Raw genomic sequence first — 144,179 nt, forward strand, 5'->3', positions numbered from 1 at the left:
GAGTCCCACTTATTATTAGTTTTTTGTTCAATTATCTTTGAAAATTTCAGTTTCATTACATATATTTTAACAGTATGTTAATTATCAGATGAAACTTCTTCATGAGCAAACCTTTTATCAATATTAAAAATTGCCCCCATTATCCTATTTGATGTTGTTTTTACCTTTGAAAATTGCTTTGTCTAATACTAGCATTGCTACTTTATAGTTATTTTTGTTGTCTTCAGTATATCTTTGTTAACCCTTTGATTTTTTTCCTGTTTGGGGTCATTTAATTTTTGTGTGTCTTTTAAGTAGCATATTGTTAGATTTTTGTGGTTTAACATAATCTGAGAGTCATTTCCTTTTAACAAAGTAGTTTAACATTTACATTATTAATACCTCCATCATCATTAGTCTCCTTTAGCTTCTACAATGTTATTCTTTCCTTGTGATTTCTTTTCTACTCGATTTTTATTCTATTGGCTACTTTGGTATATTCCCAGTTTAATGATTTAAAAGGTATTAATACTTCTTTTAACTTTATTAATAGTTAGCTCAAAGTTTTAAAAAATGTTAATTTGAACTGCTATTAAAATAACTGTGGGCCAGGTGCAGTAGCTCTCACCTGTAATCCCAGCACTCTGGGAGGCCCAGGCAGGCAGATCACCTGAGATCGAGACTTTGAGACTGGCCTGACCAATATGGAGAAACCCTGTCTCTACTAAAAATACAAAAAATTAGCTGGGCGTGGTGGCATATGCCTGTAATCCCAGTTACTCAGGAGGCTGAGGCAGGAGAATCACTTGAACCCAGGAGGCGGAGGTTGCGGGTGAGCTGAGATCATGCCATTGCACTCCAGCCTGGGCAACTAGAGCAAAACTCCACCTCAAAATAAATAAATAAATATGAAAGTCAGAAGAAATAAATAAGTGTAGGAGTAAATATTTTAGAAATGGTATGGATTTATCCCCTTCTTTCCTAGTTCTTGCTCATTCAACCTAAATTTATGCACCATGTAATTTTCTTTTTGCTTTTAAAAAATTATTCCACATTAGGAAGTCTTTTTCAATGGATGAATAAAATAACTGGTAAATATTACAAATGCACTTAAAGCAATTACTTGGTCACATATCTATGTTACCTTTGCTTTGTGGCTATGGTTGTGATTGTTTTGCTTTGGTTTTGCATTCATTTATTGAGTTGTGGTTATTTGTCAGGCATGAGCTACTTGTGTTGGACATATTTTATCTTGTTCAAGCATCACAAAAGCCTTTGTGGAGTAGTAGTCGCTATTCCCATTTTAGTATTGGAAAAACTGAAGCTCATAGAGCTTTAATACATCACCCAAGGTCCTAAAACTACAAGTGTATGGAGCCAGAGTTTGAGCACAAGTCTGTGCCTTTCTAACTTCCACATCCTTCTACACTGTACTTGGTAGCCTCCACTAACACTTGCTGAACCTACACAACGTTCTGTCTATGTGCACTGAAATTGGGGAATCCCATGGAGTTCTTTCTGTTTGATATTCTTTTCATGATGTTTGCCTGAAAACATGATATTCCCTCACAACTGTAAGCCCCAGATCCCTTCTGTGCCATTGTCTTCAATTGTATGCTCCCCTTACTGCTTCTGTTCTCCCTGTTCATACTCTCTGGGATTCCTTCAACAGTCTCTCATCATTTATCTCATTTTTCATCTATAAGAATTCCTCACATTTGCTCTTTCTCTAATTCACCACTTTGATTTGATACAATGTCCAATTTTCTGTTTTCTGGTCCCACTCAGTTTTTAATTAGACTAGTTGGATTCCCATTTCCATACAATCCTCCATAGTCTTTGTGAGTTTCTTTCTGAATGTCATCATGGTTGCAGCATCTGCTTTGATCTTGTTGAGAACACACATTTTCTACTGATTCCAGTAAATGTATTTCTACTGGAGGCCATTCTTCTGGTTTTCAAGGGTGTCCTGCTTTTCATTTTGTTTAAATCTGTAGTATTTATTTACAGGCCTTGCTTTTTTTTTTTTTTTCTCCCCTTGTTTTCTCTTTCTTAGAAAGATAAAATGGAGTGTATGTACTATTAGTTAATAGCCAAGTAGGAGTTAGGCTGGCTTCTGTCAAAGATTTGTGTCACTGTCCAAGTCTTTAAGCTCTGGAACAAATTGAGGATAAAAATAATATATAAAACAAATTTTAATCTCTGTTGCAGCTCAAGCAGCCTCAGGAAAGTGTTGGTGACAGAGCTAGGCTGAAGGGAGCTCTGATCCTCTGCTAAGTGGTGGCTGCCCACAACAGACACAAACCTCAGCGTGTCCAGCCCTCTGTAGGGTCTGGAATCAACACCAGAGAGTAAACCTGGAGCTGTGCCATCGCCACTGGAGTCAGGTGGCCTGGCAGTGAGCAGATGTGACAAGTGGGCATGCCACCTTGCCTTTGGCATTCTCCCAGCTGAGATTTAGTGTTAGGGGCTTGCTGCCTCCATCTCCTCTGTTTCCTCCCAGGCATGCCTTTTGTTCCCAGACAGGGAGCACATGCTAGTCCTCTCAACAGCTTCAGTATGGTGGAGTGTCAGCTTTTGTTAGCAGAAGTTACTTGAAATTCTCACCATGTAGTTGACACCCTTGTTTCCATAGCTGATGAAAATTTTTCATCACTTGTGTTTTCCATTGATTCTTTCTCTTTTATTTTTATTTTTATTGTAATTTATTTATTTATTTATTTATTTATTTATTTATTTTGAGACGAAGTCTCACACTGTCGCCAGGCTGGAGTGCAGTGGCGCCATCTTGGCTCAGTGCAACCTCTGACTCCCTGGTTCAAGCAATTCTCCTGCCTCAGCCTCCCAAGCAGCTGGGATTACAGGCATGCGCAATCACGCCCAGTTAATTTTTGTATTTTTAGTAGAGACGGGGTTTCACCATGTTGGCAGGATGGTCTCGATCTCCTGACCTTGTGATCTGCTCACCTCGGCCTCCCAAAGTGCTGGGATTACAGTCGTGAGCCACCGTGCCTGGCCTTCCATTGATTATTTCAATAGGCCAGGGAGGATAGATCATTCTGTCTTGAACATCAATGGGATTCCTCTCCATTAATTCTTAATTTCTCCTTCTTTTTCATTTCATTGGCATCAAAAATAGAATAGTTATCAGCATCTTCATTCCTTCCCTTCGCCCTTCATTTATTGGCATCTACTTGACAAATCTCCTGTCTTAGTAGAGAGATTGACATTCTTTTCTCACATGGAAAACACCCTGGGAATTTTCCTCAAATAATTTATGACATTGTATTTAAAATAAAATAAGTTACCATTTGATTTATGTTTCACTGTTTGGATGCCCCTAAAATTCCTTTTAGTTCAAATTTATATCTTGTATTTTAGCATCTTTAAGTAATTGCATCTATATTTGATGAAATGTGGATGAAGCTTATATTTATTAGATTGCAAATTATTATGCAGTGTGCAATTTTGATTAGCAAAGTGCATCATAGTGTTGTTACGAATTAATAAGGGGGAAAATGTTTGGTATTACCCAAGAGAAATGAGATGAAAATTTTAGTCCACAAAAATAATGAAAACAAATGGCTTGATTGTCCTATATGCTAAATCACAAAAAGAATTATTGCTAACATCTTTCTACCACCTGGCTCTTGAGAATACTTGAATGGTACTTTAGTATTTTTCCTCGGAGTATGCAATTTATAGCTGACTAAACCATTTGTACCATTTTCCCATTAGCTGCATTGAACACATATTTACTCCAATATATTTTATGTATATTTGGCTATGAATGCAAACATATACATAAAAGAATATACAAATAATGTCCCTAAGCATGACTTAATATAATGTGGGCTTGGTGAGTTAGAAATGGGGTTAGGGATATTGCTAGGAGTTCAGCAGGACAGTAACTGAGTTATAAGATAATTATTCCTCTTCAATGGCTCTCACCATGACAACTCAGTTCTGAAATTCAACTATTATTCAGCTCAAATTATTGTCAAAGTTTAAAGCTTGAATTTTATTGACCTCCTTCTGATGTCTATGACATCTAATCATCTGGGTATAAGAAGCCAGATTGTTAACAGCAAGAGCAGCTTAAAAGATTCTTACTGAACACACCTGGACAGGTCCTTTGTGAAACCCAAACTATGATTCAGTCTCTGGGTTCTGTTATACATCCATAACCACTTGGGGCAGAAATTGAACATGGCATTCCCATCTTCCTTACTATGAAGCTGCAAATCTTTCACAGCCGAAATATTCCAGTTTGTTTTATCGTCAATATAGGCGGCCTTGTGACTTAAATAGCAAATTTCTGCTCAACTTTTAGATGGAGAAGTGGAGGAGGAAGAGGAACAGAAGTAAAAAAGGGGGAAGGAAGGTAAAAATATAGAAAGAAAATCATTAGTAACTTCCGACAAGATTGTTCAGAAGTTGCCTTAAGATTATGTGGGCAAGTATACCATCCAACTAACCCAATGCCTGACTTTGAGCCATCTCTACACATGAAAGGAAAATACAGTTTTTTAGTGTCAAGTTGAAAGGAAGTATTGCACCTCACCACTGAAACTGGTGAGTAGCATTCAGCTAGTGTATTAATTTGCTAGTGTTACCGCAACAAAAATACTACAGACTGGGTGACTTAAACAACAGAGATTTACAGTTCTGGAGGCTGGAAGTCCAAGATTGCGGTGTCAACAGGGTGAATTTCTTCTGAGGCCTCTCTCCTTGGCTTGCAGATGCTGCCTTGTCACTGTGTTCTAGCATATAGTTGTCCCTCATGCTGTGTGTTTCTGTGTCCTAATCTCCTCTTCTTATAAGGATACCACTCGTATTTGATTAGAGTCTATCCATATGACTTCATTTTACCTTAATTTACATTTACTTCTTTAAAAATCCTGTTTCCAGATATAGTCACATTCTGAGATACGGGGGTTGTGACTTCAACATCTGAATTTGGGCATGAAGATACAATTCAGCCCATAACAGCTACTAAGGGAGCTAAAAATAATTTTATTCAACAGGGCATTTTTTTGTGTCTACTATTACAAATAAATGCTATTGACCACACAGAAATACAGACTGCATCTTTGCTTCAGTAAATTTATAGACTCTTGGGTGAAATCAGACCTACACAGGGGAAAGGTGAATAATTGGAGTATCCAAATGGGTGCTGAGGGCTATGAAGTTACTCAGATCCTTCCTGGGTAAATAATGCCCTGCCTCTGCCCACAGGGAGCTCACTATCTAGAAAGGGGGAATCAGTTCCTAGACAATCAATTAAAACTTAGCCTGCCAATTACTCTAGATGGTGAGCAAAATATGGTACAAACTCACTGGAGGGAGCTATTTCTTCTGAGTTGTTGATGGAAGAAGGAGGAGGACTTTTCTCAGGAAAGCCTGGCTGAGAAGGAGATGGGACAAATGGCCTATTTACCAAGAAAAAGTCAAATCAAGCACCTCTTTTGGGGCAGCATGGAGATAATGATCAGAGTGTGGGCATGTTCAGAGTGCCATCATGAATAGCGCTTCAGTGTTTAGGAACTGGGAATACAGTTCTTGAGATCAGAGGAGAGGTACTTGGCATAAAATATTTTGATTGTGGAATGACAGGCATAGAGCAGGACATGGGTGAAGTGGAAGCTATGGACAAGAACGAGGAGAGTATAACAAAGAATAGTACAGAGAGCAGAACTTCGATGAACATCTGTATGTCTAAGGGTCAAGAGGAGCCAGTGAAAGGGACTCATCAGAAGTAGAGATGCAGGAAGTGAGGCAGGAGGACAGAGCACAGCCCACACCACAGGAAGCCATTTAAAGGCCAGGAGAGGAATCACACAGGAAGTGGGTGGATTGTAGACTGCAAGCAACCATAGTTGTTTGTTGTTCAGGGGCCTGATGTTTCCAAAAGGGCAAACAGGTTCCAGACCAAGGAAAGAAAACAGCTTTGGTAACTAGGAAGCTGCTAGTGGCATGCAGGACTGGTTTCAGATGAATAGCCAGCAAGAAGCCAGATTGGAGAGGGGTGAGAAGGGAATGGCCCCAGAGACTTGGAGGGAGCAGGGCCAAGGCTTGTAAATAGCAGCACTGAAAGGAAGAGGGTGAGTGTCCAGCAGAGTAGGGAGCAATGAAGCAAGAAGAGAGGGGTCAGAAGCAGGAGTTGGTGATCTCCAACATAGCTGGGCTCTGTGCAAGAAATGTTAAATATGTCATTCCAGTCAGTCCTGTTAACAATTTGTTACCCTATTTGACCATGACGAAACTGAAGCTCAGTCGTGTCCAAGTTTAGATCATTGATAAATAGACAAATTGAGGCCGGGCGCGGTGGCTCACGCCTGTAATCCCAGCACTTTGGGAGGCTGAGGCGGGCGGATCACAAGGTCAGGAGATCGAGACCACGGTGAAACCCCGTCTCTACTAAAAATACAAAAAATTAGCCGGGCGCGGTTGTGGGCGCCTGTAGTCCCAGCTACTCAGGAGGCTGAGGCAGGAGAATGGCGTGAACCCGGGAGGCGGAGCTTGCAGTGAGCCGAGATCGCGCCACTGCACTCCAGCCTGGGCGACAGAGCGAGACTCCGTCTCAAAAAAAAAAAAAAAAAAAAATAGACAAATTGAGACTCTAAGCAAGTAGTTGTCAATGTTTTGTTTCTTTTTCTGGTGGCATTTCAATTAACTAGAAGAAAAATTAATTCAAATATTAGAAGCCAAAACCTTCTGAAACGGGATATGCCACTTCACAGGACAGGTGTGGAAGGAGCATAGGAGAGGGGGATGACCTCACATATGGGAACAAGTACTCTATCAGCTTTAGTGTGCATTTACTGTGAATGTGAAAGTGCCCAGCAATCTGAGGTGACAGCCACCTAACTTATGTGACATGCAATGTCCAGGGCAGGCTCATGGTCCTGGAGGGTGCCTTTTGGGTTCCTGGCATGTCCTGCTGGAGACCCTGATGCTATAGATCTTCCCAAGTAATTCCCTGATGCTGGGTTAGGAGTTGATAGAACAAAAGCATGGAGCAGCGAAGGGACTAGACTTTGCAGTCAGACTGGCTGCGTTTGGGTCTTGGTTCTGCCACTTACCAACTATGTGATGTGTGACACTGGGCGAGTGACTTAACCCCTCTGTGCCTCCATTTTCTTATCTAGTAGAGATAGTTCCATGTAAGAAGGATATTATAATAATTAAATCCATGAGTGTTTGTCAAAGGCTAGTGCATTTATTAAATAAATAAATCTGAAACTAATAAAGGTCCAACTGACTTCTGTACTTACTTATTGGCAGAATAAGAATATTAAATAAGAATACATTTTAATCATTTACAAATTTATATATATATGTGTGTGTGAATATATATATACACACCTACAGAATTTCATAAATATTTATATATATACATACACACATACACCATTAACTACCTACAGAATTTTGTTCAGTGCTAAGCAGGGGATATTTATTCCCATTTTTACATGAGGACATTGAGGCCAAAGTAGTCAGACAATGTGCCTTTGAAGCCTCATATGTCCTCGGAGGAGCAGGGCTGAAAAGCCTCCTGATTCCTCTTCCAGGGTTTGGCAGCTTAGAGGACAGCTTCAAAACTTCTCTGCCGCTTCCTGCTCAACTGGTGGCTTCTGAGGCTGATATCTAACCCACCAGATGGTAGGTTCTCTAACAAAGCATAAATGCTTTGAAACAGTGTGATAGGCAGAATAAATGCTCCCAAAGATGTCCACATTCTGGTCCCCAGAACCTGTGACTTTTTTACCTTACAAGGCAAAAGGGGTTTCATAGATGTGAAAAGTTAAGGATGTTGACATGGGGATTATAGACGGGGAGTATTATGACATCAACTGGTCCGCCGCAATTCAATTCGGGCACTAACAACCAGGAGTTAGGACAGTATTATGACATCGACTGGTACACTACAATTCAGTTCTGCCACTAACAACCTGGAGATTGGGCAGTATTATGACATCAACTGGTACACTACAATTCAATTCTGGCACTAACAATGCGGGGAGTATTATGACATCAACTGGTAGACTACAGTTCAATTCTGCCACTAACAACCTGGAGTTGGGCAGACCCCACAACTTAAAGGGCATGGTCCACAAGAAGACTGCTCTCAGTTCAGACTAACCGGCTGCAAATCCAGGGACATCCATGACCCCCCTCAAATTTGATAATTTACTAGAATAACTCAAAGAACTCAGCAAAGCACTATATTTCCAATTACAGTTTTATTAAACTATAAAATTTTATGGGTTTCATTAAACCCAATTCAGACTTCTGACCTCCAGAACGATAAGAAAGTAAATGTATGCTCTTTGAAGCCACTTAAGTTTGTGGTCATCTGTTACAGCAGCCTGAGAGACTAATACCAACAAGAATCACGCAGGGATGAGGAGAACCAGCAGAATCACACAGTGGTCAGGAGAAACAGCAGAATCATGCAGGGGTCAGGAGAACAGGTGCTGGCACCACACTGCCCAGCTTTCAATTCTGATTTCTCCACTCACCAGTTGTGTGGCCTCAGGCAAATTTAATGTTCTTCCTCTTCCTCTATATCCCCAAAGTATTACCTAAGATTTTGCACACTGTTTTTACCCATAAAATGCTTAAAACAGTAACTAAAACTTAATAGTCACTATTATTTGGTGTAGGATGTTTGAAATGTATGAAACTACTCAGGTGAAAACGGTAATGACATTAGCCAAATCTTCTTGGGAATTGTGGGCTTGAGTAATGTCTCCCCTGCCCTTTGGTCACCTAAACGTCTGTTCTGCTGCTGGAATCTTGATTCTTAGTCATTATTTAAAATCTCTCAATCTGTCTCTCTTTATTACTTTCTCTCTCTCTCTGTCTGAAGGCAGTTTAAACAAATTGCTGAATGTACCAAATCCCTCCCTGCTCTTAAGTCCTGAGCTCCTGCCATACTGGCTTCATTTCTCAGGGGTGACCCATCCGTGTCCTTTCTCTGTCCCTGCAGTGTGCTCTGCACTGCACTAATCCAGGCTGCAGCCCTGTGATGTCATGGATGGCTGAATGCCCTGGCCCATAGCCCTCAGCCTCGGGGGGTCCTAAGCCTTTCAGCAGTTGCCAGCATGGCCAGAATTCTCCATGAGTGGGTTTTGTTGCCATCAGCCACCTCTTGGTGGTGCACATCCACTGGAGTAATGAGGATCTACTACGGTGACTTCAGGTGAAACTGAGCTTCAGCAAGCCCTAGAAATCTACAGAGGAAGGTGCCTTAAAGGTCACCTTGTCCAGTCACCTCATTTTGTAAGTAAAGAATAAGAAAACTCTGGAAGAGAACAGACTTAAGATACCAAAAAGTGTATGGACTAATTCAAACATGGACATTGGTCTCATCTTTATTTTGTCAACTACCTCTGCTTCAAGCTTGACAAGATAGCATCACTAAGCCTGCCAAAGGGTTGTTTTGATGAACAAGCGTTAGACTCATGGACTGTGGAGGCAGCAGGGCTGGGACAGATTCTTGATAGCTGCGCCTAATGTGTTATTCCGGCCCTCAGACCACGAAATGACTCAGAGAGATAGGCAGCAGCCTGATCAAAGGCCACAGTCGGGACATGGTAAAGTGAGGAACACACTTTTGGCTGTAGAGTCTCAACTAGGGAAGAATAAATGCTAACTACTGAGAAATAAAATCTTTGGCTCCTACATTTGATTTTGATGATGGGACACATTTGAGGGCAGCTGCCGCATGAGTTACTGGGCATGGCTTAGTGATATGAAATGGTAAGGCAGCACACTGCTCTCAGCCTGGTGCCCTGGAAGGAGCAAGTCTGCCTCTCTTCAGACACCTGGTGAACAGGTAGGTGTATTTTCAGCAGGATCAATCTGTTAAGACTGCAGGGACAATGACTAACCAACTTCCCAGAGTGTCTCTGTCAGTCACACTGATGAGGACTCTGAGGTATATTGAGACCAGCTGTGTCACACTGTCCTTATGGACCCTCCCCTCAATTTCCCATTGACTGCAGGATATATTAAAACAAGGTGTGGTCACACCCTTCTTATGGACCCTCCCCACTCGACTTCTCCTTGACTGCAGGATAAAGTCAAAACAACTTGTTAGGGCAAAACAACTTGTTAGGGCTTCTTCTGAATTGATTTTCAACTTTCTCTCCCAGCATTCCTCTGTACACCTTCCCATCAACAATCACAAATGTCTAGCTGGCCACAAAACCAGAACTTCTGACTGTCAAGAGCATTCTCTCATGCTAACATGCTATCCTGGAATGCCCTCCAAAGACCAGATTGCCCCTTTCTTCATTGACTTTATATAGACTCATTTATCCTCTGTGAACCAGCTCAAATGTCACCTCCTCCTAGAAGCCTTTCCTGACCCCTTGAGGCAGTCAGTGTTCCCTCTGCCATGTTTTCACAACATAAACTCTCTGTTTATTCCCCTTTTGACCATTTAGCTGATTGCATTGGGATAGTGTTTATATAACCTTTTGAGCTTCCAAAGGGCAGAGAACACACTTTCTTTTTTTCCTTTGTAACCCCAGTTCCAAGCACAGGGTGGCCCCTGATCCATGTTTACCAAATGGGTAAATGAGCAGTGGGAACTAATGTGTATTGACTAGTGGTCACATGCTGTGCTAAGTGTTGTGCACATAGTGTCTCTGTTACCATGTGAACATTTTATCTGGGTCATTCTGCATGCACAAGGTGAGCCTGGACTGCAAAGCCACGCTGCATTTCTCCTGCTCCTTTCCCAGGAGCACTGAGAAGGAGAGATATGAACATGGTAGAACATCATTACCCAATTCTGAGAACTCATGAAATCTTCTGTGGATCTAAGCATGTCTTCGTCTATTTGGGCAGCTATAACAAAACACCATACAGTGGTTCACTTAAAAAAAAAAAAAAGAAAGAAATTTATTGGCCACAGTTTTGGAGACTGGTAAGTCCAAGGTAAAGGTGCCAGCAGATTTGGCGTCTATTTGATGTCTGGTAAGGTCCTCCTTTCTGTTTCATAGATGGCACCCACTGTCTGTGTCCTCACAGGGTGGAAGTGGCAAAGGAGCTCTCTACGACACCCACTTTTTTTTTTTTTTTGAGGCGGAGTCTCGCTCTGTCGCCCAGGCTGGAGTGCCTGGTGTGATCTCAGCTCACCGCAAGATCTGCCTCCCGGGGTCACACCATTCTCCTGCCTCAGCCTCCTGATTAGCTGGGACTACAGGCACCCGCCACCACTCCCTGCTGATTTTTTATTTTATTTTATTTTATTTTTGTATTTTTAGTAGAGACAGGGTTTCACCATGTTAGCCAGGATGGTCTTGATCTCCTGACCTCGTGATCCACCCGCCTCGGCCTCCCCAAAGTGCTGGGATTACAGGCGTGAGCCTTCGTGCCCGGCCTCTAGGGCCCCTTTTATAAGGGCACTAATTCCATTCATGAGGGTGCCACCCTCTTAACCTAATCACCTCCCCAAAGCCCCACCTCCTAATATCATCACATTGAGGGTTAGATTTCAACATAGGAATTTTGAAGGCAACAACAACCTTCAGACCCCAGCACCGTAAATGGACCAGATGGCCATGACCTCTTCCAGACCCCTTATTTCCCTGAGGCAGGTCTTTATCAGTCAAAATCCATCCTTATGCCACCAGAGCCACCTAAGGGCAGCTCCCTCCTTCCTCTCCTCCCTCTACAGATGCCCTTGCTCCCAGCTCTGGCGCCCCCTTCTGGCTGCAGCCTGACTCCCAGCTTGGTGGGCACTTGCATGGGCTTTTCACTTCCCCCATAGCTCTCCAAGCTTCACCTGTTCTTTTCATCTCCAGTTCCAGCTGCTCCCTTCCTGCTTAAGGCTATGCATTCATTTATTTTCAAATTTGTTTCCTGATTCACTCGCCTACCTAGAAGTCAAAGTTTACTATTTTATTTATTGTTAGAATAACCCAAACTGAGGCACAGGTAAACATTCTATAAAATCGAAAAGATCCAAGTAGGATGCCCAGCACACACATCACCAGAAAGACATTGCTAGACATTTTCATTCTTTTGAGGGCTGAAGTAAAAGCAAAACCTACCCAGGGGCTATGCTCAGGCCAGAAAGTTCTATTCTCATCCAACTAGCAGCTCCAGGTACCTGACAGGCTCTCCAGTTACACTGTGTGCTCACGCATGTCTGGAAATTCAACTGGCCTCAAAATTGCTGCTCTGAAATCTCCAGCATCATTTTAAATCGGAGATTAAGAGATTTCATGTTGTTGAAACACTTTTATACAAAGAATCTTGAATGACATATTTAAATAAGTAGAAAACTGCCTCGATTTCCATTCCCACAGCCAGGAACTTGGGGAAGGATGAGGAGACAGGCAGCCAAGGTCTGCTCAGAGCTGATTGACAACTGTGACTGTATCTGAGGACAGCCAGGTACTGCAGGCAGACAGCGGGGCTGCCCAAGCTCATTGATTTTGTAATCAGTCACTCCTACCCGAGCTCCTTCTTCTTCCTCCTATGATCATAGACGCCCAAGGCAAAGGGGAGGTCTGCATTACATTTCAGTAAGCGTTACCTGAATCCATATAAGCATACGATTCTGGCTAAAACTCAATAATTCACTGAACTGGCATCCTTTTAGCATCTCTGCAGTCAATGCCTCGCAAAGAATAGTTCTACAATTGAACTAGAAAATTAGAGCTTTTAGCTGGACTCCCCAGAGGTGCATATGTAAAACAGAATTTTAAAAAATGATTGTCATTTCAGTTCAGGGCATGGAATTAATCATGGCCAGAGAGAGAATGCTGAGTCCAGTGGGAAGGGCCACCAAGGGTCACTAGTCACCATCACTACGCAGCAATGAGGTCAGCAATGGACGAAGCATGTCTCTTTCATTACCCGGAGTATCTATGTGGTATATCTGTTGTTGTACATAACCTTTATAGAACCCACCAACAAGGAAATTATTTCCCAATGCAGGTTTCTTGTTTTTTGTGGGTATTTTTCTTTTTTCTCTCTCTCTGCTGAAAAATTCAAAAGCCAAGCCTCAGGCAGTGGAAACACAATTATCAGGCCAGGAGCTTGACAAACACACTTGTCCCTCTTTCCAGGCAGACAGTGGGGCAAGAGAGGAGTCCCAGAGCCCTGGAGGAGGCACAGTAAGCAAGACAGAGGCTGTGAGAGTTTCTAGGAGCTTCTCTTTGACTAGCGCAATTAGATCACTAAAAGATCATCAGTTCAGACTCCGTTCATGCAGAGAAAACCTCACGGCCTCAGCAGCAGCAATGGGGATGCATCCTGAGAGCTAGTTGGAGTGTGTGTCCATGGGTGTGTCAGCTTAAGGGCTTGGAGCCGCTAGTGCAAACACAGAGCTACTCAAAATGTGGCATTTAGCACAGGCATCAGCTAGAAGAAATCCTCGGGCTCCAGCTTAGACCCATTGAATCAGAACTTTTATTTTAGCAAGATCACTAGGCAATTCCTATGCACAGTGAAGCATGGTTTAGAGCTCTGTGTCCTGGTCTTTGAGAGACATTTTACAGCTCCCTAGTATTTGCCTAGATTAGCCCTTATCAAGGAAGAAGAGAGAGATTCCCTGCACCACTCCACCCATCAATTAATGTGTATGCATTACGAAGGCAGGCCTCCATTCTCCTGGGCTTTGTGTTTGGCATAAATGTCCTGAACACAGGATCCATATGAACACAGAACTGTAGTCTACAGGCCAGTGTCTTAGGGAGAAGGTGATCACTATCACCCAGCCCAACAAGAATGGCTTCCTATGAAAGAGGCTTGACCTGTAACTGAGAGTTTAAGAAGAGGGTGGGGAGCAGTTTATATAGGGAAGCCCCTAAATGGGAAGATCTGGAGTATCATTTGCAGGAGAGGCTGTGTGTGTGCAGGGAGGGGCCTGCAGTGGATGGTGGGTGAAAGGCCCTGCAGGGAAGCACTGGGAAGGAGAGGCATACATACTTCTCACCTCCAGTCTTTGTATTTTCCCTCCTCTCAGACCCTTGTTCTGACCCCACCCCAGCCCCACCCCTGTCTTTGCCCCTTCCCCTGCCCTAGGCAACATCCCAGACTCTACCCCTGCCCTGAGCCACATCCCTATCCCAGGCCCTACCCCTGCTCCCCAACTTCTCAGGAACCAAAGCTCCCACCACCACAGTCCAATCTTATCCTCTGTTTAGTGATCTACTACCCCACTTAGGCTCTAACAATCCTTACACCTCTCAGAGCCCAACACAGTCCCATCCCTCTCCTGAGGGACAGCAGTCCTGAGTTAGGGAAAAGTTATGGGTAGGCCTGTTTGAAACCAACAATGTCTCCCAGAGGCATCCCAAGTCTCCTTTCTTTTTGCCACCACTCTGCCACACACGTCCCTTTCTTAAGTTCATAAATGCTACTGAGGTTGAATTGAAGGAAAGGCTAGGCATAGCAAAGAGGTGGAGGAGTTCAAGTCGACTCTGCCTGCCCAAACTTTGGAGAAATAGGGTCCCTGAAAAAAGGAGAGTGTTCCAGCCCAGGAGAAGACTGTCTGCAAAGGAAAATGGTCTCTGGACTCATCAGCTGTTTGAAATACTATATCCTCATGGCTGGACAGTTATCATTACAGACTTGTATATAACCAAATGAAATGAATATGCTCATTACTTTCTCAATGATGCTCATTAATGTCTTGATGCTCTGGACAGCCTGGGGTTGCAGAAAACAAAGAACACTTGGGGTCAGGCAGACCTCGGTTTAAGTCCCAGCTTCACCCTCTTGTTTTGGGAACTCAGGCAGATTACGGAACCTCTCATTGCCCTAAATTTCTCTTTTGTAAAATGGAGAGTAATACTGGAAATCTTATAAGGTTACTTTGATGAACAAAATAATCATAAAAATTACCTGCCACATCAGAAAGTTGGGTGGATTTTTAATTTAATTTGTTATAGCAAAAGGATAATACCTTCAAACATATTTACTATACATCAGAAGTTGTTTTCTAGCTTAAACAGTTTTAAAATATCTAAAGGCTAAAATTTGAACTTGAGGCTTTATTGGTTGGATAGTAGAAATAATGGCTAACAACAGTTTCAGGTTTTGGAGAAGGATTAACTAAGATAATATTTTATCAATATAAAATTGACAAAAAGTAGGGAAGTCAGGATAATCTGAATGAGGGGGGAGAAGAGATGTGACCAGACTGTTGTGACATTGTGTTTGTGAAATACTTCTAGCACAATAAGAAGCAAAGGAAATCCAATATTAACATCATGAAACAGCAATAACTTCGTTAATCTTCCTTTCTTTGCACGTCTATTATCAAAGTTAGTCATCTGGCTTACAGTCAATAACACATTAAAGTATTTGCTGATTTCAACTCCTTGGTACTAAGTATAGTTCTTGTATAATGCAAACATAATTTTTGAAATGCAAACATATGTTCATTTACCAGTAATCCTGAATTCATTAAACTAGAATCTACCTGCTTATACTGGCATCTTTGGGAATCAAATCTTAAACTTTTAAAACTTAGATAAATAATTTCCCAGCTACAGTATTTAGACTTGCACCACAGTCAATTCGTAGGCTAAATATTTACAATGAACTGTATGTTTTGCAATAAATGATTAAGAACTACTAAAAATCAAGCATTGTGTTTGTGCGTTCACAAAAAGGAAGAAAATGCGACAGTTGAAAAGTATACTTTGAAAAATTTGTATTTCTCAAAAACAATCCACAGTTCAAACCTCATTCTTTACTGAGTTAAGCTTCATGTCAAGAAATGTCATATCAAGAAAGTCTAATTTTGGAAAGTTTTCACCTGAGGGGAAAACAGAGTCAGTCTGGAAGGAAGTGCAGATACATTTTCTGCTATAGTGTTCACTCTTGCCACCATGACAGCAACATGTTGGAATTTCAGAAGAGGAAACATACAGAAAGAGGACATGCAAACAAATCCATCTAAGGGTTTCTTCAAATCAACTCTATGTCACCAGCAGCTCTTCTCTGGAGGGGCACAAGGAGGCAGACAGGTGCTTTCAGTCTGAATATTGAAAAGGAAGTCCTTCCAATGGAGCTTGCTGACTTATACTCCCGTGTTCACATCTGGCTATCTCAAGGGGGTGAGTATCTCCTAAGGGAGGAACCCATTCTCTTCTTAATAAATCCTGTGCTTTATGCATAAAAATCAACACCTTCCAAAGAGGCTCCGTTCTACACTGTGTGATGCCTTGGGCTGAAATGACTCTCTAGCGGATAGGAAAAAAGGATATTGAAGAATATCTCTGGGAGATTTTTGGCAACCCATTTAGAACATGCCAACCACGAATATTCATTAAATACCTAGTGTCTAAAATGGAGCTTTGAGCTGTAAGGAGACAAAGAATCAGAATGCCCACTGTCCACAGGGCTTTTGCAAACTAGTCGCTGATAGATTCTTTCTCTTAAAATTGTATAATCAAAGAGAATTTTTAGGTATTTTGTCAAGTGAGCTGAGTAATTGCAACTTTGTTCAAATATAATAGGCTATTCCATTAGCCACCTTTGCAAGGAAAAAAAACTTAATAATAATTGTCTCCACTTATTAAGCATCTGCCATCACAGTTCCTGGAAAAGAGTATCATGATGTCATTTAAATTAAATTATGGTATTTTCATCAGAGGTTTGTGGGGTATTTTTAGGGGGGTGAAGTGTATGTTGGTTGGTTTTCAGACAAGATCAGCAAGAAAACCTGAAATAAGCCCCTTACCACCACCAAGTACAAGGCAAATAATCCAAGCTGGGTTTTAAGATGCTTTGGCCAGCCCTGAGCAAAGTAGAAGATGTATCCTCAAATATATTCCACCAAGAAGGCTTGGACACCCACTCTGAGTTCCACATCATGTACTTGTTCTGAAGGTTTCTGACCTTCCACCCATCTCTTGTGGTTTTGTTCTAAAATCCACATGCTACTACTGGGCCAGGTCAGGCTTCAAAGATTATCTTGGGAATGGGCTTTTTCTAGGGACAGAGAGCAGCTGTTAATAAAGACTCCAGTGGTTGCAATGCACAGAAAACTCTGAGTTTACTCAGTACCACCATTGCCCGGGACACCCTCATCTGCAAGTCTGAAGGATAGGGTATCATTGAGCAAGAATTACTACTTTTTTCTTTTTTTTTTTTTTTTTTTTTTTTTGAGACGGAATCTCGCTTTGTCGCCCAGGCTGGAGTGCAGTGGCCGGATCTCAGCTCACTGCAAGCTCCGCCTCCCGGATTTACGCCATTCTCCTGCCTCAGCCTCTCGAGTAGCTGGGACTACAGGCGCCCGCCACCTCACCCGGCTAATTTTTTGTATTTTTTTTAGTAGAGACGGGGTTTCACTGTGTTAGCCAGGATGGTCTCAATCTCCTGACCTCGTGATCTGCCTGTCTCGGCCTCCCAAAGTGCTGGGATTACAGGCTTGAGCCACCGCACCCGGCCTACTTTTTTCTATTTATGTCTCCAGTACATAGACCCCCTACAGGACACTGCACTGGGCACTGAAAGGACACTCCTAATGTTCACCCAGATGAATGCTATGTCCTGGAGTCCTTGTCCATCCAATTCTCTGGTTTTCAGTATTAACCCCTGCCAGTCTACCACTATAATGCATTTGACTCCAGAGTCTTGAGAAGCAAGTTTTGCCTCTGTACTGAATGGCTCTCACAATATCTCCAATAGAGTTTAGTAGACCTGCAATACATCTAAGATGTCACATTTTATATCATTTATAAGGATTTGTGTTTTAATTTTTAATTTTAAAAGTAACTAGTTCAACTTATCCTTTACTGATGAGAAATAGAGGAAGTGAGTTGCCATGATTGTCATATCACTGGAATCCCTGAATCTTAGTCCAGGGCCTTTTCTATCATCCAGCTTCTAAGAAACCAAATGATTTGTCAAAATCTACCATAAACAATAAGATGACAGGGTATCCTGAGGAAAATAGCAGCCGGAAGCTCCTCAGTTTATAGTATAAAGGCATTAATTTGGGAATTAGAGACTTGCAGAGAAACTCACACAACAGTCCACTACTGTGTCTGTGGAGTATTAGTCTCTCCTCTCCTGCCTTCCAAATGTCATGTAAATGTCACTCCTTGGCTGACTCTTCCCCCTAAACCTTAGGAGCAAGGGAAGGCTGTGCAATGTGGCTCACGGCTTCTCCTCTGGAAGAAGTGGTGATGTTGAGTTAACAACAGAAAACTCAGCATCTGTGAATTCATCAGTGTTAAAAACTGTGATGTGGGCAAGGCTCTGAGTAGATGAGCAAGGGGACTTGCTGAGTTGTGTATTAGTCTGTTCTCATGCTGCTATAAAGAACTGCTCAAGACTGGGTAGTTTATAAAGGAAAGAGATTTAATTGACTCACAGTTCTGCATGGCTGGGAAGGCCTCAGAAAACTTACAATCATGGACAAAGGGGAAGCAAACATGTCCTTCATCACATGGCAGCAGGAGAGAAAAGTGCTGGGCATAGGAGGAAAAGCCCCTTATACAACTATTGGATCTCATGAGAACTCGCTCACTATCACAAAAACAGCATGGTGGATAACCACTCCCATGTTCAATTTTCTCCACCAGGTCCCACCCTTGACACATGGGGATTATTACAATTAAAGATGAGATTTGGGTGGAGACACAGAGCCAAACCATATCAAGTTGTTAACCAATTAACCAGAAAAATGCCCAATCAGAACAAGTCTTTTCCAAATCATACATCTCTCTCTCTGTCTCTCTTTCTGTTTCAATAGTGGCTTGGGCCTGAAGTACTTGGAAAATTTCCTCCCTCTAGTAGAGATCTTATTCAAGGAAAAGAAAAGTGCCTTTTTAGACATTAGAGACTCCAATAGGTGTGTGTGCTTTGACAGTCGCCCTCCAGTGGGGTGAGTGAGAGGGAGCACTTTGGAAGATTTGAGAGACCTCCTCCCTGCAGAACTGGGAGCAAACCAGAGGGAGTAGCCTAGGGCTTGAATACAAACTGATCCCAAATTTATGCCGACTGAGTGGCTGATATCTTCTAGATAGTTCAGAGATGCATTGGGTTGTACACTGTTCGTGATGAAAGTCAAAGTCAAATCAATGAACAGATTGTTTACATTACAACTTAACCAAATGGGAGGTTTTATTAGTGGATTGTAATGATAAATCCTTTGTTCATCCCGTATTAATTGACAACCTACTATAGTAGGTGTAGTGGGTATAGTACATGTAGTAGGTCCAGGTCCTGGGCTGAGAGTAGAAAATGCATAGATGAAAAAGATAAAATGCCTGCCTTCAAGGAGCTAGTAATCTAACTTAAGACCAACTTAATAAGTTAGCTACTGCTATAAAATACACTAAGTGCTATGATGAAAGAACAAAGGACATGTGGGAACAGGGAGGAGTGAGTGTCAGGCTCTTCCTTTATGAGGAGCAAGTTTTGCAGAGGAAGAGATGATTGAATGAATAAGGATTCAACAGGCAGAAGAGTGTGCATTCTGTGAGGTGGTGGTGTGGTTCTAGACAAGGAGAATAGTATGCAGGAGCAGACAGATACCATGTGATGACTAAATTGTATGTGTCAATTTGGCTAGGCTTGGTGCCCAGCTGTTTGGTCAAACACTGGTCTAGATGTTGCTGTAAAGGTATTTTGCAGATGTAATTAACATCTATAAAGAGTTGGCTTTAAATAAAGAAGATTACTTTCTTTACTATGGGTGAGCCTTATCCAGTCAGTTCAAGGCGGTTAAGGGCAAAAATTGACCTTTCCTGGAGAAAAACGAATTTAGCTTCAAGACTGTAACATAGAAATCCTGATTGAATTCCCAGCCCAGTGGCCTTCTCTGCAGATTTCAGGCTTGCCAGCCCCTGCAACCATGTGAGTCAATTCCTTAAAATAAATCTACTAATATATAGTCGAGCCTAGAACAACGTTGGGGTGAGGGGGATCAACCCCTTGTGCAGTCAATAATTCATGTATAACTTTTGACTCTACCAAAACTTAGTAACTAATAACCTATTTTTGACCAGAAGCCTTAATGATAACACAATTGACACATTTTTTATGTCGTATGTATTATATACTGCTTCTTACAATAAATTACATTACAGGAAAGAAAATGCTACTAAGAAAATCGTAAAAGAAAGTATATTCGCTACTCATTAAGTGGAAGCAGATCATCATAAGAGTCTTCATCCTCATCACCTTCACACTGAGTAGGCTAGGAGGAAGAGGAGGAGTCGGTCTTGCTGTCTCAAGGGTGGCAGAGGTAGGAGAAAATCTGAGTAGAACTAGGCCTGTGCATTTCAACCCTGTGTTGTTTAAGGGTCTATTGTATATCCATTTGGTTCTATTTGTCTGGAGAACCTTGACTAATACACAGCAGGTGCAAGATGTGCCTAGGTAAGAAGAGATTCATTACAGCAGAAGTGCAGAGAATGGTGGGAGATGGAGCCATGACGGAGACAGCATGATCATGAAGAACTTTTTGGCCGTGCTCCTAAATTGGGATCTTATCCTGTAAGTATACAGGGGGCACTGAAAAATTGTAGGCAAGGCTTATTGCCACACCATGTCCACCAGAAAAACTCTCTGAGAATTCACCAAAGAGAATAGGGATGGGATGGGACAGAATTGCTGGCAAGAAAAGATGGCCTCATAGACACTATCTCATTGTTGTGTAAGCCTTAAGATGGAGTCTTCACTCTCATTCTTTCTCCTTTGTGTCTAGTGCACAAGGTCTTTTTAGCCTCTTCACCTTGTTTTACAGTGTGTGCTAGGTGAGATACATGAGCAAGCCAGGCTGTGCTGGTGACCAGAATTTTAGGTCACCATCCCACAAGGGACACTAGCGCTAGACCCATGAACATAGATACTTTAACTGTAGTCTGCCTCCCCAGGCCCATCAGCATTGCAATTGTCACCTTCCTGAGTGACACCCTTGGAAATTCATCACCATGTCACATTTGGCAGCTGAACCAACACGCATCTTTTATTTATGTATGAGCTAAGCACTGGGGAGTAGCAAGCCTCTGTCTCCAGTTCTATAGGGCTGCTGATCTTGAGAGAGCAGCATATTTATTCAAAACCATCCTGAGCTGCGTGAGACCTTTACACATTTGTAAGTAAATAGACTGGGATTATTCATGCTTCCTGTGCAGGCCCCATTCATTGCCCTCCCTAAAGGCTGTAGGCAGCTTTGCAGGAAAGAAGATTCCAGCCAGTCAGAAGGGCAGCATTCATCACCAGGTGATCTGTTTACTGCCTTTCACCCAAAGGGCCCCCAGCTGCACTGTAGAAGAATCACTAAGCTGCCAGAAAAAATGTGACCACCTTCCCACTTGTGCTCTGGAGACAACCCCCTAGCAAGAAGCACAAGGGGTTGGGCAGAGAGAGAATTCAATAGTTGCCCCTGAGAACAGCCTCACAAAGGGCTACCCAGGCTTAATTTTACTATCAACCCAGCAGGCTCAGCACTGCATGCTCCTAATCCAGGGACTGTGCAAAACCCAAAGTGTTTTCTCTTGGTTCCCAACAGCTTAACAAGGCCTCCATGATACTTTTCTTTACTCTGGGGCTCTGCAAAGGGATGAGACCAAGTATATTGGATTTGGGTCCATGAAATACTAAGAATCCAGCTTAAAATCAGATTCTGCTGTGAGGGAACCCTTGAAAACTCCTTTGGCCTGTATTTTTCATCACTTTTTCCCTTTGAGAAGGGGTTTTATAGTTCTGGAAGTATCAACCCAGCAAAACCTGAATCATGTTTTCAGACAAGTCTAAGCTTCTAGGAGTGACTTAAATGGGGAATTCAAAGAAGTCGGTCTGACTAACAGAACATATGAGAAACATCACAGAGTGACAAGCATGTCCCCAAAGACTCAGACGCCTTTGGTTTTCACCAATAGAAGATTAGGGTCCATCTCCTTAAGCTTCTCCAATCACTGGGAAGAGAGGTGGGGGCGGGGGGCGGGGGTTAGGACACAGGGTGAGCTTCAGGTTGAAGGAGTATTTGCGGAGCTGTAGTCTGTCATTAAAACCTTGAACCTTTGCTCTTGTCCAGCAAATGGGAAAATCCTGACTCAGATCCTTTGATGGAGGACATGGAGGAGACAGAGCACCCAGAACATCTGTGTGATACTAAGTGCATTGTTACACAGCAGTGAGGTTCAATATTTTTCAGCATTTCGAAGAGAAGAGAAATGTGGGACAGCACGGAGATCCTGATCTCCAAATCCCAAGATTTACAGCCTGTATTTCAGTCTCAGATTTCCTTGTGGGAGAATTGTTGGCTGTTGTGTGGTGGTGTTTTGTTTTAATGATCTTTTCTACACGTTTCTTAGTGTAAACTAGAAGAAGCCCATGAGCGATGCTGGGGGTAGCTGACAAGCATTCTGCTGGCCTAGGGCACTTGGTCTTGGAGACGTCATTCTGTCCTCTGTTCTAACCTTTGCTGCTCCACTGTTGATTTTTTTCTCGGGCATAGAGAATACGAAAGCGTAATTGATATATACACCTGCCCCACTTGGGACAATGAGGGACCCCTGTTCTTTCACAGCCACTTGTCCTACACACCATACGCTATTTCTATGGCACTTTGCTATAAGGGCCTGTGGTCAGAGGTTGTCATATAAACCTATGTCACAGATGACATAATTTGCATATTCTCAGAACCATCCAAAAATGACACAAAAATCTGCCAAAGACATAATATATTTTGAAGATGGGTGACTAATAATGCAAACGTTAGGGCGCTTCTTGTAGGCATCATTAACTCAAGGATGCATTATAAAGTACATATAACATAGACATTAGAGGGTTTTTAAAAACTGTAACAGGAAAAATTGTAACTAATTATTACAGTTTCATATTGTGAAATCGTCAAAAAGTTGATACGACTTAAAGTTGTTCATGACCCCTGCAAAGCTGAGGCCCAATGAGTTAATTCAATAAGAAAATAGTTTTAGAAGGAATAAGCTGTCCTTGCATCTTAGAATTGTTCCTATATCTAAGAACAAGTAGGAGATGGTGAGATTTGTGGACAAAAGACTTTGAGTCGAGTTACCTTCTTCCTCACCACATCTGGACACAGCTGACCTCAGCCTTTGGCTATGGTTTATTCATCTGACATTGAGAAAACTGCACCAGGTAATTCTTTGAAAAGCAGAGTATTAGAAAAGGAAAATTTCAAGAGCGCTGACTCAAAAGAACAGTGGGATAGAGGATATGGTTGCCTGAAAGCCATTTCTTGGCAGTTGTTGCTAAAAACTAGAAGGCTCTGACTTGATTTTAATTGGTAGTTCTGGTCACACTGGGAGCAGCTTTGCCCCAGAGCAATCAGAGGGAGAAGCTTTAAAGTGGCTGGAGGTGGCCAAGATGCACAGAGGCTCTCAGCTGGGTCTTGTTGACTACTTGGTAGTTGCTGTTGCTCTAAGCTGCTCTGGGAAGACAGCAAAAATGCAAACCACGGGGAGAATTTAGTAGCTGTTTTAATATTTGCTGAGTGTCCGTGAAGTACTCTTACTCAGTATAAAGAAGATACTGAGGTGAATGACACCACCCCCACTCTGGAGGAGACACATGTGTGAGTAATTATACAGACAGTAAAGCATGACAGCATTGCCTTGATGGAACAAGGGGTAGTGGGACAAAATAAATATGGAAAGACAGTTTAAAGATAAATGATGTGTATGGGTTGATGAGTTAGACTTTGATTTTTATAAAGCAGGTAACAACTGGATATTTCAAATACAGAATTAGAACTTTGTGTTTCTGTGCAACTGCTCTGACAGCATCTGTGAAGGTTTGATGTAAGAAATGGGGTTTTGAGAGAGGCAGGCCTGGGCAGAAGCTATGGCTTACACAGTAGACCAGGAAAAGATAATGAGCAGCACAGTGAGAGTGAGAAAGGAGAGAAGATGTGGGCATCAGAATCTTTTTTATTTTAATTTTATGAATGCATATTGGTTGTACATATTTATGGGGTACAAGCAATGTTTTGTTATAAGTATGCAATGTGTAATGTTTGAATCAGGGTAATTGGGATATCCATCACCTCAAACATTTATCATTTGTTTGTGTTGGCACCATTTCAAATGTACTCCTCTAGTTATTTTGAAATATACAATAAATTATTATTAACTATAGTTGCCTTATTGCACCACCAAACACTAGATATTATTCCTACTAACTATGTTCTTATATCCATTAATCAACCCTTCTTTATCCCCTACTTCCTGCTACCCTTAAAAAGAATGGTAATTGTTAAAAAAAAAATACTTGGTAAGAGACTTTAGGTAATCCATGAAAAAAAAAAAAATTTGATGTTTTAGCCCCCAGGGAGTAGTAACAAGGAAGAGAGAGAGAGAGAGAGATGGAGAGAGAAAGAGAGATACGGAGGGAAGAACAAGCAGATTCAATAAAGATGGTGCCTTGGGAGAGTCAAGAAAATGTATTCAGTGACAGTCCCATTAAGTCGATGAAACTCAGAAAGATCATCCACCCAGCACTTTGGGAGGCCGAGACGGGCGGATCACGAGGTCAGGAGTTCAAGACCATCCTGGCTAGCACGGTGAAACCCCGTCTCTACTAAAAAAAAATACAAAAAACTAGCCGGGCGAGGTGGTGGGCGCCTGTGGTCCCGGCTGCTCGGGAGGCTGAGGCAGGAGAATGGCGTAAAAACCCGGGAGGCGGAGCTTGCAGTGAGCTGAGATCCGGCCACTGCACTCCACCCTGGGCGACATAGCGAGACTCCGTCTCAAAAAAAAAAAAAAAAAAAAAAAGAAAGATCATCCACTTTGAGGATCAGGATTTGGGAGACCTCAGCCTATATACATTATTTGAATCTGGGAGATGAAACAGTGCTGAGCACACAGCTGTGTCAATGGCCAGTCCAACTGGCCAATGCTGGGAAAGTAGATGCAAGGGCCCAAGTCCCTATTCTTCCCTTTCATTGTATTATGAAGACAGAAATAATATAGACCTCTTGGAGTCAGCAGAACAATGCTCCCTGCAAAGATGTCCATGTTCTAACCCCCAGAACCTGTGGATATATTAGATTATATGGCAAAGTGGAATTAAGGTTGCAGATGGAATTGAGGTTGCTAATCAATGACCTTAAAATAAAATTATCTTGGATTATTCAGGTGGACATAATGTAATCACAGAGGTCCTTGTAAGTGGAAGAGAGAAATGGAAGAGAAGGTCTGAACCAGAGAGATGGAAGCATCCCAGCTGGACCTTGAGGGAGGAAGGTCTCCTTGAAGACAGAGGAGGGGGTCACAAGCCAAGGAATGCAGGTGGCCTCTAGAAGCTGGAAAAGACAAGGAAATAGATTTTTCCCTAGAGCCTCTAGAATAAACTCAACTCTGCCAACATCTTGATTTTAGCCCAGTGAGATTCGTTTAGTACTTCTGACCTCCAGGACTGCCAGTCTCTTTCTCTCACCTTTTCTTCTTAGGCCTTAACTCCTTTCCACGTTTCTCTTTCTTCACCCTAAGTGTTTCTCTCTGCCTGGCCAGGTAGCAGCTGCTAAGATGCCATTATCTGGGGGCTCTTCTGAGTGCAGTAGGCCCTTACCTGGAAGGCACTATCTCCCACCTCCAGGAGCCAGCAGTGGCAGACCCTTTGCTGAAAGGTACAGTCTGGCCTCATACCCGGACATGATGCTGTCAGGATCAACACTGGGAAAAGAGTGAACAAAGAATCCACCAGAAGACTGTGATGCAATTACAAAGGCCTCCCACCGGGTGCTCAGGAGCTGGGATGGTCCCGCCAAACTCTCCCATATTGGGACAGGGGTATCAGGCCTTTTAACCTCTGTATCAACCAGCCATTGGATGTGGGATACCCCCTGGAAAGGGGATGTGATGTTAAAACAGGCAGCTCTCCTCAGCTGAGGATAATTCTGGGCCTGGGTGTAAGACTCAGCTATAAGCTGCTAGTCATCAAAATCCCCAGTCCTACAGAAGGTATATGAATGGTACACTACAGCATCCTCTATAGAGGCCAACATTTCCCCTACCATCAGGGTTCCCTCATTCCCCTCCTTCCTCCACCTTCATCTTCAAGGTCCAACCTAGACATTACCACACCACCACAGCCCCTCCCAAGACACAGGGATCTCTCTCCTCCTACAGAGCCTCAAAGTGCATTGCACTCATCTTATTTGGAATTTTATGTGAGTTACTTCCTCTGCAATTTACTGACCAGGGTTCTTTCCCCAGTTCAGAATGCCCCAAGGACCACTCTTGCTACTTCAACCCTATTCCTCTCCCAGTCTCCTTCTACTCAACCCTCCCACACCCATCACCACTCCCACATGCACATATGCACACATGCAAGCAACACGTCGGCCAAACCATATGGCAGAAGGCTAGCCACACCAATCTAGGTTTGTTAGATATTTGATTGATATAAGAAAGAGAAATGGTGTTAGATGTAACTTTAGAAGTAGGAGAATGTGCTGGGGTAGCAGGAACACATTTCTTGGATGGCTGATAAAATGCTTCTGCTTCCATTACGACAAATCCAGAAAAGCTGCTGCTGCCTCTAACCCAGCACAGAAATCTCTGCCAGGTTTTGCTGCAGAATGAGCACAGCACTGCTGGAGGAGCAACAAACACTTAACATGCATCCAGCGCCAGAACTGGGGCAGTTGCAATATGGGACACTCGGGCTCTGCCCTCCTCTGCTCCCCAGCCAAGTTCTTCCAGCTAAACCACCTCTCAATTTCATGTGACTTCCAGGTTCTGGGTTCCCTGCTTAATAGTCAAACAGAGGCCGGGCGCGGTGGCTCAAGCCTGTAATCCCAGCACTTTGGGAGGCCAAGACGGGCGGATCACGAGGTCAGGAGATCGAGACCATCCTGGCTAACACGGTGAAACCCCGTCTCTACTAAAAATACAAAAAACTAGCCGGGCGAGGTGGCGGGCGCCTGTGGTCCCAGCTACTCGGGAGGCTGAGGCAGGAGAATGGCGGGAACCCAGGAGGCGGAGCTTGCAGTGAGCTGAGGTCCGGCCACTGCACTCCAGCCCGGCGACAGAGCGAGACTCCGTCTCAAAAAAAAAAAAAAAAAAAAAAATAGTCAAACAAATAATGGTCTTAATTGCTTGTGAAAGACCTATAAGATTTTAAGAGGAAAAGCTAATGAAACGAGAAAAGAGTAAAGCTTGCCCTATCAGAATAAAGAACCCCACTGGGTTATAGCAGGTGACCCCTGATTTTTGCTTTATCTCTCTTACCTTTTCATTTCGTTGGTTATAGCTGCAGGGGTGACAGAGCTGAGAATACCACTTAGTGAGCTCTTATTGGTCTGAAACTATCTTATTGCTTTGTGGAAATAAATTGCAGGAAGCATTTTTAGGTATTGATATCTGTTTGTCAGAGAAAGTACAGTCATTCATGGAGGGTTTCGACACGTCAATTTTGCAGAGAGAATCAACCACCTGGAATCTGTGGTTTCATATTTTCAATAGTCTGGCTTCACCCAGGATTCACAAAATGGGCACAGGAATCTGTGACCATGTTTCCCCACTCCTCAGCCTCTAGCCCCAGTCCTGCCCCCAATTTGCAGAAAATATTTTCATGCACTGTAAATCACTGTAATCACTCATTCTTCAATTTATTTCATTTGTAAATGGGAACTTAGCTGATTTTATTATTCTGCATTATTAAGCATCGTCTGTTTCCAGATGGTCTGCAGAGTCTGTCCGAGCTGAGGATGTGTGTCCCTGGGCTTTTACTAATTGATCGCCAGGGGCACATGGTCTGCAGGCTTCACTTTCAATAACTGGTCTGTGTTTTTCCAAATGGATTTACATTTTTATGGTCAAATGATGACTTCTCTGGAGACACATACCATGAACGTCTGGCTTGCTATTATTACATGTACAAGTCATAAAGCTATGTAATAAGACTCATAAAAACATGCAAATGTTTTTTCCAGTTCTTTTCCAGGGAGGAAAGAAACATGATCAGCCCTAAAATCTGAAGCTTTGCAAAGCTGATTGTTCTGCTGGGAAATGACAGGAAGGAGAAGAAAACTTCCTCAGAGATGTCCATTTTCAAATAAATAAATGCATAAATTAATACATAATCAAGCAAGCCTGACGATTCCAGAATTTTGTGTGGACAGGGGAGTCACCTCCGGTGGTTGGGAAAAGAGACCTACAATGTCCTGTTCCAAGAAAGAATGTGCTCTTCCTGCTCCCCACCCTCGACCCCTCTGGAAGCCCCGTCACTCATGCTGTCCACCTTGGGAATTCATGCATGAGGCCAACCTCTCTATTTGCCACTTAAAACTATTTCTTTCACTCTTCCAGGCCATACTGGTCCCTCCCAACTGGAACCCTCTGACTCATCACACTCAGCTCTCAATTTTATTTTCTCTCTAGGGGATTCATGACTTCAGCTCCAAAAAAGATTTCAGCCTCTTAAAGAACATATATACCTCTCCCACATTTACTGTCCAACCCACATGTCCTGGATACTCTTCAACTCATCCAACATTTGCTATAATCAGTAGATACTCAATAAAAGCTGCACAACTTAGGTGTTCAAAGCCACTCACACGTGGATTCCCTGTATCCATGCGTGCTCACCTCAGTCCATTTTTCATCCTGCAGCCACAGTGAATTTTGTCATGCAACTCTGATCACAGCACTCCCCAGCTTAAATTCTTCCCGAATTATTAACCTGCCCAATAAACCCGGCCATGTCCTGCCAAGTCTAGCTCCTGCCGTCCTCCTCAGCTCCCCTTACATCTTTCTGTCTCAGCTCTCTCTGCTCCAAACACACGAAGCTGCTTTCATTTCCCGCATGCCGGGCTTCCTCCTGCGTGAGATATTTCAGTCAGGCTGTTCCTTCTGTCAAAACCCTGTTTCCCCTTCTTTGACAAGTTAGCATGCACCCCATGACCTACTCATCTTTCAATTTGCACTTATTCAATGTTCCTTCTTCATGGAGTTCTTCCCTGATCTTCTAAATGACTTTCAACCCTCTGTTCCACAGTCGCATGGTACTTGATACTTCTCTTCTGTATTCTTTCCAACAGATATAATTAATATAATTATTTAAATAATTGCTATCAACCTCTGTAAACTTGGAACACAAACCTGGTTCTTCCCCCATAATAACAGGGACTATACTTCACGTATCACTGCAGCCTACAGCCTAGCGGATCCTGAAATACAATAGGTGCTCCACCAACATGTTTTAATCAGTCAAGGAATAAATACAATAGATGACACATTTCCAGTTGTCCCTTCACCCCTGGTCTTTTTCTGGCCCAGGCATCTTGAGTTTGTTGTAAAATGTGGATCATAGGTACTTAAAAAATGTCACGCCTGTATCACCAGGTACCACAGTTGTCCCAGGGAGGTTCAGATCACTCTCAGTGCCTGCTCCCTGTAACCTCCCTCAGCCACATAATTGAGCGACATCAATGAAGTGAAAAAGCCTCAAGACAGGGAAGAAGTGCATGGGATGGTGAAACATTTGGCACTGCCTGCAGACCCGTCCTTCCTGAATTGCCCTCTCCTCTTGGCTCTACGGATGCCATGGCCCCCTGGACTCCCTCCTCTCCTTCTGACCTCTCTTTCTCAGCTTCCTTCAAGGGCTCATTGAGCTAAGCCTGTCCTAGAAATGTTTATGGTGTGTTCTTTGACGTATTTTTGGAGCTCTCTCTTCTCACTTTGATCCTCAGACCTGTATATCCAGCTACCTCCTGCACGCTGGCTCTCCCACAGACACCTCAGTTCCTACACAAATGAACTTTTCCTCTTCGTTCTCTATTCCCAAGCAGTATAAGTTAAAATGAAAACTCTCCTCTTCCCCGTACCTTCCCCTCTCAGAGAATGACATCACCTTGGGTTCTTTGTGATTCAAGCCAACCAGCCTTGAGTCATCTTTGACCATGTCTCCATCCCTACAACCATTATTCACCAAATTCTACTGCTAATACCTTCCAAATAACTATCAAATCTGCCCATTCTCTGCCATCTCCACTGCCTCTGCTCAGTTTAGCACAATAATCTTTCACCTGGACAACCGTAGCAGCTTCCTCTCTAGCCACCCTGCCCCCTTGTAATTGCTCTAACTACAAACCAATTTCCACATCACAGCCAGAGTAATATTTCTAAAATAAAAATCTGATCAGGCCACTTCCCTGTCTAACCCATCATTGACTCTCCATTGCTCACTCTATTAAATCCAACAGCTCAGCACGGTGTTTTCCTGCCACTTCCTCCCGTCAGACTCTCAGGTGCAATCGTCCTGAACCACTTGCCTCCTCACCGTGATGTCTGCTCTCTCTGAGTTTTTGCACATATTCCTACTTCTGCCTGTCCATTCCTACTTGATCTTTAGGTCTTAACATAGATATTGTCTTTTTTGTGAAGATGTCCTGGTTATGCCCGGATTAAAGTAGTTATCCCTTCTCTGCTCTGCCAGAGTGATCAGCCACCTGAGTTGACCCCGTGCTTACTCTGGCAGTACTCACCCCTTTAATCTCGGAGTCTAATCTTCTATTTCCACCCTCCATCTTAGCTATTTATTATTAAAAGCACATTGCTCTGGGCTTTCACCCAAGGCACGGTCCCTTTGCCCCAAAATCTACAGCCTTAAGCTCATCAAGATAAAGAGGTCAAATAAAACTGACCACAGATAAATGAAGAAACTCAAATGGCACCTGCGCTTTAAGGCTTATTTTGATTTAGAAGATACAAGTACAGACTTTATTTCACATGGACAGAGAGGCAGATGATAAATTGTGGGTGAGACTTTGAAATGGAAACAGATGTTAAGCTCAGTGCCCAAGGCTTGTTATGTGATCCTCGATGCTATTAGATTGTGGGCAGAGACCGTGTCTATCAGTGAAACCCTAGTGAAATAGTTGTTGAAAGAATGGCCTGTAATTGTAAAAGCTACATATAATTGGTAAAAATCCAAATTGTAAAGTTCATTGTGAAGATTCTGAGTTTGCAATCTTTTTCTTCAATATCCCTCTAGTCATTTGGTATCAATTCTGAAACAATTTCTGGATGAAGGATGAACAGACATAATATTGCTCACTGAGTCATGTCTTACAAGCCTACTGTGTGTCTGCATGAAGCTCTGTGGGGAATAGAGAGTTGAATAAGGGAAAGCTATCGTATTGCAGACAAGCGCTGAACTGGGAGCTAGAGCTCCTTCCTATAGGAATTTCACAAGCCTCTTATTTTTTCTGAAACTTGGTTTCCTTTCCTGTAAATTTGGGAACGTCATACTCACCTTGACAAGCTGCTGTGAGAAGTGAAGGAGATAACGTTTTTGAAATCTCAGATTGTTTTAGTCCATTCAGGCTGCTATAACAGAATGCCATGGACTAGGTGGCTAATAAACAACAAAAATTTATTGGTCAACGTTCTGGAGGCTGGGAAGTTCAAGATCAGACACTTGTGGTGAGGGTCCATTTCCTAGTTCATAGTTAGCCTTCTTCTCAATATGTCCTCACATGGCCGAAGGGAGGAGGCAACTCTCTGGGGTCTGTTTTATAAGGGCACTAATCTCATTAATGAGGGCTCTGCCTTCATGACCTAATCTCCTCCCAAAGGCCTTATCTCCTAATACCATCTCATGAGGGATTAGGTTTCAACATACAAATTTTGGAGAGACACAAATATTCAGACCATAGCACAGGAGCTCGTAAATATCATTTATTTCACAAAATGAGGTCCCTTTCCTTATCAAGCTCAGCAGTAAGCAGGAGAGATACACACACACATACACAGAACAAAACATAACGCAGGGTGGGACTGCAGTCTTCGGGAAGGAGGACCAGGTGCTTTAACAGAGCAGGCTGTCCTGAGACTAGAGCGGTGAGCGGTGCTGCAGTGGACACTCGCCACCTCCCACGTTCTCCTTTCCTCCTGACCATCTCGGACTCTGCTCACAACCCTTCTCTGGGTTGATGGTGCTGTCGCTGAATTGTTGGGCCTAAAGTATAGCATGTTCCATGTGAAACCAATGAAAGCCTTTCTACTGCCTCTAGTTTTATTATACTGGTGAGTCTCCCTTGGAAAGGCAATTTTGTCTTTAGCAATAAGGCCAAACTAATATGTCAAATCAGTAAATATAATTCAGTCCCCTGACTCTTCAGGTGATTTCTTTTGAAAAGTTTATTTCCTTAGGAATCAATTTTTCCTCCTATTGCCTTCCCTACAACCCCATCCTCTTAGCGTCTCCTCTCATGCAGGTGCCTGGCCTTCTGCAGAATACGAAGCTCCCCACTGTGCTCCAGACAGCACTTGCCTCTGGTTCCACAGGAGTCAGGCACTAGGTAGAAAAAAGAGCTTGTGCATGAGACCCAGCTCCACCCCATCTGGCCTGTCCCCTGCATACCTTTGCCTTCTCTGATCCTTGAAATGAAAACACATTCCCTGTACCACATACACCATCCCTTCCTAGCCTTCTCCTTCCCTGGTTCATACTCCACCTTTGCTTAATGGGGTTCTACTCATCTTCAAAGAGAACTTGTCACCCCTTATAAACTGTTGCCAATTCTTTTTGAGAGAATTTATTCATTTTGGCCTGCCTTCACCACCCTATGGGCAGAAACTAGGTAATATTCACAGTAATGTGTAATATTCTGTTTGCTTATACCACCATCTACATGATGCAGTAACTCAGCTCCCTGTCAAGCATTCCCACCAAGACTGTCTGGAAGCTTCCCATGCCATGTCTCACTGTGGCTTACCTATGCCCTTGGATAGGTCTCCATCTCTACATCTGTCTTGGCAGTGTTTTCTACCAAGCTCCATTGCTTTCTCTCTGAAAACTGTGGTCTCCCCAGGGTCAATTATTGCTCCTTTGGCCCCCACAGCTTCCATCCTGCTCTGAGGACACTGTAATCTCCACCAGGGCCTGTCTATACCTCCCGCAACCCCATATACCACCATGTGCTTATTTTATAAATGTTTCCAAAGTGTACTCCAAGAATAAGGTTCTGCAGAATGCCAACATGTGTTACACTGATTAACAAGAACATGCTAGATTCCATCATTAAATAAGGAATACTACATTGTTGCTTCTCAAAGTATGGTCCTTAAACCGGCAGTATCAGCATCACTTGGTAGCTTCTTAAAAATGTAGAAACTCAAGTCTCACCCCAGACCTGAATGTTAACAAAATCCCCAAGTGAATCGTATACACACTGAAGTCTGAGAAGCACTGCTCTAAATTAAAAAAATTAAGCAGCTTTCTTTATGCAACTTCCTCAGAACTTTTAATATGCTAGTATGTAGTATAAACTCCAAGAAGCACATAAAGTATGCAAGACGAGTGTTCTGCAATGCACATTTTCAGAACACTTGTATTGGAACTTCACCATGCCCAATTGTACTGTGGTGTAGAATGGCTTGGGAGATAAGGTCTTCTTGTCTTTCAGCCTGTTGATTATATTCCGAGAGTCATATGCTGGCAAATGTTTAATAAGCAGCTCCCTGTGGGACAAAATAGTCCTGATTTATAGGGCTTGCCAAATTCTATGGTGTAAATATTCCCACCATGGCTGATTTCAAGCTACCGTAGTGATGTCACTGGAGAGCGATGCACACAGTCAGCTCTGGTGAGCAGGTAGGAGCCAGCTCTAGCACTATACTAGTGAGAGTACCTCAGCCATGTGCCTGCCCCCAGCAATTCATACATGTTTAAGTGGGTATCTAGTCTGGTTTGTACTTCCCCCTTACATCTCTTCCATTCACCCTTTAGTGGCAGACACCGGACTGTACTCAGAATTATCCTTCCATGGCTAAGGTTTTCTTAGTAGGACCAACTTCACCATATTCTTCCTTCATCATCCTTCCCTCAGAATGAGCTCTCCCACCAGATTCCTTATTCTTCCAAAGGAGTGATTTCTGATGCACAAACCCACCAACTTACCAGACCTGGTCTAAAAATTCAATGCAGGTTGAGAAACATACAGAGTTGGTGTTCCCATAGCACCGTGTCAAGGTTTCCATGACAGCACACATTTGGCATATTGTGTTGTAATTGGCTGAGCTTCCCTTTCCCTGGTATACTGTGAGTTCCTTCAGGCAGAGTCTTTGTCTAAATCACCTATATATCTACAGTGCCCAACATGATAAGTGTTTGAGGAGTGGTAATAAACACAAGACATCATGCTCATGGGATAGCCCGAAGGTGCACCCACTCTCCTGGTGAATCTCACTGCCCTGCCCAGTGTTTCCGCTCCAGAAGAAAACGAATTAAAGAAAATAGAGGTAATGCTTCCTCATGCCTGGCTTCTTGAAGAACAGCCCAAGACTTTCCCCCAAGTTGTACCGAGGTCAAGCCCAACCTTGGAAGAGCTTTCGTGAAAATAGAAAAGTTAATTTCCCCTTTTTTTTTAACTACCAGTTTGGATAAGATTTCTGATTCTTGCCTTCTGAGTTCTTTCTTTTCTAAAATATTTAGTCTGTCTTTCCTTTTTAAGGGCCTTCACCGCAAAGTTTGCCTATAAAGTGTTATTCCAGAACAGAGACCCAAGCAGATGGAGGAAAATTAAATAGGGAAGAGCTTTGAAGAGAGGGCCTGGGTAGTTCCTATGAGGGAAATAGTCTGGTTTCAAGAAGCACTCATTAAACTCACTAAAGTCAGGGTTTTTCAGGGATCTGAGATCATCCATGGTGTCTGTGGAGTGCTGGCCTGGCTAAGATTGGAGCCCATTTCTTGTAGTGAGGGTGCCGGACCTCAGCAGGAGGCAGCTGCCTCCTCTCTCGGAGGACTCCGGCTTACAGATGGAGCACTGAGCTGGGCCTGAATTTTTCTGCCCACAGTAAAAAATCTGCTTGTCAAGAATTTCCACAGAGCCAGGAAATAATTGGATGGGGTGCAGCTGGGAATCCCTGGCCATAATTTTGTGTCATTAAAGGTGAAAGGAGATGGTTTACTCCTATTGGGTTTACCTTCCATCCTCTGAGCCTTGCCTTTTCAACTTTGTGAGCCATGAGTCCACTCCTAACTCCTGTTGTAGCTGGCACTTAACGCAAGAGTGCTGAGCATCTACTACAGGCTAGACCCTCTGAGTTAGGCTGAGATAAGTAAGAACCAGTCTCATTCCATAGGGAGCTAGAGTAAGAAGATGCATGGCCACGTTCACATAGTAAATAAGTGGCAGGGTTGAAATAAACATACAGATTTCCATATTCCTAGCCTAGAGTTCTTCCTTTGCAGATTGCTCTTGGGAGCTGCCCTTTGTGGAACTGGTAATGTTTCTCAGTTTGAATCTTTGCTTGTGCTAATCTATGTCATTTTGGATCTTCCATAGCCTTTCTTGTAGTCCAAATATTTGTGAATTGATTTACTGAAGATATTTTCTGCTTCCAGCCTTTTGATAAAACTGAAACTGGAATTACATTACCTTCTTTCTTACCACAAGAAGAGAAACTGCTGGGCGCATAGGCATACTCCTGTAGTCCCAAATACTTGAGAGGCTAAGGAGGAGAATTGCTTGAGCCCAGGAGTTTGAGGCCAGCCTGGGCAACACAGTGAGACCCTGTCTCTAAAAATATACATTAGAAAAAAAAAGAAAGAAACCTTTAATTTACTAATTATATTCACTCAACAAGTACATATTAAGTGCCTACTATTGCCCAGTACTGTTACAGGCCCTTGAAAAACAGTACTGGGGAATCAGAGTGAATCTATGCCTTCCTGGTGTTTGTACTCTAGCAAGGACAAATAGAAATGAACAATAAACAATTCAAAAGTAAGTTGCCTGTAACATCAGAAAATGATAAGTGCTCTGGTTTTCTATGGTCACTTGCTGATCCCATCCAATCATCCGGCAATCTGCTTTCGGAGGAGCCTTTATAAAACACAAATCTCACCATGCTAGTTCTCTGATTAAAACCCTTCAATTGTTCCCATTGCGTTGAGGATAAAGCCCATGGCTCTGACCTCTGGTTACCCCTCCAGCTGGGTCTCTTATCACAGACCCCCCTTATCACCAAACCTCCAAGTGTGCAGGGCCCATGGACACACCATGCTATTTCATGACTTTCAAAGAATCTGGAAGAAGAATCTGTCACGCCTTCTTCTGGGTCTTCACTGAACTCTGTTCTTCATGGATCCTTTGTAATATTTAAGGAACTGTACCACCATGACTCACCTCTGCTTCTCTATTAGCCCCTAACAGCCATGGATCATGTTTGTTTACCTTTATATACCTAGGACCTGTAGGTTGAATACATACTTGTTCATTGAGAAGACTAGCCAATTTGTGAAACCAGGGACATGACACAGAGGGTAGCTAATTCCAGGCCAAGGAGGACAAGCAGCCATCTCATTTCTTACGTTCTGTATATTATATAGGTTTAGTGATTGGCAAAATAGCACCTGCAGGCCAAATGTGACCTAACACCTATTATTGTAAGTTCCGTTTTATTTGAATACGGTAACTCCCTTTTATTTATATATTATGTATGGTAACTTTCACCCTATCATGGCAGAGTTCAGTAATCACAACAGAGACCATGTGGCCCCTGAAGCGCAAAATATTTACTGTCTGCATCTTTACATAAAAAGTTTGCTGACCTCTAATCTAGTCAGAGTTGGTTTGATCAAATTCTTAAAATGTACACAATTTACATAACTTTTCCTCTGGTTACTCCAGAAAAAGATGTAGGATAGGCCCATAGTCAAGGATTGTTGGGCAAGTGAATATAGAACAGGCCAAAGGAGATCCATTAAAAGATACAGTGCATCATGCTGAGATTTTCAAAGGCTTTTTTTTCTTTCTGACAGGATTTATATGATTCTGCTTAATATTAGAGCTTGACATGTTAAATGAATACTCCATTAAGGAGATTATAGCAATGAGCATATTAAAATGTCCTGCAATGACATTCATCACTGCTTCAACATATATTTATTGAGCACCTAATATATAAATAATCCTTATTATCATGATAATAATTCTTGTATCAAGCTCAATATTTTAAACGTACTCCTGCAAGTCAGGATTGACAGAGAGTGGGCTCTGAGATAGCAGCCTACAGGAAGTGTCTTGGGCAGTGCTCTCAGGATTAATATCTAGAGGGAAAGAAAGGCAAATAGCTCTGGGCAGAGGAACAGCTTGCACTGTTGAGCTTCAGTGCAATGACAACAGTCTCAGCTGACCCCACAGGGAAACCTGGAGCTGGAATGCTCTTCCAGAATTGTCTGCAGTTGGGGTGAGGGTGGCCTTTATGCCTCTGCAATGACTGGCCTTTGAGGAAGACTGCTTTTAAGAAGGGGGCTCTTCACAACCAAGGGCAATTCCTGGATAGGGCAGACAGCTGTGGGCTGTAAGCTGTAAGCCATAAGCTTGCCTTAAGGGTAAGATCTGAGCAGCACAATCTTAGGTCTACTATAATCTACTCTTGTGCCACCCAGAGTCCTTTTATAAAAGTTCCAACATCAGATCCTCCAGGATTCATGGGGGTCTTCTTTTCCTGGGTAAACTTATAATAGAAACAATAGTCAGTCAAATTACAGCTTCTGCTGCTACAGCTGATCTCAAGGCCTCAACTGATACTAATCATCTCCATCCCTACTACCCATTCTCAATTGCTTTACCCTCCATCAGCACCTCTGCTACCTAAGTGGCATGATCCAGGCCCTCCTCTCTGAAGAGTCTGAGCCTCTGGACATCATGCCTTTCTCAGGCCGTGGCTGCCATCCTTGTTCATTTACCATTAAAGTTAGGCAAAAGGGTGGAAAAAGTATTTTCCCTATCCTCATTATAAAACAGTAGCCTTACCTTCTCCTGATTAGCAAGGTCACTTGCCCCTGAACTTGATGGCAACTCCTTTCCTTGCCTGGTGCCTTTGTACAAAGAGCCCACAATGCCTGGTAGCAGCTGAAACTCAATGTTCATTGGAACTCTTGTCAAGTCCACTGGTACAAGCACATCTCCTTTGGAAATCAAGACCTAATTTCTAAATCCACAGAGCCCAGAGTTGTGGGAGCAGAAAGCCCTAATTCCAATTCCAACAAGTAGTTTTCTGGGGATGATGATGAAATTGGCCATTTCTTCTTTTACCTCTTGTTTCCCAGACTCATGTATTCTATCTATTTGGGACACAGCATTCATTTGCCTCTCTGACCTTACCTCATTACCATAGTTTTACCTCTTTTTCTTCTGATTGTTAAGCACTACCACCCTACTTTTATTATTTGGGGGATCTTATCAGACTATTACTATTAGTGAAACTAGTTCTTTATTAGGGACAGCCACCAATAGGTTCTGGGAGATGTTGGTGTCTTTTTTTTTTTTTTCTAGTATATCTCGTATTGCTTTGAGAAACAGAGCATCTTCTGTGTCCTCTCACTAAATATAACCAAATGGTGGACTTTCCACATTAAATAGTACATAGCATTCTTACATGCTCATTTTTCTGAGACTTTTGATCCACCCTCTGCCATAGCAATTCTGGTATTTCTGCCTTACATGATTTGAGCCATCAGTTTCTTCATGCTTTTCAGAGCCATCCTAACAACATGTTAGAACCCTCTCCTGGAGGTCTTGCCAGGTTGTTAAATTCTGTATCACAGATGAGTGCATTCATATTGACAAATCCTCCCTCATCCAACTTAATGTTGCATTCCCCTCGCTTCAGCACTTTCAGAATCCACTTACATATGTATGTGGCTCTTCTGGTTCTTGGAGATCTATACTCCTCCATTTCAATTAAAAAAAAAATAGTCCCTTTGCATGTCTAGCACCTTCTTAGCCAATTTGTTCAAACTTTGGATGAAGACATGAGATGAAGTCTGCCTCCAGGGATGCAGGTAGTAACCTCAGGAGAGGGAGCCTTTTGCAGCCAAGGGTGATGCCTGAAAGAGCTCACAGCGGGGGGCCATCAGCCAGCAGAAGTCCTGACATGTAGGGAAATAAGTTCTTCAATAACAAAGGGAGCTAGCTTTGAATGGCACAGTCCAGCATCTACTACAAGTGTTTTCTCAACACCCTCCTATATGCCTGGATGACAATAAGACCTGTCTCCCAGTAGGTTAGTTCCTGGAGCAGGAGGTCTAACAGGTATGAAACTTCTCTAAGGGAAACTCATGCAGTCAGACTATTACAACAGAAAGGGAATTCAGAATTCCATTCTGTCATGATGAGGAAACAGGCCTGGTGGTCAAGTGACTTACCCAAAGCTCAGATGGTTTATAGCTGAGACTAAAAGCTACATTGATCTTGAACCCTGCTCCAGGCATCTTCTCCAGGTAGCTTTTAGCCTCAGTTTGCCCTTTTATATAACACCTGTTCAATTCAGAGGACGTACATAAATATTAAGATGAAGGCTTCTAGGACCCCAAATTCCCATCCAGTAAACTACTTACACCAGGGTGAGGTGGGGGATGAAGTCCCCCATTAGGCGCATCTCACTAGTGGCACAAGCGCTGGAGATGAGTCTGACAGTCAAAGTAGCTGCGGTCTAATGCCTGCCCCTGGTATGCAAGGCTCTGGCTCATTGTCCTGCAGGGTGAAATGTTCCTATAGAAACAGGAAGGAACTTCGTGGTGGCCTTATCCAATCTCCTCACTTTACAGGGGCAAACAATTTGTCCCAAGTCACATTGTGAATTGTGATAGAGCTGAGAACAAAATAAAAGCTGCAGAAGGTAAAATACTTGTTCTGAAGGAGTTAATCCTAACTGCTAATGGGGAACAAACTTGTAACTTCTGTAACTGAGAAAGTAGAAACCCAAGAGCAGACAGGACACACTACAGCTTCACATAGAACTCACATGCTACCCCTCACCAGCCAAAAGACCCTAGATGGGGCAGATGGGCGGTTGCTGTTGATGTTTCACCAGAGAAAGGAAGAAAGAGGAGAACAGATTCAGTTCAGTGTTTCCCACTGACTCTACCCCAACTGGTGTTTAAGTGTCTGTGTTTGCATGTGCTTACGTGTGCATGTGTGTGTTAGAGAGAGACAGTGACCACTAGAGGCCCCAGAGCTGCCTCTTTCCTGGGGCATTAGACCTCATGCTCTAGGCTAGCTCCAGCCAACCATCTGCAACAGTCCAGACTTCCTCCTTTCTTCATGACTCCTCAGGATGGAAGAGCCCTTTTAGGATTCTCCTGGGTACGTAGTCAGGTCTTGATTATTGTATATTAGGGACAGAAGTATGACATGTTTGTGGGAAAGCTCAATACACAACTGGAGCTTGCTCAGGGGAGGGTTCCCAGGACTGGGGAATATTTGAAGCCCTGATCTAGATAATCAACTTTGAAAAGGGAGGCCCTGGAGTTGGGGTAGGTCAAGGTGTTTCAGTTTGTCTGAGGGGTAGCCACAGAGACCTGTAGATGTCTCCAAAGAGCATGCAAAGGAATTATAGCAAGGCAGCACTCAGCTCCTCCTAACCTGTGGCCTCCTAGTACCCGTACAGCCACTTAGCAGTGCTGAATGGCATAGTCTGCTCTTGGAAGAAAGTAGTTTCTCAACCCTTGAAATGCTCATAAACTATATGTCAGTAACATTGCCAGTGGGGTTTCTAAATCGGTAAGGAGTCTTCAAGAGATGGATGCTTAGGTGCCAGCCAACAAGAGATTCCCGAACACTGGCTTGCCTCGATGGAGAAGCAAAGGGCAGAGAAGCAGCCCCATAAATAATACAAGCTCCTTTAGACTCCAACTATTAAAAGCATAAGAGTCTCCCCTATTTCTCACCCAGGCAGCATTGTGCTGACACTCAGTCCCATATATCTCTGCTTACAAACCCTAGGGGTTAGGATTCCACTCCCATCTCAAGGCTGAAACAGTGCTCATGACTACAACTTCTCTGCTTAGAACCCAGAACGTAACCTCATGAAGTCATCAATAATTTCTTAGACTTTCGATGTGTTTATTTATCAATTTAACAGGCATTTAACATGACTATTATGTCCTCTCTCCTCTCTAACATGTACTGCAACTTAAGCTAATAAGACAGAGAAAAATTCAGAAATCACATTTCAAGAGAATATGATGTCCTGGCTTCTGCTGACTGTGTTCATGTTAAGTGCTAGATGTTTATGAAAAGGAAGACATGCTCCCCTGGGGTCATTTCAGAGTCTAATACCTCCCTGTTAAGAACTCTCAGAAAGAGAAACTGGATTCAACCAGGAACACAAGATACCCTTACTCCCAGCTTCCCACTTTCAGGGAAATTAGATTAGGAAAAAGAATTAGCCAATCACTTTTAAACATTAAAGTAATTCAAACAAATAACTTATTAATTAAATTACTAATAAAAGGTCAATTGCTGGCAGTTTGAAAACTAGATTTGTAAGAAGGGATAAGAAAATAGAGGAGACCGCAATCAGAGTTTGGCAAATAACCAAATCCCTGGTACTTACAGAGGTGTCACTCCCTGCAATGGACTGAATGTTTGTGCCCCTTCAAAGTTCACGTGAAATCTTTACCCCTAAGGCGACAGTATGAGGAGGTGACTCCTTTGGGCCATGGTGATTAGGCCATGAGGGTAGAACCCTCATGAATTGGATTAATGAACTTCAAAAAAGGAATTTGCCCTCTTTCTGCCACATGAGAATACAACCAGAAGAAAGCCCTCCATAGAACCCAACCATGCTGGCACTCTGACCTTAGACTTCCAGCCTCCAGATCTGGAAGAAATAAATTTCTGTTGTTTATAAGCCACCATGTCTATGGTACTTTTCTGTAGCACTCCACACTGACAAAGACATCCCCACAGCCAGTGCCACAGGTAACGAGTTGGAGCGAATGCAGTCAGGACCCTGAATCAACTGCTGCTTAGGGCCTGGGCCCAGAAGACAGACAGTGTCTGCCGTGGGCAGCCTGGCGCCCGGTCTGGCAGTTTTATAGAAATATGGCTCCTTCTTAGAGTCATAAAACACTGGGATGCACAGGACCCTAAGACTCTGAGAGCAATTTCCTCATTTGACAAATAAGGAAACGGCTTAGAGTGGTTTGACAGGTTGCTGATGTTCCTAAGGAAGTAATTGTCAGAACGTGACTGGATCCCATTTTATCTGACCCCAGGGTCAGTGTGTTTAATCCATCGTATCCCACCATCTCTCTAAATGCCTCTTTGGGAAGAGCTGGCACTCAGACAGCATTGTAAGGGGAAGCCAGCACTATCGGCATCCATCACCAGCCTGTCTCCCCTCCTGTGACCCCCTGGCACCTCCAGGAGCAGCAGGACCAGCTCTGTCTTCTGACTCCCCTGTAGCTCTGCCCCGGCTGCCTCTTCCCCAGAGGACTTGCTTTCCTTCCTCTTTAGTGTTCATCTAAATGGTTTTCTTGAAGGAAACTGACCCAAGCAAGATGATTCTCTTAATTCTAAGGTGGGTGCTTTTCTGAGCTTAAGTCTCCCCAGAATTTAACGCAAATGCATCTCTCTGGGTAAAATGCAGAGCTGTTTTTGAGCAGGAATGCTTCCCCTGTGGCCCTTGTATTCCCACACTATTCTCAAGTCACAGACTTTAGGGTGTGACCCTTTTAAGAGATATCCCTTCCTCGGTGCAGAGCCTCTCCGAGAAGATAAGAGCCACAAAACAGGCAGCTCCACAGACTAAGGCAGTGGCCTTCAGAAGCCAGCTTCTGCAAGACAGGAGCCCCAGTGGAGGAGTAATCAACTCTCCCTCCCATGAGGCAGCTGTGCAGAGGTCATGTCTAGAAAAGAAAAAATGTCATTACTGCCCATGGGAGAGTGTAATGACCCAAATTATGGCCTGTCAGATGAGGCAGCGCCTGCCCCAGGGAGGCCGCTGCAGCAGGCACAGCTTACAGAGGAGGTAGGAAAGAAATGTGCCCCTGGGCAGCCTGGGGGACATGGCACTTTGGTTTCAGCTGCAGACTTCTGTTTGCACATTCTGAGGCTGTGAAGTCCCCTCCCGGGAGACAAGGCTTCCTTGGCTAAGGGGAGAGAGGGGAGCAGGGTAATACATACAAGCTACCCTTTAAACAAGGCCTCTGGATGTAACTAGTAACCATCCTCTTCACCAGCATCTTTAAATAATTCTTCTTTTGTTGTTTATTACAGATTTTAATCTTCCAGAATTTTTATAGAGGAGAGGATGGCATAAAAAATCACTGTTACTTGAAGTGATGTGGGAAGTGGAATATAATGGAAATTGAATTCACACTAGAGAGAAACAGGGCTGAGTCCCAGGCCCAGTTCCATCACTGGCAACCTTGGGCAAGTGAGTTTCCTCTGGGAGCCTCATTTTCTTCATAATGTTACTTTATACAATGGCTCTGGGGATTGGGCATCTATTCATTCAAAAGATATTTACTGAGCACTCATTCCAGGCTGGGGCATACTCTAATAAGTAAATAGTAGTGATTTTAGAGTAATAGTAATAGGTGCTGTTATTGCAGTTGTTGTAGAAGAGTCGTAGGGATATGCATAGATTAAGTGTCAGACACAGTTCCAAGAACATTACATCATTAACCCTATGAGATTAACGATACTTTGCAAAGATATGGGGATCCAGGGACCCTCTTATACTCTCAGAGGGAGGATAAATAGGTAGAACCACTATGCAAGGGCATTTGACATCATCTAGCAAATTTGGCAATGCATACACCCTATGATCCTACAATTTTGTTTCTATTTACACGCCCCAGAGAACCTCTTGCACAAACGAAGTAAGAAGCATATAAAAAGATGCTTATCATAGCATTGCTTCGACAGAAAACATTGAAGAAAAACTAATGGCCCATAAACCAAATGTATTGTGTTTATAGAAGAAAATACTTCTTCAATCTATCTGTCTATCTGTCTATGTAGATCTTAAAACCTAACCACAAGTGTTGCAAAAGGAAAGGTACATTATGACAGCATTTATGTACATCTGTAAAACACGGATAAACATTACCATATATGATTTTATAAGTACATCTATATGAAGAAAAAAACAGTTATGAACATAGAATGATACTCAGGAAGATAATGACAAAAGTGACCTATTTTTAATGGAAAAAAATAGACATACAGGATTAAACCAACTTAATGGACCTAATCCATTGCCAGGCTCAGGTTTGGCACTCAGTAATAATGATTATTTCTCCATACAAAGATGATAAAGGAATCACTCTGTTGGGATTTGACCGAGGCATAAGGAAGAGCTAGATATTCACCAAGTAGCTGAGATGATTATCTTTGACATTGACTTCTTAGGCTTTTTCCACCTGTGCTTTGAGGGGGAAAAAAAAAATCTTTTGATTTTAGTTCAGTTTCAACTCTAAGAAAACGATGATCTAAGAGAGTGTGATATGTCACCCCAAATAACTTTTCATTTTCTTAAGGCCTCTGTAGACCTTTAATAAAGTGTCATTGCCAGGAAGGGGAATATCACACACTGGGACCTGTTGTGGGGTGGGAGCAGTGGGGAGGGATAGCATTAGGAGATATACCTAATGTAAATGACGAGTTAATGGGTGCAGCACACCAACATGGCACATGTATACATATGTAACAAACCTGCACGTTGTGCACATGTACCCTAGAACATAAAGTATAATTAAAAAAAAAAAACAAACAAACAAACAAAAAAAGAAAAAATAATAATAAAGTGTCATTGCTTAGATTTTGGTCATATTGGCAAAAAACAAAAATTCTTATTGTCGTGCCCAGAGCCTGAGAGAATGTTCTCCAGGGGCAAACCTCTCCTTTTGTTATAAGGTGCAAGATCATCCACAAATATGAAGCCCATTGCCAGTTTATTTTACAGGCTAGTCATGAAGGAACATTTAAATGTATGAATTCTAGTGCCATGAATTCTACAAAGACTGGAAGGAGAATACTGTTCTCATCATTTGTCAAGTGGAGTATGTTCTCAAAGATCATCTAGTTTTTTACTCAAAGTTTAGTCTGCAGATCAACAGCATTGGCGTTGCCTTGGGGCTTGTTAGAAATGCAGAAAATTAAATCCTGCTACAAAACAACTGAATTAGAATCTGAATTTTAACAAGATTTCCATGTAACGTATGCACACTAAAGTCTGCAAAGCAGTGATTTTGCCCAGTGGTTTCCAAACCTAGCAAGGAATGACATGAACTCTTTAGCATACAAATCCTTGTGCCTCACTTTCATAAATTAATATTCTTCCATAGGTCTATAATGAGGTCTAGGAATATCTTTTTTAAACTTTGACATGATTTCAAATATACAAAATAGTTCCAAGACTATTAAAAGCATTATTCCCCACTCCTCCATCCTCATGTTATCTACTCAAGATAATTTGAGACTAAATTGACAACATAAAGCCCCATTACTCCTGTAATACTTCAGTGTACATTTTCTACAGATGAAGACCTTCTCTACAACAAAAGTACAACTATAATAATAAGGGAGCTAACATTGATTTGTTACTAATTATTTAATCATGTGACACCATTTGAGCTTTGCCAGTTTAAGCTGGGTCCTGTGTCCTTTTGATATGTTTCATCATTCACTGAGCACCTCCTTATTTTCTGGTACAAAAATATGTTTTAGCTCATCTAGTACTTTCCTGTCTCAGCCCTAGAATCAGCTATTTCTCCGAGAAGCCATGGTTCCTTTTAGCGAAGAATGATGTTTAGATATCAAGATATCAGTATAGGTGTGTTCATTGTTATTGAGGTATCACTGCTACCACTTCTTCTCAGCAGTAAGAAATGTATGTGTGTTTGTGTCTGTATCATATATACAGGGATGTATATTAATTTCTATACCTACTTATATGTATCAATATATCTACAGATTGACAACTATGAATTCACATGTCAAACTCCAATTACAATTCAACACTCCTGAGTCAATTCTAGTTTGTTTATTTGTTTGTTTCCTTTTTACATTTCTAATTTTCTTTACCAATAGTGAGAAGCACGACTCCCATAATCCCACATGTACTTACTTATTTGGAAAATCCCCTCAGTATGTAATCAATACCCTGTTGCTGGTCACTGCCCCCCCCCCCCCCGGCTTTTTTTTTTTTTTTTTTTTTTTGTAATATTTGGGCTTTTTGTTGAATACTCTGTCACCTGTGCTTAGATAAGAGTTTGGGTCCCTATTTTTTTCTCACTGCCTCTTGACATGGTACATTATAACACCTTGTTTACCCTGACATCCCTTTCATGTGCCATCTCTTTCTCAAGACTATCAACTTTTCTAAGCCTGAGCCCTAACCTTATTTTTCTTCATATTCCCAGCTCCCACCACACACTCCTGCTTGTTATGCTGCCATCTCCAGCCCCCACTGCGGAAGCTCCTTCCACCTCTCTTAGGCTTCAACACCTCACACTGGGCTGCCACAGTTGCTGCTCCCCTGCAAAGACACCCTTCTCATCATCCTTCTGCACTGCCTCTGCTCTGCCCTTTGGGAACACACTTCTCACCCAGCCAGGCTCTAATACCCACTGCCAGGCTGCAAAGATGCTTTCCTCGCCCTGTTCGGGCTCTAACACACATGCCAGACTGCCATCACTGCCCCCAGCATTGCTCTTCACCCTGCTTGGGCTCTGACACCCCACACTACTGTGCCACATTTTCCTGCTCAGGTTTCCTTCTTACCCTAGTCGGACTCCAACATCGGGCTGCCTCCACCTCCACCCTCATCTCCTCTTGCGTCAACACCTCCTCACTCCACCTGGCCCCTGCTATTCCATGTCGGATCATGGCACCGCCTCAGCCAGCATAAAGGCACATATCACTTTGGCCTTGACAGTTTGGGCCCACCTTGAATTCCTATTTTTTAAACAACCTCGTTTAGATGATTCTTAAGAACAAGCCCAGCAGTGAACTTGCACTGGCATGTTGAGGTCCAGTTGGTAGTTCAACCTCTTACCAATTGCCATGATTCTTTACACTATGCTTAAGATTTCCTGTGGCTGCCTTTTGCCCAAAAAGGAAGCTCACACAGTTCCATTCATGGGAAGGTCCTTTGCACCTGAAGTTTTATTCCTTCTCATTTTCATCCTATTCCTTAGTCTGCTCACTTCAGATAGAGTCTAAATAATCACATTTTTCTCTAAATCTTCTCTTTTTTGTCTGTCTTTTTTTTTTTTTTTTTTTTTTTTGAGATGGAGTTTCACTCTTGTCGCCCAGGCTGGAGTTTAATGGCATGATCTCGGCTCGCTGCAACATCCGCCTCCTGGGTTCAAGTGGTTCTTCTGTCTTGGCCTCCCAAATAGCTGGGATTACAGGCATGGGCCACCACACCCGGCTAATTTTGTATTTTTAGTAGAGACAGGGTTTCTCCATGTTGGTCAGGCTGGTCTTGAACTCCAACCTCAGGTGATCCACCTGCCTTGGCTTCCCAAAGTGCTGGGATGACAGGTGTGAGCCACCATACACGGCCTCTCAATCTTCTCTATTACAGTCCTAAAATCTCTAGGCTCATAAACATTTTCTTATATGTCACAGTTTTTATATTCCTTGATATTTTAAAGCTTTTTATTGGGAATATTCTAGGTTGTGAATGTTCTTCTCAAAATGTGATTACTGTTATAGTGACCTCACCTCCTTTAACTTGAAATATATACTTCTACTGATTCATCCTAGGACTCATTGAATTTTCCATTTCATATATTAAACAAAGAGCTCACATTCAGTTGGCTGTCCTCTAAAACTCTTAGGCCTTTCTCTCGCAAATCTCTATTTTATGAAAGAGAAAATGGATCCTCATATAATTCAAAGTGATTTAGTCCCATTGCATAAATAAGATGACAGGGGAAGTATATAAAGTCGCTGGCTTATTTTTATCTTATTCTAAAATTTTGTATTTACTTACCAAAATATCATGTTCGTATTTCTTATGTATTTATTGAGGACATTCTTAAAACAATCTAGCTTCTCAAAGTTCCCTTAATTATGGAGGTTATTGTCACTTTTCGAAGGAGCTACATTAAAAAGGAGAATCTCCAAACTAACTTACTTTGGACCTATGAGTTAGCAATAAACCATTTTGCTTAAATGAATTCTTAGGCATAATCCCAACACATAAAACATATAAAAGGGATCTGCCCTTTTTGTAACTTGTTGTAATACCATCTTAGCTTTTTCCTTGTTTCCTGGAGTATTTCCCAGGTCCTCTACAGAATATAGAAGATTCACTGGATGGATGATCAAGGAGCTGCAAAATATATTGAACAGTCATTTTGCCACAAATAGCTGGCCGGAAAGTGCAGCTTCCATTACTAGCCTAATAGGTCTCCTGTCTGAGTGCTGGAAAATGTATTATTAAACTCTAAACCTAGCTTCTGTCAGAATGAATTGGCCGGTCCTCAATAGTAAGGTGATGATTGGAATCACTTAAAGATGTCATAGAGACAGGCCATCCATCCAACCATCCATCCATCTATTCATCCATCCATCAAAATTATTATAAGGAGTCAGGATCCTTAAACTGTTTGTAGAACAAATATCTACATTTTTCTAAGGAATGTGATTAGCCAAGTCCGTTGGTTTATTCATCTCAAGTCTTATGGATATGATGGTGGACACCATCATATCCCAGATGCATTCCTGTCATACTGCCAGATCAGGCTTTTGTTGGGAGGGGCTGGGTGGTAGTCTTTCCCATTTGGATAACAGCCAATGTATTCCCTAGTTTCCTGGAACTGCAATCACATTTGCTCTTTTCTAATAAGGCAGGTTCTCTAGTTCAAGGTAAGGCCTCCTCTGATTTTCATCACCTATTTTTTCAGTATTAGAGATACAGTTTCCTTCACCACGATTTTAAAACCTTTGGCTGATATACATGTCAGGTTTCTATAACAAGAGGTTGACAAAGGAGAGGATACTAGCATTTATTAAATAACTGCTGTGCATTAGTGTGTTATATTCTTGCATTGCTATAAAGAAATAATTGAGACAGGGTAATTTATCAAGAAAAGAGGTTTAATTGGCTCACAGTTTTGCAGGCTTTACAAAAATCATGGTGCTGGCATCTGCTCAGCTTCTAGGGAGGCCTCAGGAAGCTTACAATCATGGTGGGAGGCTAAGGGGGAGCAGGCACATTGCATGGCGAAAGCAGAAGCAAGAGAAAGAGAATAAAGGGAGGTGCCACACACTTTTTAAATGACCAAATCTTGTGAGAACTCACCATCATGAAGACAGTAACAAGCCATGAGAGATCCGCCCTCATGATCCAAACACCTCCCACCAGGCCCCACCTCCAGCACTGGGGATTACAATCAAAATGAGATTTGGGCGAGGACAAATATCTAAACTATATCAACTAGACAGTTTGCTGGGTGTTTCCCTACTTTGATTTATGCTTTTCTCATGGTTGGTGTTTCTCACCTCTCAGACCTAGCTTCAAAGTCACCCATGACTAAATGACCTAATTAGGTCTCTTTCATTCTATTTTCTAAATTTTAATCTAGTGTATTCCAATATAATTTTATAATTAACAGCTTGTCTCCTATTTCCACTGGGATATAAGTTTCCTGAAGGCAGCAGTTATGACTGTTGGACAAGTTACTTATCTTGTGAATTTATTCATCTATAAAAGATGATGCAGATGATGCACCATTAGGAAGTCCCTCATAGAGTTATATGAGGCAGAAAATCCAGCTAAAAACATCTTTATAGTATGTCTAGCCTCTCCATAATATGGGTAGACTCTAAGTCTAGACTTGGAAAATAATAGACGAAGATGTAATTTGTAGCTGCCTATTTAATCCACATTTTCAAATTCAGGCTAGTGATTAATAAAATTGACATTAATCTAATCATTATTTCTGATTTTTTCATCTATTTTCTTAATTGATCCTAAATTCAGACAAATCAAAAGATATACTAAAATATCAAGCCTGATCTCTGGCCTCTGATGTAGTCACAGTAGTAACATAGATAGCAAATGTCTGTCTTTTCACTGGGATCTCTGAGAAACAGGACATGTTCCCTAAACAAGGTGCTAAAACTTCAAGACCCACTTTTGGTGAGATTGGAATTAAACATGGGAGTTAAAAGGAACAGAATAGAAACAAGGATGGCATCAAAAGTCTGGCTTTTAACTGAGTAATTGAAGTTTAGTTCAAATTAAGTTGTTTTTGTTTGGGGTGTGGTAGGGGCCAGTTGATGACTTCTGTAAGGAGACCCTCCTGATTCCCAGAGAGAGCACAACAGCAATAGCTCTTGCCCTACTGGCTGGGGTGTAAAACAAAGTTGGGAGTGTGGGTTCCAGCAGCAGGGACATCTAAGGAGCTCTGCTTGGTTGTCACTAATGCTGTGGTCTTTTTATCTAGGATGAAGAAAAAGCAAGATGATCAAGCATTCCTGGTACAGGACAGTGCTAGCCAGCTTCTGGCCTCCAGAGAGCTTGACTTAGCCCCAGCTCTCCAGCAATTCTTCATAATCCTCCTACCCGCCACAGGCACTGAGAAAGGAGATGGTGTGGGCAAGTTTCATAAAGAACTAACATTTGAGAAGGGCACAAGGCAGCAAGGAAACTTGTCTGGTCCAGGAAGACAGGAGGCATAAAGGATGTTCAGTGGCCATTGAGTAGGCATTTATGTCTGCAACAGACATTTTGAATAAGGAAGAACTGGGTGATCAGTCTGACAATATATTTAGAAGCTCTCTATTTTTGTGTGTTCAGAATAGCACATTATGATATATTACGTTCCAAATAGTCAAGTTGCATAATCTTCCTAGTTCTTGCCACTCTGTTTTGTCTAGTTTTGAACAAATTATGTCTATTACTGAAAGTCTTGCATAAAGAAAAAGTTGTGTTTTCAAGGAGTGTATTCAAATAAATATTTTTAAAATGCAGAAAACACCTTGGAGTTACCCCTCAAAAAGGTAGTGCAGGTTCACTCTTAGCTAATATTTGTGAAGAACTTATGCATGATACATGTTGTAGAATTGACAGTAGTAATAGAGCAGGGTTTTATTTGATTTAACTTGCTCATTGCAAAGAATCATGTATAGTCTTGTTGAGGTGCTATATAGCATTTTAAGTAACATGGTGCTGCAGAGGAGACAGGATAGATTTTTTTCACGTCTCCCAAAGGCAGCCTCAGCCTGCACCAGAAGAGTTCTGGGCATGAGAGGAAGACTGAACAAAGCCATGTGCAAGATGAGCCCATTTTAAGTGAAATGGCTGTGTGGAGAGTCCCATCAGCTCCTCTGCAAATGGACAAGTCATAAACCTGCCTAATGACTTGGAAACTCAAAATTGCCCCCTTCATTTTAGAGAATTTTTAATGTTGTCCTCTCCAATGGGCACCATTAACAAAGACACCCTTCACTCCTCCCCATGGGTTCCCTGTTAGGCAAGTATGTTTTCAGTAAGACCAGAGGGGAAAAGCACTCTCAGTGGGGGAAAGATTTGTCTAGAGAGAGGAGCACTTGCTAATTTCTCCAACCCACCCAATCCATTGAGCCAGAAAGACTGCAGGGTGTGCAAACCACAGAGAAAGTAGGATTTATCTCAGCTGTGATTGCATCTTCCAACCATTTTAATCTCTCTTTCTTTTGACACTGTATAATAATACTTTCTTCAAGGAATTTTCTTTAATCTTATAATTTGAAAACAAATTCGATTTCAGCTGTCCTTCTGGTAAGCGACCTTTAATGGTTTTGCTATAGGTAAAACTGTCATTATGTTCTGCCTCCCTACGCAGCTTTCTGGATATCAAATTGCTCAGATGCTGTGGCTTTTGTCAGTGATAATATTGCCCTTTCAAAATTTCTCTGTAAGCAGGCTGAAAGGATTCATTCAGAGCAGTGGTTTCATTAATTTATTTAAATGTATTTCTCAAACAAAGCAGGTTAGTTGTTTCGAAATGTCAAGGTCCGGGAGCAGATTTGCAAATATTCTACAAAATACAATTGTCCAGGCTTTCTAGGGGAAAGAGAGTAGAGACTTGTCAAAGAAGCAAACTGACATATGGCCACATGCTGTTCCCAAAGGCCCCAGGAGTCTTGTCCAAGGAGATCAGCAGCATTCACACTCGGCTCTGTGGCAGGATCGGGCTCCTGCTTACAAAAAGGGCTGTGTTGTAGCAAAATGGTTTTGCTGTGGATGAAAGTCAGCACTAATCATTCTAATACAAATTGCCTCTCCCTTAAGGGAGTTGTTTGCAGGCAGATTGTTTTAACTTTGCAAAGCGACTTGGCCCATTGGATGGGAACCCAGGTGGAGTGAATTCTACTTGCTCAACTGGATGAATTGGGGTCTAGGGAGCTTCAAGTTAGAGGAAACAGAGGCACTGGACCAGGCAGAGGAAGATGAAATAGCATGTGTTGAAAACCTGCATGAAATGCAAACAGGCAATTCTAAAGTATTGGCTGGAATATGTCATTTAAGAAAGGAGTAAAACATATCTTCTTCAAACATAGCTCTTATCACTCTGGATTTTCAATCACCCAGATGTTTTAGCTTTTCTCATTCCCCTACTAAAAAAGCAATGACTCCCTATTGTCTACTGAATAATATATAATCTTCTTAGCATGACATTCAAGACCCTCCACAATCTGGCATCAGCTTGTCTTTGAAATTATAATTCCCATTATAACCCCCCCCCCCCCCCACACACACACACACATCGTACATACTCAAGTGAAATTAGATACCCCTCTGTTTCCTAATGATGCCAGGCTTTTTTACCCACCTTCATGCTTTTGTGACAGCTGGAGACCCTATCCCCTCTTCACCCTCCTGTCAACCCCCATTGATTCTTCAAAGCCTGTCACAAATGCCTGGAAACTCACCCCATACTGCAAGGAAGTTCTTTACCTTCTGATTTTTCATGACACTTGGTAAGTCTAAGGCTCATACCATATCACAATGGACTGATTACATGATGATCTAGATATACATTGCACATTCCCCCTAGAGAATGAATGAACTCCCCATAGGCAAAACCAGTCCTTACCCACTCACCATCTCTTTTTACTGCAGAGCTTCTCAGCCCTGCAGTATATCTTAGTCATCTGGGAGCTTCATGGAAATACCAACACTAGGCTGCAAATGGTCTGAGGCGGGGGTCTAGGCATTTTTGTTTATTTTGATTTGGGGGTGCTTCATTTTTTCTTTACCATCTGAACAATTTTTAAGTTTACAGTTCAGTAATCTTAAGCATATTCACATGGTTGTGCCTCCAGAACATTTTCATCTCGCAAAACTGAAACTCTATACCCATTAAACAATGACACCATTCCCCCTAGTCCCAGCCCCAGCCACCACCATTCTACTGTCTGTCTTCATGAATTTGACTACTTTAGATACCTCATATAAGTGGAATCATACAGTATTTGTCTATTTATGGCTGTCTTATTTCACTGAACATAATATTCTCAAGGTTCATCCATGTTGTATACCATGTGACAGAATTTCTTTCCTTTAGTAAGCTAAATAATATTCCATTATAGTTATATGCTATATTGTCTTTGTTCATTCATCTGTCAGTGGACATTTGGGATGGTTCTACCCCTTGTCTACTTTGAATAATGCTGCTATAAACATGGATGTGCAAATGTCTTTTCAAGATCCCGCTTTCTATTACTTTGGCTATATTCCCAGAATGAGATTACTAGATCATACGGTAATTCTATGTTTAATTTTTGGAGCAATCATCATACTGTTTTCCACAGAAGCTGCACCATTTTGTACTTCTACCAACAGCGTATAAAGGTTCTAATTTCTCCATATCCTTGCCAACACTTCTTATTTTCTGTTTTGGTGCTAGTAGCCATCCTAATGGGTGTGAGAAGTGTCTCACTGTGGTTTTCATTTGTATTTCTCTAATGATTGGTGATGTTGAGCATCTTTTCATGCTTATTGGCCATTTGTACATTATCTTTGGACAAATGTCTATTCAAGGTCTTTGCCCATATTTTAGTTGTGTAACTTGTTTTTTTATTGTTGAATTGTAAGATTTATTTATGTATTCTGCATATTAACCCTTTATCAGATTTGAAAATATGTTCTCCCAATCTGTGGTTGCCTTTTCACTCTACTGGTCATGTTCTTTGATGCACAGAAGTTTTTAAGTTTGATGTAGTCCCATTTGTCTATTTTTACTTTTGTTACCTGTGTTTTTGATGTCATATCCAAAAATTCATTGTCATACTCATTGTCATGAAGATTTTCCCCTATGTTTTCTTCTAGAAGATTTATAGTTTTTGGTCTCATGTTTAAGTTTTTAATCCAGTTTGAGTTAATTTTTGTACATGTGATAAGAATGTCATTCTTTGGCATGTGGATATCTAGTTTTCCCAACACCATTTGTTGAAAATCTCTTTTCCCTTTGCATGATCTTGGCAGTTTTGGCAAAGATTATTTGATCATATAAACCAGGATTTATTTATGGACTCTCTATTCTATTCTACTGGTCTATGTCTATCTTTATTCTATACCATACTGATTTTTTTGATTACCGTAGCTTGTAATAAATTTTAAAATTAAAGAGTGTGACACCTCTAGCTTTGTTCTTTTTAAATATTTTGTTGTCTATTCAGGGTCCTTTGAATCCGTATTTATTTTAAGATGAATTTTTCTATTTCTGAAAAAAATGCCATTTGGATTTTAATGGGGATTATGTTTAATCTACAGATTGCTTTGAGTGGGTAAGGTATTTATTAGAAGCTCCCCAGGAGATTCCAATGCATAATCTCCACTGAAAGCCACTGATATGATTTGGCTGTGTCCCCACCAAAATCTCAACTTAAATTGCATCTCCCAGAATGCCCATGTGTTGTGGGAGGGCCCCAGGTGGCAGTAATTGAATCATGGAGGCCAGGCTTTCCCATGTTATTCTCATGCTAGTGAATAAGTCTCACAAGATCTAATGGGTTTATCAGAGGTTTCTGCTTTTGCTTCTTCCTCATTTTTCTCTTGCCACCACCATATAGGAAGTGCTTTTCACCTCCCACCATGATTCTGAGGCCTCCCCAGTCACGTGGAACTGTAAGTCCAGTTAAACCTCAGTTCGTTCCCAGTTTCGTGTATGTCTTTATCAGCAGCATGAAAATGAACTAATATAGTAAATTGGTGCCAGTAGAGTGGGACATTGTTGAAAAGATACCTGAAAATGTGGAACTGACTTTGGAACCAGGTAATAGGCAGAGTTTGGAACAGTTTGGAGGGCTCACAAGAAGACAAGAAAACATGGGAAAGTTTGGAGCCTCCTAGAGACTTGGAGGGCTTAGAAGACAGGAAAATATGGGAAAGTTTGGAACTCCCTAGAGACTTGTTGAATGGCTTTGACAAAAATGCTGATAGTGATATGAACAATAAGGTCCAGGCTGAGGTGGTCTCAGACGGAAATGAGGAACTTGTTGGGAACTGGAGCAAAGGTGACTCTTGGTTATCTTACAGCAAATAGATTGGTGACATTTTGCCACTGCCTTAAAGATTTGTGGAACTTTGAATTTGAGAGAGATGATTTAGGGTATCTGAAGGAAGAAATTTCGAAGCAACAAAGCATTCAAATGGTGACATGAGTGCTGTTAAAAACATTCAATTTTAAAAGGGAAACAGAGCCTAAAAGAAAATTTTTAGCCTGATGATGCAGTAGAAAAGAAAAACCCATTTTTTTGAGGTGAAATTCAAGCCAGCTGCAGAAATTTTCATATGTAGCAAGGATCCTAATGTTATTCCCCAAGACCATGGGGAGAATGTCTCCAGGCCACATCAGAGACCTTCACAGCAGCCCCTCTCATCACAGGCCTAGAGGTCTGTGGTTTTGTGGGCTGCGCCCAGGGTCCCCATGCTGTATGCAGCTTAGGGACTTGGTGGCCTGTGTCCCAGCTGCTCCAATTGTGTCTGAAAGGGGCCAACGTGGAGCTCAGGCTGTGGCTTTAGAGGGTGGAAACCCCAAGCCTTGGCAGCTTCCACATGGTGTTGAGCCTGCCGGTACACATAATTGAAGAATTGAGGTTTGGAAACCTCCACCTAGATTTCAGAAGAGGTATGGAAACGCCTGGATGCACAGGCAAAAGTTTGCTGCAGAGGCAGGGCCCTCATGGAGAACCTCTGCTAGGGCAGTGCAGGAGGGAAACGTGGGGTCAGAGCCCCCATACAGAGTCCCTACTGGGGCATTGCCCAGTGAAGTTGTGAGAAGAGGGTCACCGTTCTCCAGACCCAGATTGGTAGATCCACCGACAGCTTGCACCATTTGCCTGGAAAAGCCACAGACACTCAACACCAGCCCATGAAAGCAGTGGGAGGGAGGCTGTACCCTGCAAAGCCACATTGGCAGAGCTGCCCAAAACCGTGGGAACCCACCTCTTGCATCAGTGTGACCTGAATGTGAGACCTGGAGTCAAAGGAGATAAATTTTGGAGCTTGACTTCCCTGCTGGATTTTGGACTTGCTTGGGCCCTGTAACCCTGTTATAATGGCCAGTTTCTCCCATTTGGAACAGCTGTATTTACCCATTACTGTACCCCCATTGTATCTAGGAAGTAACTAGCTTGCTTTTGATTTTACGGGCTCATAAGCTGAAGGGACTTGCCTTGTCTCAGATAAGACTTTGGACTGTGGACTTTAGGTTAATGCTGAAATGAGTTAAGACTTGGGGGACTGTTGGGAAGGCATGATTGGTTTTGAAAGGTAAAGACATAAGATTTGGAGGGACCAGCGATGGAATGATATGGTTTGGCTGTGTCCCCACAAAATTCCAACTTGAATTGTATCTCCCAGAATTCCCACATGTTGTAGGAGGGACCCAGGGAGAAGTAATTGAATCATGGGGGCCAGTCCTTCCCGTGCTATTCTCATGATAATGAATAAGTATCACGAGACCTGACTGGTTTATCAGGGGTTTCCGCTTTTGCTTCTTCTTCATTTTTCTCTTACTGCCACCATATAAGAAGTGCCTTTTGCCTCCCACCATGATTCTGAGGCCTCCCCAGCATGTGGAACTGTAAGTCCAATTAAATCTCTTTTTGTTCCCAGTTTAGGGTATGTCTTTATCAGCAGCATGAAAATGAACTAATACAGCCACCACTGTCTCTCTACAGTGGCTGACACAATGCCTTGAGAATAGTCATTAAATGAGAACTTGTTTTAACTTATTAATCAGTTACTATCATGCCTTTTATAACTACTTTGGTTCATAAAGCAATGTGACATTGTAAAATTTGATTTAAAAGGTAAACAACAAACAAACATAAAAGGCCAGCAAATGAGCCCATGATCAAAAACAGCCAGGCAATGTAAAATAATGAACCCTGAAAGCAGACCACATCTGTAACTAAGCCTCCTTCCCAAAAGAACATCCCTCACTGCAAGAAGAAAGTATGTGGCTCCAGTGAAATGAGCAAAGGGGAAGAGAGACTTGAGGTTGGAACCCAGCCTGATCATGGCCAGCTGATTCTGAATTCTCCCAGAGCTTCTTGTGAACCAGATACCAGTGGAAACGGAAGTGGAAGTGTCTTGTTAACCAGATATAAGTGGGATATTCCACCCAATATCCCATGGGTGGAATTTTCCAGAAGAACTCTAGCCTCCTATTCTACTCCCCAGGAAAGAATATGCAGCCATCCACAGTTCTGGTTTAAAAATCAATATTTTCTCTTTCTCTCATAACAGACTGCCCTTCCTTCTAGCTTGCTATGCTTCCCTGCAGCTTGCAGTGATGCACATGCTCTCTGCAGGCCTCCTTCCTTCTGGGAAGCCAGCATCCATAGAACCAAAGGCAGGGAAGTGGGTGGTAGAGACAGTGTTGCCTATGACTTCCCAGAGGAAGAAAAGAGTGTGCAAATGTGACTGTGAAAGGTACTCAAAACCTCTTATAAATTGTGAAACATTCTTTTACTTTAAACATTTACTTCTTTTACTTTTACTTTTAACTTATAAAATAAGCATTTTTCACAAAGATAAAAACTAAAAGCCTACTGCTAATATACTTAAATATCCTGCCTTTCTACCTGTATTAACTGGGCAGGGTCCTGGAGGCTCCGGGGATTCACGTCCCTCTGGCAATACAGCTCCCTCCAAGCTGCCTTGATGGAGCAGAGCTTACAGTTCACAGCTGCAAGCGAGTGAGTGAGCTCTCCAGGCAGAACCAGAACAATGATGCTCAGCAATTTGTTTGTCTTAAAAGAAATCCCCTTGAAAAATAGATCAGGCTCTCTTCTAAAAAGGGTATTAAGCCTTGACTCGGAGATAAGAAAGAGACAAAGAAGGTGCCTTTCTTTGGAAGTGCCCCAGCTGGGTCTTTAGCCATTGGGAGTTTTTCTTCTCAAGATAGTGTTGAGGGAATTTTGGGAGCCTAGAAGAGATCATGCTCCCTGGACAGGAGCCGATCAGTCACCCCAACCCAGAGAGTTGCCGCTTCTTTATTTTAGAATGACATATCTGACAGTCTAGTGTGTTCTGGTTGCTGTTGTCGTCACCCTGGTCCTCATGACCTGGGCAGAAACAGGATGGAGTATACATGGGTGTATGTGGCATAATTGCCCATAGAAGGAAAGTAGAAAGAGGGTGGGAAGGAGAGGAAGAGGAAAGGAGAGTGAAGGGGGAAAGGGAAAGACAGAAGAAGAGGCAAGGATGAGAAAGAGAGGTATCACTTGGGCACTGCCTCTGGCACATCCAGGCTCATCTTTGGATGGTTTGAGTTTGCTGTGGGGCTAGAGAACTCCACTGCAAGCAGGGCTGGAAACAGACAGTGTTTTCTTCTGTATGAAATATTGATGATTTTCACAAATTTCACTTTGGGCTAAATAATCAAGATCAGTGGATGAAATCCTGAAAAATATCTCTATCCCCTCATGCCCATGAGGGTATCTGCTCTCCTTACCTACCTCTCTATCTGCTCATCTTCTCAAATGCAGTTCAGAATACAACTTCTTATTACAGCCCTCACTAACCACCCAGCATTAGGCAGTGATACCACCCGCCTCCTTCTCCGAACTTCTAGAGTATTATCAACTGTGAAATTCAGTTAGCAATGAATGAGTCATGCACTACACGGAGCTATCTATTTCATTGTTCTTGCAAAGTGCTTTTAAATAAAGGATGGACACATGTTCAGGTTTAGCCCAGACAGTACTTGTTTACACAGGTTAGTCCAGATTAATAATTATCACCTCCTTTGACTCTCATAAGTGTCTCAGGGAAGATAAATAACATGGTCAGCCTATTTACATGTTAAATTCTGTATCATTCCAGACTCCCTAATGAGAGTCTAAAAGCTCTTTGGGGTCTCTGTCATTCTCCACACTAGTCTGGTTCCTTATATTCGGTGCCCAGTAATGTCTTTATTGTGAGCATGAATCACCCTTTTTGTTTTAGAAGATGGAAAATGAACAAGTCCTAAAAACTTGTGAACATGTTGAACAAAAAGAGGGGAGTTTTCATTTTAACTTAGGCCCTTGTTGTTTTCATTGTTAAAGATTTAAAACACATCACATTCCAGAACTGAAGACCAGGGCAATTCCCAGACTTACGTCTGACGTTTAAAGATAATGGTGAAGGAGAAAGTGCCAGTTCAAAGGCAGACAGAATGTTCTGCCTGTCCTCATGCCTGCAGACTGCTCACCCTCTAGCAAGCTCAGGCAGCCTAGGCTTCCCGGTCACCTTGGGTTACTCGAAAATTTATTCATTCAGTTTCATTATTGGAGTAATATAAGTGTACTGGCAAATAAAATGAGAATTTAAATGACAAACGTTCTGAAAACAACCATCTAGAAAATGAAATCTCTTCTCTCTTATTGAAACATTATGTTCTCCAGGTGAAAGTGAAAATCACCTCTTTTGTTCTCTGTCTTCATTTTCTTCTAGTGGGAGAAATAGGGAGATGGTCCTATTATCCCCCATCTGTTCATTTACCATGGATCCATATTTATTAAGGACCTATCATGTACAAAACATGGCGCTCTGGATCTGACAGGTGGTAAACAGACACAGTCCCTTCCTTCAAGTAGCTCATAGTCTAATATGCAAAAGAGATACGAAATGCTAGTGCAAACAATTATGTAATTAATGTCTGGGTATTAAGGATTATTTCAGCAAGAGCTTAACAAAAATTCTTAACCTACACCGACAAGTCAGAAAGGACCGCACTGAACAACAGACATTTAGGCCGAGACCCAAAAGGCAAATAGGAATTTGGGTAGGAGAAGAAAAGAGGAAGAAGTTTCCAGGCATAAGTAGCAGCTGGCACAAAAGCTCTGAGGTGGGAGTGACTTGGTGACTTTGAAAAGGAAAAAGGTGCCAGGCTTGCTGAACACGGTGGGTGAGGTACAGAAAAGGGGAAGAATCCACTAGGCTTGGCCCCTTCCTCCAAGGTTTGGTTTCCTTCCTTTCCATTTGATCAGTTACCCCAAACCAGTTACCAAAGTCAACAACTAAACAAGTAGCTGAGTGAACATCAAAATCACAGCCAGGTCTTAGGGACTTTCACTTTGGCTTACATCATTTTGGGAAACGATGATAAGAATGCTTGGTAGAACCCTGTGCCCTGGCAGTAACATTTTCGAAAGACAGGAATACCTAATCACCATCCCTTCTGAACAAATTGCTCCACTTCTTTTTTTTTTTTTTTTTTTTTTTTTGGAGACAGAGTCTCACTCTGCGGCCCAGGCTGGAGTACAGTGGCGCGGTCTCGGCTCCTTGCAAGCTCTGTCTCCCAGGTTCACGCCATTCTCCTGCCTCAGCCTCCGAGTAGCTGGGACTACAGGCGCCCGCGACCTCGCCCAGCTAATTTTTTGTATTTTTAGTAGAGACGGGGTTTCACCGTGTTAGCCAGGGTGGTCTCAATCTCCTGACCTTGTGATCCACCCTTCTTGGCCTTCCAAAGTGCTGGGATTACAGGCGTGAGCCACCGCGCACGGCCAAATTGCTCCACTTCTAAGCGCTCCTCATTTCTCCAGGTCATGTTCTACTATTCTCCAGGAATAACCAACACATCAGTTATTAATTGTGAATGCCAGCCTGTATGTGGCTGTGGCTTACTATGCTAAAGGCTACCAAAATAAAAATGGAAAAGGCATAGTTTCTGTCCTTGAGAAGCTTCGAATGAGCAAGGCAAATATAGAGAACAGAGTTCTGGCATGGTAGGTAGAAAATAGACTTTGCAGGCAGAGGCTTGGGCTGAAATGCTGCCTCTATCACTTGTGAATGTCGTGACCTTACACAATTTTATTAACCTCCCTGAGCCTCATTTATTAATTCGAAAAATGAAGATAATATCCACCTGCCTCCTAGAATTGTTGGGAAGATTGAATGAAGTAATATTTTCAGATACTGTGTGTGAATGTGTGAACAGAGAGTAATATTTTCTGATAATGTGGGAGGCCGAGGCAGGCAGATCACCTGAAGTCAGGAGTTGGAGACCAGCCTCGCCAACATGATGGAACCTCCTCTCTACTAAAAATACAAAAAATTAGCTGGGAATGGTGGCGGGTGCCTGTAGTCCCAGCTATTCGGGAGGCTGAGGTGGAAGAATCACTTGAACCCGGGAGGCAGAGCTTGCAGTGAGCCAAAATCATGCCACTACACTCCAGCTGGGGCAACAAGAGTGAAACTCCATCTCAAAAAATAAAAATAATAAATAAAAATAAAATTAAAAATACTTTCAGATACTCTGTGTGTGTGTGTGTGTGTGTGTGTGTGTGTGTGAATGTGAGTACTCACTTCCAAGCAAGAAGAGAGATGGAGAAAAAATATCAACAGAAATTGTTCCCTACTCTTCAATATATAGACTGATGGGAACACAGACATGTAGACAGACATCGTAATCACTACGTAAAATGTAGGTTCAACAATGCACAAAGAGATGATGAGTAAAGTAAAGGAGAGGTGGTGATGTAGAGGAAGGGACAGATTCAGGAGCCATCTCAGGTACATTCAATTATATAGATTTGAAAAAATTGAGATCAAATATTAACAAGGTTTTGTTTCGTACAGACAATTTGAAATCATGTGACTCCCTGCATGCAAAATGCATTGACATAGTTCTTTTCTAAACTATTAGGTCGAACTGCATTGAAGCTTTGTTCATACTCTAACCAGATGCCAGTGACATGTTAGCTGGCAAATAAACATGGCTACCTTTTAGAGGTTTAGTCTTAACTTGTGCAAGTTTTCAGCTATGTATAGTCTTTATGAACCATGTCCTTTCAGGAAGTACAAGTTATCTTGCATTTAGGGTGTAGGTGGGGAGAACTAATAAGACTTAGTAAATGATGAGGGGCAAAGAAATGCTATAAGACAGAAGGAAGAGTAAAGATTGACTTCTAGTTCCCCAGCTTCTTTGACTGGTTACCTGGCAAAACCATTTAATAAGGTATCTTTAACCTGAAAAAACAAGTTCCTCACTGAAAAGTGTGCAAAGATGTGTTGGACAATTGTGTGACAGGAATATTATAAACGAGATTCATAAGTCTCATTAGCTATTGGACAAAAGGAAAACTAAGGCTCCCACCAAGCAAGAGATTTCAAGACGAGGTCTTCCCTGTACTTCTACTCAATTTCCATATTCCTCATTGTGAATGCCTTTCCTTCTGAACTGCCTGTATTGGTTAGCTTTTAGGACTCTCAGTGCTGCCTCCTTGTGGATTGTGAGCTCCCAGGGCTGCTGTTGTTAGTAATACTAACAGCAGCAGGAACAATAATGCTAATATTCGTATGGTACTTACTAGGTACCAAACACTCATATATTAACCCATTTAATCATCTCCTAGACCTTAGTAGGAAAATAATCTTATCCACATCTTACAGATAAAGAAACTGAAAGGCAAAGGGATCAGGTAACTTGCCCAATATCACACATAAGAGCCAGGATTGGAACTCAGGGAGTTTCCAGCTGTCTCTGGAGTCCATGTTCCTACCGGCTTTCTTATCCCACCACCCCAGAGGAGAGATGGATCTCGGCTTTCTAGCTCTGCAGGTATAGCATATGGAAAGAGTAGGGGTTCTTTGGAACCCAGGACCCTGGAACATCTTTTTCCGGGATCATCTTCTTCCCTGTGACAAATGACCCTTATAGCATCTCAGGACTGTGGCTCCAGCAATACTTGGAAGGGGCAGGCAAGCCCCTTAGAACCTCTGCTCTACTGAACTTTTCCTTTTGTGCTCCTGATCTGTTAATCTCCTGGGACCCAGGGTTAGAAACTGCCAAGTTCTGCAGCTACAACCCCATTCCAGATTTTCTCTTATTCGTATGACTAGGCTAGTTCTGACTACCTCTGGACTAAGAACATGTTACCTTTCTTTATTTCATTTTATTTCATTTTGTTTTATTTTATTTTTCATTCAGAGGGAACTAACTCAAAGAACAATAAAATACAAAGTAATTTTTAAACTCATGTATGCAACTCTCTAATGTCATTATAATGATGATGACCAACTATTTAGAAAGACCAGGTGGGTGTAGTGTCTATTATCCGTTAATACCAGCTAGACATCTGTGCTAGGCACTCTCCCTGGTGTAATACGTGTGGAAGAAGGTATTACTTAGAAAATCCAACTCTCCATAGCTTAAGTAAAAGTACAGATGAATTATTAAAACGCAGCTGGATAATCTTAAAAAGCATGGAAACTGGAATATGACTAGATCTCAGGAATAAATGGAACAAGATATAACTTGGGATTCATTTCCCAGCTCATATTCCCACTCCTCTCTGCACATCCACTACACATCTCTTCCTCACTTCCATCCTTTCTTTCTTTCTTCTTTCCTCCCTCTCTCTCCCCTTTCTCCCTCCTTCCCTCCCTTTCCCCCTTTTTCATCTCCCTCCCTTCCTCCTCCCTCCCTCCCTCCCTCCCTCCCTCCCTCCTTCCTTCCTTCCTTCCTTCCTTCCTTCCTTCCTTCCTTCCTTCCTTCCTTCCTCTTTCTCTCTCTCTCTCCAGACCAAACTCTTGTGCTTCTCAGGTCCACATGGCAGGAAGAACGGCTACTCTAACGTCTCCTGAACTATGGTTTTTGCTGATACAGGACAAAGAAAGAATCTGACCCAACTCCCTGGCTCCCAAGTCTGAACCTTGAGCCAATAAGCTATGGCTAAGGAACAGAATCAGTCTATCGGCATAGTGACTTTCATATGGCCACATTAAGGATGAGGAGAGACAATTATTAGAGAAGAGGGCTGAAGAGACAGCCCTTTGAGTGTCTTTTACAAGCAGCCACCACACCAATTAACGTACCTCGAAGTTGTCCTCTGTGAGGTGAAGTGTGCCAGGAAGCTTTGTCTAGTGTACATGAAAACCACAGGCATATGCTTTGATTCACATGTGCACAGCATGCCTACATTTGGTATTCTGTAATAATAAATAATTATTGCATATTTAAGGCCTGACAAGAGCACTTAGAAATCACAATATTTCTCTAAGGTAGGTACAATTGTCTGTACTTGAGAGAGAGGAAACGGAGACTGAGCTTTAGAGAAATGAAGTGACTTGCTCAAGTTTATTCAGATGGTACATTTTAATATCAGGACTTGAATGAGGCTCTATCTGACCTTAGACTCAGCACTCTTTGCCACCAAGACATTCTCTTTTTAATTGAGAAAACATAGATTAAGCACTAAGCCAAATGCCAAAATTATATTATATAATATGTATAATAGAACTACCAGCTGTGTAGATACAAAATTTTGACTTTGATTCTTCTCACCTGATCAAAATGAAAAGCTGACACTGCCCACCTTATTAACCTCAAATGACCTCAGAAGGCATTCAGAAAAGAAATCCAGCTACTCAGCAGTCTTAAGAAGAATCCAACACCATGAACTTTTTTTTGCCTTGGCTTTCCAGGGAGGTCTTCTAAGTCCCTGGGAACCAGAGGTAATTCTATGACATGAACTGTCACTTACAGAGAAAGGTCAAATAGCAGTCTAACCCCTATTTGATACCATTCATGGCTCAGGAGGCATTTGCTGTGTTTGGAATTCTAAGTACATGGCATGACTGAACTCAGGTTTTGCTATTTCTGTTTTGTAGGTGAGAAAAATGAACACGTGAATATTTAATTTGGCCTGTCTAAGACTGGAATCACAGACACCTTTCAGATAAATAATAGTGCAAGAGGTACCAGAAAATCCAGTGTGCGGTATTGACAGTCAACAGTGGGTGCTGAGAGATTTCAGAGGTAAGACCCATCCCACTGGCCTGGCTCCTCTTTGCACCACAGAACCCTGTCCTCTCCTCTATGGAGGTGGTTATCAGACTGCCCTAAGCATGCCTGTTTCTGTCTCCCGCACCAGCCTGCGTCTTTGTCATCACAGTATTTCCAGAATCTGGCAGTGTCTAGCATATAGACACTAGACATGAAAGGCAAGGGGGGAAAGAGAGGAAAGGAGAGGGAGGGAGGAATGGAGGAAGAGAGGGAGGAAAGAAAACAGGGAGGGAGAGAGGGAGGAAAGGAGGGGGAGGAAGGGAAGAAGGAAATAGAGGGAAGGAAGAAAGAAGATAGGGAGGGGGAGGTAAGGAGGGAGAAGAAGGGAAGAAGGAAATGAGTCAGGGAAGAAGAGAGGGAGGGAAGGAGAGAAGAAAGGAGATAGGAAGGGAGGGGAAGAAGGGGAGGAGGTAATGGAGGGAAGGAGGGAATAGTGGGAGCGAGGAAAAGGCGGAGGAAGAAAAGAGGTATTGGGACATCCATACAGGCTTCTTGCAGAAGAAAGTACTCAGTCCATCTGCTTTTTTTGTTTGTTTTTTGAGACAGAGTCTCACTCTGTCGCTCAGGCTGGAGTGCAGTGGCACGATCGTGGCTCACTGCAAGCTCCGCCTCCCAGATTCATGCCATTCTCCTGCCTCAGCCTCCCAAGTAGCTGGGACTACAGGCACCCGCCGCCACGCCTGGCAAATTTTTTGTATTTTTAGTAGAGACGGGGTTTCACCGTGTCAGCCAGGACGGTCTCGATCTCCTGACCTCGTGATCCACCCACCTCGGCCTCCCAAAGTGCTGGGATTACAGGCGTGAGCCACCACACCCTGCCCAGTCCCTCTGTTTTAACACCAAGGCAAGTTTTTGAGCAAAGCATCTATAAACCTTGGTGAAGATCTAGTTGACACATGCAGACCACTAGCTCTGGCAATGAGACAATACCTCCCAAGTGGCCACTGGACTCCTCGATCCTGGCAGAGAAGAGTAGAGCCTGTCCCTAAAGGCACACAGGCAGTGGCTGGCGCTTCCCCTCTGTGAAGGGAAGAGACATGAAAGCGGAATCACTCTCTGGCCAACGTTGTTTGTGTGGAAACAACTGGCAGAGGAGAATCTTCTCAGCCTTCAAGGAGATCCTCCTAGTTATGCCAATTAAATTTCCTTTCTCATATACCTTCAGCTACTGTCTTCAGAGAAACCTGAGTCCACCAAGCAGGCACTCTGACCCTGTCCAGAGAAAGAGTGTTAATTGTATATCTTCTAGCTGTGGGGCTTCAGTCATGTAAATCGAAAAAGTAAACCTAATTTGAGGGATATGTAAATGACAAACTGAAAGAATTAATATTTAGCTCTGTGAAAAAACACAGCTTTCCTCCTCATTATGAAGGCTGATTTTTCTGCAACCAGAGGAAAAACGAATTGTTGGAATCTCCTCAAAATGTGCAGCTGAGGATGCCTTTATATTAATGAGGAAAGTGATGTTGATTAATAGGCAGCCCAAAATCCAGAAAGACGGTTTCCTCCCTTCTGTCTTCCTGCCAGCCTGGGAACAAGCAGCCTAGTGAGGTCCCCAGGCAGAACGAGAGCACAGTCCCCTGGGTCTGCTACTGGCTGGGGCACTTGGAATCTGATCATTCATTCTCCTTTCAATTATACTGACAAACATGGCTAGGCTTGAACAAATTGGCCCCCATGAATTAGGCTGCATTATTATAGAACTCTTGATCTTCTGAGCCTCCCTGACCATAATTAATCAGGACCCCACTATTGTAGCCCACAGCTAGTCCAGGAAAATATTTTCTGAAAGTTTAGCTAAATAACAGTATTGATTTTTATCCTTAATACTTTCTTCTACTCATAAAATCTCTTACACGGACTTAGTGAATTTCACGTTTCCATGGCTCTGTAGCCAGCATTGTGTAATACGTCCTTCAACACAATCAAGCAAGGGACTAAAATTCCCATTTTACAGAACAGGAATGTAAATCACAGGGAGGCAGAAGTACCTTAATGAATAAGAACTTGAGTCTTCTGCCTCCTAGACTAGCAGTACTTCTCTCTAACAAAGGCTTTGAAGATCGCCTTTGTTTAGGGGAAGAGCTTCTATCTGATTTTGCCACCCTCTGGGACACACAAGCCAGGGGCAACTAGGAATGAAAGCAAAGTATTCATTTGCCTTTTTTCTCCCAAATAAGAAGGAAAGCAGCCTCCTCTTTCTGGTTCATGGTCTGCATACTGGCCATTCTTTGTTCTTCCCTATACAAAGAGTGAGTTTACTGTCAAAGATCAGAGGCCAGACTTCATATGCTACCTAGCTCTGGGCACTGCAACCTGTCCTCAATTTCAGGTAGCCTTCAAAAGATTGGTGACCTCTGAAGCTCATGAGACACATGTCCCTGCAGTGGATGAATGCCCTAAGCAAGCAAGAAAAGCCTTGGTATGGTGTGGAAACATACTTTGGCCAAGAGTCCAGCCTGCAGAGATGCAGCTGTAGTGAGACCTGAAGCTTATGTACAATTTTGACAGCCCTTTTTAGAAATGAATGCAAAATTACAAAAACAAAATTTTGTATAAAACTGAATATTTACTTGAAAAGACAAAGTATATCATAGCAAACAAATTTTAGAAAACTGACAAATACCACAAACACCATAAAATGAAGATAAAGACATGATATTTGTATTAATTAACTGCCTAACATATTTTTTTTGGTGTGTTTCCTACATTTTCAGCTGTCCATGCCAACAATTTTATGACATCATTTTCAAGGCAGAGAAGGAACCATAACTTAGCCTTTTTCTCTTCAGGTTTCTCATCCACTGCCCGTCAGCATCCAGTACTGGGATGTGTAAGACACATTCACATGGCAGCATGGCCTCTGGCCTCACATCCTCCTGCCAACACCAGGCAGGTCATCTCAGCAGGTGGCAAGAGCATCCTGGAAGCCATTCATGCAACAGGACAGTCAGCTACAACTTATCTCTGCAAGGAAGTGACTTATGTGTGAATCACAAAACCCCAACTCACTGTAATTCCAATGCAACTCTCCCCTTAGCTGGATCCCAGAAATGTCTACAACTACTCCACCAAAAACGAACTAATAGGATTTGTCTGGAGAAGTTGGGGAGAAAAAAAGAGTGGCCTTAGCTGACTGTATATAAAATATCTTAATGTCACAAATTTTGAAAAAATGATCATTTGATCATATTGCTAAGACTCCTCCCCAGATGTTGAAAGGGACTCGTGCAATTGCAGAACCCTAAACTGAAGCTTCATTATCTTCATGGTAAAATTACCTCTGGGTCTCTTCTTAGCCTTCCAGCCCCAGAAGCAGTGGAGAACAAGGAGGAACTCTGGAAGAAAATATCTCTAACAGATCTGGCATTACCTAAAGCACCTAGACTCCAATCCCAGGGTCAGCTGAAAATCTGACTCATGCATGTCTGGGCTGAACAGAACTTTGTTACAGTAGGCTGCCATCCTCACAGCAGATCTGGTATACATCCACAGGCTGAAGTTCTCACTCTCTCCCAGGACCTAATAGGCCCATTCACTTCTCTCACAACCACACTTTTTCTAGGAAGGAGGCAATCTGGCTGTGTGGGTTCAGTATGTAAACAATTTAGCCCAAAACTTGAATCTCTGTTTTGTACCCTGTGATCTCTTTTGCTTATATAATGGAAATGCATAGCAGGGCATGGTGGCTCATGGCTGTAATCCCAGCACTTTGGGAGACCGAGGTGGGCAGATCACTTGAGGTCAGGAGTTTGAGACCAGCCTGGCCAACATGGCAAAACCCCATCTCTACAAAAAATACAAAAATTAGCTAGGCATGGTGTCGTGTGCTTGTAGTCCCAGCTACTCGGGAGGCCAAAGCAAGAGAATCTCTTGCAACAAGGAGGCGGAGGTTGCGGTGAGCTGAGATCGTGCCACTGCACTCAAATGTGGGCATCAGAGGGAGACTCCATCTCAGGAAATAAAAAAAAAAAGGAAAGAAAGAAATGCAGGTGCATGATCCTCAGCCCTAGGGTTAGGCCCTGACTCCTACATAAATGCAACATGTCATCCTCAATATGAATAAATACATGCAGGTAGAAAAATATAGGTAGAGGCATACCATTAAAACAAAAAGTACTTTAGGAGTCTCCACCCACCCCATGAATTTCATAATCTTGTTAAAGACAAAGGATTTGAATAGCTGTACATCAACTGATATGCTTCTCACTTATTTATGTCTTTAGTTAATTCAGTGGTTCTCATCCGGTACACAGGAATACTACATAAGATTGTACATTTAAAACTTTGCATGTTTTAATTTATGGGTAGTAGAAAGGTTTTCATGTGAAGTTTTAACGATATATAACTTTCACCTTACTTGTTGACTTTTGAACTTAACCACCACACAAAATGTGACCACAGTATTTTTGTTCATTAAATCAAGAAAGTAAATAATTTCCAGTGAATAAATGTAAGATAGACACTTTGTTCCTATAACCTGGGGATGAGGAGAAGCAGAGTGGAAGCAATAGTGTGCAGCATTCTGATAAACCTCCCTAGACACAAAAAGGAAATTGCATCTCTAATCTCAGTATCTGATTAAATATGAAAGAGAGACGGGGTGGTGAGGAAACGTCACATAATCTTGGATAACTCTTGAAAGGAGGGCTTCAAAGCTCCACATCATAGGGTTTTTAATTGAGATTCCATATTTCTGTTATGAATATGAACTTGTACATTACTCAAGGAAATTACATTTGGTTATAAACATTGAAAAGACTTAAGTTTTTTTTTATTTTTTAATATCTGTGTTATTCAGATGGTAATGAAAATCAGAAATTTCAAGCTGGCAAATAACAGCTAAGAAGAGTACAGTGGGGAGCCTGGAAGTCAATGTGTTTACCCAGTTATCTGGTCAAATCTCACTAAAGGCAACTCCAAGAGCCCACCCCCTGCTTCTTGTTTTTTCCTTCTGTTTCTAGCAGGTATTAAACTTAGATTTACTTTCATTTTTGTTATAAATTCTTCTTTTGTTATGGATAGTTTAAATGTGACTTTAACTCACATATGCAGTTATTCTACTTGTTTTTTGATTATTGGTTTCCAATTTGATTTTATTAATTCATCCCATCAACAAATGTTTATTCAGTACCTACTATGTACCTGATGCTCTTCTAGGCATTGGAGATACAGCCAAGAGGAAAATTCTCAATGACATTCTATTACATTAAATCACATGAAACTGCCACACTTATAGGTCAATAATCGTCAAGAATCAACATTCTGACATGGTCCAACCTAATGTTGGGGAAACAAAAAATATAAATAGAATTGGTAAGGATTTCTGTAGTGTTTTAGAACCTCTTGTTAGGTGATAGGCTTTTACACAATGGGCTCTTATTAGACCCACCACATAAGACGAACTCTTTGTATTGACTTCTTATCCCAGCCTTAAAATCTGAAGCTCAGCCCAGGAAGCAGTAGGTGGCCTCAGTGAAAAACCTACACTCTGCAATTTTCCCACCCTCTCACTTCCGCTTTCATACTTTTTGGGCCATGACAAATGTAACTTTCTTATTGGCTCAATGGTGGACTTTTAAAGCATTTATCATTCTTCTTTCAAGAGTTTTGTGGGTTTTTTTAATAGGAGGTTTCAGAGAAGACTAGTTTAATAATATCTGAAATGAAGTAAGCTGCTGGTGAATATTGAGAACATTTTTATTACTGTCAATATAAGATATGCTGAGAGAAGACCACATGCCTGATAAACTAGACGTTTGTTTAGTTTTGATGGTTCTGGCTTTTGGTGGGGTGTTCCTTCTAACAGAATTTTGGAATTAAGTTCTCCTGAGAAATTTCAGGACCTTCTGTAGCCCAATGATGAAAGAACTTCTATGAGAGTTACAATATACCCATATATTTCTAAAGGAAGCTATGTCTGGTACAAAGGACAAAAGAGAAAACTGGCTTCCCAGAGATAACAGGTATTTAGAGGCTCTTGCAGCACTGAGAGAGTGCAAAAAAAGCCCTGAAGCTGGAGGGAGGAGGCTCTTCCACTTATCAGCTTCATAAGCTTTGATACATTCTTACCCTACCCAAGCCACAGTTTCTCGTGTATAAAATAAAGACAATTTCCTCCATTCCACAGATTGTCAAATGAGAGAACATACGTTCAAGTGCTTTGAACACTAAATATAGTTTCTGCTAAATATATAGAAAGGCAATTTTCGAAATGGGAAAATAAAATTTCAAGCAAAAACAAGAGTGCAGTGGAGCAGGCAAAGGAAGACAACGGAAAAGGGACAGTGGTCGCAGAGCACACTGTGTTGCTGCTGCCACTGTGCCAGCCCCTTGGGTCTCAGTGAGGCCAATGATCCTCCAGAATATGAGGCAAGCCAATTTGGGAGCAGACTGGACCCAGCTTCATTCAACATTGCTACCAGTTATTTGATTACAATACAAACCAAGTAGGTACAATTTACATTGACATGTCACGCCCTACATGGGAAAGACAGCTGTTCCAGGAGAAAGCTAGCCTTCCCTTCTGGTCCAGAAAATCCAGCACAGCATCATGGTGCAAGATCATCAGCCTGTTAGAGTAGGCAGATAGCTAGAAATAAGCAGGAAGGGAGAGCCCCTGAGAAAAGGGAGGTCTGGAAAATCTCACACCCCAGGGACCATCCAAAACATGCATGCTAGATATGAGCAGAGAGGAGGAGAAATACCTATGCAGAAAGGAACACTCCTTAAGATGCCCAGTAATCACTCACTCTGCAGTTAGCTAGTCAAAATGTAGCTAGCTACATGCTGATAGGCGGAAAGAAGGCAACAGAGAAATTCCTAAGAGATATGCAGGCACAATACATATAGATTTGAAGGCTATACAACCTTCCTGGGGTGGCAGTAATGAGCAATGCAGCCATTCGGTAGAATTCCTATCCAACACTGGGCCCATGCATGTGCACCAATGAATAGTAATGATAAAGGAGATAGAAAGAAATTATTTAGGCAGATAGTGAGGGCAAGGGTCCTCAGCAGAACTTCCCTTCTAACAAAAAAGCAGCCCTAGACATTACTTCTTTTCTAACAAAGAGCAGTCTGAAAGATCAAGCTGCAAACATAGATAAGGAAGCTGGAAGCTTGCACAAGGGGAGGCCTGCAGCTACACCAACAGAAAAGGGCTACCTGGGGGCCAGGCAAGTCCACCATCAGGGTCCGCCTTTCCTTTTTGTTAGCATGTGTACAGTAAGAAAGAACTGGGCAACATGGAGATGCTCAGAGAACCCACCTGCACAATAAAAGATTGGGATGGGGGGTGCCAGAGATTCATGCCCTATGCAGATGGCACACCTGATCCTAACTTGTTTTTTGCACCCTGTGTCGATCAGACACCGCCTCCCCACTAGCTCATGTATAAAAATCCCCACATTTCACTGTGGATGAGCAACTCATTTTCCCAGGACCCCTGTCTGCAGCAGAGAGCTATTCTCTTTCTTTTGCCTATTAAATTTCTGCTCTTAACCTCATTCTTTGTGTGTCTGCATCCTTCATCTCCTGGAACCTCAGGTGTTACCCTAGACGATGAGGTTGCTTCAGTAAGGAAAGGGCCACAAGCCTGGGGTGGGAACTAGATGGGAAAACAGGGGGGGACTTAAGTCAGAAGCAGGAAAACTAAATAAAGTAAAAGCACAGAGACTTATGACAGAGGTGGGAACTTCAAGAAAAAATCTGGTATCATAAAAACTGAGTGCAGAACTCTCAGAGGCTACTGGCTCATTCTCTTTCAGCAGCCCACTCTGCCTCATCTTTTGGAATGTCCTGTCTCTCTGAATAAACTCTCTGCTCTCTATTTTCCTTCAATAAATTATCTTTCTTTTGGAGGTGGGAGTGCTAAATTTTCTCTTGGCAGAATTCTTTCTTCCAAGTAAGACTAAGAAACAAGGATTCCTGCACTTCCCAGTAACAGGCCCATACCAGATAGCTGCATCCTCAGCATGGTGGTAGGTCAGCTTAAGGCAGATGAAGACTCCATCATAGGGTTCCACCAGATGTTCCTGTTAAAGAACATCAAGGAGGTGTGGGATTGCACCAATGACATGTTCAGGCTTGCCCTGCACAGCATGGGCTGACCTCCTCTCAGCCAGGCACTCATGAGGTTTCCTCCTCCTGCCTCTTGTCAGTACTATTCACACTCCTCCAGTTGCTCCAAATATCATACACAAATGAGCAGGGCTGCAGTGGGAGTGGGTGCAGTGCACTGCTGCCATCGACATGTTCATAATGTTTGGATGCTAGACTACTTGCATAGGATGGGAGAAATTTGTGTTGTACTAGTGCATGCCTTAGAAAGACTTAAGTAATGCAAAGATTTGTCCTTTTTTAAAAATAAAAACAATCTACTGACAAGTTGTTCTAATTACACAAGGAAGTGAAGGAGAAAGCAGCTGCCTCATCACCCAGACATTGATTTTTTTCCGATATTTCAATGTTTCATGATACAATAAAACCATAAGTTTTTTTAATAAGAATTAAAAAATAAAAGAAAAACACCCTCTGATCTTTTTAAAGATAGAGTCCCCAGATGGCTAGACAGAGAATTTCTAGGCAATCAGAGAAGGAAGGATCAGTGAAGTTGAGCATGAATTCACAAAGAACAGCACAGAACCTGTATTTATACACTGCTGGTATTTTAGGGCTTGCGTTCTTGCATGGCAAAGTGGGAACAGGCCAAATGAAGAGAATACACTGGTTTGCAAAAAAACAGCTTGAGTTCACATCCTTGTTCTACCACCTCCACAGAGTGCGAGTCTGGGCAAGTGAATCCACTTGGCGGAACCTCTGTTCCTCATCTGCTAACAGGTAATAAAAATGCACATAGACTCAACACACACAATCCATAAAGTGTCTGAATATAAAAGGGCTCTATAGATGTAACTTCATTCTCCATCGTACATAGTATCACACGTGGTCTTCATACCGACTCTATGAGTTGGATTTTTGTTGAAGAAACTGACCTGCCCAAGGAAACATTTAGGCATAAGTGGCAAAACCATGGTACAAACCTAGCTCATTCTTATGTTGACGACACGTATTTCTACCACACCACTGTGGCCCTCACTGTAATAGATCAAGACTGTGTAACTGGTATAAGGGTGGTGGTTTTAAATAGAGTGACCAGATGTCACCATCCTGGAGAAAATGGAGATAGATAGGCTGCATCCAAGTGTTATCCAGGTATTTAGATGATTCACCACCTGGCCCTGGGGTAGATTAATGACCTGAAGTCATCTTGCAAGTGATATATTTTTCTCATCCTTTGGGTACAAAAGTTTCTTACCAATGCATCATAGATTATTGCAATTTCCACTCATGAGGTTCAAACACTATGATATCGGCAATGTAATGAACCAGCATGATGTGCCTGAGAACTAGATTATAACAAATGGCTAGAGAGTTGATGTTGCCTGAGGTAGTACAGTAAAGGTATATTGTTGGTGTTACTGGATGAAAGTCAAACAACTACTAAAGGTCTATACTAAGATGCATAAAGAAAAGGTCAGGTCAATAGCTGCACACCAGGTGCCAGGGAATGTGCTGATTCGCTTTAGCAACAAAATCACATCTGGAACAGCAGGTGCAATTGGAGTCACTATCAGATTGTTTTTGTGATACTTCACTGTCATTCTCCAAGATCCGTCTGTCTTCTACACCAGCCAAATAGACAAGTTGAATAAAGATGTGGTAGAAATCACATCTTACTTCCTTCAGGTCTTTGGTAGTGGCACCGATCTCGGAAATTTCTCCAGGAATGCATTGTGCTTTAAATCAACAAGCAGTATATGGGGTCCTGTTTCTTCCTTAGCCATTTTATTCCTTATCCTGAGATAAGGGTTTTGAAGGTGGGTGTGATTTCTCCTATTGTCATTACTCGTATTCCACAAGAGAAAGTTTTGATTTACCCACAACTTCGGCCCTTTTCATTCCCAAGGGAGGACTACTTCCAGCAATAGGTACAACAGTGTTTACTTAAATTATAAGCTGACAGATAACTGGCACTTTGGGTTCCTCCGGCAATAATTCAACAGTGAAGAAGGAGGCCACTGTACTAATTAGGATAACTGATGCTTTTAAGAGGATATAGAGTTTCTACTACTACATATTACAGGCAAGGAAGCATTTACATGCAATTCAAGAGAATCCCTGGAGCATCTCCTAGTACTCCAGGACCTACAATTAAAGTCAATGGAAACTTTCAACAATCCAATATAGGCAGTACTATTAATATCCCAAACCCCTTTAGGAATGAAGTTTTGAATCAGCCTATCTGATAGGGAACCACAAGCAGCTGAGGTAGTTTGTAGAGGCAAAGGAAATATGGAATGAGTAGGGGAAGAAGGTAATAATAAATAGCAGCTAAAACCATGTAGTCAGTTGCAGAAACAAGGATGATAATAGTTATTAATACTTTTTTCTTATTTTAAGATGAATATGATTTGGTACATAACAACCAAATGTTTTCCTTTTTCCTCTACTATTCATTCCCCTACTAAGTAACATAAGCTATGGCTAACTTTATATCTCAGAATCTAAGTTATAAAATATCAAAAAGGAATGTGACTCAACAAGAGGAAGAATAGACATCACCCAAAGATGAATAAAAGGAATCTGTATCCACTTTTTGGGAAAAAGATTATGTGTTTTTAGTTGTATAAGAGATGGTTGCAATATATTAGGCTGAAGCACAGTTTTTCCATTATCTTCATTTGGAGGGTAAGGATGTTTAAAAGAGGTATATATCAATTTAGCTAAACTGAAACTATGTTTCCCAGATTCCCTTCCCTGCATAGTTTCTGTTACTATAGCAAAAGGAGACAGACTGCACAAGATTTGGAAGGCAGAATGAAACAGCAGACATATTCATGTGCTCAGAAGGTCAGTGCAGGGCATCTGTTGCAGGTCATGCACATCGTTGCTGACCTGCCAGCTCACCTGGCTGGTATGGGGCAGGGGCCAGGCCCATAGCATCTCCAGCTCTCACTGCATCTCTCCCTTCAGGACCAAGGGCATATTTCTCTATGTGATAAAGGAGCCAGCTTTTCCTACAGATCACCTGCATCATCAAAACTGGAGCCATGGAAGTAATGAGAGATTGATGTGTATTCTAGTCCATTCTGTGGGTTCCGGGACATCCTCACTAGTCCTAGCTTGCCCTTGTATTCCTCCAGTTCAGATCCATCTTTTCTTCCTGACTGATTGCCCTACTGCTTTAGGCTCTAACAAAATACACTGAACTAACAGTGTTTCATATGCTTTGTAACCAGCTCCCACAATTGCATACATCCAAATCCCTACAATAAATCCCCTATTATATAGAACTCTTAGTGTTTCTTCTCTGATCTACCCTAACTACAGAGTACACAATTTAAGTTGCAAAGTTGGAGCTCATGCCCACCTTATCTCTAATACTGATTCCAGGTGCCTTCCATTAAACAAATGCTGCCTCCACCATAATCACTTGGGGCCACCTCACTGGAGGGTATTGGTGGTTTAAAATGAGGTGTTGGCCATCATTCTCCCTCTTTAGGAAATGGAGACATAGAAGCTGTATAGAGAGCTACAAAATGGTAAGATGATTAAATGTCTGGTTCAAGAGAACAGATTAACAATCTGAAGTCAGCCTTCAGGAGAGGTCTCTGGGAGCAGGTCCTATCCTAGGGACTTCCTTCAACTTTGGCCCATTCAGCACTTTCAATTGCCAATTGCTTAATAAAGACAGAATGTGTGTTGATCGAATTTTCAGATGACACAAGGGTGGGCCGGCTGGTAAAAATGCTGAGTGATAGAATCAAGAATTCAAAAGATTTGACAGTATGAATAATGAGTCACAGCTAACAAGATGAAATTTAATAAGAACAGATAGCAATTTTTACCCTACTCAGCCCTAGCCTGGAGAGTGGTGGTGCTAACAGCCCTCACTACACTGGAAGATGGTGCTGGGATATCACTTGAGCTCGGTGTAGGCAGAAGCACAAGATGCTAATGAGAGGTTTGCTTTAAGCAAACCCTCCTGAGTTCAGAAACCATCTCCACAATGCAGACTTAGAGAGACTAGGCTTAATAGCAGTCTTTGTGAAAAAGACATTGAGCTCAATATCAATCAATGCTGTGACGATGAAAGTATTCATTAGTACTTGGGCCTCATTATTCAAAGTATGCTGTTTCAATACAGGTTGAAGATAATTTTACAACTTGGCCCTACTCAAAATCACATAGCTGAGGTTTGGGATACAATGCTGAGGCCACATTTTAGTGACAAAGTAGGATTTGACTAATGTGGTGAGGATATATAATTCATATGAAGAACATATTAAAGAGAGTGATCATAAAAGTTGGTTTTAAATAATTTAAAGTTTTCATATAGAAAAAAATAGAATTTTACTCATATTTCTAGACGACACATGAACAGAAACAATAGAAAGGAGCACTTTTGCTCACTATAAAGAGGCATATAATACAGCGGTTATATCTGGGTTCTGGAGCCAAACCATTTAGGTGAGAGTTTACAGTCCACTCCCCAGCTCTGTTGCAAGTCACTCAGTTTCTCTGGCCTCAGCTTTCTCATTCATAAAATGAGAAAGAAGAGAGTAGCCCCTCATGTACTTGTTGTGGGGATTGAGTGAAAACAAATAGTATTTACCTCAAGTGGCTGTTGTGAGGATTAAATGAGGCAACATATACTTGTTGAGGTTTGAGAAGAGGTCACATGGACCAAGGTCAATAAATATTCACTAGATTTATTATTATAACAATGTGCATTGTGATGTTTGTAGCTATCCCCAAATAGAACACCCTGCAATGTGAGCAAACTACATGGCTGTCTACATGTGTTTAAACTAAGACAGGCTGTTCATTGATCAGGGATATCGTAGAGTGGTGTTTCTCACACTTTTATGTATGTGTGAATCACCTTTGCGTCTTATTAAAATGTGAGATCTGAATCAGCAGGTCTAGGGTGGGGCCTGGTATTCTGCATTCCTAGAATGCTCCCAGATAACGCTGAGGCTGTCCAGGTACCACACTCTGAGTAATCAGGTTGCAGAGGAATTTTTGCACTGGGTGTGAAGAACAGCCTCAAGGTCCCTTCCATTCTAGAACATTCAGATTTTGTGATGTTATACATCTGTGAATGGTAATTGTGCTGAAGTCACATTGTAACTGAGTTACCTAGAGCAAATGACTTAACCTCTTACCTTGCTTTGATAGATTCTGCAAAGCATTTTTGAAGAAATTAGTAATTTTAACAGCAAAATCCAAAGTCCTCAGATGGAAGCAGAACTACTTCAACAGAGGGTTTCGTTTCCTAATCGGCTAAACATCTGTTCCAGTTCTGAGCACAGATTTGTCTTTATCAAATGCTGATTGGTCTCTGGCTCCTGCCGGCTGCTGTGTCCTGGTGTGTGGGGGAACAAAGCAGGGCAGCTGTGGGAAGTCAGGAAGCCTCAGGAGGAAGGCCACGAAGGGCTGAGAGGCAGAAAAGAGAGAGGCATATGTTTCTGGCAAGCACAGGCAATAGAAAAATTTACAGGCTTAATAGCTGGATAGAAGCAGATCTGGGGCTAAGAAGAATCTTAAAGATCACCTGATCCATTGTCCTTCGTTTTCAGATAGTGAAACAAAGGTTTTGTGGGAGGTGATGATCTTCCGAGGTAACACGTGCAGATGATGTCAGAACTGGAAACCAGGCCAGCTGGGTCCTGGTCCAGTACCCAGCCCCAGCCATGCCTGCCTCACACCTCCTCCTGAGGACCCCCAACCCGGGAACGCTGCTCAGCCTTTCCACAGCAGGTTTTCTTCATGCTTCAGTTGCCCCCAGGATAAGGAGGGTTGAGGAAGATTCTGAGGTGACAAAGAGCAATAAACTGTTGTTCACTCAGGTTAATTTCTCAGGACAAAGCTGCTCAGAAAGATCTAAAAAGTATTTCCACATCATTCACCTTGCTCTCTGTCTCTGCTTTACAAATGCGTCAAACAGCAAATAGGACCCAAACAAACACCTATGGTCTTGACACCCTCTCATGAGCCAAGGGCCACAGTTAAGCCCTGGTTCTCAATACTTCCCCCTGTAGGCTCCTGGGTTCTCCCTATACCCTTGCCCTTTTCTATTTGTGCATGGTCCTTTCTCAGTAAGAATCAGAATTAAAAGGTGTTCTGACATTAAAAGGCATCCCCCCTTTTTTCCTGTGAGGATTGGGTCACAAAAGAGCAATGGGGTAACTTAGAAGCTTTGGAGGAGAGAGGGGAAGCTATCCAGAATTATTTCAGATCCGGAAATCCCCATTTCCCCCAAATTCTATGTCTCCCTGCTGGTTGAGAGCTTGGATACTTTTAGAAAAGCATCAAAAGTCACGAATTCATATTAACATGAAATGAATAGCATCAAGACCTGTCCTGAGAGGCTGGCCTCTAGGTGACCTTCACTTAACTGCTAAGCCTTTTCTACATGGGAAGGTTGTTTGTTTGAGTTTTTTTTACAATGTGCTGAGAACTTATGAATGAAGTTTTCCACTCCCGGCTTCCTATATTCCATACAGCAGTTCAGGAATGAAATCTTATCTCTGCATATGACCTAATGTTCTCCGGGACCATGCAGCTCTACTTCTCACTTGACAAATTTGCTGAAGAAAGGATCAACAGTAGTAGCCATCCATCATTTAAACAAAAGAAGATGCATTACTTTTTGCCATAAAGTAGTAGCAACAGATATATTATACATATCAGCCAAAGAAGAGTCCCTGACTAGTGGTATTATTGAGAGACTTCTAGGATCATGCATTTATTAGCCACTATGACACAGCACTGATGGTCCAGCCTCCAGAGTACAGCCAAAATTAAGAATTCAGAGGCTGCTACTCAAAGATGAGGTGGCATACGATTCTCTGTATTGAGTTGCTTGGGTAATTTTTCAGTTTCCATAGAACGGAAGGGCTGCCACCCATTTATAAATGTACCCAGGGCTGTGATACACAGACTGAAGGCTTTGAAGTCAACTACAGGCAGCAGGAGTAGTTTGAGCAAGCTATTGGCATTGTCACATTGATTATCACCTACAAGGCATTGGAAAAGCAGAAGAAGCTGAGAGGAACAACACATTGCTCTTCTCTATCTTTTGCTGAGACATCTCTCCAACATCAGTTTATATGGAAAACTGGTTTCACGTTTAGGCCAACGCACTAGAATACATGGCAGAGTAAACATTTTACCATACAAGTTAACACGGCAAATGAGTTAAGCATTAGAAACAGATCACATAGACCCTTCAAACACAACCTAGTAAATCCTGCTGCCAGCCTGCGGTCCTGTGCTTGTCATCCCTTCTTCAGCTTCAGCATCATGATGGTAGGCAATAATAGAGCCAATGTCAGAACACAGCACCCCACAGAGAGGAGAGCTCCCCAGAGGTTGAGTAAAAGAAGGATGTACGTCAATGTCTTGGGTATGATCAGCTGGGGTTGGTGTCATGGGTGGTAAAGGAATTTACCAAGACAGTTGTAGGTAAAGAAAGGCAGATTTATTAGAGAAAGTATGAAAATATGTTACAAGATTGCAATGGGCAGCACAGCAGAGAAGAGTCTCCAAAGAGGCAGGTGCTGGAGGAAAGTTTTATAGGGTCACGTTTGCTGGGGGTATGACCAGAACATACCGAACGAGGCCATGCAGCTGGGGCTACTTGTGGACTTAGGTCTTGTGCCTGTGGGTTGTTTGTGATTAGCTGTTTCTTATAACAACTGTTCATTGTTCTCCCCCACCTGGGGCCCACCCCCACCTGGGCCCCTTCCTCATTGTTGCTTACTTATCAGGACTCCATAGTCAAGACTACAGCTGTCCTTAGTAGTTCGAAATTCTCTTCAGGATATTTTTTATGGAGGCCTTGGTACTTTTCCACTGCCTCAGAACAGGCCAAGTCCTAGGGGATAACCACAGAGAGGGAAGATTGTGCAGAAAGATCAATGAGAAATGACCACTCTGGTTTTGCTTGTGGCTGCAAAGTTAGAACTAAGAGCCCTCTTATCCATATTTGCATGCAATTTTCCGAGTTTGCTTTAATGGATATGACATTTCATTAATTCTGATTCATTGTGTACTCAAGCCAAAACACATGCAGTTTAGCTCCATTTACTGACAGAAAATAGAAGCTGAAAAATCCTAAGTCAGAGTAATAACTGAAGGTGTGTAATTACTCATTACCCAATCAGCTACAAGGTTCAGGGGGCAAGAATGGTTTGGAGATAAATTGCAACTTTTGTGAGTGAATCTGACAGTCTGGGTTACTAGGTGTGTTTCTTGTGATTAATGACACAAGGAAGAAAGGTTTAGAAAAAGTATTTCCACTGATTCTGCTACTTCTAGGCTGACCCTTAAAACGTTTTCACCAGTTACCAAGGAAAACATAAATTACAGTAGCAAAGTGTGAATTTTATTAAAAAAAAAACAAAAATATTACATCCATAACTTCCTACTCCAATTAAAAAGAAACTCAAAATGATAAGTTTTAGGATGATGCCAGAATGGGTCATTCAGCTACAGATCTCAACTTTCTCAGAAAATGCACTTACTAAAGTAAAGAAGAAACCAACACAATTGGAGCTATTTATCATGGTCAATTAATGTAAAAGTTTAAATATAGCACAGCTGCTGCATGGGTTCTGCCATCGTTCAACATTGCTACAACTTTTATTATATATTAGTATATTAATAAAATAATAAATTATTCTAATTTAATTTTCTAATTTTTCTAACTTTCAGATTTCTGGGGGTAAAGTGGGCACTTGGCAGGTAACTCATGAAATGGGTCCCAGAGAACCCTTCCCAGGTTCCTGTCCTCCATTCACATTGTGATTGAGAATGCTGTGTTAAGATAACCACACACACACACACACACACACACACACACACAAAAAAAAAAACCCAAAACACTAGGAAGCAGAACCTGACAGTATACTGTGCACTGACAAATGGAAGAGCCTGATGGGGCTGAGATGTAGGGAGAAGTCTAATTCACTAGGGATTGTTGAGGAAGGTTTCACACAGAAAGCAAGGCTTGCATGGGTCCTTTTTGATGAGCTGGGGTAGGTTTCAGAGAGACAAGAACTTGAACAGTACAGTGGCAGAAATAACTCTGATTTGGGGGAGGGGAAGTATTTCAGTAAGGTGATGGTAAGATAATTCTTATTCATAAAAATCAGATGAAGCCTCATTGGGGTCAGAGGAGGATGGAGGGAAATTCCGAATGTAAAGACTGTGAATTGAATGCAGAACCACAGGAGTTTGACTGGAGATATTGACACTTTACATGGTTCTTCAGAAACATTGGTCTGAAGCCCTCTCCTTGAAGGATTGGAGTGGAGGGATGATAGAGCTAGGAATATCTGTTCTATGTTCATGGTAGTGGGGCAATGATTAGAACCTCAACAAGATGGGTGGTAAAGGCAAAAGAGAGGTGGGAACAAGAAGCCATGAAAAAGAGACTTGTTGGGATCCAGGGACTGGACAAACAGGTACATGAGGTGAAAAAGGGAGATGTTACAGCTGGTTCGAGACCTTTAACCTGGCCAGGAAGTCAGGAAGAAGAACCAGCTTTAAAGTAAGATAATACTTTTTTTTTTTTTTTTTTTTTTTTTTTTTTTTTTTTTTTTTTTTTTGCAGCGAGATGTGCTATAGAGAATGGCAAGCGTGGGACAGATATGCCAGTAGGCATCTGGATCAGGAAGTTGTGAATGTGGGACTGAAGCAGAAGTGAGCACCCAGAGGTAGGTCTGGGCACAGACAGCGACTAGCTCGGCGTGGTTACATTGAGTCCAGCACCACATACGCTTCCCTCAATACCACTGCTGACGCCCCCAAGTGCATTCTTCACGGGCAGGAACTCCTTTCCCAACCCTTCCTTACTATGCAGCCCTCATTCTGAACAAACACAGGACTCGCAGCCAGAAAAGATGCCAGCATCTATTTATGGAGGACAAGAAGAGCCATGTGTGGAGAGAAATAGTCCTGTTAATATTCTGTTGAGAAGGTCCAGCAGATGGTCTGATGGGGCGGATGTGGCTTTAGGAGTCACTATAGTTGATTTATGATTAATGTAAGCATCGAATTTGAGAGTCATAACACCCTTTGAGAGCATTCAATAGGGTGTTCTAAAACATTTTTTGTCATGGAAATCATTTTTAAAATGAAAATTAATATGGAAATATAAACAGCTAAGCTGCTCCTATTGGGGGCTGGGGATGGGAGTTTGCAGAACCCAGGAGACACCTCCATGCAGTAAGTACTGTTTGTTCTAGTGCAGCTGTCCTATCTTACGAAAGGGGCTACTGAAGCCAGACTGGGGAGCCCAGAAAACACAGCCGTAATGGGACTGTGACACAGGGCTACAGGCCCCCAGACTAGGACTAGCACTCTGCTCCAGAAAAAGAGGGAGGGGCCCCAACCCTACTCTGTATTACATCACCCCAGGATATGTACAATATTGTTGAAAGTCCCCCTAAAAAGTCAATAAAAACACATTGCATATCTTTACCAACCACAAAAAAAAAAAAAAAAAAAAAAAAAAATTTAAAGGGCAGAGTTTATCCTCAGAGATGGGACAGAGGCCAGGAGGAGGGAGTGTCAGGTCAGGGAAGGCACTCTAGGGTTCAACCTCTCCTCCAGTGCCAAATCACAGGATGAAGCCAACATCCACAGAATCCGCCAGGTGCGCCAGGGCAGAAGCGACACCTCTTTGGTTCCCTTGGCTCCACCAGGCTGATTTCAGCATTCAGCTTCCAAGTAATCTTTGTGCATTTTGTAGCAGATCCCTCCCTGCAGTATCCCTGCTTGAAATCTCACCCCCAACAAAGTGTCCTGCAGAGCCTAGCGCTGCACAGCTCTGGCTTCAGGGAGAGGTTGCCTGGGGCCTTCTCCCATTTTGAGAAGAAAGCAAGAGTTTAATTTGCTGTGAACGGTCATGAGCAATAAAACGTTCATTAACTTTAATTGTAAACACTTTAAGTCCCAATCATTGTAATGAAAGGATAAATTGAAAAATCAAGAGTTAAGTATCCTTTTAAAATTTCATATCTTCTATCTTCACCTGGCCTTTTAAACCAGATAAAGTCAAATTAAACAATGCATAGAGTGCCTCCCCAAAACTCCATCTGAAAAAAAAAAAACCTCGCCCACCCAACTTTCAAGGTCCAACTCGGATAGATCCTCTCTCAATTGAAAGGAATCTGCCCACTCATAGTACCCAAAAGCACTTTTCTGGTACTCCTAATCATGGAACTTATTTTTTTCTTGGATTGTGTTTTATTTGTCCCAATTAGACTAAGTTACCTACCAAAGATACCACACATCTTTCTCATCCCCATTATTTCAGCTCCAGCAATAGTTTCTCCTGTGCAGATAGTGCTCCAAAATAATTGCAGATGGATCAAATGAATGGTTTATTTTTTGTTAGAAAATGTATTATGAAATATTCAAAAATGCATGAATTTGTTTAGCCTATATCTGAAACTGGATTACACATCATTCTGAAGAATTCTAGTGGCACATACATCATTTTGCTTTGCAGTCTCACACCAAACACTATCCAGTTATATATTTGCTACCTTGATATTTACATACTGCAGTGCAGTACCTAAGTTAAGATACCCAGTTTTACACATTAATTTAAATTCTTCCTTGTTTCTGCCTATGATAATTCTTTAGTTCTTTATAACTAGGTTTTGGGAAAAGGCATGGTCAATGACTTCTGAGGAAAGAGAATATTTGAGACAAATACTTAAAATCTGTGTTTTAATTCAAAAGCAGGGATACAAGTCATCAAGAATGTTCATCCACTTTTCTATGGAAAAAATTAAGTGGGTATGTGCCCTGATTTGGGGAACCTAACCTGTTAGCCAAATCGAATGGCACAAGTCACATAATTTCTGCTTTATTCTTACTGTGATTAGAATAGCAATTGAAATGGCCACTCCATAGATTGCCAAGTCTTCATTTGTGCAAATCATGACTGACTCTTTCTGCCCTCAACTACTAAGATTAATTATATACAATGCCTTGACTGAATGATCTCTCACAAACGAGCTTACTTTTGTGCTAGTATATCTACTCCTACAGCAGAGTCAGTGAATGTTATCAGAATAAGAACTCTGCTGCTTAGAAAAAAAGAAGGCAAAATGGCTTTGTGATGTATCTACTTGAGTACGCTGAACTGCACTTCCCAGAGTCCCCTTTATTGCACATGCCTGGAGAGAATAGGCTGTACAAGGGAGATTCTCAGGAAATTTTGGACAGAAGGTAGAAGGAAAACAGCAGCCGTTTTATAGCATACACACATTGTTACTGATATGCCCGATGTGCCTCAGTGATGTGAAGCAGCATCAGGCCCAGATAGATCTGTTTAAGTCTATTACAAAGGTCCTCAGTTTGTACAAGATGCCTTCCTACAAAAGGCAGAGGCAACAAGAACAGACACAGATTTCAGTGCATCATTGTGGGGATCTAGCTTATGTTTGTGGAGTTTCACCTGTGCTCATGGTATTCCAGCCTGCTTGTGATCTTCCTTTCCTGATTTTCTGCCTTGGACTTCAAGATCCAGCATGAGAAGTGGAGACAGTCTAACAAGGACTATTTAACCAGCCCCCACAATTAAAAAAGCCAATTCTTTATAGTAAATCCATACACTGATAATCGATGAATGACAGATAAATAGATAGAAAGATAGATGATAAATCTATTGGTCTCCTGGTTCTGCTGGCTCTGCTTTTCTGGATGAACCTCGAATGATACAGAAGCTTTCTTCAGAATTCCATGTCATGATGACTGCATGGAGTTACATTTGCATATACATCATACTGGCTGGCTATCTTTTTATATAACTTATAAATAAAAATGTGTAATTGGATAAATAAAAAAACTATTTAAATTCTATCTTTCTGATGGATATTTAAAATCTATTTTCTTAATGCACTTGGGAGATAGTTCTGGATTCAACCCCTCGCTCTGCAGTTGTTTTAATCTGTGTAAACTTGGAATCAATGTCACTTAATTTCCAACACTCAGTGTTCTTATCAGTAAAATGGGGGATAACAATTTTCCTGCCTTATAGAGCTAATATGAAGATTAAGTGCCACAATACAGGTAAAATTCTGAGTGCACTGCCAAGCAAGGAAGGCACTCCCATGACCTTCCTTTCTCATTTTTTAAATCCTATCTATTGTTCCATTTCTTACCTAAAACCTTTCCCAACAAACCCAGCCTATAATGGCCTCCACCTCCTATTCTGTGTTGCCACCGATGTTAACATCTTTATGTTCTATATTCTGCGTACCTCATCAGCCTGATGTTATGTTTTCAGATCAAGGAGCAAGGGTTATACTTCCATAACAATAAAAAGGATTGCAGTTGGTTAGCACTTTACCTCTCATCGTGTACTGTGACATATATTGCGCCAACTTGGACCCCCACAGTGAGAACAGTTAACACTTGTGGATATGATAAAGTGGTCACAGTCTGTAACCAAGGTATATTTTCCAAAGCATTAATCTTATTTTATTGCCTGTAGTCAGGAGCAATTTGACTGGCTATGAACGAGGGAGTGCTACTAACAGATGGGCTGGTTATTAAATAAATGCTGATATATCAGCCAATACCTAACTTGACCCACAGAAGTTACTCATCCAGATTTTGGAAAGAAGCAAATAATAAAAGGGTGGAGTAAATCAATATCCTTGGGTTCAGGGTATTGCTGAATCGACCAGCAGTATCCTTGTGACCTGCACCTATTGTAGGAAAATTCTGGGGAGCTGCAGAGTGGAATGTTGTCTTCCTCCTATCATCAATATGGGGTCCTCCAGCTGACCCAGTATCTGTTACCTTCTTCCAAAGCAGAGATACCAACTTCTGTGGGGAGTAAGTCTCCTCTAACATGTCAACAAATGATTTTTCTCTAAATATTAATATTTATTGATTTATACATTCTACTTAAAAAGATTCTATGAATTCTGCAATTCTTTTAAGATAATTTGTATTTTATAAATCATGAATTTATCAACAAATGTATGCATTTCAAAGATTAGTACATAAATGTGCAAGATATTTTTTTTTCTGCCTGATGCTGCTTCACATCGCTGAGGCACATCAGCATATCAGTAGCAATGTTTGTATGCTACAAAACCAGAAAAAATTATGTGCCAGAAGAGTATATGGATTTACATGCCTTGCTAAAGGCTCCATGTCCTTCTGGGGTCCCCAGCACCCTCATTGGAAACCAGAACTCCAAGGCAAATTACCCTGACCTGAGGTGACTAAGACTGAATGAGTGGAAATACACTTTTTAAGCCACTTAGCAGTGTTCACATCAAAGGCCACTGAAAATGGATTAACCTTGGATTTGAAAGAATTGTTTGTCAGGGATCAAGGACTGGTTTTAGACTGAAACACGGAGTAGGGATAGATGGGCAATTCTCTCTGCACATAGGTACAAAGAGTAACATAGCCAAAAGATCGTACTAAGTACAAATCCCATTTAACATCCTATGAATGGTAATGAAAAGAAACTCAGTGAGAGCCTCATGTCTCAATTGACTATAAGTCTTTTGCTTTTAAAACCAAATTGATAGAAAATAGAAAACATTTGGAGGCTTCAGGATTAGACAAAGAGTGGAAATATAAATTCAGTGTGAAAAGTATTACATCATGCAACTGGAGAAATTATTTAATTTTTAAAGAGTGATGAACTCTGAAACATCAGCTATGTCTTAAAACAAGAATTATAGAGTTTCCATAGAACATTTCCTAAATCCTTTATCTTTACAGACAGCTCTAGGGAAAACAGTTAATAAAATACTGGGCTTTGTCACTAAAAGGACCTGGAATCAAAACAGGAAATAGACTCCTGCCCAATCTGAACCATCTGAGGCACTCACACCTAGATCCTGTTGATGTTTGCATTACCACATTAAAAAGCTAAAAATTCTAGAATTAATCATATCAGAGAAAGGAGCCTAAAAGTTTCAGTCAGTCCGAGAAATCCACATATGAATACATAAGCTCTTCTAGCCCTTTCCCTCACTGGCATAACACATTCCCATGGCTTCAATATCCTATCAGCATTAATACGTGTTAAATAAAGATCCATTTATTACATAGTGGCTAAAATCTTTGATGAAATGATTTGCATTTGTATATTCCTACGTAGCATACAAGATTAGGTTTTATCCCCCTGAGAAGACTAGACCTCTCACCAAATCTCAAATAAGGTAGGTAGGTCTCAACTCTCTCTCAGAGAAAAAACTGTATTGGAAAGATTATTTTTAATTTTCCTGAGTGTTAACTTTCTTTTTGACAAACACTTTTCATCACAGGCCATTATTTGCATAGGAAGTACATTGTCTGTCATGGCAGACAGAGGACTAGGCCTATTCAGATATGGAAAACAATATGCATTCAAATTCCCATTGAATATAATCAAGAGGGCTTGTTTCATATTGTAGAGTGATGATTCTGAACCAACTCTAAGATCTCTGGAGCACCTTCTCAGGCCTTCTCAAGACATGTGTGGTCTTGAGAGGGCTCATTAGATTACCTTACTTGACCTCTCAACTTTTTCAATGAGTACTCCACCATAACTTAGTATTACATCTTTTTAATGGCCTCTGTTCTCTGACTGGCCCAAGACACTCCCTGGGAATATGTATTGTGAGCTAGTGACAATTTTGGCTGCTCAAGTCTCACTATATGGCAAAAAAAAATTCATTAGCTAACAAAGAAGGTGAAAGCTGATGGACTCCAGGCCCATTCTGTGTATCTAGAACTATGTCAGGTATTAGAAGGTCTAGAGAAGAAGTGGGGTGAAGGGAAGTAAACACACGACAATTACATACAAACTTCCTTTGTCTATGCTGTGGATATAAACAGAGGTCTTCTAACTATAAAGTCCTCTTCTCAAATTTCTGGAGATCCTCAGAGTTGGCTAGGACTCTAAAATTCTTCTCATCTAGTTCTCTAAGTGTTTTCCAGCATCAACTATTAGTCACTTGAACTCCAAGTTCAGCGCCAGATTCTATCAGCATTAAGACTTGCTATGTAAGGCATGCTCAGAGAAAGGTGACTGTCAGGCAGAAGCAGAGCTCAGTGAGGCCTCGTGGTGACAGCTCAAGAGGGTGGCTGCAAACTGCTTGATGAATCTTGCTGAGATCTGTCTTTGCTTTTGGACCAAACTTTCATTTAAAAAATGGCTGGGTAACACATTCAACACAGAGACGAGCACACTAATTGCCCCATCAAATGGTTTCAGGATAATGAAGTCTTGAAGGAAAAAAGAGGCCAATGAAGTATAGCCAGAAACAGCAGAAGAGGCAAGGGATGTAGGCTTCCTTGCTTTGCTTTGGTAATGGTGAAAATCAATAGGAATATGGATTATTCAGTCTTACCCAGCAACAGATGGAACACTCAGATAAAGTAATTAAAGGAGTGATTAACAAAAGGACTCTCTGCAAGAGAGCAGGCAGAATGTAGGGAAGATGCCAGGGACATTGTGGTACCCTGAGGCTGAGAGTGAGCCTTCCCACCTCTAGGCCTGAAGTGTCCATGGGAGAGGACAGGTATAGGAACCTGGAGAAAGAGAATCAGTGTGGAAAAGCTGTCTAACAGGAGCTGTGACCTTCCTGCCCAAGGCCAACAAACTTCAGGTGACCCTACAAGGCAGAAAGGAAATAATGCCCATAGCATCCACTCTCCTTCCTCCTTCTACAGAATTCCTTCCAGGGTCCTCACTGGCTGAACCCAACCCAAAGCCAGAGAAAGAAGGAATGGGAATGAGGGGGTGAAGGGCGGTAGGATGGAGTCAGTTCATACAAGCCGGCCTCCAGGAGCACACAGCATGGATGTGGAGGAGGGCTGCCAAAAAATGCAACTTGAGGGTTAAATGGAAGCTATCCAGCCTGGAGATCAGGGAGGGACCATTTGTAAAAAATCCTCAGATAATCCTAATAGTGATAACTTGAGACTTATGCTAAAGTATTATACATGTATTCACTCATTTAATCCATTTTTTTAAGCTCAGCTGGTGGAGTTGCCACCTCCTCTCTAGCTGACTGATTCCTTCCCTGAGGTTGCTCAGAGCCCTCAAAGCATGGGACCACATATTTATCAGGAAAAAGAACTGCAGCTACAAATCAGAAGTGAGCATCACATAGCAAGGAATGCCTGCAGGAAACTAGACTGCAGCAACCATAGTTCAAAGCATCAAGTCCAATGCAGATGGGCAGCTCCGTAAAGGAGCAGTGGTTTAAAACCTCCACACATCTGCTGCCACTGTGGAGCATGTATTTGGTTTCTTTAACACAAAATAGGCTGTTCTAGACCATTCCTTTCACACTCATTACTTTAAACAGTATGTTCTGGGTCACAAAGCCCCAGACAGCAGTGACATATTGTGAACAATGTCATGTGAGCTTGGGTCCTGTGTGGGACACACCAATAGAGAGTAGACATCAAGGGCACTGCCCTGTTGAGAAGTTGACCCCAGAAATGAAATCTTGATTGTGTGTAGCAAGGGCTGAACGGAAGCCCAAGTCCCCTTCAGAGACACGCACAGGAGAAGACCGCAAGACAAGATTGACAGCTGAGGCTGGCCTCTGAAGCATGATGAGAAGCTCTTCTAGAAAAGGCAGCAGATTCCATTTCTTACACATCTGCAAAGGAAAATCTTGGCACTCCAATATTAAAGCAATGTTGAACAGGAAGTCAAAGAAGAACCATGAACTCAAGATGGCTGGTCTTTTCATTTTCCTGTTTCATAAATACTCTTTGAGTTTCTGCAATACGCCAGGAATGGTTCCTATTGTCAGGACTAGAGATATGGATAATGCAGCTAGCCAGAGTATAAGCTGTGAAAACAACTCTGAGAGATGCAATTTACATTATCCCCCAAATCCCTGGACCGTATTTGGTCCCATGTTTGTGACTTTAACAGCCTGCATACTCACTGAGCAATGGAACAGCATAAACTTCTTTTCAAATGAGAAAAATCATAATTGTTCTCAAAAGCAAATATTCAATACTGAAATTAGACTCGCTTGACAATTTAGATGGATTTCTTTCACTGCCTTATGCTTTCAGTTTCCATGAAAACTTTCTTACTCAACCTCCAGAGATTCCAAGCTTTTGCCATATTGCCCCTAAAATTATTAACATTTTAATCTTGCTTTAATTAACTCTTGCTCCAATGGGATAAAACTGACAGAATTGGAGTTTGCAAACCAGAAGCTGAAAATCTGGCACACTTGATTAGCAGCTCAAAACAACTGTGGAGACAAGGGCAAACCTCTAAGCAAACACAACCACAAGGAGAGGAGCTGTATGAAAGCTCTGTCAGTTCTTCCCCTCCACCCACCCACACCTGCCAGAGCCTGTCCATCATCATTCCATAGCTGTGGAAAGCCAAGTCCCAGAACCCAAGGTCAGGAGACTCTCATTTGACAGGAAAGGGCACCAAGATGTTATCTATCTCTCAGAAGCTGAAGAAGCCAACCCAGTTCTTCAAAAGATGTAAAGTATTAACAGAATTGACACTCCCTCCTCTACTTCTCTTTCAGCACACCATGTACTCTCGTCTCCTACTTACCTGGTTTCTCACTCTTAGTCTCCCTTGCTGGTTCCTTTATCTTTCCCTTGGCTTCTTAACCCCCTGTGTCCCAGGGCTCATTCTTTGCTTTTTCTCTTTCTCTTCACATTCATTCCCTTGGTGAACTCATTGGACTTCTGGTTTTAAATAGAACTTTTATATCAATAACTCCTAAATGTACACATTTCTCTTGGAAGATTCCCTGTCCCCCAGATAGCTGCATATGTGCTTCTCAATTTCCTCCAATTGTCTTCAAATGCTACTTTGTATTGAAGTCTACATTGACTACTTAATTTAAATTTTGATTCCCTTGCTATCCTCCAGAGAGCAGAAGTAAGAATGTCCAATATCACCATCACTATTCAACATCATATAGGAGGTTCTAGCTAAGGAAATAAGGCAAGAAAAATAAATAAAAGGCATTCAGGCTGGAAAAGAAAAAGGGAAATTATTTCTATTTGCAGATGATATGATTTTGTATATAGAAAATTCTAAGTAATCCACAAAAAATCTTTCAGTGCTAAAAAAAAGAGTTCAATTTTATTTTTATACACTAGCAATGCATGACTCAAAAATGAAATTAAAAAATAATTTTAATTACAATAGCACATGAAAAATGTTTAATATTATTAGTCCTTAAGAGAAATGCAAATCATAACCACAATGAGATATGTCCCATATCATCAGGTGACTATAATAAAAAAGATAAACAATAATCAATAATAGGTATTGATGACAATATGGAGAACTTGAACCTTCATACATTGCAGCCAAGAATGAAAAACCATGCAGTTGTTTTGGAAAACAGTTTGAAAGTTCCACAAAAATGTTAAAACAGAGTCATCATTTGACCCAGCAATTTCACTCCTTGGTATATACTCAAGAAAATTAAAACCACATGGCCATATAAAAACTCGCACATGAAATCTTTAGAAACCTTATTCGTCATAGCCTAAAGGTTGTAACAATCCAAATGTCCATCAGTTAATGAAAGGATAAACAAAATGTGACACATCAGTAGAGTAGATTATTATACAGCCATTAAAACTTACAACAGGGATTAACCATGAAAATATTATAAGTCAAGCTTGTCTAACCTGCGGGCTTCAGGCTACATTCACCCCAGGACAGCTTTGAATGCTGTCCAACACACATTCGTAAACTTTCTTAAAACATTATAAGATTTTTTGAAATTTTTTTAGCTCATCAGCTATCATTAGTGTTAGTGTATTTTATGTGTAGCCCAAGACAATTCTTCTTCCAGTGCGGCCCAGGAAAGACAAAAGATTAACACCCCTGAGATATGTGAAAGAAGCCAGATACAACAGGCTACATATTCTATGATTCAATTATTTTGAAATGCCCGGAACAGGCCAATCCATAGAAACACAGAATGTGTACTATTGGTTTCCAAGAACTGAGGGAAGCAGGAAATGAACAGTGACTGCTCACAGGTACAGGGTTTCTTGGCAGATGATGAAATGTTCTAGACAATAGTGATGAATTATATACTTTAAAGGAATGAATTTTATGGCACATGAATATCTCAATAAAAATCATATGATGAAAACATGAAATGCATCAGGAAAAATAGTTGCATTTCTACACCTTAGTACACCTGTTTCCTTAACCCATGTATGGTTTACCTTTTCTGTATCACTAATCACCTTCTAAACAATTACAGAAATTACTTATTAATTTTATTAAAAAACCATCTTTCCCCACTACAGACACTACAAAATAAGTGATATAAGGACAGGGATTTTTGTTTCTTTCACTGGTATACTCAGTTCCTAGAACGGTGCTTGGCTTAGAAGAGGCTCTCAGAAATTGTGTTGACTGAGTGAACAGGCTGAAAGACCTTTGTTAACGTCTTTAGAACAATCTCATGTTCACTCAGAAGAGAAGTATAATTGCAACTGAGCCTATATGGTAAAAATATTCAGGTGTTTGATTTACTTATTTTCCTTTCTCTGTCCTTTTCTTCCTCCAGGCATGACTGTGTGCACATAGTCATTTTGGTAGAGGGTAGTCACTCATAATTGATTAACTTCATATCCTTACCCATGGGGCTGCCTGCAAGATGAATGAACTTGTTTTTCTTTTAAAGAACAATGATCCTTAGGTCATGCAGACCTCCGTGGTGGCATCCAGAAGTCTGATCACAGAAGGACAAAAGCAGCTTTCATCACGGAGGGATCTCACCTCCTGCATACCTTCCTTACTCGTAAAAGCCCCCAGTTATATTCAAAGGCAGGTCGGATTTGAGAGTTTACCTCTCGTCCTCACACTTTGGCCAAATCAAATAAACCTTTCTCTACTCCTAAGCCCCGATGTGTCAGTATTTGGCATACTGCACATTGGGAACTCGAACCTAACTTTTGTGGTTCTACCACGCAATGATCACGTCCTTTCACGAAAGGAAGTTGGGAAAAACACAGCTACAGAAACATGTTAGTGGGGCTCTTACAGAGGTTGTTTGGGGTTTGGGGGGCTCATTTCATTTTGGAGGATTTCTGAAAATCCAGAGCATGCTGTCTACTATCCCCTGAATATATAAGGCTTAACAAATAGGTAAGCTGATATTTAATCAGCGCTGTGGTCTGTCACACGTTAATTACTAGTGACGTAAACATGACCTCCAAGCAGAACTCTAGTGGTTTAAAGCCCCAATCCAGACTGTTTCTCAGCTTTAAAGGCCCTTTCCACTTCTTCTCTGCCTATCCCACTCATCCTTCCATGCCCAGGACGCTTACTCCTCTTCCAAGAAGCCTTCCCAGCTGCTCAAGTCCACAGTGATTTCCCTCTTATCTGACTACCAGGCAGGATTAATGTGACTTACAGCACCTGGTACCAGTGTGCATCCATGTGTATGTGGGTGTGGGTGTGTGTAACCATGACGCTCTCTCATAAAAAAAACAAACAAACAAAAAAACAGCAACTAGCAGTGAGCTGGCACGCAGTAGGTCCCTAACTGAAACGGATGAGTAGAAGGCAGTTGAAGATGGTGATTTGTATGTGTTGTGTTCAGACAATGCAGAAAATCCGTCCTTTGACAGCAAAAGAAGAAAAGAAAAAAAAAGAAAAGAAGATGAATCTTCATGGTTTGCATAAAAGTGTAACTATTACAGGTGGCCCAATTCCCAGTTACTTTGTTCCTGACACCAGAGACCTGTTTTTCAATCAAAATTGCAGCAGCTGTGGAGCTGTAAGGCTGGGCTGGCACCTGGGTCAGAGGTTCCCCATTAGTGCTGGCAGATTTTTCATAATCAAGACACTTCTGAAATGCTGAACCCTACACAGTGCCAAAGGTTAACGATTCAGTGTGCAGGGACTGAAGCGCAAAGCAGGGCATCAGACAGCTCAGAGAGTGACGCCACCGGTGGACCTGTTCTTGCTGCTCTAGTTACATTCTTGAATCTATTGGACATTTGCCTCCTTGCTGAAGAGTCATTCTGCAGAGAACACTCATTAGACAGGCTGCATTAATCCTGTTTTTCTAACCCTGGTTCATGTTTACGCATTTGACAGTCAACGTTTTTGAGCAGTCCCTCTGTACACCATTGAGTCTGGTTATGCACACGCAAAGAGAATTGGAGAGTGAAGGGGTCACCCGCTGAGCTCAGTGTAAACTGGCAATCTAGATAGTTTTGCATAACAATTACAACTTGCTTGTTGTTGCAAAATATGAGTGGTATATGAGAGACTACTTCATTCCACTTCATCCCCACTGGTGTGTGCTGTTTCAGATCATGATTAGTGAGCAAAATAAACTAAAATTAATTTTGATTAAAATTTGGTGACATTCCTTAAGAAAACTGGTGATAACCTGTGGTGTCAGAGCTGGGGATAATTGTTTCAAGAAATCAGTCTCTCTATAATTCATTAGACTTTTATATCTTACTGCTTTTCTTTCCTTTCAAATAACATTACTGAGGATGTTTTATAGGCTGGCTCCTCAGCTGTTCTTGGATATCCTGCTGTCATTTAAAACTCAATATAGACCAAAGAGAACTAGCCAATCCCCTCCTTCCCCTGCCCCATATCATTTCTGGCCTTCTTTGTTTTTCCATTTCTACTAATGATTTCATTCTTTAGCTTAAAAGCTTCAATTTCCTTCATTCAAAATACCAGCTTAGCCTTTTAAGTCTAATCAAACCTGAAAAATGGTTCCTATAGAACAGGAAACATTTCCTATGCTATAGTATACCATAGGGTTCTCCAGAGAAACAGAACCTATATATATCCTATCTGTAGCCTATGTATATATATCCTTTAGACACACACACATGTGCATACATATACATATATCCTATATATAAATTTTCTATATTTTATATAGAAAATATCCTATATGCAAAGAAATTTATTATAAGGAATTGGTTCATGTCATTATGAAGACCAAGTCTAAAATCTACAGGGCCAATGCCATAGTTTAAGTCCAACAGCCAGTAGCTGTGATAGAACTGAAGAGTTGATGTTTCACTCAGAAGGCATTCAAACAGGCTAATCCTGTCATATTTGAGAAAGGGTCAGTCTTTTGTTCTATTCAAGCCTTCAACTGATTGGATGAGGCCCACCACATTGTGGAGGAAAATCTGCTTTACTCAGAGTATTGATTTTAACCTTAATCTAATCTATTAACACCCTCACAGAAACTCAGAATGTTTGACCAAACATCTGGACATCCAGTGGCCCAGTCACATTGACCCATAAAATTAGCCATCACAATATGGCTCAAAGAAGTAGTATTTTATCCCTTCTTCTTGAGTGATCTCAGAATTTCTTCTACCCTATTGGAGAGGCTTCGCTAGCATCCCTGCCTTCAGTCTCTCTCCCTTTCTACTCACAACAGTACTTCCAGACTAGTCCTTTACATAATCGTATTGCACTACAGATAAATCACACTGACCTCTGACTTCCTGTCTCCACCTGGCTTCTGCTCCAGTTTCTCACTCCTAGAGACTTCTTTGATTCCAGCCTATAGTTTTTCTTCTTTTCTGGAGTTTTACAACTTCTTGAAAGTGTGCTGGAAGCCAGGCCTTCCTTGAGTTCCAACGTGACCACCCTGCGCATTTAGTTTTCCAATATGAAACCAATACAGCAATATATATTTATTATGATTATTGTATATATTTCTACAGATACTAGATAGTTTTCCCTTTATGGTATATATTTCTGTCTATACAGTCATATACCTATAGGAAAATACACAGATAAAGTATGGAAACAAAGACCACTCAAATGAGAACAAGCGAAGATCATTCAAAGCTTGCTAGAGCAAGGAAGTCAGCCACCATTACTTCCAGTTCAGAGACACTACAGGCAGGCAGCAGAGTAAAAAAGCTTTATAATGAACAAAAAGGGAAGGTTCAGATATGTCACAATTGGAGATTGTTGGCCTAAGGGAAGCTGGAGGTAGGCTAACTAGAATCAGGGCATCCCGTGTAATTGGAAAGGACAGTGTATTTGGCTTCCCCTGGTTAGTGCTAAACTGGAAACAGGGGCAAAAAATAGTGCAGCTGGCAGTTATTGATTAAGTCCTGACTGTTTGGGGCTGATTGCTACAGAGGTTGTGGTTTGTCCTTCTAGACTGATTGCTACAGATTGCGAGTCAGAGTTCTATTTTTATATATGGTCTGGCCATTCTCTATTTGTAAAATCAGTTTCTCAAGACAGAGACGAGACAAAGAGAAATTCTGATGAGATTAAGATAGTATTAGATCAAGGCTTAAACCACCCAGTCCTGTCCTAGAACACTACAATGTGAAAGATCTCCAAGTGAAATAAATATATCCAGAGGATAAGAGACAGCTAGATCATAATGATTTTACCTGGTGTTTGGTCCCAAGCCCTAACATATGGCTCTAATGAGCAAGAGGAAGGATTGTTTTTCCTTGTGCTGGGGAAACCAAAGGCCCTACCTTCTCTGCTTCACCTAAGCCTGGACTGGGATCTTGCCTCCTACCACTTTAATATAAGGAAGAAGAGTCCATGACAGGCTCCTGGCACCAGAGAGAAGGACAAAAAGATCGCAGGAGAGAATACTTGCCCCAGTGGCAACAGCTTCTGCCCTCTTGTCCATGCCGCTTTCTCATATACCCACTTTTAGGAGGAGAAGAAGAAGAATTAGTCAAAGATACAAAGTTTCATTTTAATTCTGGCAAGATAAAAGCAAGAGAAGAGTCACCCCTATCTGAGCAAGACCTTATAATTACAGAGTTATTTTACTTCCTAATATATTACTCAACAAAATATGCCAAATTTGATTCTGCCAGAGAGTCTGGGGTGGTTTAAACTCCCTCTTCACAAAAGCTAATATATAAATTAATTTTTGTGGTTTTTTTCCTGCTTTTTTTTTTTTTTATTATTAACAGCACACACTTTTCCCTTGTCATTTTTCTCTGAAAACATAGTTTGTTAAGGTTTTACAGAACTACGTTACAGAACTAAACCAAAATTTAAGCAATTCCCTGCTACGAACATTTATGTTTTTTTCCTAATTTTCACTATAAAAATAATGTAGTGCTAGGAATCCTTATGCAATAGTCATTACACAAATCTCTGATTATATCCTAAAGAAAAATTCCTAGAAGTGGAATTAGTTACTGAAAGCTCTGGACGTTTTAAGAATACATATTCCTTTTTTTTTTGAGACGGAGTCTAGCTCTGTCGCCCAGGCTGGAGTGCAGTGGCCAGATCTCAGCTCACTGCAAGCTCCGCCTCCCGGGTTTACGCCATTCTCCTGCCTCAGCCTCCCGAGTAGCTGGGACTACAGGCACCCGCCACCTCGCCCGGCTAGTTTTTTTGTATTTTTTAGTAGAGACCCAGTTTCACTGTGTTAGCCAGGGTGGTCTCGATCTCCTGACCTCGTGATCCACCCGTCTCGGCCTCCCAAAGTGCTGGGATTACAGGCTTGAGCCACCGCGCCCGGCCAAGAATACATATTCTTAAGACTTAATACATGCTTCCAAATTACCCTCCAAAAATGATTATGCGAAATTACACCCTCAATAGTAGAGTAGGAGAAGCCAATTTACCACAACCTCTTCACAGCTTTTCTCTTTGCAAAGTAAATAAATGAAAAATACATTCTTTTAAATTCACATTCTTGTTGGTCACTTACATTTCTTCGTTTAAAAATGGTTTATAAACTTTGTATATTTTCTACTAAGGTAGTCACTTTTATGTTGATTTATAAAAGGGCATTTAACTGAATTGGAATTAATTTTGTTACATGACGTAGAAATCTAACTTCAGTATTTTTTTCAAAGGTAAATCAATTGTTCTGGTTCTAATTGTTGAATAATTAATTTTTCCAAGGATCTGAAACACTGTCAAATCACATGAATGTATATGTATTTTAGGGATGTTTTAACAAGTTTTTTTAATTTCATTTATTTTTCTATTCCATCTTTTACAATACTTTTTCCTCTTGAAAGGCATCACTGGATTTTTCAGTTTTGTACATTGTCATAAACAGTAGGGCAAGTGACATGTATGTCTTTTACACAATTTTCTTAAACAATCTTCACTCATTCTCCTAGGTAAACTTTAGAATAATCGTATCAATTTTTAAATAAGGAAACACTGTGACTTTATTTGAAATTCTGTTAAAACTATAAATTCATTTGCAGAAAGTTGACATGGTTACAGATCAGTCTTTCCTATCTATGCATAAGGTGAATCTCTCCATTTATATAAGACATCTTTTATGTTGCTCCTTAGTGTTAAGTGGTTTCCTTATATGTCTTATCCTTTTTAATTAAGATTTCTCTTAGGGCTGGGCATGGTGCTCATGCCTCTAATCCCAGCACTTTGGGAGGCTGAGGCTGGTGGATAGCTTGAGCCCAGGAGTTCAAGACCAGCCTGAACAACATGGCAAAAACCCATCTCCACTTTTAAAAAATACAAAAATTAGCCACGTGTGGTAGCACCCACCTGTAGTCCCAAGTACTTGGGAGGCTGAGGTGAGAGGATCACCTGAGCCCAGGTGGGTGGAGGCTGCCATAAGCCATGATCTCACCACTGCACTCCAGTGTGGGTGACAGAGTGAAACCCTGTCTCAAAAAAAGGAAAGAAAAGAAAAAAAGACATCAGATTTATTTTCCTTGCTCATGTGAATGACATCATCATCTATTTTTTTTAATTAGTTAATGTTAAATTATGGGAAAGTGAGTGCTTTTTAAATGTTTGCTTTCATATCTTATCAACTTGCTAAGCATCCTTATTAGTTATACATCAGGTGTCCTAGGCAAGAGACCCTAACATCAACAATAAATATTATTTTGCTAACCTGTTTAACACATTTTCAGTATTCTGCATATACTACAAATCATTGAATTGTTCACTTTACATGAGCAAATTGCATGCAAATTATATCTCAAAGCTATTAAAAATAGGAGAGGGATGAGAGGGATCAAAATGCAAGTTCCACTTGCATTTTTCTGTCCTGTCTTATTTCATTAGTGAAAACTTCCAGAACAAATTTTAATGATCATGAACATGCTTATCATGTTCCTGTTTTAAAAGGAGTGCATCTAGTATTTAATCCTTAACTCTGCTAGTAAAGCCTGGTTGGCCACAGATTGCAGCTCTTCCCATTGCTCCATATTTGTCTCATTAGCTTAATAATCTCAGAACTGGAAATCTGTGTAACCAATCAGCAAAAGGAATGGATTCTCTGTCCATATTGTTGCCATAGGAATTTTTCTCTCATATTTTAAGCTTACTGGTTTATTAACATACACAGCCTCTAGTTCAGTGCTTCTTAATCCTTGCAGTACACTGAACTCGCTGGGGAGCTTTTAAACCGGTTGATCCCTGGGGCCTCTGCATCAGGTTTTTCTTTTTTAAAAAAGCTCCCCAAACAATTTTAATGTGTAGCTAAGTTTGCAATCCACTGTCATCAGTTTTCAGACTTAAGTAAGTATAAAACTCAGCTGAAGAGTTTGTTAAAAAAGGCAGAACCCCAAGACCCAGCCCTTCCTTCCCAAATTCTGATTTGGCATGTCTTGGGGAGGGTCGCTTATCTGTATTTTAACACATAATTTGAGAAACACCTCTTTTGATTATTATCTCTCTAGAGGACTGCAACCCTAGCTACATATGAGAATCATCTGGAGAGCTTGAACTGACTCCTGATCCTTGAGGGCCCACTTCCAGACATTTTCATTTAACTGCAGATGAAAACTACCACTCCCGGAGTGCTTTTCTTTTTGCCACAACACCTTCCTCTAATTTTACTACTAAAAACAGCCCCTCAAGTGATCTGCTTCTGCCCCGAACCCATATATTAAATGGGGTTTATATTCTCTGAGCGATAAAGAAAAGTAAGTAGTAATTGGGTGGACTAAAACATTCTCTATTTCATTTGAAAGTAGATTTTTCTATGAGCTCTCCATTTAGTGTAGCCTTCTCCTAATTTTGCTTCAGGGTGGGTGTGCTGCTTGTCTTTCCAAAAATAAAGGCATCAGCCCCAGCCCATGCTCAGGATTTCCAATCAACTACAGATCTTATCACAATTAATCCAAAGGCATCTCAGACATCATCACAAGTTAATTCACACTTTTTGGCTATTAGGCTTTTCCATGCTTTTCTCAGAATGCATGAATATTTTAGTGGGAAGTCCTGAGACTGAGTCACCAACTTTTTATTTTTATTTATTTATTTTTTTATTTATTTTTTGAGACAGAGTCTTACTGTCACCCAGGCTAGAGTGCAGTGGCTTGATCTCGGCTCATTGCAATCTCCGCCTCCTGGGTTCAAGTGATTCTCCTGCCTCAGCCTCCCGAGTAGCTGGGATTACAGGCACGCACCACCATGCCAGGCTAATTTTTGTATTTTTAGTAGAGACGGGGTTTCTCCATGTTGGCCAGGCTGGTCTTGAACTCCTGACCTCAGGTGATCCACCCACCTCAGCCTCCCAAAGTGCTGGGATTACAGGCTGGAGTCACCAACTTTTATAAACACTACCTTGTGGGGGAAATCACAATTTATTTTTGCAACAAAAGTTTATTGAGGGCCAGCCTGTGCCAGACATTGTGTTGTTTCATTATAAATGTTATTTCTCATTGACGAGTACTGTATTTTTACTAACAGGTAAATTAGAAAGCCAGGACTTAGGCCAAAGTCTTTTTGTTTCAGCACAACTGTCACATGCTTCTGTGGCTGAGGGGATGGTGTGTGGATGGGCAAGGGTCCCATCATCCTGTGGTTCTGCTGCACATGGAAACTCTCACCTGCCTGCTGCGCTAAATGGAGCGAGGAGGAAACCGATCTGAGCAATTCAGACAAAGTGGAATTTGTTTTGCCACAAATGATTCAAATCATTAAATTCAACAAATACCCATTAAGCCTCTATTATGTGTAAGGCTCCACAACCCTTCGCAAGCGCCAACTATAAATTAGATTTGGTTTATGTGAAATCTTCCCCCGTTATTGCTAGGCTGCAACACCGTATTTTCATTTTTGTTCCACTTATTCGCTCTTTTAAAAAAGAGATATACATTCTCTCAACTGTATTAAGATCAGACATCCCTGATGAACCAACTTCTATTTCAGAAAGAAAGAATAAGGGCAAGGTGTTGGTTTCATGAAGCTGCAGAAAGCTCTGCAGTTATGATTCTTCACTGCCTCCCTAATCCTTCTCTAAACTGTCCTAAGCTGCTAGATTGTGTCTCTCCTGAGCCCTTCGCTATCTGGGAATGCTGATTTCTCATTACCCCAAAGTGAAGTCGCCACAGCCCCATCTGTTCAACCTCACTGCTCTCCATTCCCAGCTTGGCTTAAAAATGCAAATTCAAAGACGACTTCCCCACCTATGAGGTCAGTACAAGGCCTCCTGGGTCACTGTGTCCTGCCTATCAGAACAAGCCATATAAGCAACTCTAAAATATGCCCCACCACTGGTGCTAGGCAGTGCTTGCTTTCCAAGGTGGTAATAATAAGGGGATTATGGTTTAATCAGATCTGATCCAAATTCCTCTCTGGATCTCCCTTTTGAATATGCTCCATTGAGACCTTGCTTTTGCCACACAATATGCAGAAAGACAATAAGGAGCTTAAGATAGACATATATCTAAGCCCCCTCTGAACTAGGGAAATCAAAATTGTAACAAATTCCTTCCAGTCCTCAGAAGTCTGAGGCATCAATGGAGCCAGGCTGAGGAAGATGATTTGTTCTGTATCCACTGCAACCCCTATGGATGCTGTAAATAATAAGAGCTTGCTCTTTGGACCCCTTCCATGCCACTGAGATCAAGAAGCCAGGCTCAGGGAAGGTGCCCAGAGTGGTGCATTATTAGCACCTTGATCTCAGCTCACTTTATCCAGGCATCAGGAATCAGATACATGAAATTTAGCTCAGAGAAGTCAATCATCATGGAACAAAATAGAAGTCAAAGACTCTGATCATTTATTTGTTCAATAGTTGTTTCTTGAGTACCTAGCCTCTCCCTGAGGGCCTTTCAAAAGATACCTAAGTCGACTGCCTTTCTAAAGATGGAGAGAAACAGCAGGGATCATTCATGTCTACCCAGGGCTTCTCACCACGGTCAGTGGTAACTGAATACAAGGCCATCTCTGTCAAGAGGGACATACTTAGGGCTTAAAATTGTGCCAAAGGAATATGAGGAGAGGGAGACCTCAATATGCTGGCTCCCTAGTGAAGACAGTTTGATCTGTGGAGAATGATGGGCAGGAGAGTCAAATGACAGAAAAGAAGGCCTTTGGATGGTTACATTGTCCCCCAGTGGAGCTCCCTGACTCAACTACCTGCTACAAAGAACTAAAAAAGCTAAATTTAATGTCTTGACTCAGCAGGAAGAGTCAACAAAGTAAATAATTCCAAATCAGGGAATAAATAAAGAAGGGGCCTTCAGATTTAAAATAATCATTGAAGCCAACTTTAGTTTTAAAAATATTTAGAACACCTATCAATACAATGGAATATTATTTTACCACAAAAAATGGAGTAATGATATATGTCACAACATAGATGAATCTTGAAAACATTATGGTAAGTGAAAAAAGCCAATCATGAAAGATTACATACTGTATAATCAATTTATATGAATTTTCCAGAATAGGGAAATCCATAGTCACAGGAAATAAATTCGTGGTTGACAGGAGCTAGAGGGGGGGAAATGGGGAGTAACTGATACTGGGTATGGGCATCTTTTGCAGGTAATGAAAATGTTATGAAATTAGATAGTGGCAATGGTTGCACAACTCTGAATACACTACAAATCATTGAATTGTTCATTCTACACGAGCAAATTGCATGCAAATTATATCTCAAAGCTGTGAACAAATAGGAGAGGGGCAAGAGGGATAAAGACAGTGGTTTACAGAGTCATTGTTGAGGCTAATGTTCAAAATATTTATAAACTCTAGAATTCAAGTTATGTTTGCTTGTTAAAATTTCTAGGACACTCACTAAAAGAAGAAAAATAGAGTGTATAGCTTCTAAGATGAGAAATGTAATAATAAAACATAAAATCACTCAAGAGTAAGACAAGAAAGGGGAAAATATAGAACAGACAAAAGAAATAGAAAACAATTAGATGCTATATGGCCAAGTGCAGTGGCTCATGCCTGTAATCTCAACATTCTGGGTGTCCAAGGCAGGAGGATCCCTTGAGCCCAGGGGTTCCAGACCACCCTGGGCAATATAGCAACACCTCTTCTCTAGAAAAATGTATTTTAAAAAAATTAGCCAGGTGTGATGACATGCACCTGTAGCCTCAGCTACCTAGGAGGCTGAAGGGAGAGGATCGCTTGAGCCTGGGAGTTCCAGGCTACAGTAACCTGTGATCCCACCACTGCACTCTAGTTGAGGTGAATATTTGCTTAGGACACCCTTAAGCCTCCCCTTACCTTGGGTCTAATATGTAATCAATAATGAAACCTTTTGATGCTTCTCCATGCTACTGTTCCTGTCTGTGTCTATCTCTACCACCCTAATTTAGGACTGTGTCACAGCTTACCTTGGCAGCAAGACCCTGTCTCAAAAAAAAAGATGCTATAAATAGAAAACACAAATAAATATGTTAAGTATGAATATATACATAGAAATCAATATATTGTGTATGAATATCAGTAATTATGAAAAATATTGATGCATAAAATATTATAGTTAAAAGACAAAGAGTGAAGATGATAAAAATAAATTCAGTTTTGTGTTATTTAAATTCAGTTTTGTGTTAGATATGTCCTACATATCTAAGACATAGGATACCACAAGATTGAAAGTAAAATAATGAAAAGATATATATATACCAGATAAATATTAAAGAATACTGTATCAATATCAGACAAAATTGACTCAGGGAAAATAGAAAGAGAAAAAAGGTCACTACATAATGTTAACAGTTTCAGTTTATCAGAAAGTTATAATCATTCATGGTACATATGTACTTAATATATATCCTGAAAATATTTAAAGCAAATAGTTCTATACCTATACAGAAAAATACACAAACTACCACGTTAAAGATTTTGTTAAACAACTATCTTGGTAGCTATTAGCGTAGGCAGAGGATAAAACCATTAAGAATATCAACTGAAACCATACTATTAGCTGCCGTGCACAATGGACATTTCTAGAACATTCCACCCAACAATTAAGATGATGAAATCTTTTCAACCAAAATCAACAATATATTGGACCATAAAGAAAATCTCAACACATTAGAATGGATTTGGTTTCGTGCTAAATTCACAAAGCAATTAGGTAAGAAATAGTAGCTAAAAGATAACTAGGAAAACTTCACATGTTTGGAAATATAAGCACCCCCTCCTAAACCATACACACATCAAAGACAAAATCGTATAACAAATTCAAAAATATCTAGAGCTAAATAGTAATGCTATGTAGCAATTTCCTGCATTATGAAATGCAATTAAAACAATCGTGATAGCAAGACCAGAATCTCAAATGCTTATGTTGGAAAAAGAAAAAAAGTTGAGAAGTATTGAACTAAGCAGCTGTCTTAGAAAGTTATAAAAAGAACAGCAAATTAAACCCAAAGCAAGTAGAAACATACAATAAAGATAAAAGCAGATTAATAAAATAGAAAAGCAATATACAATAGAGAGGGTAAAACAAAAGCTAGAAGTTGGCTCCTTGTGAAAAGTAATAAAATTAACAAACGTCTAGCAAGATTGATCAAGATAAAAGGTACAGAACACATGAATAAACAATATTAGGAACAAAAAGGGGAATTTAATTACCAATGCCACCAAAACTAATATGATAAGAACAGATTATCAGGAGCTTTATGCCAAGAAAAGGGAAACTTTAGATGAAAATTAACTTTAACTCACCAAAGTTATCAAAAAATGTAAGGTGAGCAGAAGAGAGCATTCCAAGAAGAGGGCATTGTTTGAGAAAGACTTGAAGGTAGAAATGGCATTGGCTTTGTGGGGGACAATCACTGATTTGTTCTATAAGAACTAAAATGAAGTCTGTGTCACACTCCTGGCTAGCTATTATGGGAGATAGAGGAAGTCAGCTTTAATATTACCCCTAAAGTGCTTACAGCATGGTGGAGGGCTTAAGGTACGTACATGATGTGTAATGGAAGGAAATGGAAGTTATCTGGAGATTTGCTAAAAATTTCGTGATGACGAGACTTAGGTTTTGTGTTGGACTATGCCAGGATGAGGATAAACAGAGGATGGAGAGGGAGGGTGGAGGGCACTAAATATGAAGCTGAGAAATTGGACTTGTTTCTGGACCAATAGAAAACACTGATGTTTCTGTCTAAGAGAAAACCATGGCCAAGGTTTAAGATGTATCAAACTAATGTAGATATACACATATGACAAATGGGATTTGGAAATGTTGAAAGATGAGGCATGGTGGCCATTCTGGAAAATACTGTAGTAGTCAAGATAAACTGTGAGATGATCCTAAATTAGGGTGGTAGACATAGACACAGAGAGGAACAGCAGCATGGAGAAACAACAAAAGGCTCCATTACCGATTACATATTAGTCCCAAGGTAAGAGGAGGCTTAAGGGTATCTTACGATGTCTAGCCTGAGCAAATAGAAATTAAATAAACTTATGACTATTTGTTCAGTCATTTTTTGTTGTTGTTGTTTTGAAGGAATGACTGGGAATTAATACAATCTTTAATGTGTCCTAATTTCTCAAATCAGGTAGCATGTGACCTATGGGAAAACACAAAGGCTAGTTCAGATATGAAGAGTTGGCCATTCTGGCAACTGGACCTTGGCTAAGAAGTCTTCCAAAACGCGCCAATGAACAAACCAGCAATGTGAAGGTTACATTCAAGATCAAGGATGTGAGGGTGGACATGGTTCCTCAATGCCTCTCTTTGGTCCTCACCAAAGTCTATTGCACATAATGTGGGAACCACCGAGTCAGATGCAGAATTCTGGGGCCATTGTGCCTGGGTGCACAGGGCCTTCAGCCAGCCAGGGTCCACCCTATTATCATATAAAGAACTTTGTGCTGTTTATTTACTGCCTCACTGGGCTTAATCCAAATGTCAGTGAAACAGATCCAGCTGTGAACGACAATAGCACAGCAAGAGGAAATGGCCTAATCAGAAAGTCAGCTCAGGAAGAATTTTACAGAGGGTGTGAGGTCAGACCTCTTGGTTTTCAGATGATAAAACTGAGGTTCCAAAAGAAAAATGTTGCCCCCAAAGCCTGTAGCTTTAAAAGGATGACTGATAGCTAGGTCATCTCCTACCAGGTAGGCTCTTTCCCCTCCAACCACATGCTGCCTCTGGGCAGGCAGATTCTGCTTAGAGCTCCAGGAACCACTGTGGGGCCTGGTTATTCAGGCTTTGTGATGCAGCCTGCTTCCCTAGGTTGCGGGTTATTCTCACACCCTTTCCAAACCCCACCCCTGCAAAATTCCTTTCTGGATCCTAGGATGGAATTCATTCTACAACTCTGAGGATCAGGATCATGGAGCTCTAATTTGTGATAGAATGGCCCTGGGTGGCACAGAGTACATGATATATTCTTTGCATGAAGAGCAAGGTAAGAGTCACTAAAAGGCTTGGCGGAGCAACCATCAATACTCGCCCTATGTGAGATATACATAATTCTCACTGGTGTAGCACCTGCAAACTGTAAGCAAATTGAGGACAGAGACCAGTCTTCATGTATCTGTGGGCCTGACAAAGACAAGCAGAAGGTGTTCAATCAACTAATTCTCAGCTGATAGGCTCTGGGAATGCAGCATTCTAGATAAGTTTACTGTCATAAGATAAAATTATGCCTCCGTTTTCTATCCATTTTAAATGGACAATTTTTCACAATGCATGACACCCACACTTCCATCTCTTCTACTTTTTTTTTAATAACTTGTGATCACGAAGTTGCGTATCTTTTTAAAATGAACGCTGATGTAATATAGGAGGAAGACTGAAAGGCTTCTGACTTTGTTTACATGATAAATAGCCCCAGACGGCTGCTCTCTTCTGAGTTTTTCTGTCTGCCTTTGATGGTCTTCCTGTCTCGCTTGTGCAATCTGGCTTCAGCTGCCACTTCTTGGTGCTCCTTTCTTCTCTCGCTCAGGTATCCCAGACACCTCAATCTCCAGAGGCTGGAAGAAACATCTCATCTGCATATTTTGAGAAGAAATGGAGCTGCACAAAAGATACAGTCACTAAAACCATCTGTGTGGGTCAAGAGTGGGATTAATCCTCATCAAGGGGAAGTCGTCCCTCTAGGGCAGAGCAGCCCCACACTGGAGGGCGATCATACACAATGGGGAAGTTAAATTTAGTTCAGCATAGAGATGGTCTCCACCGGAAAACAAAGAACCAGGGTTTTTTTTTTTTTTTAATCCTTTTTAAATTTTGTTTTATTTTTCAACTTGTTTGACTAAACTGTTTCCTCACACTTGAGAGATACAGACCAGACAGGCCCCTGTTTTTCTGTTGTAGCCAATATTCTCATTATATATACTTCTAGATTAACTGCCATATTGTAGTTTGATACTATGGTAATACATCAGCATTCTGTATACCCTGATTATCCAGAACACAGATTTTAAACAGAAAGCTGTCTGTTGCCTGGATTAAGGAAGACATAGGATTATCTTAATTGCTCTCACCCAGAAAACTATATATAATCAGTAAAGGCATTAATTTGTCATAGTATTTATTAAGCTTCTACTGTGCATCAGGCACAGCATTATCTAAGAAGATGCTGCCATCTAAGAAGAACCAAAGTGGTACTGCTGAGTTGGCCACTGAGTGCTTTACTGCCAGGTGTGGCTGATGGAACTGGATGTGGTTTTGTTTGTTTGTTTGTTTGCTTGTTTTTAAAATGTTTGGTCTGTATTATGCCAGTTCTTCCTTCTTCTCTGTTCCACATTCTAGTGGCACAAGGAGGGGATTCTTCTCCCTGAGAATAAAGAGAGTACTGGGGCAGCAAGATGGAGCATCGTGGCATCGGGACCCAGAGCAGTGGGCAGATTCTTAGAAACAGGCGAGTATTTGAAGAGAAGAGAAGTGTGAGCTTGAGGTCTGAGACAGGCAGCAATAAGGTAAGCTACCTTGCTTTTCAGTTTGAATCACTTCTTTGGAAAATCAGGTTCCATGATGTATTTTCAAGATTGCAAATTCAATCAGCTTTGCTGTCTGACTTCATTTGACCTGGCAGAAAAGAGGATAAGGAAATGGTGGGGTTTGCAACTGTCCCTCTTTGGAGACAATAAGCTCCCCGCGGGCAGGAACAATGTCGTATTTTGTTCCTGCATCCTCTAAACACTGAAATCAAGGTCAACTTTGCACTGAGTAGGTGCTTAATAGGTCTTTTCTGTCTTATTTTTTTCAACTACACTTATATATAAAAATAATTTCAAAATATGTACATCACCTTATAATATTCACAATACTTTCCCACACATTAGCTCCTTTGAATCTTACAACATTACAAGGCTATCTAGTTTAGTGAACCAGCTGGACTTGGCAGCGTGCAAGCCAAAGGTAACTTTCTTCTATCTCACTGCTGTCCCTTTACACCTGCTTCACAGAACCAGTCTTCCCTGTCACATAAAATCCTGGACAGTTCCTACAGCATTTTCAGTTACTTCATGATTTGGAAAACCCCAGTCAAGTTTAATATTAAACTTTCAAACCCTCATTCAATATAAAATCTGTCCTGTTGCCAAGCTTTGGTTTGTCCCAAGCTCAGAAACCTACATCCTACATCGGCAGAGTTGGAGGGGCATGGACAATTTCAGATTTGGTTTGCTTCACCTCCTCCTCCCCCATGACCACTTCTGGCTTCTCCATAGTCAGGTGAAAGGAAGGGAGAAGAGATAAGGAAGGAAAGAAAAGGCCTCTCTTGTCAGGCAGAGTTGTAATCCAGTGTTGGTACCTTGAGTGTAGTAATTGTCCATATGTAGGACTTGATCCTTTCTCTCTCAGGTTGCTTTTGTGGGTATTTAGAAATTCTCCTCCCATTCCCCATTCTCTGACTGCAGTTCCTTAGCACAATCTCTAGCTAACCCCCTCCAAGGATGCTCCATGGCTTCTACAGCTAATAGTGCAAACCTTCTGCAGAGCCCACCTCACCCCCAAGCAGGATGCCTCGTGGCCAAGGCTCTTTTGCAAGATGGTGCAAGGCCTCCTATGTCCACCAGACTCTACATCTGGCCCACAGAAAACAAGCACCTTTGCCCTACAGTGGCGGGAGGGCAGGTCACTCTACGGTAGTCCTGTCTCTGTTCTGCCACCACAAGGAACTCCAGCCAGCTGCTCACCTGGGACTTTCTCAGGTTGAGCCACATCCCAGCACCTCTCCCTCCTAAAGTTCATTAGCCATACGTCAAGCTTTCCTGATCTTTGTCTGAAGCCCCTTCCCACTCGGCTTTGAGAGGAGGAGGGAGCAGAAGACAGGACAGGAGGGAACGTTCTGCACACTAACACTCTTATCTCCAACGAACTCTCTGCCTCTCCATTCTTTCCTAATTCTTTCCTTAGCCTCCCACAATATAACTTGGAGGAAGGTGATAGCCAAGATTGACCAGCTCATTGTCAATCACTCTTTAGCATGGTTTCCCAGTTTTGGGTCAGAGAACACAACACCAAAGTCAAGTTAACAGGAAATGTCCCTATTTTAACCATTCGTTTAAAAAGGTAAAACTGAAGAGATGAAAGGGAGTAGCCATTAATTTATTCACTTCCGTTTAACAGGTAAAGGAAATAGGTTCCGGCCTTAGTTTATACTGCCACTAGGGGGCAGTATTGAGACTTAAACTACCTCCACCACCGTCTACTGCCCAGAGCTCTCTCAGCCCCCTAGTTTCACATTATGCCCCCTGCTCATCCTCTCCCAATTAAGCACAAGACAAGAGACCTTGCCTCCAGACACCCTGCTGAGCCCTGAAACTGGGCACAGCTGAAGGTCCATAGGGAAAAACCGTACAGGCTGAGTCTCCTGCTATTAGCAATCCTAGAACTAACGCCGATAACAACTGAAAACAGTTACATAGCACTTCTAAGCACTGCTCTAAGCATTGAACGTGTTTTAATTACATGTATTAACTACATAATCCTTAAAACTACTCCCACGAGGTAGACACTGTTATTATCTGCCATTTTACAGATAAGGAAACTGAGGCACTGAGGGGTTAAATAGATTGTCCAAGATCATTCTATTAACTTATGAAGGCAGGTTTCTAGGCACAATTTCTGATGCTTTAATTCTCAGACTTTAGTTTGCCTGAGAATCACCTGGGGATTCACTTGTGGAAACACAGATTCCCAGTCCTTCCATTTAGATACTGACTGTATATGTGGCTTGCAGCCATTTTAACATATCCCCCCATGATTCAGGTGAAGGTCTGTATGCACTAGGGCCCAGTGCATCATTTATCCAGAGACAGACTTAGAATTATCTTGATAACTGTGGGACACCATGGTAAGTAGGCCAACGATGGACCCATCAGCAGCAAAGTGCCAAGGAGAGTCAGTGTGAAGGGCAACTGGAAACTTCCTCAATTCACTCTTTTCCTCTACTTTCATAGTACTGATTGCTGAATAAGTGAAATGTTTGTTGAACAAATGAACCTGTTCCCAGGCCCCTGAAGAGTGTGAAAAGAAGTTTACTTTTAATATAGTTTAAAAACACTCCGTAATCTAAAAAATAGCTCACACTATTGAACAACTTCAGCAAATCTTCTGCACTACCTGCCAAGGTCATAGTTTCAATCTCACCTTCAATTATTGATAGATAGCCTGATAATTTGAGAAGACAGAAACAGACTTTTTTCAAGATTTGGAAAAGTAAAATCCTTTTAATAAGAGATTCCATCCTGATTACATAGCTCTTATCAGGAAATCCCTTGAAAGTTGAATTCCAGAAGGTAACTATTAAAAATGCCATTGAAAAACGGGAAATTATCTGCTTACACAGCTTAGAACAGACCCAGGAGGGATTGTATATTTGGTGCAAAACAAGAATTAAAGATTGTTCCTGTGGCCGGAACTGGACTGGAATTTTTGAACTACTTTTGCCCCCACAACTCCACTTCTTTTCATGGTTTGGCAATAACATGCTCAAGGAAGTAGATAAGAAGGCAGGAAGCTGGCCATTTTTGACTGAGGTAATGAATGTATTATTAATGATGCCACCAGTCAAGATTTTCAACAAGAGTGAATCAAATTGTGTTCTAGAAATAAAAAAGGCTCAAGCCTGGAGCAGAGCTTGGCCAAAGGACAAGGAAGAGATGTAACAAGGCAGGGGCCAAAGACTGGACATGGATTCGCCTCTTCTAATGAATACCTAGACATGGGGGTCCTAAGACTCTGGAAAGACTACATCCAGGTCCAGTGCTTCGAAGTCAAACTCAAGAGTTAGATCAGGAGAAGCCACATTGCTTCTACATTTACCTATTCTTCATACAGGGGTCCAAAGATACCAATGGACTTCTGCCAGGAAAATTTCAACTTGCTCAGCTCCAGCCACATTATCCTTGAAAATGGCCCAAACTATCATCTGATTTAGGACTGCTTATTTCTTAAACTTCTTCAGCCCACTCGAATGAACATGTTTTAAGCACTTCCAAATGTAAGACCTATTATGCACATCATGCGAAATTGATTTGCCTGTGTTCCTCCATCCCCCCACCCTCTGCCTACCCCTTTACTCAGTGTTGGATTTCATATCCCTTCACCACCACTTTTGGTTACAGGATTGGGGAGAAGACTTCCAGGCTTTCAAGCTGACATTGGAGAAGTTACCGTCTTCCTGGGACACATAAAAGACACTGACACAACAAGTGAAGGCCAAGCAGAGAATGACCTTGCTACTTGTTATGTCCACTTGGCCTGGCATTCAACCATCGGAATAGGAAAAAGCAGCCCCAGCAGGATCTGTGGGTCACAAAACCATGCTGGTTCTTCCTGGTGGTATCTTAGGACACTTCGTTCATAGAAAATTCATATATGGTTTGTCTAATGTTTTTACCAAGTATTGAGAATAAGCTATAAATCAGGCATTATTGTGATCTCTTGTTTCTCATTATTAATACAGAAACTACAATTTTAATATATCTTGTTGAAAAGAACCATTTAAGCTAAATGTGAATATGGTTTTTATCTAGGATTAATGAACTGAATATTTTAAACTGTTCAATTAGGAAAATGTTTGCCTTTGAGGCACTAAAAAAAAGATTCGGGTTCCCCCGACTGCTACTCTTAGATCAACACCCCAGTGAAAGAAAACGTTATGTAGGTATATACACATTAATTTTTCTTTCTTCTGAAATATGTGTTTATCATACATGTATTCATCAGCTTTCATGCATGCTGTCAGATGTGGAAAATTAGCTTTTGCATTTATTAACTCCTCTGTGGGAAAGAGGTCCCTCATGTGTTTAACAAAAAGGAGCTTTATTGTTTATGAGATTGAAAAATAAATGTTGCCATGGCTTTAAGATCTGGTGATTGGTAATCAGTTTTCATAAATGACCATGAATCACTTCTGTGCTGGCCGGGCTTTGTTTGGAATATGAGATGGCTGTTCTGTCTTACAAGTAAGGAATTATTAATGTACCCTCCCTGGAGGGTTTCAATTTCACTCATACAAATAGCTGTATATCTACCAAGTGTATGTTCAGTGTGCCTATCTATGAAATTTAAAATTATATGCTTTGTGTAAAACAGAATATATAATAGACTCTGAAATTGAATAAAACTTATTGGACTCATTTTTTATCCTTTGTGACATTTTTCTAGTAAGAGTTCAGACAAAAGGCACTGCCACCAAGGAGCCAGGAATGCAAAGTCCTGTCCAATTTAAATAATCACTCCTTTCTGTCATGTTTTACAAAGAGATGTATTCAAACATGCTCTTTGGGCATTTCTATATTCTGTTCTTGGTTTTCACAAATATGAGCAGGCAAAGATCCCCTTTACTCTTTTTGTATGTTTTCGCTACTTTAAAAAAGTATAATCTTGGTGATTGTCTCATTATAAAAATGAGAGGGCATTCTTCTGAGATAAATAGGACAGAGGCCTGGCTCACATGGATTATAAATTTAGTTCCAAATTTCACATCTCTCTTCTTCTCAACAAATAAAGTAAGAACTAAAGTCCAAGATAATAAGGAGTTCATGGTGAATCTAATCACGCCACCCACCTTTCTAAAATCCTTCAGTGGGATCTGGCACGGTGGCTCACGCCTGTAATTCCAGCACTTTGGGAGGCCAAAGTAGGAGGATCTCTGGAGGCCAGAAGTTCAAGGACCAGCTAGGCCAACATGGCAAAACCCATCTCTACTAAAAATACAAAAATTAGCCAGGCATGGTGGGGCACGCCTGCAATCCCAGCTACGTGGGTGGCTAAGGCATGAGAATCTCTTGAATCCAGGTGGCAGGGGTTTCACTGAGCCAAGATTGCACCACTGCACTCCAGCCTGGGCCACAGAGTGACACTCTGTCTCAAAAAAAAAAAAAAAAAAAAAAAAAAAACAATCCTTCATTGATTACCTCTATCCATATGGCTCAAACTTGTTAGCATGCCTTACAAGGCCTTTCCATGATCCATCCCTTGAAAAACCTTCCAACTTTCTGTCTCCCACTCCCCTTTACTGATACCTTTCTAGGCATCTGAACCCCTTTCATTCTGGGAATGCAGCTCTCTTGCTGTCTCTCTCCCCTACCCCCGGCCCCATCCCACCCTCCCTCTTTCCCTTTCCAGTTGTATCCAATGTTGTTGAATGTAACACTACATAAACTCTTTAATAGTGGTGCTGGCTGGGCCCTGTAAGCAGGAAAATCTTATACCTACACAAGTTCTATGTGTTTATTCCTGTGAAAGCAAACTGCTCACCTCCCAGGATGAAAGGGGTCCAGTGTTATTATCTTGCCACCAGTGGCCACTTTATATTTTCAAGGAATGGTGCCATTTGGGTGTTTAGCACTGGCCTCTGTTGCTGGCAGGCTGGACGGTGGTGGTGGGAGTAAATAGATTAGCCTTGGTCACTCAGAATCCATGTTGCTGAACCCATGTGTAGCAATCATCTCTGCAATAATGGCCACTCTGTTCATGTATCCCTCCAGCCAGCACTGAAGTGACTGATGACAGAGGATGGCTGCCATCATCCAGCTGAGTCATTTTGCCTATTTGGTTGTTTAGTGCCTCTTCTTTTGGTGATATACAACGTGTACTATAAAAATCTTCACTCCTCATGACAATTCGCATTTGTCCATGCACGTATTATCAACCCAGACTTCTTTGTTACTGATCTTCCAATCTGTTTCTATTTGCTACTGCCCATGAGGCCATATGTACTGAACCTTTTCTTTTCTCATACAAAATAGATGGCCAAGTACATTATCCAAAGCTCTTACAATTAAGATAATTTTCTCCCACTGCTGTTTTTCAAGAATACCCCCAGGCTGTAGTGAGGTGGCTGTCCATTTTTGGTTTTTACCCACATAACAAGTTGACCATCGGCCTTTTTCCTCTTTCCTCAACTGCTTGCATGAGATCCCCCACACATTCCTAGGCATGACCCAAGGGATAATCACTAATGCAATAGTAGTGGGTGCCACTGGGATCTGGGCTACCTCTCACGTACTTGCTTGTATCCTCTGGTCCTCTTCATGCCCAACCCAGGATGCACGACTTCCACCTTGCAATGGACTGTTGTGGGTCTACCCAACCTATGACTTGGAAGGCCTGACAGGACTCAAATGATGATGGAGAGTTCCAGCCACATGGTCACCCGTTGCCCCACTGTCAGGCATTCTGTCACTATCAGGGCTCAGTAGTACACTAGGAGCTGATTTTTGCTCTTTTTTAAACAAAAAACACACAAACAAAGAACCACAATTCTCCATCGCAATTAGCATGGCTTTTCTCCAGAACCTCATGGGCCTGCTTTGGGATTCCATCACGGGAGCTTGTCACAACCCCTAGGTGGCATCTCTTGCCACCACCGATGCCTCCAACACCACAGAGTCTACTGGACCATATGGCTGAAGTGGTAGGACTGCAGAAACTTCACCTGTTCTGGGCCTTCTCAAAGCTGGCAGGATTTTGTGATACTTGTGTGTGGGCCAGAGCAATATCTCTATGTGTAGAATATACTACCAATGGAACCGAAAAGTCCTACCAGCACTGTTGTGCTCCCTTCTTCAAGACAGAAGGTGCAGGATGCAATAATTTCTCTTTTCCTTTCAGAGGGATGTCGTATCATGCTTCTGACCACTGGATTCCTAATAATTTTATGAATATAATAGGTTTCCAAATATTTACAGAATTCCTCTTCTGCTCCCCATGAGTCTTGCCATAGCTTTCAGTATGCCACCTACCTCTTCTTCTTCTAGCCCAGTCAACATGATATCATTGATGTAATGGATAAATGTGATGTTCTGCAAGATGTCCAGAAGTCTTAGATCTGTGTCATCCATTATGGTAGCCACTAAAATCATGGTAGCTGTTGAGCATATAAAATGTGACTAGTGCAACTGAGAAACTGAATATTTAATTTAAACTAATTTTAATGAATTTAAATTTAAAGACTGAAACAGTGTAAATTTTTTTTGTTACACATAACTTCACCTTTTTTGTACGATTACACAGCATGTTAACCATTTCATGGAATAATATTACTATATATAAAGCGCATATGAGGGGCATGCATTATTTCTAGTATTACATATAAATGCACCACCAATTGAGCAGATGTCAACAATTCACTACATTTTTTTTTCCAGGTATAAGTGTAATATTGCGTTTTTTTTTTTTTTTTGTTTTTTTTTTTTTTTTTTTTTTTGAGACAGAGTCTCGCTCTGTCGCCCAGGCTGGATGGAGTGCAGTGGCCGGATCTCAGCTCACTGCAAGCTCCGCCTCCCGGGTTTACGCCATTCTCCTGCCTCAGCCTCCCGAGTAGCTGGGACTACAGGCGCCCACCACCTAGCCCGGCTAGTTTTTTCTATTTTTTAGTAGAGACGGGGTTTCACTGTGTTAGCCAGGATGGTCTCGATCTCCTGACCTCGTGATCCGCCCGTCTCGGCCTCCCAAAGTGCTGGGATTACAGGCTTGAGCCACCGCGCCCGGCCATTGCGTTTTTAAAAATATTTTTTGCAATTGGTAAATATCCCAATAATACCAATATAAAATGTAATTGGTAATTAAATTAAAATATTTATTCTTGTTTTTATTATAATGTAACTAAACCATTTTTCTAGTTTAAAGAAATGAATAGGATAATTTTTAACATCAAAATGAAGGCATATTATTGATGCAGAATTGAATGAAAATGCAAAAGCTAGTACTATAATTGGAAAGGTAAAGAAAAAAAAGAGACTGGAAGAAAGTATGTCACATGTTTCATGGTGATTGCAATGGTGATTGCAATTTGTTGCAGTCAAGCAAACCAAAAATAATAATAATAATAATGTGGTTTGTTGTGTAACAAGTTTTTCAAGATAACAAAGTAAAAAATATGGAGACATTTTCAGCCAATATATAATGAATTTGATGAGGTTTCTCCCAAGTGTAAAAAAGGCAATCAATAAATCTAGTTATCTGAATTAGTATTAAATATCCAACAACAATTTTGGAAGAGTCTTAATGGGATCTGAGCTTGTAACTTTGGTCAGCTATAAAATATCTTGGATTCTTACACAAAATAGAAAATGATTTCTGAATTTAGAGATGGTACAGGAATTACTATTCCAGTTATAGAAAGTTTATTTAAAAATTATGAGAAGCCAGGCATGGTGCTGCTCACCTGCAGTCCCAGCTACTCTGGAGGCTGATGCTGGAGAATCACTTCAGCCCAGCAGTTTGAGTCCAGTCTGGGCAACAGAGTAAGACTCCATCTCCAAAATAAAAATTTGTCATTAAATAAAGAATTTTAAAATTATGAGAAAAATACAAAAAAACATGTTTTACAAATAGTAAAAGATCATCAATTAAGCAATAAAACAAGTATCATTAGAATACTAGACCTTTCTAACACTATCAAAAATAAATTGATTCAAATTTGAAAAATTACGAGTACTTTTATTTAGCTTTAGATAAATCACACAATATTAAGAGACACAGCCCAATTAATACATTGGTGTATTTTGTCTCATTTTGATTTCCAAATGTATAAACAAATGTCAATTTGCAACCTAAAAATTCAGACTCATCACATAGACTTTTAAAATGTTTTGTAACTCTCAAAAAACATTTTCACCTAAATATGAAAAATTCATTTCCATCACTAATCCAAGTTTGAGTTAACAGTACTGTTAAGTTACCGGAATTTTAAAACAAGACACTGATGTTTCCCTTATTGATTTGTCCCACTATCTGATACATACTTGAAATATTCATGTTTAATTTTCTGAAGCAAACTCTAGGAAATTCATCATTGATATAGTTGATATAGTGATATAGTTTGAACATATACACTATGCAGTGTATATGTGCAAAAGCTATGAATTGTCACCAGGTTATAGAACGTTTGAAATAACTAAAAAACAATAAAATTAATAATCTTATTTCAGATGAGTAATGGAAGAATTGTACAGAAAATTCCTGAACTACAATCTCCAAATCCAATAAACTGCAAACTTCTCAAAACAAAAAGAATGCTTGCCAAATTTCCAATAATTAAAGGCAACAAATGGCAATGCAATCTACATTTTCTCACTGATGTTACACTGCATAGGAATAAACTAACTTTGAAGCTCTATGGAAAGCAAAAGTGTATTTGTGACTTAGGTACACATATATGCAAATTTATGCTAAAATTAAAAGTTTTCATAATACAAATCGAATATCTATTCCATATGATGTGAATGTAAACTGTTTCTAAACCATTTTTGTGATTGCAATAGAAAAGATCCAATCACCAATCAATGACTGCTTACCATATACCTTACCATAGGCTGTATTAATCTGCTCTAGAAAACATAACACATTTGACAAGGCAACTATTATTGGGACTACTACATAGTTGAGCTTGCAGTAATCTACCATCATCCTCCAAGTTCCAAGTAAGAATTTTCATGTATTTTTCCAACATGAACCAATACGGAGAAGATTTTAAGTGTAATCAATAGTATTAAATAAACTGATTACAAAAACTATGAGAAAAACTTGGTGAACACTTTTTGATATTGATAAATTTAGGGCTGCTTTTCAATTTGTGCACTAACCCTTTGCATTCCATTTTAATAATACTGAGTTGACAAAAGAGCTAATGAATTTCATTAATTTTAGCAGTCTTAAATTTGAAACAGATACACATTTGCTTCAAAGTCAAATCAACTCTTTAAAAAAGATACATAAGATACATTCATTGTGTCAATGTGGATGCAAGTATTAAAGAAAAAATTATTCTTTTTGGTAATTGATTCGATTATCAGGTATTTTTAAAGTATTTTTGAAACAATTGGGCATGTGAATCTACTTTTTCAAAGATAAATGTTATGAGATCATGTATAGTCCATGAACATTTAGCATCAGAACTGAGATATGCTTTAAGTGTAAAACACATCAGAAATATGGAAGACATTGTACCAAAAAAAAAAACTCACTAATATTTTTATGTTGGTTTCATGTTGAAGTAATGTTATTTTGGAAGCATTGTGTTAAATAAAGTATATTTTTAAATTAATATTTTCTATTCCCTTTCTTTTTTAATTTGACTACTAGAAAATTTAAATTATATATGTGGCTCATATTTTATTTCTATTGGACAGCACTGATCTGGAACTCCCCATACTATATTGTGATACAGGGCAAGACAGCATAGACCTGGAATAAAAATGTAAATGCATGAGTTTATCTATTCCATATGATGTGAATGTAAACTGTTTCTAAACCATTTTTGTGATTGCAATAGAAAAGATCCAATCACCAATCAATGACTGCTTACCATATACCTTACCATAGGCTGTATTAATCTGCTCTAGAAAACATAACACATTTGACAAGGCAACTATTATTGGGACTACTACATAGTTGAGCTTGCAGTAATCTACCATCATCCTCCAAGTTCCATCCAGCTTTGCCAGGACCAGATTTATGAAATAAATGGAAATATGATGGGAATTTACCATCATCCTCCAAGTTCCATCCAGTTTTTGAAAGGACCAGATTTATGAAATAAATGGAGTTATGATGGAGACCACTACTTCTGCATCGTTTAGATCCTTTAAGTATGACACTAATCTCAATCATCCCCTCTATGATGTGATTTTGGTTTTGATTCACTATCTTGACTACAGGGATATGATGGGGAAGGGGAAGATCCTAGTCTTCCTTCTTTCCTCTATAGTAGGTCTGACCACACAGACTAATGCCCCAATATGGTTCTTGCACCAACTGCAAAGTATGTCAAGCCCAAATGTATATTAAAGACTGGGAAAATGACCACCTGACTTCGTACAGGACTTCATATGCCTGCCTTTCAACAGTAGCATCATATAGTTTGGGTCTTCAGGTATCAATATCACTCAAATCTATGCTCAATAGTCTTTGGAATGCCTTGGTGATCCCCTTTCCTCGGTGCAGTTACTCATGTAAATGACCTTAAGTGTCTTTGTAGAAGGACTTGGGAAACGTTACTGCACGTGTATGCCATGATGTTGCCATGGTCCTTCTTCCTAGGGACTTAACCACCCCTCTGGGCAATATTCTTAGTTCTGGTTGAACTCCAACAAAACAAACCTACTGTGGTTGGGCATTTAACCACTATCACTTTAAACGTCAGCCACTATCACTATTAAGTCTTAGCTTGGTTCTTGATTTTGAGATGAGAGCTTCTTTGTATGAAACCAATGATGCCCTCTGGTTTTCTATTGCATTTACTCACCTTCAACTCTTCATTATCTCACTGTAAAGCATCAGTGGAATTTATAATAGCCATCCAATCCTACCACACTTATAGATACTATTTACTTATTTCATACATTTATCTCAAAAACCTGATATATCCTGCATGCTAGAACATTTCCTTCCCCCAGTTCACCATCTAATTTCATCACTAGTGAAAGTTTTGGCAAGAGGAATGTTATCTTTGGCCAAGCGCTGTCTACATACCGGTGATTGGTACACAGGCTAATCACTTATTGTCAATCTGATATCTAGACATATAAAGCCCTATTTAATCACCTGCTTTTCTTAGACCATGTCCAGTACCAATTTTCATAGGTTGAGCTCTTTGGAAGCAGATGTCAACAAGGAAAGATGAAGGTTTTGATGAAAAACGTGTTCCTTGGAGAAGGCGCACTGGGGCTGGGTCTTGGAATGTAGGACTGAGGTAACAGAGAGCCATGGAGAGAATGATCTATAGATATTTTTTTAAACGGAGTAAAGAAAAATAAATCACTGCTTTGAGAAGATGGACTTTGTGAACAGGATAGATGTGGAGAAAGAAAATGGAATTAGGGACTGATCACATATCAGTGGAATCCAAAGAATAGACAATTGGAGAACAGAAGCTTGAGAATTGAGGTTTGAGGAACACCCACTTATGAAAAATGGGGCCGGGCGCGGTGGCTCAAGCCTGTAATCCCAGCACTTTGGGAGGCCGAGGCGGGTGGATCACGAGGTCAGGAGATCGAGACTATCCTGGCTAACATGGTGAAACCCCGTCTCTACTAAAAATACAAAAAACTAGCCGGGCGTGGTGGCGGGCACCTGTAGTCTCAGCTACTTGGGAGGCTGAGGCGGGAGAATGGCGTGAACCCGGGAGGTGGAGCTTGCAGTGAGCCGAGATCACGCCACTGCACTCCAGCCTGGGAGACACAGTGAGACTCCGTCTCAAAAAAAAAAAAAAAAAAAAAAAAAAAAGAAAAATGGAAGGAGCTAATGGTGAGAGGGGAGAAGAACCTAGGCAATGCTTTAAGAATGCCACAGAAGAAGATTTCATATAGGCAGCTCATCAGTGAGGTGAACCTACCACAACTCCCATGAGCCAATTTGCACAAGTACTACACTGATACTTAATTTTTCCCAATTAATTTTAAAATGTTTTCTCATTCATTATTTATGACAAATGTGGTTGCCAGATCTTTGATTCTGTCTTCCCTCAAGGTTAGAGCTTATTTCTTTAAATACACAAAAAGAGAAAGCATGTCTTTCCTGAGGAAGTCTCTGAAAATGAGCTGGAGATAAAAATCTTTTAGTGAACTATTTTTTCTTGGCTACTGCAACAGCATATCCAGATATCTCATCATTACCAATTTGAGGGGTCAGTAATGCAGCCAATGGCTTGTGTCCAGGACAGAGATCTCCAGAGATGCCCTATGGGTTTGCATCCTTCTACTGTGATCAGAAATAGGCCAACTGGCAGTACCACAAAGCTACAGCTCCAGTTGTAAATACACAAAGTCCACTTAGGGGAAACGGTAGCTTATTATTTTCACGTTTAATAAAAGCGTGCATCACTAATCCTCTCTAAAAGCTTGAGCAGCCATCTCCCTCCAGCATTTTGGAAATCTACGGCCATCAAAACTCACGTGCCTCATATCCAGGTTCACTTTATCATCCAGCCTGCATCTCTCTCTTTTCTTCCTAAATCTGTGTCCTCCAGAACCCAAACCAGGTCCCACATGGTCTAGGTCTTTTCAACAAAAGTTCCTCTCACCTTCTTGCCTTACCTCAAATGTGGCTTTCTCCTGGGGAAGCCCCTGTGCTTCCCTTACATCTTGAGACAGATCATTCTTACACATCCTCTGATAGCTGCTCAATGTTATTTCTAGAAGATTTCCCACGGTTTTCCTATAAAAGTTACCCTGTTTCTTCCAAGTTTGTGTCATTCTGCTTATGGGCCATTTTCCCGCCCCTCCTCATCATCATGTTTCCAGTCCCATAGCACATCTCCATCAAAAAAGCCTGCGGCAGCTGTCCCACAGCTCTCTTCTTGACCCAGAGCCCTGGAGCCCAGACTTCCAACATTGCACTCACTCGGCCCAGTCCTCCTCACCTAAGCAAATTCTTTTCTGTTTCTCTTTCCTCTGTTTGCATCATGGGAGAACTTGTTTTCACCAACAACCACTCTATTTCTGAAACACCAACCACAACAAATTCAGACATTGCCTTCTGAGTACACTCTCTTAGCATGATCCCTCCCACATCTCCCACACTCAACCTTCTGCACACAGAACCTTCCACAGAACCACCTCTTGGTCTCTGAAAATGCACTCCTGTCTGCACTTTCTTCTCCAATGAGTTTAAACTCTGTGGTCCTCACTCAGTCCCTTTCTTACTAATGTCCTCAACTTTCTTGCCAATACATTTGGCAAATTTGGGCTACCATCACCTCTTTCTAGACGAATGAGGCAGCTTATCAATTGATTTCCTGGCTTCCCATGGATTATCCACTCAAGTCTCTAGAGTGATCTTTTTTAACTGCAAAGCTGACCACATCACCTCCCCACTTTAAACACTTCAGAGGTTCCCCCATCCTGATTGCTTACAAGGACCTGCCTGATCTAACCATTGCTTTCATCTCAAGTCTCATCTCTTCAACACTCATTTATTAACTTCTGTTCCAATCCTCCCGTCATACTCAAATACTTACAGTTCTTAGAATGTGTCTTCCCTGCCATTTGCCTCCCCTCCTTTCTGTTCCCCACTTCCCATCTATTCCTTTCCATCCGCTCTTTCCTTTCCATCCACCATTCCTTTCCATCCGCTCCCCTCTCTCATTCATGTTTCTACAAGACGGTCCTTATCCTCAGAATGATTTTTTCCCTCTCCACTTTCCCTGATTTCTCCTACTTACCCTTCAGATATCAATCCCTCCAGAAAGCATTTCCTGACCTCTAAGTTGGGATAGCTTTCCCCTGCCCTTAGCATAAACTATCTCGACATTATAAAAGTATTATTTTCTGAATTGGAATTGCTGTAGTTCCTTAGCCTTACACACATGATGGCCCCCATCGCTCTGTTCGCCATCACACTTCCCACCTTGCCACTCAGGCTCCTCCCACAGCAGAGCAAACCACCCTTCTCTCCTCATCCACCATCTCCTGTGTAAACTGCATTGTTCATATTTTCCTGAGCTCACCCATCCTCTCCAACCACAATATTCTCCTGAACATTTCTCCACACACCAAGCTCTTTGATGACTTCATATCTGCATTATTTTTCCTCTTGCTTAAAAAAGCCTGTCCTCTGTAGCAGGAGACTTCCCAATCAGTTTGAAGATTTAGCTCAGATGTCAACTATTATATAAGTCCAGTTCTCTTCTCTCTGCTTTCTCAGTGCTCTGCTCAGAACTCTCAGAGCACAAGACACTGTAATTTCAGACATAAATGTGTATGTCCCACTGAGACAATGTCCTGAAAGGCATGGTTATCTATTCAATGTTACATCCATGAGGCCTTGTGTATAGAGGAAGGGAGGAAGGGTTTCAATAATCATTAGACAAGTGTGGAATGGTTCACAAACACCTCCTCAAGTTCCACAATTTTCATGATTTTCCCAAATTCAGCTATGCTTTTCAAACAATCACAATTGTCACAGAATCACCCATTAAAACGTATGTGCTATTTATTTGGCTTCTAACGAGTCAGTATTTATAGATAAAACTGTCTAAATGGCATTGTTTATGTTTTCATGAGACTACAAGAATTTGCTAAAGGCAAAGTTGGTTGTTTTGACCAGACATTTCCATTTTTTCACAGGAAGATGATGATACGATTTTATTCTAGAACAGACCACAAGCCTAAGTAAGAATTTCTTAGAACAAAATTGTTGTTTTGTATGTTTGTTATTTCTCTTCAGCCTACCAAATCTACTATCATCTGAATGAAAGGTGTGAAAATGAAAAAGAAACAGCAAAAGACATTTGACCTTTACTCTAGAATTTGATTAATGATTCTAACTTTCTTGGAAATGGTGTTATTTCACTAAAACATTAAAGGCTTTGGATTATTTACTGAGCTTATAAACAACACATTTCTAAATTGTATTTGTTTTATATCTCACTGTCATTTGAAGTAAAATTAGTTCGCTGAAATTACATCTCATACTGTGTAGTAGCCAAATATACATTGTCAATGGATCTAACTTGATATCCTGCCCTCTGACTTTTACAATGAGTCCATAAAATATTGGGAAATCAAGGAAGATGGGATGAGTGTTGTGGGAGAATTCGCCTTCCCTTTGCTAGAATTTAGCAGAAGGTCAAAGGCAATAAAGTATTTATTTTTCAACCAATAAACATTTGTTGGGTACTTTCTAGGTACCTCGATATGTCTATAAACTTTGGCAATACAGCAGCAATGAAGGGAAACACCACCACTGTCCTCTGAGTTTCCAGTAAAAAAGGGGTAAGAGGCAGCTCAATAAGAAGCTACAGTAATGTATGATAAGTGTCATTGCAGAGGAAGGACAGAGTATCATAATTGCCCTCCTGAAGCTTGTAGTCTGCTGGGAAACACTTACTAGTCTTCTGGCTGTACAAAATTCCAGAGTTTACTTAAGGATTCTGGTGCAACTAAACTTGGGATATAGTAGACTACAGTCAGGAGAAGCAAAAGGTTCCAGCCTCAGGCTGCCATTTTGTGTTGCCACAAATAACTGGAACACTGAGATAGCTGGTCTGGCCCAGTTGTTAGACTATAAGGAGATTCATTGTTCAAGACTGTTGGGTGGGAAAACAGAAACAAGAAGTGAACATTTCCTGGCACTCAAACCAATAGATGCCAATAGGTTTGGAAAATTTTCTTTTAGAAATAAATGGAAATAATTCAGTTATCAAATCCTATTATGTCTAACATATAGTAAGTATTCAAAAATGTTTATTGGGTAAGTAAATGAATAACTTTGCAGGCATCAAGGCAAAAGCAGTCTCTTTATGTCACTGATGACAATGCTTGTTATTGGACCCAGTGCTATATAATGACTTGTCCCAGGATACAGAAAAGCGATGAGTGTTGAGTTTTTCAGGAAGGCTGGAACCTTTAAGTCACCATCCTAGGGTAAAATACTCCAATAGAACAGCTCCAGATGAAAAGTCAGTATCCCACCTTTATTTGTCCCTGAAGACAGGAGCCTTTAAACTGGATCCCTTTGGGTCTCCTGCATTTCTACCATTCAGGAAGAAACTACCAGCTGCATTTACAACCAGATTATCCCAAACAATGCAAATGTGTCTTCATTACATTTTACTAAATTTTCACTCAAATTTGATTTGCTCAAAACAAAAGTGCCTTGGGATTTTCTGTACAAATGTTGGAAGAATCTGTCAATGGCATGATACTTTTTAGAATATCCAAATCACTATGACCTCAGTATAAAGCTATTCTGTAATGGATTTGAGATGTGTAATTTCCAGACTTTACTTGGCCAAAAGATCTCTGTCTTTGCCAAACCATATAGCAAGTGTTCCCATCACTTCAATCTGTCATGGGTTGTGTTTAATAAGGCGTGTGCTTCCACAGCTACCCCCACTAGGCTGATAGGAGCTTGTCACCTGCTAGATGGCTGCAATCACTCTTCCCAATGATAAAGGGATAGAGGAACATTCTGCATCAACGTTGAAATCCTGCATCTTTTAGGGCATTCCAGAGATGGTTCTCAGAGGCTATGACCTAGAGATACAGGGCAATTAGAATACTCAATGGAATAGGATAGAAGATGGACACAACATAGATGTCACAAGAGCTACCTACTTTTCTCAAGTCCAGTGAAAATTAAAGAGCCAGCAGCTCAGAAGTGTTACAGAGATCATTTTGTTTCAGCCTGGAGATTTTAAACAAATACAACTTTATTTCAGCTTTGTAGATGAGAAGGCACAGGTAAAGAGAGAACAGGTGTATTGCCCAGAGACAGACAGCAAATCAACAAAATATTTGAGTATAGAAACCAAACCACTTACCTGAAAATGATCTTCACTAGAGCTCTCAAACTTTTCCACTTAAATATCTTTAATTACAGAAGAGGGTATGCACTCAACCCCAAGGAAGGAAATGTAACTCACAGCAGCTGGCCATAAGCATAAAATTTCTCTGAAATCACATGTTGCAATTTTTAAAATTTTTGCAAATTTTGTATTCTACTCAGTGAAGCATCTGGTTGGCTTAATAGAAAATCATTTTTCCTCAAAATTACCAGACAAAATTGGTGCTTCAAGAAGATGCCATGTTTGTTCTACATCTTTGTATATTCTCAGGGGTAAGGGCACCCAAGTTCAAGCAACATGCCTACTGCATGAGAATGTAACCAGTTTCTCTGGCATTCTTCACTCACTCCATCCTAAAACAGTCTTATCATACAAATGGCATTTTGCTGCCTAGACTTACCTCCTGAGATGTAGTCATGGAGGAACAAGACAAGGAAAGAACCACTGTCATCATGCAATTGTTGCTTTTTAACCTCAACCCTCCAGCCTTGGGAGATTTTCCCCAGTCCTATGTCATAACACCACTGGATTGGTAGATGAGGGTGAAGAAAGAGAGAGTCATGAATCCCGGAAGAAACTATCTAAATAAATTGGCTCCTCCGCTTCCAAATTTGTACATAAGTGCAACAACATGGAAAGTTCACAGTATTAACAACTATGAGTTGCATGGGAATACAAAATCAGAAGGTTACTAAGGATCTTTGTTCCATTTGCTGACTCTGAGCCTCTTCTCTTGGGAAAGCAATATTCTATAGTAGGAGTCAAATTCCTTCTTTCAATATCAATTCATTTGTCTTTTCTACTGTATTTTTATTATAATCATTGCCAAAGCTATTTAGATGTAAGTACTTTACTTTAGATGCAAAATATTAGACAGAAAGAAATGTACATTAATAAGTTAAGCCACTGGTGTCATGTTGCATACCTTATGTTCAGTACAAGACTAGCTACGTTAATTTTTTATATTGTGGTATTGTACACATATCACACACCTACCACTGTAAAGTCAGGTGGTGGTCCTTCCTCTGCTGGAGTATTCTAGGAGACAGCACCTTTGATGGCTAATTTTATGTGTCAATTTGACTGAGCTGTGAGGTTTCCAGATATTTGGTCAAACATTACTCTGGGTATGTCTATGAGGGTGTTTCTTGATGAGATTAGCATTTGAACCAGTAAGCTGAGTAAAGCAGATTGTCTTCCCTAATGTAAGTAGGCTTCATCCATTTAATTGAAGGTCTAAATTTTTTTCAAAAGGTGCAGTAAGAAGGAGCTCTCTCTCTCTCTTTTTCTGCCTGTCTTTGAGTGGGGACATCTGTCTTTTCCTGCATTTGGACTCAGATTCATACTAGATCTTACACCACCAGTTCTCATGGTCCTTAGGCCTTTGAACGCAGACAGGATCTATACCATTGACTCTCCTGGGTCTCCACTTTGTCAACTGCAGATGGTAGGACTTCTCAGCCTCCATAATTGCAGGAGCCAATTCTTTACAATAAGTCTCTTATAATAAATATATGTACACATTTGACCCTCGAACAACACAGGTTTGAACTGCATGTGTCCACTTATATGCGGATTGTTTTCAACAAGATGCAAATTAAAAATGCAGTAGTCGAGGGAGGTAAAATCCTTCTATATGAAAGGCCAACTTTTCTTATAAGTGGGTTCCATGGGCTGACTGCCAGACTTGAGTATGCACAGATTTTGGCACATGCAGGGGGTCGTGGAATCAATCCTCCATGTATATCAAGGGATGACTTTGTATATATACATACATATGTCACTAGCTCTCTTTTTCTGAAGAACATTGACTAATATAGAACCCCACTCCCACTCTCTCCACTAGATCTGGAGCTACTCAGAGATGACCTGAGGCCACTGACTACATCACTGTCATTGTCTCAGTTGTAATTATATAGTAAATGTATTTTTCTCTCATTTTAAAATGTTTCCTTTAAAATGGAAGCATTTACTTGATCTGTGCTATCTTTTATGACTGTTGAGTAACTGAATTTTATGGTATATCTATTACTAACATACTTGGATCCCACAGAGGAATTTATGTGTGTTTCTTAAGTTTAATAAAATATTATGCATATGTTTTTTTATGTTTTGGCAAGATTTCCATTACATTGGCTTGGTGCAGTTTATGCATTTTTTATTTTCTATTTTAATATAGACTCTGCTCCCTGGGATTTCTATTAGTAATGCTGGAAGACTTGGAGCAGGCTTTTAGAAGTAAAAGTTGTTATTTAAACCCTTCCACAATGCATAATTAAATACATGGCAGTGAAGGATGATACAGTACATTTAATAGATGAGACCAATTACAGTAGCAACTTTAAGGAAAAAAGTTAGAATTCTAACCCTTACGTTTGAACCTTAGAAGGTCAGCTAATTACCCATCTCCCCAAACTTATAGCAAAGCCCAGGCAACCACATGATCTAATAAAGAAAGCAATGACTAGGGGGCAATGTCTCCAATATTCCAATATTAAGAATAAACTAATGTCCCCAAAGTACTTGGGGCAGGGGCAGCAAAGTTCCCATAGATTAGAAAGCAGCCACCAATGTCTCCAAACATATCCTATGGGCAACAGCTCCCTGATTGCTGGGAAGGACTTTGTCTGAGCTCCCTTTCGCCAATCTGCCTTTCCCTTACCCCAACCAGACCTTTCTGTTGCCATATGACCTTTGCACAACTTTACTAATACTATGGCTGTCCCCTCCCCAAAGCCTACTGCATGTCCCACAATAGCAGCTCCCTCTTCTCTTTTGCATTCTGTACCAAAGACCCAGAGGGAATTCCCTCCTACTCTGACCCACATAGACTGTGACTATGAATATGTCGCTGTGGTTTTGCCAAGAAGGCACCCCTGGATATCAAGCATTGAGCCCAGGTCAGATTCTACAATCATGTCATCAGACCCTGTGCTGGGTGCTAGTTATGCACATGGCAGTGAGACAGAGTCCCCAACTTGGAAAGGAAATCAGACATAAATGGCTCATTTCAATGAAATGTCGTGGGGACTCGGAGGCATACGGTGCTGAAGCTTAGAACAGAGTCACTAACTCAGGCCTGGAGTTCAGGAAGGGCTTTCTGGAGACAAAACCTAAACTGAGTTTGAAGGAAGTTGGAAATATGAATGATACAAGTAAAAGGCTTCCCTAACCCTCTCATACTGTACCATCTCCAACTTCTAATTTGCTTTTCCAAAAATAGCCCAATTATATAAAACCCAGGTTCCAAAGCCACAGGGCAAAGTGTCCTAATTCCTGGAGTCCTCAGTGGTCAAGACTCCCACAGGATACCATCCAGGAAATCACCTGTTTGATGAGGCTAATACACACACACACACACACACACACACACACACACACACACACACACACACACACACACTCCTGCTCTCCATCCATGCGGCATCATCTCAGTTTGCAGCATCTCACAGGGGCGCTATGTTTCCTCAAAGCTGCAAGTAATGAAGCTTAAAAATGGCTTCTTCTTTTGTGGGGGAGGCAGGGATGTGGGACAAACATCTCAATGCCTTAGAAGGGAAGTTGTAGAAAGACAAAGTAAATGATGCTTATGTGCCCTGATTGTGAAGGGTATATCTTCCAATCTTTAGTGAATGGTTACTGCAACCAATTTAGATTTTCAATCCCACAGCCTACCCTGCGTGGGAAGAAAAAGAGCCTCAATTTCCAGGTTTATAAATGCCGAAAATGGGATATTTTCACTAAAATTGTGGTGAGCATTTATGTGTTCATTAAATGTGATTGCTACCATAATGACATACACCTTAAACTCCTTTAACCATTTAAGAGAAAACTTAAACTTCAACAAAACCCCATAGCACAGCATTAAGACCCAGTTTTCTATTTTTTTCTTTTTCCCTTTTAGCAAACCAATTACCGTGCTGGAGTGGGTGAAATACCCCAAGGAATAGTTTATAAGATCATATAGTAATTGGGCCAATTTATAGAAGGTAACTGAGAAATGCCTAAAATTGTCATTTCTCCTGGTTAGGGCTGAATAGGAAAGAATGTGATTAATAAATAGCTTAAGCAGCAAACAGAAGGTAGTTACAATGCACCAATGCTCTGGGGAGATGAGGTATTGAGAAAATCATTACAATAAAGTACAGGCAGGCGTTTTGCTTAAAGAGTCTGAAACAACTTTTCAAAACATCACATTAAGGAGATATTTGGGCTGCAATTGCTTTTTAAAATTTTATTTAAATGGCCATTCAATTAAAAGGTCAAACTCCAGATATGTTAAAGTGAACTGAAATCAAGGAGGATTTTTCAGGGTGCACGAAAATCCAGGGGCTCAGGGCCAGATCTTTGACCTCTTCTCTCAGTTCCTGTCTAGAAGACAGGGCAGGACATTGTCTTCGAAGCATGTTGTCACAGTCCCTGCTCTACAATTCCATAACCCAGGAAGATGAGGAGGCATCATTTGGGGAATGATGGGCAGGGTCCGCATGTCTCATTATCTATCCTGGACAGAACCTCAGGCTCCCAGGGGCCTTTTGTTTTACACAAATTGTTCAGGAAACACACCCCAGTGCTGTATGAATGTCGTTCTTCAAACAGAAGAGTGAAAGCTCCGAAGAGGCAGACCTCTGGCCTTGAGAAATTAAGCCCTTCCAGCGGCTTTGGCTTAATTGTGAAGCTTAAGGATAAGCTTATCATGGGCTTCCTTCAATCATTCTTTCTGCCTCTTTTTCTTCCTCAGTCTCTATAAGGAACATAAGTTTATTTTGGCTATCTGACATCCTTTCTCTTTTTCTGGAAACAATGCCTCCCTTCTTTAGAATTGTTTCTCCCCAATTCCAGACTGCTCTGAGGGGGCTGTCAACCACAGTGTTTTCCCACTCTCCATACCCCAGCCACGGGAGAGTCTCACAACACAGGCCTCACCCAAAGTGGTAACCCCATCCCTCGAGCCACAGTGAGACGCTCCAGGATGATGTTATAACCCACGCCACCCCAGTCAGGAGCTTTCCTTCAGGTTTTATATTTGAGTCTCTCTTATTAAATGAGTTAAAAGCTTGGACAATGGAAGCCTGGAGCTGACTCTAGTCCTGCCTCATGCCCCTATTGCCACAGGATAGAAGCCTGTCTACAGTTGAAGAGAGTCCTAACTGGTAACTCCTTCTCTGTCTCCTCTTGCCCTGTTCCTATCTGGTACTTCTTTCCTTCAGATCTCTCTCAAATCACTGTCAGCTAATCCCCACCAGGTTTACCTAATTATTTGTAAATGTTAGTTGCCCTAGCTACAGTCAGCTACAGGCCCACATCAAGAAGTACATATACAGTGGATGCTCATCTTCAAGAGCAGAAGAGTCTGTATGACAGAAAAGGTAACTGGGAATCTCTTCAGCTCCATCATGTTCTACTAGGTTCAGAAAATAGAAGAGATCAATGTATGGAAAGTACAAATATACAGATTTTTTAACAATATAGGTGGAGATTTTTAGGAGTCTGATAATCCTAAATTAGAAAGTTCTTCCAAGAAGGATGAGATCCCTGTTGTTAGAAGTATTCAACTTATAAGCAAGGATATTTCTTAAGAAATTTACACAATGGGGTATAAGAATTAATCACCAGTAATGGATTCTAAAATTCTAGGAAGAATCAAAGCAATGGCTCAAAGAGTGGTACGAAGCTACATGACACATTTCATAAACAACCCCACCCATCCTAGTGAAAGCAGAGAGCAACAATGGGTACCCATTCCTTATAAGGAGGCTACTTAGACTCTAGATTCTTGAGGCTTCCTGGTGCCTATCTGTGTGCAGAAAGGAAGTCTAGCTGGAGATGCTGAACATGTTGGGCTGGGCATGCTTAGGGGCAAGTAGCTCAAAGTTCAGTAGAGACAGAACACCACTAGGTCAGTCCCTGAAAGCCACCTTGGCTCAGACCCATGAACAAATAACCAGGACAATGATAAGATGTTAGGTAACCTAAAAAAAAGAAATTCCTCTCCTGAACCTGCTATTCTACTCATTACTGATGCATGAAGCTCTAGCATAGAGCCTTCACAAGGCTTTGATCACCATTAAGAGTCAGACAAAGAGAGAGAGTGAGATATCCTGAAATGGAACCATAAACACCTTAGTTGAAGAATTACAGAGCAGAAGAGCTTGGCAGGGTAGGAATAGCACTTCTTCCTCTCCACACCACTGATCTACCTCGGGCCTCAGTTTATCTTAGTAAAATTCTGTATCAGCCTTCTAACTAATTCCTCAGCATTTCCTCCTCCACATTGCAGCCATAGTGAGCGATATTTCAAAAATGCAAACCTGACTAGATTTCCCAGCACCACTTAAAACACCCTCCAATGCTTCCCTCATTGACTTCAGATCAAACTCTTTGATCATTAGCACCATCTAGGAGTTCCTCAATGATTTATCCCTAACTCTCCACCCTCAATTCTGACCCTTCTTGCCTCACTTTGAGTTTCCATGGAAATCCCAATACACCCATGCACTCCTTGTTATTTCTCATCTCTGTATCTTAGTTTGAGTTGTTGCTTCTACCCAAAACATTTTTCTAAGCTTGTTTATATTAATAATTTATATTTACTGTTCAAGAGTAAGCTCATACTCTTGGTTTTCATACTCTTTCTCCTCCCACAAAAGCCCAGTAGCTTCACCAAGGGGACAAAGTGTGATGGATCCAGAGGCAGGGTGAAAAAATAGTAGGAAAAAGGCATTGACAATATTAAGTGCTTCTTATGCGTTGGGCACACCATAGGCTCTCTATGTTTAACTCTTACTAATCACATAGCCATAATCTAAACCACTTAAATGTCAGGCCCTCTCAGAGTCCACGTGCCAACTTAGGGACTATCAGACATACGTCCTTTTAGGAGAAAGACTCATTTGAGATTTGAGAAGCTACCTTGTTCTCCAGCATTTGCAGAAGGCCAAAAACCACTCCAGCACAGTAGATGGAAGCCATCACCAAGAGGCTGATTGTCAGCCACCAAGGAAGCCAGCTGCTCTGAGAATAGAAGCCAGGGAACACAGCATACTGAAGTGCTGTTCTCACTCCCATTCAATGAACTTTGGCAGAGCTGCATCCAGCCGCACTGACTACATCTAAGTATGGCAATGCCCTGAGCAGGACAGCCCTGCATGAAGAAACACACCATAAGGTTCATGCTTATTTGAGTCAGTCTTGAATTGATAACATAAACTAGGTGATAGCATAAACCAGTGAATTATAAAAGTCAAGAAATTTTTTTAAAAAAAAATAAATAAAAGTATTTCTTAGCTCATGCCATGAGTGTTATTGAGCATCATTTTTGTGCTTAGAGCTAGGGGCTGGGTAGGAAGCCATGCAAGATTATTGCAGCTACAGTATCCCGGCTCCTCATGAGCCAAGCCAGCAATGGAGGTAGAAGTAACATTATACTTATTGTGTCCAGAAGGCCAGGGACCAATGAGACCCAAAACAATGATAAAAGCAAGCCCTTCTCCTTGATCAGGGCTCTTCTTGGGTGCATGGGTGCTGGCTTCCCCTGCAAAGCAGAAGGATTAGAGAGAGGTCCACTACTGGCCAGTCAAAATGACTTTTTTAGAGTTCTTAGGAGAGAAAACTTATAATCTGGTGAGAGATGGTAGGGCCATGGGAGCATTGAAAAAAAGCAGGATTACTCGGATGAAATCTGGAGATTAATTGTTTTGTTCTGCAGAGAAAAAAGAAATGGATCAATACTAGGTTTGTATAAACCAGGATCCACTGTATGCCTTCCTTAGATGCTGATGCGGACCCAAATATAGAACATAGATTGATTATTGAGGCATTTTTATTAGGCTTTAACTGTATACCTTTTAAACTAAGCCTTCTTTAAAATTCAATAAATGTAATTTTTTAAAATGAAAGGCCTTTCATAAGATGAACTCAGGTTAAACCAGGTTCTTAGAGTCATTACAATCACTGTCATAAGGATGAATTAAGAAGGTTGTTCTGGTCTCCAATTTAATAACACTTTTGACTGCCTCGTAAATTGTGTGATATATGGTAATTTGGCATCCAGTATTTGATTGGCTTGCTCCTCCAACCCTTACTCATAAATTAATGTCATCATGAACATAGACAAGTTCTTTCCTACTTTCTCTGGTTCCTTTTAAAATAGCTATTAACCCTTGCTCACCAGCAAGACATTATTAATTTAACAACAAAAAAATGGCAATGTAAAGACTCAGGAATATATCTAATAATCCATGTGACTAGCTGCAGACAGAAAATACCTGTTTTCTTCTCAAATAATCAAAAGGCAAGTTTTTAGTATGCTTTCCATACACTAGGCTCCGTGGAGGTTTATAATTACATGGAGCCTAGCCCAAGCTCTGCTAAGACTTCACATCTAGTTGGGGAGACAAATACCTTGTGGGAAAGAATTCCATAGATTTCAAGGTTTTAAGAGATATTCTCTAATGAGTCTAGTTGGGAAGACAGACAGATAAACAGCATCTTTAACACTCTGCTGTGACTGGGGAGTAACAGTGATAGAGGAACACATCAGAGAGCACCAAGTCCAGGCTGTGAGGTCAGAGAAAGCATCTCAGAAGTTATATCTCACCTGAGATAGAGCAGAGGAGTAGCCAGGTAAAAATGTGTGAATCAGGTTGAAGGTAAAAGCTGCATATTCTTGGAGGTGAAGAAAAATGAAAGTGGGAATGAACATTGTTTATCTGAAGAAATGAATGAGGTTTAGAAGGGACAAAGCATAAAGGGGCAAGGAAAAACTGTGAGAGATATGGCTAGAGAGGTGCCGAATAGTCATGCAAAGAAAAAGCACACAAACCATTTGTTTAGATTTTATCCTAAGCTCAATTTCTGATCTGGGGAGTTTTTTGAGCAGGAGAAAGTTCATGATGTGATTTGCATTTTTTTTAAGCCTTGCTCTCACCATACTAGTTTGGATTGGTTTGGGTTAGGGAAACCTGGATGTTTAGAGATAAATTTTAAGAAAGGTGCTATGGTAATCTGATGAGACATGATAGTCACTTAGACTTGGGAAAATACAGGCGAAATGGAGAGAAATTCTTAGATTTGGGGTGTATTTTGGAGGTAGATGCAGTAGGATTAGACGACTGAGTATATGTGACAACCGATGGAGAAAAAAGGGTAAATGATGATATTCCTATTTCTAGCTTAGACAAATGGGTGTAGGAGGGTCATTGACTGGGACTGGAGCACTGGAGGCGGCTTATATTCGTGAAGGAGATTAGATCAGTTCTGGCTGTATCGAAGTTGAGAATTTCTCTGTAGAATTCCCCAAGGAAGATATTTGGTAGGCAGTGAGATTTACGGATCCAGAGCACAAGAAAGATCTGGGATCCCAGGACAACCTGCTTTTCAAAAGCACAGTCTAGAAGGAGGAAGGTGCACTAAGGCCATGTGTGTTCAGAGCCTTGAGACATGGAAACAGGGTGTGATGTCAAAAACAGGAAATGTTCACATCCAGTTGTAGGAATCTGAAATGGCCTCATGGAGGTAATATTTGATTTAAGACCTTTAAAGATGGTAGGATTTCAGGGAGTTGTTAGAGAAAAACCTCGGCTGTTTCAGGCTGGGATATCTAAGCAAAAGCACAGAGTGAGAAAAATGAATGACGCTACAGGGCATTACTAATATTTCATTTGGCTGTGGTATAAGGTCTGTTTGTGGGTGAAGAGTGGGAAATGTGGCTAAAAAGATGATTGAGGCAATACTACAGAGAGAACTGACTGAAAGGCAGAAGACTGGACTCTATTCTATAAGTGATATGGATTATTTGGGGGCATTTGAACTGAGAAATGAAGGTCTTCATGAATTTCACAGACCACATCTCATCTTTCTGATCCTTTACAAAGAAAGTGGGACTAGAGAGGCACCAGTATAAACTGGAAAGATTTTGAACTCAAAGAGCTCTAGGTTATAATCCTAGCTTTGGCACTCAGAAGCTACTGAAGCTATGTGACCCAGTTAGTTCCTGTCTCCTTGGGTATAAAGTAGGCAGTGTGATACCCAGTTCTCACGGCTGCTGTGGAATGTAAAGATCATAGGTTTAAGAAGTCTGGTGCATAGGAGACAATTAATACACAAAGAACGATTGTTATTGGAATGTGGTGGTTGTAGTAGGTGCAGTTCTGTTGTCACCTACTCCTTGGCCAGGCTGGCCCCTCAGAAGTATGATGTAGTAATAAAAGCAGGCATTTCAGCTGGGGGAGGACTGGAGAGAATCACATTTCTTCTCAAAACAAACGCAACACAACCACTTCCTGGTAGACAGGAGAGAAGTGCTGAACTAGGAGTTTCCATTGCTCATCGGCCCAGGCTCACACGTTTTCACATGTCCCATAAACAACAGAAAAAGGCCTACAAATGAGTGCCTGGGGCCCACCATCTAAGTAACTGTCAAAGGCATGGTTTCCAGGGAACCCTGAATCTGAATTTGGGGATGTGCCCAGAAGTGGATACATAAAGCACCTGGACTTTTCTCCCAGCCCCATAATGATGTCATCAAATTGAACACGTGGTCGGGCGCGGTGGCTCAAGCCTGTAAGCCCAGCACTTTGAGAGGCCGAGGCGGGCAGATCACCTGAGGTCAGGAGTTTGAGATCAGCCTGACCAACATGGAGAAACTCCGTCTCTACTAAAAATAAAAAATAAATTTAAAAATTAGCCAGGCATGGAGGCACATGCTTGTAAACCCAGTTACTCGGGAGGTTAAGGCAGAAGAATTGCTTGAACCTGGGAGGCGGAGGTTGTGGTGAGCCGAGATTATGCCACTGCACTCCAGCCTGGGCAACAAGAGTGAAACTCTGTCCAAAAAAAAAAAAAAAAAAAAAAAACAATTGAACATGTAAAATCAAGGGAGCAACTATTTTCCACACATCAAAGATTCTATCTAGCCTGCCCACAGGGGTCGATGAATCAAGTCTCATTGAGTACACCCTGTTAGAGAAAGCCTAGCACAGTAGGAATTTATGTGTGGCATTTTATTTCTTAGTGGTCAATGATAAACTCTTCTTTTTGAGAGCCTGAGAATAAAGAAGGTTCCTACTCAGACCTAGGGTTTAAGAGCATTTGAGAACTGAGCATAGTAAAACAGGATATTCCAACAAGAAGAATCTTATCTTCAGAATAGGCAAGGGAAAGAGAAGCCACTGGAAGCATTACACATTAATTGTCAGGGTCTATGTAGCTTCGAGACGTTACATTACTTGCAAGTTAACAAGTTAACTTGCCACCATTCCATGGCTGCTTTCTTGAGTCAGAGAAAAAAGCTGTTTTTCACTCACAACAAAATCAGTAGCCAGAGCATCATCACGGTCACCGAGCCCCAATTACCTCAGGGCCAGCACAGGTGAATCTGGATGAATGCACACAAAGTGAGATGCATTCGAAGTGAAAAATACTAACTCAGGGAATGCGTCGCTTTACAGCAGGGTGTAAGAAAGGCTGCTCTCTTTCTTGGAGGAGACATTACCTCATCCTTCAAGGACGCTTGCTGCAAATAAATTTTGAGAAATGGCCTAGATAAAGAGTGATCAGGGCCTTGTAATCTTGGCATACTCTGCAAGATGTAGAGGAGTGCAAGAAACCCGTGAAAGAGTGTCTCCTAACACTAAGCTCTACCCCACTGGGGCTGACCTCCAGCTGTATAACTCAGCATCCCAATTCATTCTCTCTCCTTTCAGTTTTTCTCGGAAAACTAAGGGAGACCCTGAAGACTCGCTAGTGTGATGCCATTCTGGAGGTGCCTATATGTAATCAGTACCCTTAATAAATCCCTAATGACGGTTTTATTATTACCAAGGGTCAACATACACCCCTGCCCCCACCCCCACACAAACACACACACACACACAGAGAAAGAAATGATTGAGCTCCTTTTCAGAGCTGTCCCTGGCTTTATAATGCTGAAATCAAAATATTCCAGCCCTGGGGAGAAAACTTCTGTTAATTCTCGAGGAGTTCACAACTTGCCACATAAATCAGAGTAATACGGTAAATTGTGATAAGCACAGTGACACATGTGGAGTTCCATTAAGTCTTTTGTTCTCCCTGGGGAAAGGAAGAAAGGCTTCTTTACATGATATAGCAATACCAAATTATCTGTGTTTTTTTTAATATTGCACATCTTAAAGTCGTATCTGGGGTGGTTTTGTGAAAAGTGAACTGATGAATAATTTAGAATAGTATCTTAGCACCTCTCCCTGCATATAAAAAATGTAATCTGACTTAATTGTATGTTGCCATGATAACATTAAGAAAGTCCCCAAGGGGTAACTGGGACATGCCCAGCTTAATGAAAAGTCAAAGGACATTACTTGAATTTCTATGAACTCCGTTTTCATGCTTGCACTGCATGTTTTTCAGAATGTGGCAGCGGCCTCCCTCTCCTGAGAGCGTAGAGTGCACAGCAGTGTCTGTGGTGACTCGCCTTTGCTTAAAGAGCTAATTAACTGCTTATCATGATTTTCTCATTTGGAAATCAAGAGGCTTACGGAAATCCTTTGGAACCACAAGTTAGGATTCATGCAACTTCATTACTCATTGAAGTTGGAACTCTTTTAGTAGTTTTTTTGCTTTGCTTTTTTTGTTTGTTTTTGGTCTTTTTTTTTTTTTTTTTTCCTGATGCATCTGTAACACTCCAAGCAGTCCCAGGGTTGAAACTGTGTGCCTACATAACAACAAAGTGAGTGCCTGGAGGGAGAAAACATTCAGCAGAAGCCAGAGCTACCAAGGGGAAAGATGTCTGTATTCACATGAAGACGAACTCCACTCAGGGCTGGCCAGAGCATCGAAGGATTAGGTCACCTTATATTTATAGGCAGAGAACTAGATGCTGTACAAGTCAGTCAGAGTCAACAAAAACTAGGCAAGAATTGGGGACGAGGAAGGGTCAGATGGTTCACAACATCAGGGTTCAACAAACAAAGACAGGAGCAAGAGAGATGGTCAGAGAGAACTTAAGCAATGGAAAACTCACGGGCACTGATGGTCCCAAAACAGCCCCAAGGTTCTCCCCAGGGAGAACAAAAGACTTAAGATAGGTGGGCATTTTGTAACCCTCCCTCCTTTCTCAGTGGCTAAGCCTGTGCTTTGTACAATAATTGTCATTTGTTGAAAACTTAAAGGCTATTCAACACACCTTTGATGCCTCCCCCTACTTTCCCTTCCCACTCGCACACATTCCAGCCTTGACTCCTGGGTCCTGCCTACAGCCCTTTGTTCACTGTTCCCTCCTCCTGGAATCCTTCCCCTTTCCCAGCTCTCTCATTGTCTCTGCCCATCTAGATATGTGTTCTTCAAGGCACAGCTCAATTGCTAGTTCCCCTAAGAAGGTTTTCTCAATTTCTGACTGCCTTTTTCTTCATCAGAATTCCTTATTTCTTCATCTCTGCTCTCATAACACTTAGCTTTTATTTGATTGTAAGATTTATTGCACTTTCTGCACTGTTTGGGGTATGTGTGTATGGTTTCTCTGTAGCCTACTAGGGTGAGATTATTCCTTGAGGACTGTTTCACGCATCCATGCAAAGAGATCACCAAACGGGCTTTGTGTGAGCTTAGACAGGGCTCAGGGGTTAGAGTGTATTTGAAGGTGATGACTCTGGATGGACCAGACAGGCAGATAAGCATCTTCCTTTGGTCTGCATGTATTCTGTAACACAGAGGAATGGAGAGTTAGCTCCTTGAAGCCAGCCTATTACATTGGGAGCCAACTACTGTCCATAGACACCCTGTGATAGAGACAGAGCCTTAAGCAAAAGGCACAGCAGGCAAATGTAAGGTGATTCATTTTGTTGTTAGCTCTCCACCAGAGTTAGAATGTCCCCAGCAGCCAGGAACCAGCATTGTATCCAGTGACAAGGTGCTTCTTCATTACAGGGTTAGTGACCTCAAGGAAAGATCCAAATGATAGCCCAGCCCTTGAACACCATTGTTTTTCCAATAACTGAGAAGCATTTGGACCATGACAAGCCTTTTGGGAAGCCCATGCCCGTGATGGGTCCATCTTCCTTGGACAACTCCAGCCAGATGGAAGCCTCACAATGCACTATCCACTGTGGCCATCTAGGCCACCTCCCTGGCCATTTTAGGGCTATCCAGCTCCAGATAAAGGAAAACTCTAATATCGCTCTGATTCATGATCTTTCATCTCTCTCACAGCTAATGGGCTAATGCTTTTCAATAATTCCCAACCTAAGATGTCCACTTCTAAATGGTTTTCCTCAAATACTAGTGGACCTCCTCCCAATTGTGGTCTGCTTGCGCAAGTGAGCGGTTCAGGACAACATATCTCTCCACCCATCTCCTCTTATCTGTGGAACCAGCAGTGAAAAAACACTGAGGAGAGCCCTGACCCTGTGGGAAACCCAGAGGCCTGACCCTGTAGGAATTCCAGAGGCCTGACCCTATGGGAATTCCAGGTCGAGCACCTGGTTTTATCTGCTCTCGCTGATGAGTTAAATCCTTTGGTTCCTTCTTTAATCCATTTCTATGCAACTCTGACTAATTTTATCACAAGATTTTCTCTGAGGCTTTATAAAGCAAAATGTTTTCTTAAACCCACATGTTGAAAGGTATTCTCAATGGTGCCAATTCAAAGGTGTTTGACAGAACATTTTTAAAAAATATATCCATCTACCTTTTTTATCATTTCACGGGTCTTCTCTTGGCTTCTGAACTTTCTTTACTATTAACATAGGTCCCATTATTAAGTCAAAAACTACAATGTGCCTCCTTTCCTGGATAAAAGGAGCAGAAAAGAGAGAGGAGCAAATATCAAAACTGACAAATTGAAATTTCAAAAGGATTTGTGTTCATGGTAAGATCAAAGTAGGCCCCTTTATAGTCACATAAGAAACTGAGGAATTAGGTACCTTTGGATAGACAAATACTATCTTTGTGAGTTTGTGACAGGCAATGACAAACAATAAATAGCCTTCTCTGGTGGCAGATACAAAGTCTTCATTTCTACCTAGCATCCAAATTTGAACATGAATGTGAGTACTGAATATTGGAGACACCAAAGCTAAATGCTTAGGGTGACAAATCATAATAATAATAATAATAAAATCAAATAATATTACTATGTGTTTACTTATATAATCATTACAACAATTCTATAAAGTGGATCTCATTTAACTCATTTTCCAGATGAGGAAATAGGCCATAAGGATTAAGTAGGTTTTGCAAATTTACACAGCAGTACAGTGGCCCAAAGTTCTGATGTCCAGAGCCTTCCTTCCATCCCGGGACACCATCCTGTCTCTTCCTCAGCGCCTTCATGACCAACAATCAAATCTTCCATCTAAACAGTCCTCAGCAACAGCTCAGCCTCTCAAAAGGTCAAGTGTAGGTTGCTGTTTGGAAAAGGAGAGTGCTTTTGGTCCCAAGCATATATGTCCATACATGAGTCTTCATGTTTGAAAAGTTCCAACAACATCACTAGTCTGACTACGAATTTGATTTGTTTTCTAAGTAATGGCTAGAATCAAGGTCTGCTCCCCAGCAACTGTTTATCCATGGAGTCAAAAGCCCCTTGTTTCAGTTACTTTTAGGATAGTTCTGAACGCAGGAGCCAACACATAACCTCTAAGAGAGATGTTAGAAGTGTTCGGTGGTCTGCGCTCACCAAGCTAATGAAGGTGGAGTTCAGTTTGAAGCTTGTATGGAAAGTGATGGAGTGTTAAGTCAAGGGCACCACTTTGTAGTGAAACAGATCCGCATGTAAATCTGGGTGCCCTCCCAGATGAGTTGCAGGGAGTCAATCATGGCTCTTCCCCTCTCTGTACCTCAATTTCCCTTACCTGTAAAATAATGAAAGTAATATATTTCTTTTAGGGTGAACCTGAGGATTAAATAAGATAACATGTGTAATATACTGGGCACATACAAGGCTTCAATAAATATTGATACATGTTACTTCTTTTTTTTTGAGATGGAGTCTTGCTCTGTCGCCAGGCTGGAGTGCAGTGGAGTCTCGGCTCACTGCAACCTCCGCCCCCTGGGTTCAAGCAATTCTCCTGCCTCAGCCTCCTGGGTAGCTGGGATTACAGGCACCTGCTACCACGCCCGGCTAATTTTTGGTATTTTTAGTAGAGATAGGGTTTCACCATGTTGGCCAGGCTGGTCTCAAACTCCTGACCTCGCGATCCACCCACCTCAGCCTCCCAAAGTGCTGGGATTATAGGCATGAGCCACTGCGCCTGGCCAGTATTTGTTACTTCCATCCATCTTCCAAAATAAATTTAAAGACAATAACTGACTTATAACTAAATTAATATAATAATTATAGTATTAAAGTTCAGTTCAAAATAACTTGTATTTTATTCATATTACACTAAAGCAAAATGATAAGCCATAAAAATGTTTAAATGCCCTTATTTTTTATTGTTTAAAATATTTATCAGATGTCATTCAAATATGGTAGGGGCTGCTACAAGAGCCTCATGAGTCTCCTTCAGGTCTGCAGGTAGAGGACAACCTGGAAGATTTGTTCAAAGGAGTCCCGTGTCTACCCCAACCCTGGTTCTAGATTTGTGTCAGAGTAGTGAAACTAATTATAGTCATAATTAATTATAATGGAATGAAATGGAATAGAATCAAAAATATCCTAGTACATCCTACATAGTGAGGTGATTGTTTTATGAAATGTTTGTTTCATTTTTATAGATACGCATGTACATCTATATATGTATATGTGTACTAGATGGCACTATCAAATATATTTCTTACTTAGGGTCTCAATCTAACACGTTTGAATGCCACATCTTTGAATGGTACTCCCAAGTCCCCATTGAGAAAGTTTCAGGTCTTTCTCAATGGCTAGAAGGTTCTAGAAATGTGAAGATGGTCTGGGTGACGTGTCATGGTAGCGCCTTGTGAAGTTGAGTTTGGAGCATGATAATTGGGCTCAGCTTGCTACTCATGTTCTACTCTGTTATCTTAAACTTTGTCCACAGAGTTGGTCCATCCAGAGACGAAGATCAATGGCTACGGGATGGATACATGAAGCTGTCATGTATCCAGAGGTGGCATAATTCTATTTGCAAACAGCTGCAGAGTAGGCCCAGCCTCTGTCATGTGTTAAGCACTTGTGTTCATTCCATTTTCAGGGGACTCTGTCATTAACTCAATAAAACACATTGTCC

General features: G+C 41.2%; 1 pseudogene; it reads left to right on the forward strand.

The window, feature by feature from the left end:
* The first annotated feature begins 71,366 nt into the window (after positions 1 to 71,366).
* LOC126934132 (nuclear transport factor 2-like) lies at positions 71,367 to 73,185 on the forward strand (annotated as a pseudogene).
* Positions 73,186 to 144,179: the final 70,994 nt, after the last annotated feature.

This window comes from Macaca thibetana, chromosome 13 (genome assembly GCF_024542745.1).
Source record: "Macaca thibetana thibetana isolate TM-01 chromosome 13, ASM2454274v1, whole genome shotgun sequence".
Lineage (NCBI taxonomy): Eukaryota > Metazoa > Chordata > Mammalia > Primates > Cercopithecidae > Macaca > Macaca thibetana.